At 40.7% G+C, this 121,896-nt stretch overlaps 2 protein-coding genes and 1 pseudogene across 14 annotated transcripts; 2 read left to right on the forward strand and 1 right to left on the reverse strand.

Moving 5' to 3' along the window:
• Window positions 1-12,615: 12,615 nt before the first annotated feature.
• Window positions 12,616-37,050, forward strand: MOSPD1 (motile sperm domain containing 1). 2 transcript variants are annotated; one of them, XM_077890024.1, is made up of 7 exons: window positions 12,616-12,754; window positions 14,484-14,713; window positions 25,744-26,001; window positions 26,111-26,186; window positions 27,885-28,102; window positions 33,078-33,239; window positions 35,428-37,050. In XM_077890024.1, the coding sequence occupies exons 3-7, from the start codon at window positions 25,848-25,850 to the stop codon at window positions 35,457-35,459; spliced, it is 642 nt and encodes a 213-aa protein (XP_077746150.1). In that variant the 5' UTR covers window positions 12,616-12,754; window positions 14,484-14,713; window positions 25,744-25,847; the 3' UTR covers window positions 35,460-37,050. The 2 variants fall into 2 exon arrangements, with proteins under 2 accessions (XP_077746150.1, XP_077746149.1); XM_077890023.1 differs by lacking the exon at window positions 14,484-14,713.
• A 1,247-nt stretch (window positions 37,051-38,297) lies between these two features.
• Window positions 38,298-120,844, reverse strand: LOC144309022 (P2R1A-PPP2R2A-interacting phosphatase regulator 1-like). 12 transcript variants are annotated; one of them, XM_077890062.1, is made up of 13 exons: window positions 120,696-120,803; window positions 117,484-117,539; window positions 117,154-117,340; window positions 110,745-110,823; window positions 107,354-107,434; window positions 94,782-94,850; window positions 84,821-84,864; window positions 84,678-84,732; window positions 82,932-83,021; window positions 82,454-82,542; window positions 81,776-81,837; window positions 75,947-76,038; window positions 38,298-38,495 (listed from the first exon to the last, which is right to left on the reverse strand). In XM_077890062.1, exons 2-13 carry the CDS (start codon window positions 117,491-117,493, stop codon window positions 38,313-38,315), a joined length of 1,041 nt encoding a protein of 346 aa, XP_077746188.1. In that variant the 5' UTR covers window positions 117,494-117,539; window positions 120,696-120,803; the 3' UTR covers window positions 38,298-38,312. The 12 variants fall into 12 exon arrangements, with proteins under 12 accessions (XP_077746188.1, XP_077746187.1, XP_077746181.1 ...); XM_077890061.1 differs by lacking the exon at window positions 120,696-120,803 and adding an exon at window positions 117,650-117,722; XM_077890059.1 differs by lacking the exons at window positions 38,298-38,495; window positions 117,484-117,539 and adding exons at window positions 49,585-49,707; window positions 52,103-52,165 and having other exon boundaries at window positions 120,696-120,844.
• LOC144308223 (annexin A2 pseudogene) lies at window positions 97,431-100,996 on the forward strand (annotated as a pseudogene).
• Window positions 120,845-121,896: the final 1,052 nt, after the last annotated feature.

Raw genomic sequence — 121,896 nt, forward strand, 5'->3', positions numbered from 1 at the left:
AGTCCCCTAGTCCTCCCTCCCTCCCTAGCCTTGCCTGGCCCTTACTCCATACTTTTTTAGACAGAAGTGCTTTATGCATACTTCTGTTTTGTTGCACGGAATATTGAAAAGACCTGTACTTATGGGTTGAGATTTAATAAGATTAATACTTCTCACTGCTTCTTTTTTTAAAAGATTTAAAAAATTTTAAAGTAATCTCTATATCCAACATAGGGCTCAAATTTACAATCCCAAGATCAAGAGTCACATGCTCTACTGACTGAGCCAGCCAGGCACCCTGCCTCACTGCTTCTTCAGGTAAAAGTGAATTTGTCTTTTGTCTTCAAGAGTGTGGTGACAGGGATGCTTGGAAGGCTCAGCGGTTGACTGCCTGCCTTTGGCTGGGGTGGTGATCCCAGTATCCGGAATCGAGTCCCACATTGGGCTTCCTGCGGGGAACCTGCTTCTCCCTCTGCCTCTCTCTCTCTCTCTCAGTCTGTGTCTATCATTAATAAATAAATCTTAAAAAAAAAGAGTGGTGACAAAAAGTACAATGACTATTAGTGCAGCCTAATGCCACTCCCTAGATTCATGTCAGGGCACCAGCAGGTTTATCCACCAATGCTTTTGCACCATCATTGAAAATGTCCACACAGGAACAACAACAACAAAAATATTATTATGCAAAGGGTTTTGACCTTGTGCGGCCTTGGAAAGGGACCTCCAGGGACAACAATTGGAAAATCATCCCTTTAGATTCATCAATGTTTACCCCTACCCTGATGAATCACATCCCTGAGAGGTGGATAGTGGGAAAAGGTGGCGTTCTGTTGACATGGAGGAGGAACCAGGTCATGCTGAAAGTGTCAAAGAACAAAAACTCAACTGAGTAAATTCAAAGACGTAATTGAATACCTTGAGTTATTTATGAATAAGACAGCATCCCTTCTAGTAAAAAGAAGCATGCTTAGAGTAGTTATACAAAATGGAAGGCTTTTATAGGTAGGAATGGGGTGGGAAAAGGAAGTTATTGGTAAACGAAAAAGAGAATTATTTTCTGGAAAAGTCACTTTTCCCTAAAGGGAAGGGTAGGGATCTTATCTATGGTGCACATTATCTCACTAGAGCTGATCAGGAAATTCCAGACTGATTGGTTTAAACCTCCACTCTTGGGAGAGGCTGAAGCTGCAATTAGGAGTTGAGTCTTGGAGCTTAAAGTAAGTGACTCCATTTTGGACCTTGGGGCATTTGTTTCTATTTAACAATAGCCAGTCAAAGGTCTCTTCTTTCACAAAACAAAGCGGATTTAGTGGGATAGTTAAGGGGGAGTTGGCATGATGAAAGGTTCGAATTCAGATAAATTTTGCTGATTACAAGGGTTATCTAGAATATAATCATTGGAGTGGGTGGCTGAGTGGAGAATATGGTCTTTGGAAACAAGGAGATCAAGGATGAGTGGGTTGACCACGTGGACATTGAAGGCCCCTGGATAATGGCAGCAGAACTTAGAGCAGAAAGGAAGACTAAAAGCCTGTTGTTAGAGTCTGCACTGGATACAAAAGAGTGGCTAGAAATTCAATCAAATCAGGGACCAAGATGGGGAAGCATTAGCACAGCAAAACAGGATGAACTTGAAAGGAAAGAGTAATGGTTTGGAAGTGGTGTTCCTCAAAGTGGAGGACACTAATCCTCCTCCCATCCTATAGAATGTGGGGTGTTGAGAGATGAAGTCAACACTATTTGAGCAGGCTGCAAAGGAAATGGTGTTCTCAGAGGAAAATCAGATTTCCATTAAGGTAAGGAGATGGAAAAAATTGTTCAGAAAAGATGATGAGGATATAAAGAAATGTGATGATTATGTAGTAGCCATTCCAAAATAGGCATGATAGAATTTTTTGTTTGCTGAGACAAGAATAGAACTTTGGGTAATGAGAAAAAATGGACTTTTTTGGTGAGAAGTATATTTGGGAGATCGAGGAGCAGGAATATATGACTAGAAGGACTTAGAATTGGGGAAAAAAAGAACTCTGAAAATAAGCTTGTAATTACCCTAGACTTAGCCCTGACAGCCTCTGGGAGGAACAGACTACAAAAATTAATGGAGGGAAACTTCACTAAAATGGACTGGGGAGGCTCGACACGGAGAGCTCTCACACCCTACCATTCCTCTCAATAGCAATCCTGATAGGAAGAGAAGATCTTGCACACATACTATCTTTCTATGGCAGCAGGAGAAAGGCAGGCTTTCTGCCTCCCTCGGCAACAGCTCAGCCAATGAGAGACAGTCACAGCCCAGCCAGCCAATGAGAGAGAGAGGCACAGCCCAGCCAGCCAATGAGAGGCACAGTCCAGCCAGCCAATGAGATTATATCTGCAACTACCAGTTTACTCCAATGAACTTCTTGTTTACAACAGCCCTCCCAACTCCCCCACTCCCTCTATTAAAGAGCCTTCCTCTACTTTGTTCTCTGGACTTGCTTACGATTTTACTGCAGTTTGATTGTTCCAGATTCCAATTGCCCTCTATTGGCGAATAAACCAATTTTTTACTGGCAAAGTATCTGGCAGTGTATTTTTTAGGGTAACAATGTAGACCTCCAGAATTCAGCCTAGATTTGGGAAGAAAGGCCATGAGGTAATCAAGTCTTGAGGATACTGGAGCAGGATGGAGCGGGATAGTTGGGAACTGACCATCTTGTATTTTGTCAAACTAAAGGACACTATCCTTGTTTTGGTTTTTTTTTTTTCTTCCAGACAAAGGAGTATCTGCCTGGAAGTATGCAAATCCATACGTCTTAAGAGATGGAAATGCTTCCATCTTTGACGGGAACTTCTCCAGGTTCTAACAAGCTCATTCGAGTTATTTCCAAGTTGTAGGGCCTTCTACAGAGCACCTATTCAGTTACAACAAATCGCCCTTCACCGCTATAATTTTTTTTAAAGACAATGAGATTACTATCATCAAGGGGAGGAAAAAGAGCCAGGATTGTTCTCCATTTAAATATTAGAAGACGGACGCCTGGGTGGCTCAGCGGTTGAGTGTCTGCCTTTGGCATAGGGTGTGATCTGGGAGTTCCTGGATCGAGTCCCACGTCGGGCTCCCTGCATGGAGCCTGCTTCACCCTCTGCCTGTGTGTCTGCCTCTCTCTCTCTGTGTCTCTCATCAATCAATAAATAAAACCTTTAATAAATAAGTAGATAGATAAATGAATAAAAGAAGATACTGCACCAATCAAACCAAAAAATGGGGTTTGTCACCTATACCTAAATAATCTCTAGTTTTTTTTTAAAGATTTTATTTATTTACTCATGAGAGACAGAGAGAGAGAGGCAGAGACACAAGCAGAGGGAGAAGCAGGCTCCATGCAGGGAGCCCGACTCGATCCCTGGTCGTCCAGGATTAGGCCCTGGGCTGAAGGCGGCGCTAAACCGCTGAACCACCCAGGCTGCCCCTAATCTCTATAGTTTTAACCTGAATAAAGTCACTTGGTATGTCGTGATTTTAAAAAATATTTTATTTATTCATGAGAGACCCACAGAGAGAGGCAGAGACTCAGGCAGAGGGAGAAGCAGGCTCCATGCAGGAGCCCGATGTGGGACTCGATTCTGGGACTCCAGGATCACAACGTGAGCCGAAGGCAGCTGCTGAACCACTGAGCTACTCAGGTGCCCCTGTCATGATGTTTTTAAGGTGTGACATGATTCCAACGAATTACTTCCACAGAGGTCAGTTTTACCTAAAATGCTGCAGCACTGATAAATGACCTAAAGGCATGGACCTGGTTAGAGTTTCTTATGAGTAAATTACCCTAGCAATGTTTTCTTGCCTATTTCCAGAGGCTTGCTAATATGGCCACAGATGAGTAGCACTAGTCCCAAAACTCCTTGGTCCTTTGCAACCACAAAGGGACAGGCAATAATGGGCTCTCGATCACTGCCAAGACTGTACAGTTACGCAAGCTTATGCAAGCTCAAATACGCACTGGCCAATCAAAGTGTACTTTGATGAAGCAATCACTTGTACTTTAGTTTTTATGAGTTCAACACGGTTTTATTTGGAGGTTTTGCTTCAAAGACGAGGAGCTCATTTGGGTGTGCGCAACCTGATTAAACCAGAACTGGCTTCTTTTTTATTTTAAGATTTTATTTATTTATTCATGAGAGACAGAGAGAGAGGCAGAGACATAGGCAAAGAGAGAAGCAGGCTCCATGCAGGGAGCCTGATGTGGGATTCCATCCCAGAACTCCAGGATCACCCCCTGGAGCCAAAGGCAGACGCTCAACTACTGAGCCACCCAGGCGTTTCATGAGCCATCCACATGTCCCCAGAACTTATTTCTTAAACATGGAGTTTAGGAAAAAAAAAAAAAAAACATGGAGTTTAGGTGTTTTAAACGTTGGCTTTCATTTTTTTTTAGTGAAGTTACTGACCTCAATATACATCTCACCTCTGATTTTACCTCAAATGCCAACATTAAAAATGACTTTGTAGCATTAGATAAAGAACTTCCATATGTGTATAATCACACTCTCATTTTACAGATAAGGAAATTGAGGCTACAAGAGGCTAACTTGCTCAAGTTCACACACGGCTAGTAAGTGGCAAAGATCACAATTTAACTCAGATCTGAATGCTTCTTGTCAATGCTCTTAACACTTGGATGGCAGTATAGTGTACCTGCCTTTGGCATTGGACCTTTGGAAAAATACTTAAAACTGAATTACAGGGCTGTCACTTTTGAAGTAGGAAATCCTATGGGTTGAAGTGAAGTCTAATTATATACAACCTCCATCTTAAGTAGCTGTTATTGCAAGATCCCCCTGCCATGGTTTTACTCATCCTGATCATTAAAATCATTTGCTCCTCTGTGATGACATGTTCCCAAATGTGCTGTGGGGTGCATGCTTACCTTGAAAATATGGTTTTCAGGTATATTAACTTTGGTCTGCCTTCCAAGTTTGCCCATGAAATGAATTGATAAGCAGGTGAGCGTGATGAGTTATACATCCTGGAAGCTTAATGAAATTTTAGTGCTGCCCCTTGGCCTGTTTCTTCGACAGGGTATCCCCAAAGTCTAACTGCAGTTAAAAAAATAGAAATATATTTTAGGGAGCACCTACCAGATTCTCAGAAAAATCCCAGGTCGGTGGTACCACTGATGATAGAAGCAAGGAGTTAATCGTGAAGGGTTGAGTCATCCAATATCCCAGCATTGGAAAGAGTGAGAAAGAGTGAGGACAGCAGGATAGCAGGAAGCTACTTAGAGTATGATGTGGAGGGTCTTCATGAGAATCCCTAAAATTTCCAGGAAAGTTACCCAACTTAAAAATGCCATGTGTGTCAGGATTTCTTGTGGGAAGTGGTGAGCCTCATCTGGGTTTGATGGGGGACAGAACCAAAGTGGCCCTCACAAATGTCAGAGAGTGCAGAGGTGCTTAAGTATTAAGGGGTAAAAGCATACAAATGCCCTGGAGAGTACTGAGACAGAAGGTGGAATCAGGGCTGACCCAAGCCAGTGTCTGGACTACACCACCATAAGGTATATGGACTGCCCTTGTGTTTTTGTGGTCCAGTTGACCAGTCTCAGTGGCCCGGGGTCTTTCTGTCTTTCTTTCATCAGCTCTCAACTTCTTCATAATAATAATTATCATGTCCTGAGTGCCTTCGATGTTGTAGTCTCTTTTCAAGCATGGCATTATTTCCTCTCTTCAGGCCATCATCTGAAGGAAGGCTTTCCAAAGGATGGATCCGAGCCCAGGGAAGTTAAGCAACTTCCCCCACTTTCCACCTCTCATTACTCTATGCTCCTTCCCATAAACCACACTGCCTCACACGCCCTGTCCCGTAGTCTTCTTCTATAGTCAAAAGGAATTCCTGACCTTTGCTTCTTTCCCCTGACCACTGTGCCTCGGACCATCTTCCTGTTTTGGTCAGTTTTCTCCAGGGTGGTAAATAGCCCTCTGTAACAGTGCTGTAACCCGACAGATGCAAAAAGTACAGGTGCCCTGGTTACCACAACAGAAGGTAACAACCATCCTGGGCTCTGCCTACAGGCTCACTGAGGCCACCTCAAGCTCCTGGAGCATTAAAAATGCTCCCACCTAAAGAATAAAACAAAACCATTCATACAGAGTGGTGACATCTAGCCAGCAATCCAGTAAATGTTCTCCACTAATTGGCAATTTAGCCATTTTTATTTTTCTAATATGGGTCATTGGGTGAAGTAGGTGAGAACTACAGAACTGCATTTCTGTGGTTGATTCTGTAAGTTTGGGTGAGGAATCAGGGCAGGTGACCATCTATTGGGATGTTGACCAGCTATTTCTGGCCAGGCCTGCCACAGACTTGTGGTAGTCCAGCCACCTCATTGTACTGATGGGTGAGTTTTGAGGCCCAAGGGGGAAGAAAGGGTTTGCCCAAGGGTCATAACGGCTAATTGGAGGGACAATGGAAATCAGTTCCTTCTTTTGCAAAAAGTAGGAAATTCAAACCATCTCTCTTCTCTGCCACCAGATGCCTGCTATTATGATTCTTATTATTTCCCACCAAAAATGAGCTATGGCAAAAATTCCTTTTTTAAGATTTTATTTATTTATTCATAAGAGACATACAGAGAGAGGCAGAGATATAGGCAGAGGGAGAAGCAGGTTCCCTGCAGGAAGCCTGATGTGGGAGTTGATCCCGGGACCCCAGAATCACATCCTGAGCCAAAGGTAGATGCTCAACCACTGAGCCACTCAGGTGTCCCCAGCAAGAATGAATTCCAAAAGGAACAGCAATGCAGTATGTCTGAAGAGTCTAGACTTAAAGCACGACCTCTAATACCTTTGTAGGCCTGGGTTCGCCACGTGTCCAGTTTGTCAGCTGATGAGAAGCCAGTTGAAGCTGTGTTGATGTCCGGGCCCCTGTCTCAAGGTAATGGGAGAGCTCGGCAATAGTGCCCACTCCTCTCAGAAGTCCCTTCTCCAACTGACCTGGGATCACAAGGAGCAAACGTGTATAAAGGCTACGAGAATATAAAAAATAGTGAAAGGGAATAAAGAGGAAAGGAGAAAAAAATAAGTGGGAAATATCATAGAGGGAGACAGAACATGAAAGACTCCTAACTCTGGGAAACGAACTAGGGGTGGTGGAAGGGAAGGTGGGCGGGGGATGGGGGTGACTAGGTGATGGGCACTGAGGTGGGCACTTGATGGGGTGAGCACTGGGTGTTATTCTATATGTTGGCAAATTGAACACCAATAAAAAATAAATTTATATATATATAAAAAGGCTACGAGCAATCACTTCTCCCCGGGCCCTAGTCCCAAGGCTGTCAGCATGGACACCTTGCAGACAGCCTCCCTCCAAAGGAGCTAACAGGGGCTCTACCAAAAAGAGGGATCATTCACTTTTCAGTAAACTACCGACCCATGACCCTGCATGGCATGAGGCGATGACAGGAGGGTACAAAACTGACCTGTGGTTGCCCTGGGCGTGCTTCCCAGTCAAGCAGGTGAAGCAGTCGATAGCTTCACAGATCATCTCAACAGGAGTGCTTCCATCTAATGCACCAGGTGCAATGCTACTACTCCGGGAAAATGGGGATGGACAAGACCTAATCCAGCCCTCATGGTTGCCTCCAACACAAACAGGAAAACAATGACGATAACAGGGTTTACCTGTCTCGAAAGAGGTCTGCTTAGGAGGGGAGGCAACTCGGCAGACAGACATCTAAAGGGAGCCTTGGTCACGAAACCACTGCACCACCAAGAAAATCCTGGGAAGCCACCAGCTGGATTGAGAGGGCAAAGGCCTTAAAATGAAAGGTTAAACACTCTTTGTCTGGCCAGGAAGTCAGATGCAAGCAAGCCACCTAGCCTCAAGCCAGTTTCTGAGAGCTTGGGGCAAGGGTGAGGAACTTCAAAGGGAAGGTTTTGCCTGAAGGGGTTGCAGACTACAAGTTGTGACGCAGACTGGGATGTGTCCTCCTGGAGCGTCCTCCAAAGTTGTGCTCCCATGGTGACACCTCCTTGTCCTGTGAAGGCCTTTCCCAGAAAGAATCTTTTTTTAAAAAAGATTTTATTAGAGAGAGAGAGCAAGTTAGCACAAGCAGGCAGAGTGGCGGGCAGAAAGAGGGAGAAGAAGCCTCTGGGCAGGGAGCCCAACGTGGGACTCGATCCCAGGACCCTGGGATCATGACCCAGGCCCAAGGCAGATGCTCAACCGACTAAACCACCCAGGTGCTCCTATCAGAAAAGGTCCTAAACAAATTCACTCTGATAGGTGAATGCCTTTTTTAAACTGGTAATGGCAGTGTCTCCCAGGCTCGCCTGAAGTTAAAAATCACTTGTGTCCTTCCTTTTTTTTAAAGATTTTATTTATTTATTCATGAGAGACAGAGACACAGGCAGAGGAAGAAGCAGGCTCCATGCAAGGAACCCGATGTGGGACTTGATCCCAGGACTCTGGGATCACCCCTGAGCCGAAGGCAGATGCTCAACCACTGAGCCACCCAGGCGTCTCACCTGTGTTATTCCTTAATCGTGCTGTGGACCTTGTTTTTCTCCTGGTGGGATATTGTGAGTTGGAATAAGAAAAACATGCGTGGTCTTCCTCCCCAGTCCTGGCACAGGGCTCGTAAAACCGTTGGAATTTCCCAAGCTATGAGAGTGGTCAAGGTGGCTTGATATTTATAACAAACCCCCATCATGTAGGAGCTTATGTTAATAAGGTAATGGGGGGGGAAGCACTAGGATGGGGACTACATGCCAGGGGAGCTAACCCTGTGATTGGAAGTTTGAACCTTTCAGTCCTGCCCCACAGACCTCTCAAGATGAGAGAGGCACTGGAGATTGAATCAATCACCAATAGTCAATGATTTAATCAACCATTGATGCGGGAGAGCGAGGTTCTTGTCTCACGGAATCAAAGAATGAATCTTGCTCAAAGGAGAGTGAGTAAAGGGATAGTTTATTAAGCAGCGATACAGAGGAAGCTCTCAGGAATGAGAGGGGTTCTGACGGGGTTGCCACTGGGGGCTTGCAGGGTTGGTCTTTTATTGAAAGCCAACCAGGGAACCTAAATCCTTTTAACTTTATTGATAGCACAACTAAAGACTAGTGATAGCATTTTTAAAAAAAGATTTCATTTATTCATGAGAGACACAGAGAGAGAGAGGCAGAGACATAGAAAGAGGGAGAAGCAGGGCCCATGCAGGAAGCCCGATGTGGGACTTGATCCCCGGGACTCCGGGATCACGCCCTGAGCCAAAGGCAGACAGATGCTCAACCACTGAGCCACCCAGGCGTCCAGAGTGATAGCATTCTTAATGGCCCATTTCCCTGTTAGGGTCCAGTAATTCTCTATTGGTCGCAAGTATCAGTTATAACAAAACCCCACTCTGATAGCTAGGACAGGACAGTCTGGGTTGTTTATCTCTGGTTTCCTTTCATCTCCATTTTTGGGATTTTTGTGAGCCTGATCCTATGGCCTCCTACTTATCTCTCCCTACCTAGCCCCACACGTCCTTTACTCACCATGCCTACGTAATGAAGCCTCCATAAAAACCAAAAAGGAGGGAGTTCAGAGAGTTTCCAGGTTGGTGAACCAGAACACTTCTACATGTCACCATGCTGGGCCTCAAACTCCAGGGGAACAGAAGCTCCTTTGTTGGGGGACCTCCCCTTATGTATCCTTTCACACCCTTTTTTAAGAAGCTGGGAATCTAGTGAGTAAACTGGTTTCCTGAGTCCTGTGAGCTGCTCCTGCAAATTAACTGAGCCCAAGGAGGGAGGCATAGGCACCTTTGATTTATAGCCAGTTAGTAAGAGTATAGTAGGTAACAATCTGGACTCCCAATTGGTGGTATCTGAAGCAGAGGACAGTCTTATAGGACTGTACCCTTACCCTGGGGTATCTGATGCCATCTCCAGGTAGATAGCGTTACCCTCAAAAAATTAAACTACCTATCATTTAACCAACAGGAGACTTATTCAAGAATAGCAGAGAATTGCAACCCAGGAGAATCAACCTCAGCAAAACCATAGGTAAGCTTAGAGATGAACAGGACAGTTGTAAACAAGAAGTCCATTGGAGGAAATTGGGAGTTCCAAGTATTGTGGCTTCTCAGTGGCTGAGCTGTGACTGCCTCTCATTGGCTGGGCTGTTGCCAGGGGGAAGAGGAAGTCTTCCTTCCTCCTCCAGGCGCAGTAAAGCAGTACCCATGCGCAAGGTCCTTCTCTTCCTGTTGGGTCAGTAATTGACTAGCACTGGTAGGGTTTGAGAGCCACCCCTGCCCAACCTCCTGGCTCCATTTTACTGAGGTCTCCCTGTATCGATTTTCACAATAGTGTCAGAATTGAGATGAATTGTAGGACAGTGTCAGAGAATTGCTTTGGTGGTATAGAAAAAACCTACACTTTAGGACCTTTGGAACTCGGGGATCCTGGGTGGCACAGCGGTTTTGCGCCTGCCTTGGTCCCCAGATGGAGTCCCGCATCCGGCTCCTTGCATGGAACCTGCTTCTGTCTCTGCCTTTCTCTCTCTCTCTCTCTCACATGAATAAATGAATAAAATCTTTTTTCTTTTTTAAAGAGAACTGTTGGAGCAGAATCTTAACCTGGAAATTTTTATTCAATGGGTCTGGGGAGGTTCCGGGAATGTTTCTAACAAGGGGTCCAGGTGATTATTCCCTTCAGGCAAATTTGGGAACCATGATGTAAAACATTACCCCAGGAATTTGCAATGAAGGCTCTGAGTCCTAATGTGGAATCTCAAACACACATACTAAGTAGTAGAGTGTAAAGGCTTTTAATAATAAAACAGACCTTATGTTTGAAGAGCATCCTATAGTTACATTATCAAGTATACTATAAATATCACCACATTAGAACCTCCTAAAAGCCTAGTAAACTGGGTAAGCCAAGGATTCTTGTCCCCATTTTAGGGGTGAGGAAACCTGTCAGAGTGTAGTTTGTAATATAATTGGAGAAAAAACAAATATGTATTAAATGATGCAAGAACAACACAAAGCAAGATGCCTGATTTTGCAAACGAAGACTGTATAACACAGCATACAAAGTTTGAAGGTATATGGGGCCCAAGGGTATAGCCTGAGGCAAATAGGAGCCCAAAGCCTCCCAAAGGAGGAGATATTTCTGCCTTGGGAAACTCAGTCATTTTCTGTGTCACCATGAAATCTGTCTACATTGGATTTTCATGTGAACTGTACCAGTTACATTTTCCACAACCACATATTATACCACAAACCAGTCTGACCTGCGGGGTAAGTACAAGCTTTGGGCCTTTTGCAATTGCAATGCTCTGCTGTCTAACCAGTTTGTGTTTGCAAAGTGACATGTGGCTGGGTCAAGATGAAGATGTCCTAGTGAAGCCTTGCCTAGGCTCCTTTCTGGGCCTACTTAGGGCTCCAGATACAGTGGAGATGAAGGATTTCATTTCACCCAATTATACTGATGCCTTTTCTGGATTAGGCATCGTGCTGGCAGCTGTGGGTCACTTTGAGGAATTCATAGTCTAGGTAGTAGAGAAAGGAAGACATAATACACAACTGGTGATTACCTAAGTCAGGAAGAATTGCAAAGCAGAATAAGCAACATTCTATGGTGATGGAGCTGGAGGTGATAGTTCTCGTGGAAGATCCTGTAAGGTTTATTGGAGGAAGTAGCATTTCCACTGGGCCTTGAAAGATGGTTAGGTATTCCAAAGACTGAGAAGAAATTCCATGAACAAAGGCATCAGAAGCCTGAGCCCAAGGGTGATCTATTGGCAGCCCATTGCTCATGTGGGGCAACTGGGGAGAATTCTCTGGGCCGTTCAGGGAAGGCACCTGTGGCAGTGGCAACTTACTCTGCCTTTCTGAACAGCATTAACTTTTAATTCTGAGTATCCCATCTTTAATGATATTTCAAGGAGCCTATGAACATTACAGACAGTGCGGCTTCCTTTCAAGGGGGAGTATTTGAGGCCAGCGTTGTCCCTAGCCCCATTGCCTTCCAGGGATGCCTAGTATATTGGGTTAGAGTATTGGGTGCATCAGAAAAGGATTACAGAGGACCTTTTATACTAGGCTGAGGGACTGTAGGCACTTCTGAGACATCCAAAGGTTTTAAGTAGAACAGTAGCAGGTCACCTATAGGTGGTAGATAAATCCCTCTGGTTGCTGTCCGGGAGATGAGATGGTGTGGGCAAAGGCAGGAGTGGAGGCAGAGAGCCCAACCAGGAGGCCACAAAAGTCATGGGGCCTATGCTGAGCCTGTAGCACTGAGGAGGGAGTGGCGAAGGGTGGGCAGTAAGAGGTGTCTCAGCGATAGAATCGGCTAGCTTTGGGTACTCACTGCCTGTACTTGTGTGCGCGCCGCGTGCACGTAGGGGAGGAAGAAGGGGGAGCGAATGGAACGTGCTGCCTGACAAGTGCAAAGAGAGATGACCCTCAGCGTCTCCGGTCTCCTCGAGGGGAGGCAGGAGGAGAGGGAGGGGAGGAGGGAGGAGGGACAGGTCCTGGACAGCAGGATGAAGTTTGGAGCACGGAGGAGGAAGAAACCCGAGAGGCCAGGTGGCTGGCAGGAGGCCCCGCCCCCGGGCCCCGGCCCGCCCCCCGGCTCCGCCTCTTCTCCCTCTTCCTACCCGCCCCCAACCGCAGCTCATCGTCGAGGGCGGGGAGAGGTGGCATTTGAGTCCTCCGGTATCCCAGCAGGCAGTGCAGCTTAGAGACGCTGACAAAGGACCGGAGGAGCAGTCGCAGCTGCTTTCCGAGGAGCCGGTGTTGCCGAGGTGAGAATCCCCCTCCCCCCGTCCCGTCACCCACTTCCTCCGACTTCGGGAAGACGTGGAAGTTACGTTACCGGGAGACCCCGCGCAAAGAACGAGCCGGACCCAACCCCCGAGCTGGGCTCTGTGACTGGCAGCGGGGCTCGGCGGCGCCGGGCTGTGGGTGGAAGGTGGGGAGCGGGCAGAGGGAGCCCTCTCTGCCCCGTCTCTGACTGTCAGCTGCCCCGCCGCCCGCGGAGCCCGGCCCCAGGGTCCGGCCGGCCCGTGCCTGCCTTTCTCGTGCCCAGGCGGAGGCAGCGGGCTCGGGATCCTCCCGGTGCCCGCCCGGCAGAGTTCGGTTGCCCCGGGGATGAGACTCCGGGGACAACTCTTTGGCGGATGTGGCGAGGAGGGCTAGGGGAGGGAGGCTGACTCCCCCTTCGAGGTGTCACCGTCCTCGCCCCAACTCTTCCTTTCCCCAACCCAGCCAGTTCCTCCGGGCGATCAACTGGAAGGAGATCGGTGGGGCTGGAGTGGGGCGTCCCGGGATGGCTGGAGGGAGGTGAAAGTGGGCTGGAGAGAGGCGGAGAGGGGGAGCGAACGACTTCGTGGAATAGTGGCGGGGGGTGGCGGGGAGACGTGGCCTGCATCCGTCCCCCTTCCTGGACCTCCGCACGGATCCTGATGGTTGCACCAGCTGCTCGGCTGTAAACAGGCTCACATGACCGGTTTCACATGGAGCGGGCCGGTATGGGGACGAAGGCTGGAAAGGCTGGGCCCCAATCAGGTGGAGCTCCAGTTCCAGGACGGACCGTTTGATACTCCCTCTCCTGCCCTCCAGCCCTTAATCGATGTCCTGCGGTTTCCCCTCTGGGTAAAGTAACTGACATCTGCCCTCTCCGACAGAAGTCGCTTTTCTGCCCTGGTAGAATCCAAGAGACCTCACATCGGGGAGCGAGAGGGCGAAATATTAGATGAAAATGGCCCCGGATTTTTGACCTTTGAGGGAAATAAGAGATGGACGCAGACCTGGAAAATGGGATCCTTTGGATCTTGCCTAAAAAGCAGTCCTGTTCTGTTGGAATGCGTTGCGTTCTTAATGTGAATTCCAGAGAGAAGGGGAAAAGTCTACTTTTTTTCAGCAAAGGCACACCTGGAATTGAATATATTCTCATTGACGAAAGTCTTGTCCATGTTTCCTTTAAGTACTTGGAAATCTGCCTATAAAGTGCTATATACAGGATATTGACCAGGGAGTGGACACCAGCTTCTAGGTTACCTATGTATTTGGTAGAAAGCTGTGGGGAGTTTGGAAAACAGGAAACCGAGCCAAATGTGTCTTTCAAGTTGTTCATGCCTACATACCCAAACAGGATACAAGATAAAGTAGTTTCTGAAGCATTTCTAGAACTCTCAGAATACAAGGTTTACTCAAATCCCGGGATATTTGAAAATTTGGAGTTTCTCAAATCTGTAAGGGGTAGTGGTGATAGAGTCCCTTTATTTTTTTATTTTTATTTTTTAGAGTCCCTTTACATGTAATATATAATTAGATGTAATGGACAATATTCAGTATAAAGTCAGCCCTTTCTATAAAGTCAAAATAGCTTATAAAATAATGCATGTGTCTCCCCTTAAATTGTTCGTGCACATTTTCTTCTCCAATTTTTTATTTTTAATTAATTTCTCCTGAAGCTTTGACATTTTAACTCTAATTTCTTTCTTTCTTTCTTTTCTTTTCTTTTTTTTTTAGAGGGTAGGGGCAGAGGTAGAGGGAGAGAGAATCTTAGAAAGGTTCCATACCCGGCAAGGAGCCCAAGTTGGGGCTTGATCCCACGCCCTTGAGATCATGACCTGAGAGCTGAAATGAAGAGTCAGATGCTTAACCAACTGAGCCACCCAGGTGCCCATTAAACTCTAATTTGTGAAAAGCAGTTAAGAAACTACAAGAAAAGCTTCCCCATCCTGTAATAGCCCAATAAAGTAAGTTATTTGCTACTCTTTCTGTTTTTAAGACGTTTAAAATGGAAAATAGAGGAATTTTAAATATTGTCTAAAATTTAAATGAGATTATCTGTGTTGCTCTGAATCTTGTTTTCCTATCTTGTAGTATTCTAGAGAATCTTGCCCTGCAATAAATAGATGAAGTGATTTACTCTTTAAGGCCCTCTGTTTCCTTATCTATAATATGAAAGTTTTGTTTTAATCTCCAGAGTCCCTTAGAGCTCTCAAATTTCATAAAATAGTGCAGGTTTTGATTGGGAATTATTCTTGGACAAAATAAGGTGCTCAGATAGGCCAAGTTATTGGTATCAGCTGGAAGAACATGCCATGCATAACAGGAAGTATCCAGAGTCCTAACAGAAATAGGGATTGTGCTTTACAAAATTCTCATTAGGTAAATTAGCCAGATGGGTTGACCTGTACCCCTCTCTCATCTTGATCAGGAAATTGAAGATTGCCTCAGCTAAATCCTACCTCCAAAATTAGAACAGTTAAGCCTGACTTTCTTGGCCTTCAGGGCATAGTACAGGGTGATTCTTTTCATTCATTCCAGCTTCTTCCTGAATTAAGTGGGCTATGTGATCAGTGACGAAGTAAGGAGGAAGAGAAAGGCTCTAGCATTGAGTCTTACCTTGGCAGTGCCTTGGTAAGATCCCCAGAACCAATGCCTTTTTTCAGCTCTCCAGCATTTGAGATTTGATTTTGCCAGCACATCCTCAAAATTGTATCAGTCTCAAGGTTTGATTCAATCTAACCAAACTCACGAAAGGTTACTATGTTAATATGAATGCCTGTTGACTAACTTCCAGTGAGAAGTAGAAGCTGACCAGAAGATTCAGGGATAAGCCTGGGCACCCCTTTTGACACTGGAAACACAGACGTTGTGCTCCATCTTGCCTTCGTTTTCTAGGGACTGTGTAGAACACTTCCTTCCTTTTTAAAAAAAATTTTATTCATTTATTTGACAGAACACAAGCAGGTGGAGCAGCAAAGGGAGAGGGAGAAGCAGACTCCCTGCTGAGCAGGGAGTCCCATGCAGAGCTTGATCCCACTGGGATTGTGACCTGAGCCAAAGGCAGACACTTACCCCACTGAGCCCCCCAGTCACCCTGGAACACTTCTTTCTTAAAACACCTAGTGGTCGATACCTTTGACAAGGTTACAGCTTTTATGTAAAAACCCTTTCAGTCACACCTTTGTATGGATCTATCTATCCTACTCACCTGATTGAATCTGGGCCACCTGGAAAACCTCTCTAAAATCTGTTTCCTTCTGTTCCTCTTGCCTTCATCTAGGCCCTCATTCCTTCATGCCACATTGATTCAAGACTTACACTTGGATTTTACTGTAGCTACTCTGGATTCTGGTGGTGTGCTTGACTGGTCAGCAGCAACCAGTTTCCTACTTCTAGATCTTACCCAGTCCGTTCTGGGCCTAAGACCTCTCAGAGGGGTTTCCCATCATCAGACGCAGTGGTTCTCAAAGGACAGCCTGCATTAGAATCATCCAGAGGGCTTGTGAAAATACAGATGACTGGGCCCCAGTCCCAGAATTGTGGGGGCAGTAGGTCCAGCCTGGGACCCAAGAATTTGCATTTCTAACAAGTTCCCAGGTGAAGTTGCTGCTGCTGCTGGTCCGGTACCTCATTTTGAGAACCACTGGCAGCCAGAATCCAGCCTCCACCCCCAAACTTGGCTTGCAGGATTTTTCACCATCTCTTGCCACTCCCCCATACATGCTATTTTTTAACCATGTGCAGTGCCAAAGCTCATCTTAAGAGTCCCTTTCATGCTTCTACACATCTTCTTCCTGGAAGTCACCCCCATCTCCACTCCTACTGCAACCTCCTATTTAAGGCAGACCGTCACTTTCTTTATGCTCCTAGAGCTTTTTTATCTGCCAGCATTTTAACACTTGTCACATCATATCCTAATTACCATGGATATGTGTTTTTCCTGCCAGACTGAGTTTTTCAAGGGCTAAGACTATGTTTTCATCTCTTCTGCATATCCTCAGTGCAGGGCCTAGCACATAATAAGTGCTCAGTTAATGTTCCGTGAATGAATTTGTGATCCTAACTCTGGAGAGTGCCATATAGGTAGCAATATGTGTCCTTCATATAGTGAGTTAATATAGGTTTTGCTTTGAGAATTGCACATACATCTTAAAATACCTGAAGACATTGAGATACTGTAAAACAAAGATGGGAAATACCTAGCTTTAAGAAAAATGGTTTTAAGACACGCTGCTAGGCATCCTTATTTTTCAAAATCTTAAATGATACACGACTGAACTTTTCCAATTTGAATATGTAATATCCCATCACCACATTATTTATAGCAGGTAGGTCTCTTTGGAAAGGCATCAAATTACACACAAAAAAACCCGAGAACGTGTGTAGAAACAAAATGGCCTCATATTGTGCCATGAACAGCTGAACCTATAAAGTGGACATTAGGACATTGCTTGTGAAAGACTTTAGGAATATACCAGCCAGGGCAGCCTGGGTGGCTCAGCGGTTTAGCAACGCCTTTGGCCCAGGGCGTGATACTGGAGACCTGGGATCAGTACCTCGTCGGACTCCCTGCATGGAGCCTGCTTCTCCCTCTGCCTGTGTCTCTGCCTCTGTGTGTGTGTCATTAATAAATAAATAAAATATTTTTTTAAAAAAGGAATATACCAACCATTAAAAATCCTAATGGACAGTACTGGAGATATATGGAGGAAGAGAGCCAAGCTGATGAAATGGAAGGAAAAAAGAGGCTTGGATAATAGTGAGACTAAAGCAAAGAGAGCTTATCGCTCATAACTGTTCAATATTTTCCCTGCCCATTGGCAGAGTGTGCCAGGTATGGAGGAAGGAGATAGATAGCCCTTGTGCCCAGATAAATGGGAGCTGGCCCCGAGGTAGAGCTGGGGACCCTAATCAGTATAAACACAAGTGAGAGACAGGGAGAGGCAGTAAGGAGCTGGGGCACTGTGGCCAAGCAGATGGGTCACCAGTTTCTGGGGAAGTCTGTACCCCCCAATTATCCTTAGCAGTTTCAGACTTTAAACCACTTGAGTACAAGCATCTCCAAGGACCACTTACTTTATTTGATTTTCTTGGAGCCTCCTCTTTCCAAAAAAAAAAAAAAAAAAAGTAGGGGAGAGGGCAAATGACAATATGCTTTTATTTTTGTAGAAGTTCTTTTTTTAAAAGAATTAATAATGAGAGACACAGACATAGGCAGCAAGAGAAGAAAGCTCCCTTTGGGGAGCCTGATGTGTGACTGGATCTCAGGACCCTGGAACCACAACCTGAAGCAAAGGCAGACATTCCACCACTGAGCCACCTAAGCATCCCATGACCATATAGTTTTAAAATGGTTTCTGTTTTAAATCTCCAGTTTGAATCTGTGGTGAGCAAAGGTATTGAAACTCCCGCATATCTCAGAGTCTGATCTTTTCCTCCTTCTGGTCAATCTAAAGTGAGGAAGACAAAAAATAATCACACTTCTGGGCACTGCTCTCCCAGGACTGATGGTGGAGGGTGAGGACTTCACATGTTCAGGCGTGTGTGTGTGTGTGTGTGTGTGTAAGAGTAGTTTGCAGACTGGTCACAAGGTGGTGTACACACATAAGGTTTCCTTACAAATTTCATTCATGATTGCATTTCTGGGCCTTTGGTGCAGAGGAAACGGACAAGGCAGTTCCTGCACTACCAGCTGCCAGCTGCATGGTGTCTCTGTAAGGTCAGGGCTGTGCCCGAGCCTAGCTGGGCACCTAGGAGCCAGGCTAGTGATGAGAGGGAAGCAGGTGGGGGTGTGTGTGGGGGTGGATGGGGAGAGGCAGCTGGAAGTGCAGATTCTCTGTTCTCCACTCCCCCCCCGCCCCAGCCCATGGTAAGCAGCTACTGTAGATTTCCTGTTCCTTTAATGGGGATTCTTTCCCTGTCTTTTATTTTATGGACAAAGTGTGTTTAGCCACGAGGAAGAGGAATGCTCCTGGATGGAGGAGACCATTATTAGTAAACACCTGTCGGCAAACTGATCAGTTCAGTATCTGCTAAGTGCCTAACACCGAGCTTGGGTCTATGCAGGGTGAAAAAAAAAGCCAAAAACCAAAACAAACAAGCAAACCCCACAGAAAAACAATATGGCATTCTGCTTGACATCTGGGGAGTCCAAATTAATCCACACAAAACAAATGTTAGTATATTCAATCAATTTGGCAAGTACATTAAAAGACCATGTCATAAACTTAATGAGATCCCATAGATCAGAGAAGTAGAGGAAGACCACAAAGAGGGGAAATTTGAACGAGGCTTTGAAGGATGGAGGGGCATTTGGCATCCAGAGAGGTAGAATAAAATAAACCTTAGTTACCAATGCCCTAATGGTTAGCTCCTGATAGCCGTCGGTCTTCTTTTTGAATCAAGAAAAGAAAGCATGCCTAACTTAGTAAGTGAAATTGTCTCTTAGTATTTGTTCTTTATAAAACTGAAAAGGCAGCACATGCATCAAGACTTGGAATTTTAGGGCAGCCCGGGTGGCTCCCCGGTTTAGCGCTGACTTCAGCTCAGGGAGGGATCCTGGAGACCCAGGATCAAGTCCCACGTCGGGCTCCCTGCATGGAGCCTGCTTCTCCCTCAGCCTGTGTCTCTGCCCCCCCCCCCCATCTCTCGTGAATAAATAAATACAATCTTTAAAAAAAAAAAAACTTGGAATTTTGGATCATCCTTTGAGAACTCTTCTGGAAAAGCAGGGACCATTTCTAGGGATGAGGGCATGTGTGACAGTGAGCCTCAGAGGCAGGACTTTTGAAAAAGACACAGAAGAGATGGTAGGTACCGTATAGGGAAGGGTGAGTCTGGAGACCAGAGATTTGTCTCCAGTACCTCGTGCAACCTTGGGTAGTAAGTCCCTTAACTATCCTGGGCCTGCTTTCCCATAGGTACAATGAGAAGGGCTGGGAGCGCACATTCTTTGACTTCATGTTAATGTTTGACTTTTGGAAAGCAACCTCATAAACCGATTTGTAGTAAGGTTTTACTGGTTTAGTGTATAATCTCTCCCCAGAATTTTTGCACTTTATCATTTTGCAGTATGGACAGGAGCAAAGAGAAAGTGTTATCCGGAAGACCATCAATTAGAGGCAGGTGTTCTGCTTCCTTATGTTTGTTGGCAGAATCTTGGATATTGCTCTGGTGACCTGGTGCTAATTCCTCCCTAATGGGACACCCAGGTGGCTCAGCGGTTTAGCACCACCTTCAGCCCAGGGCGTGATCCTGGAGACCTGGGATCAAGTCCCACGTCAGGCTCCCTGTGAAGAGCCTGCTTCTCCCTCTGCCTGTGTCTCTGCCTCTCTCTCTCTCTCTCTCTCTCTGTCTCTCATGAATAGTTAAATAAAATCTTTAAAAAAAATTCCTCCCTAATTTCTATTGGTTGGAGTTCAGGAGGCAATGTATCTCTTAGCCGAGATAAGTGAGAAATGGAAACGGGTACAAAAAGAAATAAACTGCTAAAACCGATGAAATGCTTCTGTAGCAGTGACTGGGGGTAGACAACCTATTTATTCACAATTCATGGGGAAAAGTATACATACTCAACTTGTAAAGGGAAAGCTTCAAAATAAAAAACAAAGACTTCTAAACCATTATGTAAAGCGAGCGAAATTCCTACTCTGACTTGTGCCGACTAACCCCCTCTTCAGGTTGGAACCAAGAGTTTAGTGCTTGTTTTGGGTGCGTAATTTTGACTTCCCAGCTCAATTTATAAACTGTCATACTCCTTTATAACAAAAAGTTGCACACTTTCATCAGTTTTCCAGTCCTCTTAAACCTTTGTTTTTCTCACTGTAATGAGATTCTGTTGCATATAAAATGATTTTAAAGAATTGAAATCATGGTATTTAAGACATAGTTTAAGATTTTCGGTGTTAGTAAAGGATCATGAATTGGAAAATGCAATTAACAGAGGTTTTTCACACATTGTTTCTAAATTTCTTCCTGAGTTTCAAAACTGGCACCTTTTTCAGATCAGGCCCTGGAGGAGTTGTTCAATTCCACTAGAAAAACAAACCCCACACAAAACTTTTGATTTTTTAAAATATTTTATTTATTTATTCATGAGACAGAGAGAGAGGCAGAGGGAGAAGCAGGCTCCATGCAGGGAGCCTGACGTGGGACTCGATCCTGGGTCTCCAGGATCACGCCCTGGGCTGAAGATGGCATAAACCGCTGAGCCACATGGGCTGCCCTACACAAAACTTTTGAATAGGTATTCATAGGGTTCAGAATTCGAAAGATACAAAAAGGTATCCAGAGGAAATTCCCCTTCTACCCCAGTTCCTGGCTGCTCAGTGGGTTTCTCTGGGGCCAACCCTGGCCATCCTTCCACAGATCGTTTACCCAGAGCCAGGAAACCTCTGTCTCCCACACAAATGGTGCCATACTCTCTACTCTGCATTGTACCTTGCTTTTCTCACTTAACACTACACTTGACGTTCAGTCTGTACCCATACTACACAAAGAGCTTCCTCTTTCTTCTTGACAGATACCTGGTGTCCCAACGAGTGGCTACATCATACTTTATTTCATCAACACCCTGTAAGGGACAGTTGAGCTGTATCCAGTTTTCTATTGGCCACAACAGCTAACCCTTACTGAGCACCAGGCTTTGTTCTGGGCGCCTCCCATACATCATTTTATTTAATCCTCAGAACTGAGATTAAAACAGTTCCACGTACATACTTCCACACAAGAGGAATATTTATGCTCGATGAATTCCTCAAAGTAGCATCTCTAGATCCGAGGACATGCATGTTTACTTTTGGCAGGTAGAATCAGTGTGCCAATTTATATCCTCGCCAGCAATGTTAGGAATATGCCTGGTTGCTCCCACCATGTGCTGTCAGAGTTGTTGATTTTTGCCAATCTGGCAAGTAAAACATGTATTCCAGTATAGCTTTAGTTTGTTCTTCTCTTGTGAGATTACATCTCCTTTGGTAAGTTTAAAAAACAATTGGCCCTTGTCTATAAAATATAGCATTTGCTCATTTTTTTCCTTTTAATGATTTTATTTATTTATTCATAAGGGACACACAGAGACAGAGACATAGGCACAGGGAGAAGCAAGTTCCCTGGGGGGAGCCTGATGCAGGACTCGATCTCAGGACTCCAGGATCACCACCTGAGCTGGAGGCAGATGCTCAACCACTGAGCCACCCAGGTGTCCCAGCATTTGCTCATTTTTATAATGAGTGCTTTTTCATAATAATTTGTATTTCCTCTACATATAGTAGGGAAATCAGATCTAGCCTGTGATTGAAAAAGTCATTTTGGTTTTGCTTAAAAGTTTTTGTACCTGGCAGCATTATAAGTGTTTTTATATAGTCACATTTAGCAATACTTTTTGGTTTCTGGTTGTTAGAAAGCCTCAGATTCTATAAGAAAAAAAAAGATTTCCCATAGTTTCTAGTATTTTAGTTTTCTTTTTCTACACTTAAAACTTTGGTGCATTTGGAATTTACCCTTTAATAAACTGTTGGAATTTTGTAAGGAGTAAGGGATAAATTCAACTTTCTTTTCCCTAGGTGGATACCTGGTTTTACCAACATTTACTGACTAAACTATTTTCCAGAAATCAGAGATGCCATGTCACCTTTTATCCTAAGCTAAATTCTCATCCTAACGTTTTATTTATTTTTTTAAAAAAGATTTTATTTATTTATGAGAGACACAGAGAGAAAGGGAGAGGGAGAAGCAGGCTCCATGCAGGGAGCCTGATGTGGGACTTGATCCCAAGACTCCAGGATCATGCCCTGGGCCGAAGGCAGGTGCTAACTGCTGAACTACCCAGGGATCCCCTCATCCTAATGTTTTAGAATGAGATGTTGAATATTATTTAGTAGTGGCAAACTTGGATGTTGTGTTTCTATAGCCAAGCTTACTAAGAAAGTAATAGAGCTAATTATTTTCTACTGGAAAAAAAAAAAACAAAGTTCTTAGAGCACATTATCCAAATAGTGTGTATGGCCCTTAGCAAAAGAAAGAAATTTGTGGCAAATAAAAACTCAAAATTAGAATGATTTTATCAGATGCTCTTCAGAATAATCTTAGTTTTTTGTATTACAATAGACAGTTTGCTAGAGTAGAAATGCTGGACTGCAGGCAGAAGGCCTGCTGACATTATTTGTCTTTGTCTCTTCCTAATTTAATAACAACAGCAAACACTTAGAACACTGCCTGGTCTACAGTAAGTGCTAAAGCATTGCATGTATTAATTAATTCTGTATATTTAATTAATAAAAAAGTTTGTAATCTGTTATGACTGATATATTAAATGTTGTTACTAATAAAAATATTAATAGGCCCTTTCAGCTCGGTCAAAAACAAAAACAAAAACCAATCCAATACTGTCATAAGCTACATGTGTGCATGCTGTAAAGTGTACGGATAGGAAGTAGAAGGATGATCTGGGATAGCTTGTGGATTATGATCTTCCTAGCATTGTCCCTCACCTTCACATTTCTGTTCCTTGGCGTATGCTATTCCCTAGGTCAGAATGCCTTTCCTTGTGCCACCCACCCTGCCCCAGGAGTGTATACCTTTTTTTTTTTTCCTTTAGGGACTACCTCCAGTGTCATCTCTGGGCCTCTCTTCCAGGCAGAATTATTCATGTAATCTTCTAGTTCCCTAAGCACTTAAATACATATATAGTGGTATGCATTATAATAGAGGTAGCTTATTTTTTTAAGATTTATTTATTTATTCATGAGAGACACAGACAGAGAGGCAGAGACATAGGTAGAGGGAGAAGCAGGCTTCTCGCAGGGAGCCCAATGCAGGACTCTGTTCTGGGTCCTGGGATCACGCCCTGAGCCAAAGGGAGGCGCCCAACCGCTGAGCCACCTAGGCTCTGATGGCTGAAGCATCCACTTCAGAGATTGCCGGCCACGGGACAGGACAGAGAGCCAGGCCCCCTCCCCCCAAGTGTTTTAAAGATTTGGTTGATTTCAGTAACTGATTGGTTGGGTCATTTGTTTTGTTGTTTTTGTTTTTGTTTCTCTTCCTACACTTAAAATTTCCACTCTGATGTTCTGAATCCACCAATAAAGTATGAGCCCACAAAATCCTCAAACCCAATAAAAGCAGAGCCCCAGGAAAAAAAAAGTATTTAAGCTTCCTAGAGATAGCTTAAATATTGTTTCAATTAGATTTGAGTCTTTTAAAAAAAGATTTTATTATTTAGAGAGCAAGCACAAGCAGAGGAGAGAGAATCTCAGGTGGACTCTGCACTCAAGCGCAGAGCTTGACACAGGGCTCAATCTCACGACTCTGAGATCATGACCTGAGCCAAAACTAAGAGTTGATCGTTCAACCAACTGTGCCACTCAGGCGCCCCTCAATTTAAGTCTTTCAAGAGCAGGGTGGTCGTGATATCTCTGCCCAGCTCCTGACATAGTTCCTGACCTATAATAGGTGTTCAGCTGAAAGAAACTAACAATTTGCATACATGATTATACCCTATCATATTTGATAAAAGTTGGAAAGGCCTCAAGCAGAATCTGCACAGCAGCCACTTCTGGCTGGTAAAAGCAAACAGTTTAATCTTGTGTTCTATTGCTTTTTACAGGTGTGGGAACTGGGACACAAAGTATTAAATGGTTTATGGCCGGTTTTAAAGGTGTCATCTACAGAGAGAAAAATAAAACATTTTCTGTGATTGTATTGTTTTAGCTTTTGCATTTTCAAAAGCCACATTCTTAGGATGCAGGCTAAATAACAATGTTGTTGATTAAAATTAGCTTAGGAAATAAACATAGAAACATCACACCTATCAGACAGACTTCTCCCAGCTACACTATTTAGAACATATTCAAGAACCCCAGAAGGAATCCAAAAGGTCTCTAAGTTAGAAGAAAATAGCTCTCATGTAGCCTGTGTACTTGATGTAGGGGGGAAGGCACGGTGCCACTTGCATGCCAGAGCCTCCTTACTGACTTTGAATTCTCATAGGAAGCTCCCAAGGACTCCTTCACAAGTGTGATATTCAGCTTCCCTTCGAGACATTTTTGCTTGTCTTGGGTTTTTGGTAGGAAAAAGATGAAAAGCACTCTTCCACCCATGCTGCCAGAAGACACTATTAAGGCATTGTTGAAATGAGTGTAAAAGTCAGTCTCATGGTTTTTCTCCCATAACTCATGGAAACTTACTTTGTTTTATATTTTCTAGTCTTTGAGAATTCTGACGAGCTCACATAAAATCAGTTGTGACAATACTTAATCTTACTTTATAAGAAATCCAAGGTTTTATTCTTTTTAATCTGTTTCTTACTATTTTATTTATTTGGCAGAGAGACAGCAAGAGTGCACAAGTAGAGGGAGTGGTGGGCAGAGGGAGAGAGAGAAGCAGGCTCTGCGCTGAGCAGAGAGCCCAACTTGGGCTCGATCCCAGGACCCTAGGATCATGACCTGAACCAAAGGCAGACGCTTTACCGACTAAGCCACCCAGGCACTGGGGTTTTTAAAAAAAGCCATGTCCCTTTGATCTCACCTCTTTGAAAGAGGGTGATTAATTTGAGGTAGAAAGACTTCTTTATTCCAGTATTTGTGTAATTTATCATAGCTTGAAATATTTTTTATATAAAGATTTTATTTATTCATGAGAGACACAGAGAGGGGCAGAGACATAGTCAGAAGGTGAAGCAGTCTCTCTGTGGGGAGTCCAATGCCGGACTAGATCCCAGGACCCTCGGATCACAACCTAAGCCAAAGGGAGATGCTCAATCACTGAGTCACCCAGGTGCCCTATCATAGGTTGAAATTTTGAATGTGAAAGGAGCATCTGTAAATTTCTTTGCATAGTTTTGTACAACCTGTACAAGTAAGCCAAGAGGAAGAGTCCATAGGCATCTTTAAATGACTTGGGGACCTATTTTAATGCAAGCTGAGCATGCTTTTTGTTGGAGAGATGACCAATGAACACGGGTATCATTCGACCTCCTTCTCTCTTCTTCTCTTTCTAGATTGCCAAAATGCTTTGGAGTTTTTAACTAACTGACTTAAGGAAAGTCCAAAATAGATTTGAGACTGTAAAAACAGAAGCTGCAGCAAGGGGGATTCAGAGCCAATGCATCAACAAAAAAGACAGCCAGAGTTAGTGGAAGGAAATCTTCCCGTTTTTGTGTTTCCCACGGAGCTAATATTTTATGCAGATGACCAGTCAACACATAAGCAAGTGTTGACGCTATATAATCCCTATGAGTTTGCCTTAAAGTTCAAAGGTGAGTCTCCTAGGTCTCTCTCATGGATTGTAACTAGTCCCTACTAATTGTTTACTTGTAGAAACTAATTTTAAAAGACACTAATGGCCATTGTGACTTTTTCTTTCAGTTTTGTGTACTACTCCAAATAAGTATGTTGTCGCTGATGCTGCAGGTGCAGTAAAGCCTCAGTGTTGTGTGGATATGTAAGTCAAAAATCCCTTCCTGGTAACATGTTTTAAGTGTGTTAATATTTATGTGTTTAACTTGTAAAGAATCTCTTGAAGCCATTCCCCCATAGGCATTTATGCCATATTGAATCTTTTGCTGGAAGTTTGAGTCTCTCCCAATTTTTTATTTTATTTATTTTTTTAAAAGTTGTTGATTTCTTTGAGAGCAAGAATGCACAAGCAGGGGGCATGGCAGGCAGAGGGAGAGTGAGAAGCAGGCTCCCCACTGAGCAGGGAGCCCGATGTGGGACTCAATCCCAGGACCCCAGGATCATGACCTGAGCCAAAGGCAGATGCTTTACCGACTGAGCCACCCAGAAACCTCAGTCCCTCACAATTCTTAAAGAAGCCCCTAAGATTCCAAACAGGTCGACCAGATACTTAGTAATATTTCATGATGCTGGAGCTGACGTGTATGTTAATATTTCTGTGAACATCTCAGTTGTTGTACTTGTCATTATAGTGGGGTCGCTTATGAAGGTCAAGTTCTAACTCATTCCTTTAAATTTCTCTAGCTGTAACAGGGACTTTAGCTTTCTTTGGAACATCCTATTATAGTGACATTTGGGAAACTAATAATACTACATTCACAGAACAATGGTAATAGAAGTTCATCTGAAATGATTCAGCTAATAAGCCTGGAAGTTAATCTCTGCAAACAGGAAGCAAGTGTGTAACTACTCATCTGTAAAAGGTTATCTGAGCTCTTCCAGATAATTTCGTCTTAGAGTGTCAGATAAATGGTTGTTTGTTCAAGCTGTTCATATTTAATTTTCACTTTAGAGCTAGTGGTGACCAGATGGATCCATTGACCAGCTCTTAATTTAAGCTACCAAGTAAACTGTATTTGTTTAAATCTTCCATGAGAATGAGAAGCAGAAGTTTTTTCCTCTGAATACATTTTCAGCCTCCCATATCCATGAAATGATATATCTTTAGAGGACGTGTTTTCACAGGTTTGATTTCCATTCAATACACAATAAGCAAGAACTATTCCAAAGAAATGTAGTCTCTTGCCAAAGAAATGTGTTATCTTTAGCCTAATTGGTTTGTGTTCTCTATTATGAACAAAGTAAGATACGTGGAATTGTAGATAACTCTCATAAAATGTGAACTACTTTATACTCTTTTCAGAGGAATACATAAATGTATTGTTAGCCTTCCGTGGCATTGGTCATACTGGTTACTTACTTACTCAATTGCTTGTTTTTACCTGTGTGCACGGCTTTTGGTTTTGAGTCTAGGTGAGGCTTGTTAGTTGCATGATAAATAAGTGGCCTTAGAAATCCATGATACTTTTGTGGGGAATAAACCATTTCATATACCCTATTTGGTAACTGTTGCTGCCTGTAGATCCCAAGGGGGAAAAAAACCTCATTGCTCAAAGGAATTTTCTTTACCTATCGTCCTTTTACTTCAGACTTTTATTCTATGTTGTAGAGTATGTGGTTTTCATCAAATATTTTAGAATCACCCATTTCCTTTTGGGTTATGCTGTGTTTTTTGTTGTTTTCTTTCTTTTTTTTTTTTTTTTTTTTTAGCATCAGTAGCAAATTTCTCTACTTGGGTATTTGGTTACAGTTAGTTCATGTTCTCCTGTATGAAATCTCTGGCTGAATTCTGTTTGACGGGCCCCCAGAAACCTAAACAGCATCTATTTTTTAATGTTTTCAGTGTGATTCGTCATAGAGATGTTCAGTCCTGTCACTATGGCGTGAAAGACAAGTTCCGTCTCCAAGTGTCCGAACAGAGCCAGAGGAAGGCTTTAGGAAGGAAAGAGGTTGTGGCTATTCTTCTCCCATCTGCAAAAGAACAACAAAAGGAAGAAGAGGAAAAAAGAATAAAGGAACATTTAACTGAAAGTTTCTTTTTTGAGCAGTCCTTCCAACCAGGTAGTTTGGGGTTGCTTGGAAAGCCCTCTGGCGGTTGTCACGCATTTCTAACTTGAAAATAATCAAGGACTGAGGATAATTACTAGAGAAATGATCTGCCACTTTCCCACCTAACCTACTGCTTCAAAATGGAACCTAACTAGAGATCAGGTACCTAAAATCACACCAGGAGGCCTAGAGCTGGACCCAAAGTGGGGAGAAAAGCTCTCAGCCACTGTGTTGCTATAAGCCTGGGAAATGTGTAGACCTGAGAATGCAGCCCCCTTACTTTTGTTTCTGTGACTTTCCTGTATCCTTTCTCATTTAATTAGTTCAAAGAAGGAAAGAGATTGTGTTTGGCAATAGGCCAAGCCTGGTGCACTGTTCATATTATTTTGAAAAAAAAAATCTCATTAAAGTTGAAGTTAATTAAACTAAGTAGATTATAATATCCCCTGTGGGCTATTAATTGAATCCCTCTCCATTCCTCATTTCCTTCCAGCTTAGATATTCAGAAGTGTTATGATATATTCTTTCAACATTGACACTATCCTCATATTCAACCCTTTGGACGTCATTCTTCCTCCCTCTTAACGTCTCATTATCTCCTTCCAACCCCATTATAAGGGGAGGAAGATAAAATTTTCCATAGAAAAACATGGAAACTTTTTGATAGTGATATATGAATGCGATAGCAGCTGTCCTTGAAATTGCAACATTATCTATGAGGAATTAAAAACAAATCTACTTGTCATTACATGAATTCGCATATCCTTATCAGTTTGTTCATCTTAGAGTATTTATTTGGATAACACAGGGAGTAATGCCTCTTTGACTGCTGTGGGCAAGAGTCTCCTCCGTCTGTGTAGGGAGTGCCCAGATTTTCTGGTGACACTAAGACGAGGGCCTAGCTAGTAGCCAGTAGATTGCTTCTTCTCAGCAACTCTTATTGCCTGATAGGATCAGATTTTCCTCTTTAGAAGCTGAAAGAGAGAGAGAGCTTCTGGTAAATGTCACTTTGATCTCTGATCAGTATTGTGAGGTTGGCTTATAAATGTTTATGGAAATACAAGATTCTCCCTTTAAAATGCCTCCTCTAGAATAAGAAAAGTGATATAATGAGTATTTGTTTTTTGATGTTAAATTCATAATTTAAAGAAAAATGGTCACTGGCTAATTTCTGTATTTAACAGACCAGTTAAAGAGTCCCTCCCCAAAAGGATTAAAAGTTTAGTTTTATATTTTCTCCTTTTTTGTTTTTTATTTTAATTTTTAAAAATTTATTTATTCATGAGAGACACAGAGAGGCAGAAACACAGGCAGGGGGAGAAGCAGACTCCCTGTAGGGAGCCTAATGCAGACTCGATCCCAAGACCCCCAGGATCATGCCCTGAGCCGAAGGCAGACACTCAACCACTGAGCTGCCCAGGCATCCCTCCTTTATTTTAAAACTTATTAGAATTCAGGTGAAAATCATCCTAAAAGAATAAATAATGACAATTGTATTAATTGAGCATTTTACTCTTATTTTACTTTGACAGTGAGCATTTGGTATCGAAAGTATATTAGTGAATTCTTCTAATTGTAAAATCAAAGTAGGTTAACAAATGAGGTGATTTCTCTTTTGAAAAAAAAAAAAAAAAAACAACTCTCTAAGCCATCCATGTCAGGAAGCTCAACGAAAGCACATTTGTCTGGTTAACTATCATGTCCTTGTCCACTAGTGCAGAGTAGTATATGTGTGCGTTTCATCTGGTAGGGTCTGTTGGATTGGTTTTCTTTGTCTTACAAGGTTTCCATGGCTCTTGCCACTCTTGAGAGCAAGGGCAGCAGCACAGTAGAGCATGTCCAGTTTACGAGTAGTTATACCCCAATGTTTCTAATAATGTGGCCAGAAACGGAGTAAGGTATTCTTCTGTAATAGAGTATGATGGTGACTGATTTAGCCTGTGTTGACAAACTGATATTTTTCACTTCCGTTTTTTGAATTAATAGTAAGTTATGTGTGGTTGCCAGTATGTAGAATTCTCTGGTTTGTTCATCAAGTTTCTCTAAACTAAAGAAGCAAATCGAGATTGTCAGGGGGTGTGGGGTTTGAAATATCATTATTTTTGCCCATCTTTAGCTTAGAGAGATGATTATTAGATGTATCACGAGCGCAATGTTGCACGGCTATGTGAACCAGCCAGAAGATGGTCAGAGGCTAGATCGTGAAAGATTTTATAAATATATTTCTATAAATGTATCAAAAGGCAGGAAAATAAGAAATTTCTTCTCGAGTTGATTGTACTATAAAAGACATAGCAGTAACAAATTCGGAAAGGAAAGCAGCACCTACAATCCCACACACTTAACAGATCTGCTTATGTAAGTGTTCCAGGCCTTGTCTGTGTGCAGAAGTATGTGTGTGTATATATATATATATATATTTCATTTAACAGAAATTTAAGAGAAACCCACAAAGCATACTTTAACAAAATACCAAAGCCCAGGTTATTAAAAAGATGTTTTCATCAGGCTCCCCGTGCATGGAGCCTGCTTCTCCCTCTGCCTGTGTCTCTGCCTCTCTCTCTCTCTCTGTGACTATCATAAATAAAAATTTAAAAAAAAAATTAAAAAAAAAAAAAAAGGGGATCCCTGGGTGGCGCAGTGGTTTGGCGCCTGCCTTTGGCCCAGGGCGCGATCCTGGAGACCCGGGATCGAATCCCACATCAGGCTCCCCGTGCATGGAGCCTGCTTCTCCCTCTGCCTGTGTCTCTGCCTCTCTCTCTCTCTCTGTGACTATCGTAAATAAAAATTTAAAAAAAAAATTAAAAAAAAAAAGATGTTTTAAAAAGCAGCTGAATCTTAGTGAGTTTGTCTTAATTACATTACTAATGAACTGGTGTGTTGATGCAGTGTCACAGTCCGTGCCCTCTGGCTTAAGAAAATTACACTCTTTATTATTGTTTATAATAAGAAAAGATCAAAAATGACCTAAAAGTCCATCAGTTGGACTGGAGATTGGATTAAATTATGAATATTCATAAGATGGGATGCCAGGCAGGCATTTATTTACAAAGATCTGATAGAAAGATAGATGGTTGTGCATTGACATAGAAAGAGGTGCAACCATATTTCTGAGAGGAAAAAGCAGTTATAGAACAGTACATATATTGTGGTCTCATTTATGTCAAAAAATTTTGTTTACATGTTTATGTGGGTCTTGTAAAATCTGAAAGGATCTATACCAGCCTGTTAACTGTTATGTCCAGGAGAATGAGACTGATCAGGAAACTTTGTTTTCTATATCTCCATAAAGTTTTTACAACAATCTTGTAGTATCAGGAGAAAAGCTATTTCCATTTTGAAAAATTGCAGGCATCTATGCAAATGCATTTGGAATTTCTCTAAATACTAAAAATTCCTTGAAATTATCTTTATTGTGGGTCTGCAGCCAGCAGTGTAGTAATCATAAATGTTTTCCTTAAAAGCTTATCTCTGCAACAAATACAAAGATACTTCACTTATTAAATGAAATAAGACTTGTTTTTAGATATTTATACTGTTGTTTCATCTCAAGCAGTAATTACTATAAAATTTGAATTTGTTTTTACCTATCTGGCTTTGGCAAGGCTCAATTAAACTTCACACAACAGCTAAGGTGTTAATAATTTAGAAAAGTTACATTTAATAATAAAATGAACAGTGTTATTTCATTAATAAAACACAAGATTATGTTGCTGTTGGCTATTCCTTTTAATGAAAGAAGGGTAGTGGGAACAACTATAGGACAGAATATGCTGTTGGGTTTCTTAAAAATATGGGTATGAATATTGCACACATACAGCAAGAACTGTAGAGTAGCAGGCCCAATGACGTTTTTTAAATTTTATTTTACTGTTGTAAGAACACTTAACATACGATCTACTCCACTCACAAAATTTTAAGTGTACAATACAGTATTGTTAACTATAGGTACAGTGTTGTGTAGCAGATCTCTAGAACTTACTCATCTTGCTTAATTGAGACTTTATGCCCATGACTAGTAAGTCCCATTTTAAACACACCCCCAGTCCCTCGTAACCACCATTCTACTGTCTGGTTCTGAGTTTGACTGTTGTAGATACTTCATGTAAGTGGATTCATGATGTATTTGTCCTTTTGTGACTGGTTTATTTCATTTAGCATAATAGTTGCCAGATAGTTTCTGCTTTCTTTGCTGTAAATGGGATAGAGCAGAGGACAAGAATTTTCACAGGTAGCTTTTTAAAAAAGATTTTATTTATTTGAGAGAGAGAGAGAGGGAGAGCACAAGTAGGGTTGGGGGGAAGGGGAAGAGGGAGAAGCAGACTCCCCATGGAGCAGGGAGCCTGACATGGGTCTCCATCCTAGGACCCTGAGATCATGACCTGAGCCCAAGACAGACGCTCCACTGACTGAGCTGAGCCACCCAGGTGCCCCCATGGGTAGCCTTAAAACACTCAAGTAGTGCCTTTCTGCAGCTTTTAATATTTTCAGAAATGGTAGCAGGATGCTACAGTTATTAGGACCAAACCTGTGTACCTAAGCTCCTCTCAGAAGGCACTGGGCTCCGAAATGGAGTAAGACACAAGCCATCCCCAGGGGTACAGGAGGAGAATATCAGGACTTCAATTTCTATTTCTAGCCCCTTCTTTAAAAATTCTGTTTATCTTAGAAACCTATACAGATGCTGCGTGCTTGAGTACTTTCTGCTGATTATGGTGAGGTGGGGGGAGGGGGAGGATGGTGATCTTTCAGTAGGAACTTGCTGCCTCACAATGCCCTTTCAACATTACATTCCATAATGACTCCGAGGAGTTATGGGCTTCCAGATAAGTCCAGCAGGTACAACCCCTTGGAATGGAAATGATGGGGAAAGAGTCAGAGGAGTAAGACAAAACCAGAATCCTGGTGAGTGGTAGACAGTAAATGTGAATGAACTTGGTCTTAGATCATTTTTAGAAACAAGCTCAGGGGTTTTTCTCTTTCACAGAAAACAGAGCTGTCTCCTCAGGACCTAGTTTACTGACTGTCTTCCTGGGAGTGGTGTGCATTGCGGCTTTGATGCTTCCTACGCTGGGGGATGTGGAATCGCTGGTGCCTCTCTACCTCCACTTGAGTGTGAATCAGAAATTAGTGGCTGCTTATATCTTAGGTGAGTGTTTTAGAGCTGCATTTGGGGCCCATGTGGGGCATGTGCGTAGGCTCAGGGGTGGTATTGGTGTTACATGTGTATGGAGTTGATAGTGATGGTAATGGTGCTGGTGCTGGTTTGTTTGTTTGTTTGTTTATTTATTTATTTTTTTATTTATTTGAAAAACAGGTAAGATTGCTTCCAAAGCATGTGTTGAGGTAAAGTGCATTTCAAGATTTAATTTTTGGCTTACATTTAGTTCTTGTTGTCTCTGTAAGTTTATTTACTTAAGTAATCTCTACTCCGCCCCACGTGGGGCTCTGACTCACGAGTCAGAGCAAGAGTCACATGCTCTACCAACTAAGCCAGCCAGGCACCCCCTCCACCCCCCCAACTAGTTTTTTGTAGCTTATTGATCTAGCACCTGATCCTGTATTCAGTTGTTTTCCTTTTGCTGACTTGGATGGTATACAACATGTATAAGAATGTAAAAGGCTATGTTCCACGATCCAGCATTTTTACTTCTAGGATTCAGTCCTAGGGAGACACTTAGACAAAGCGCCTACAGTGACAAAGGTGAACAGTGTGTCCTGATTTAATACGGTGAACCTCTCTCTTTAAACCCATTCCCATACTTCCTGTTAAATCATTCTCTCAGGCATCCTGGCTTGGAATCTTCTCATTAGTTTAACTGAACTCAGTGCCTGCCATGTGTCAGGGATCAGGGCTCCAGTCATGACTGACCCTGTCTTCTAGTCTCCTGTCACCTCTTCTGAGATGCCAGCTCTTTTCAGGATTCTCTCAGTACTCCTTGGTATACTCTTTTTTTATTTTTATTTTTTAAAAGATTTTATTTATTCATTTGACAGAGAGGGTGGCCGGGGAAAAGCACAAGCCAAGGGGAGAGGGAGAGGGAGAGGGAGAAGCAGGCTCCCCCCCTGAGTGCAGAGCCCCTCGGGGGTTGATCCAGAAACCCTGTGATCATGAGCTGAGCCAAGACAGACACTTAACTGAGCCACCCAACTGCCGCTATGCTCTCTTTTCTTTACTTTCAAAATTCTCGGGCAGCCCATGTGGCTCAGCGGTTTAGCGCCTGCCTTCGGCCCAGGGCGTGATCCTGGAGACCCGGGATGGAGTCCCACGTCGGGCTCCCTGCATGGAGCCTGCTCTTCCCTCTGCCCACCCCTCTCAAGAATAAATAAAATATTAAAAAACAAAATTTCAAAATTCTAAATTTGACTTTGTACCTTCTATGTGTGTCCTTTCTCTTCCCATTTCCCCCACCCCCTACCCCGTCCCATTATTTTAACCCTCCAAATGCTCCATCACATTGCTGTCAGTTGGATTTCCATTCTGGTTTGGTTTCACCACCGCCACTGCCTCTTCCAGAATCATCAGAGCCTCCCCATAGTCCACAGAAAGAAATGTGACTCTGTAGTTGGGCATCTCCAGCTCTTCACTCTGAGCCTTGCCAATCTCATCTAGCTGATTCCCTCTATAAATCCTTGATCACAGCCTGTGAGATTATTTATTCACCTTGAAAAGCTCAAGAGTCTGGTCAACCTCCTTGTCCTGGCTCTTGCCATTCCCTCACCTGAAATGCTTGCTGACCTCATTGTTTTTATCATCCCTGTCCATCTTTTAGGCTTATTTCAACTTTACCTTTTGGGGCATCTTTTCTACCTGTCCTGGTCCTATGTGATTGTCCTTCTTTTCTGTACTTTATCACTCACTTTTGTTTATACCACTTAGCACTGAGCATATTCTTAATTTATTAAATTTTTATGCTTTCTTGTATGGAGTCTCTTCAAAAGAGACAAACCAAGCAGGAATACTATGCTTCTCTTTGTGGTTCAATGTGTTTTTGTTGATGAAGTTGGCTGGCTTTACTGACACTTTAAAGTGCCATGTCTGCTATTATCATAGCTGATGTGACTGGGTAAAGTGGGAGGAATAGTTGATAGTTAAAAAATTAGCTATGGCCAGACATTAGCGATTTAATTAAATCTATCCAGTGACTGTCCATTGCTATAAATTGTATTTCTTCTGTATAATATCAACTGAATTCAAACTGACTTTGAATTCTTGGTAGAGTGCCTGTCTATGTGCTCTATTTTATTTGCTCATCGAGACCTAAACAATTGCTTATCGAATGGAAGATTTTGTAAAATGCAGGACTTTAACTGTTCTCCAATTTTTTTTCTTTCAGGTCTTATCACAATGGCTATACTTAGAACCTGAGCAAGAAATTCAGTTGACTTCTGAAGTAAATTTATCTTGCAAATAAGAATGTGGACTGCCTTTTATCTCTCCTTCACTCCATTAACATGCTACAAACTATTGAGTGATTTATAAGACTTGCAAATGTATAATATATATTTTAAATTACTCTCTAATTTTATTGGAAGGACTCTAGCACATTATGTTACAGACAGCAAAGATGCTTCTGAGTGACACCTAGGAAATTATCTGAAGAAATTCTTTTTATATCTAAAGCTATTGTGCAAAAGACTTTAATTAAAACATCTGCTATTTTCTCACATTTTTTTCTAATTTATCTTGATTATTAAGGTCATATGTCCTTCCAAGTGAAAGGCCTGAAAGAACAAACTGACCAGCCTAAACATAAAATGACATTTATTTCCTAATTACAAACATCAATGTTACTATGTAAATTATACCTTGTCTTCTGTCATTATAAACAGTTGCCATGGTGTTTCTAAAATAAGTTTTACAGTTAATATGTGGAGGGTAAAAAAAAAAGCGTAAAGTACTGAGGGATCATGCTTATCCTATCCTAGGATCTCACAGAAGACCAGACATTCTTAATTTATCTGGTGAACTACAGAATAGGTAGTGGTCCAGATGCCAAGCATGTGGGTTTTTTTTTCTTTAGCCCTCATAAAAGTAGCATGACTTCTCTATTTGGTTTAAGAATTTAAAAGGAAGGTAGGCATTTATTTAGTTGTTCGATTCACCCTGGCTTTACCTCTGGATCATGCTTTATGTTAATAGGAAGAGAAAAATCACTTATTTCTTCCTAGCCCTTTTCCTGACTGTAAGCAACTAGCCCACACTGGGATTACTAGATGCTGGATGTTTTATGTGGAGATGTTTTTCACCTTTAAACTCTAAGCCAAGTATAGAAAATCCTTGATATGTGTCTATTTTATATTAGTCACTGAGACATTTTTTAAGTTTATATTTATTAAAACAACTTTACCAAAAAAAGTCCCCAAAGCACAACTATTTACATTTCTTTATAGCCTCTTCTGATCTTTAACATAAATATGCAGTTTTAACTGTTATTGTCATAATAACTGATCTTTTGACTTAGGATTTTTATCTGAGAGCACAATGCGTTGAGTCTCTTGAAAATCATCTTTCAGATCTTTTTATAGAACGAACTTATGCACTGCTACTGTAGTGTTCTCAAGGAATATACATAAACATAATATATATGCCTGAGGTTTGTTTTTGCAGGAAAATAGTGCTTTAGCTTTGAAAGTAAAAGCTTTTATGTATACTCTTTCATAGAAAATCCTCATTGTTTACCAATTTGGGGAGGATGAATCATTAAATGGATCATGTCTGTACATTGTGTAATGACTGAAGAGCACAGAAATGTAATCTATTTTAAACTTTGTAAAAAAATATGTTTGGAGGCTATTCCTTGTTTCTCTGTCCCTTTCAAGTCCTCTGTGTGTGTATGTGTGTGTGCAAGTGTGTGTACGTATGCTTGTGAGCGCATGCGTGTGTGTGTGAGATAACATATTTGTAAAGGAGAGAAATCACTTTAAAATAATAAAAGAAAATGGAGGCCTGAGTTTCACACTGACTTACACACTTTATTCTGGTTACCTCTGAGGAACTCCCTTTTCGTTTCCTGCTTCCTAGAGCTGTCTCCTATTCCTGTGAGTTAAACAGAAAAAATAAGTGAAATAGATGCACTAAAATGCCTTAAGTTCCTTAATTTACTAAGGGAATTAATTTGTTTAAATTTTTGAATAGGTAATAGTCACATGCTTCAAAAATCAACTATAAAAATGTATACAGGGGTACCCGGCCAGCTCAGTTGGTGGAGTGTGCGACTCTTGATCTTGGGGATTGTGAGTTTGAGCCCACGCTGGGGTTAGAGATGACTTTTTTAAAAAAATAAAAAGGTTACAGTAAAAAAAACCAAAACACTGCTTGCCATCCCCCTCTCCACCCCCATTCTCTGTCCACTGAGGCCCTTTCAAGTGACCACTGTTGTTGATTTAAATATGCTTCCATTGTTTCTTACATATTTTCATTTTTGTGGTTTTATATATATAATGGTAGCCTCTTCTATATATTATACAGCACCTAGTTCTTTTTCACTTAACACTATACCCAGGAGAATTTTCTAGATCAGTAGTTGGAGAGTATCCTCATTCTTTTCTTTACAGCTGTGTAGTGTTTTCTTGTGTGGCTTGTAGCCTAATTCACTTAGCCAGTTCCCTCCTGACCAGTTTTACCAGCACTGCAGGAGAGTGCCTGATCTTCCAGTCTCATCAACCATTCATCAGCCATGTGTTTTGCCAATCTGATGGATGAGAAATGGCATCTCAGCGTACTTTTTTTTTATTAACTCAAAAGTGAGGTTGACCACCTTTCCATAGAGCTATTTATTCATATCCTCTGTTGCCCCACCCCCTGCTTTCTGGTGGCTGGGTGGTTTTTTTCTTACTGGCTGTGGGAGCTTTTTGTAATATGAGTTGCAAATATTTCTTTCTAGTTTCTCATTTTTCTTTTTTTTTTTTTTTTTTTAAATTTTTTTAAATTTATTTATGATAGTCACAGAGAGAGAGAGAGAGAGAGGCAGAGACATAGGCAGAGGAAGAAGCAGGCTCCATGCACCGGGAGGCCGATGTGGGATTCGATCCCGGGTCTCCAGGATCGTGCCCTGGGCCAAAGGCAGGCGCCAAACCGCTGCGCCACCCAGGGATCCCTCATTTTTCTTTTTGCTTATGTTATTTTTACCACATAAAACTTAATCTGGGGTAGTTAAATTTATGAATCTTTTATGGCTTCTGGATTTTGAATCCTAGAAAACCCCAGACCATTGCAAGGTTACAAATCATATTTAAACATATACATACAGGGACCCCTGGGTGGCGCAGCGGTTTGGCGCCTGCCTTTGGCCCAGGGCGTGATCCTGGAGACCCGGGATCGAATCCCACGTCGGGCTCCTGGTGCATGGAGCCTGCTTCTCCTTCTGCCTGTGTCTCTGCCTCTCTGTCTCTCTCTGTGTGACTATCATAAATAAATAAATAAAATCTTAAAAACATATACATACAGACACCAGTTTAAAGATCAAACAGAATAATCCATTACAATAGCAAAAAAAAAATGGGAAGACATCTTATTCTTGTATATACAGTTTTGACATCATTAGAACTTACCTTGTTTCTTTTTAAACAGTTTTTTAAAAAAGAGTTTATTTATTTATTCATGAGAGACACAACAGAGCAAGGCAAAGACACAGGTTGAGAGAGAAGCAGGCTCCCTGCAAGGAGCACAATGCGGAACTTGATCCCAGACCCTGGGATCATGCCCTGGGCCAAAGGTAGATGCCCAACCGCTGAGCCACCCAGGCATCCCTTAATAGTTTTTTTTTTAAGGTAGGCTCCTTGCTGGGTTTGGAGCCCAACAACGGGGCTTGAACCCAGAACCCTGAGATCACGAGCTGAGCTGAGATCAAGTCAGATGCTCAGTGGTCTGAGTCTCCCAGGTGCCCCTCCCTTGTTTCTAAGTTATATCAATTTAATATGGTTCCAATAATACCAGGAGGTTTTGGTATCTCTTCTTAATTTAGACAAGTTGATTCTAGATGCATATGGAGATAGGCACAGCCAGGAAAACTCTTAAAAAGAAGATTAATGGGAGAAATTCTTCCAGACATTAAAACATTTATATAATCCCAGTAATTCTGTGGCATTGGCCCATGAATAGACTAATGGAAAAGAATTAGAAGTACAGAAATAGACCCAAAAGCATCTAGGAATGTATTATATGCTAGAGGTGTCCTCTCACAACAGAAAAACAGAAATACTGGTCAGTAAATGGCATGAGAACAACTGGACAGCCATCTAGAAAAAATTGAGGTTGCACTGATGCATGCTACCAGGATAAACTCTAAATGGATCAACAGTTTAAATGCAAAAAAAACAAAACAAACAAACAAACAAAAAAACACCATAAAGGTGCTAGATAACAGTATGGGAGAATTTATTCCTTTATCCTCATGGAAGGGTTTTTTTCTCGATGACTCAGTAGCAGGATTTCGTACCAAAGCCTAAATTCGTAAGCAGTGTCTCTCCCAGGCAGCTTTCCTCCTTTCTGTAGTGTGTGATTTCCCAGTTTTGTAAAAGGGCCAAAGGAGTTTCTGAAGTAGATTCCCAGAGTCACCGAGCAGTTGGGTCTTCCCTGTTAGAGATTCCTTCATTCAACTGCATAACATCCTTCCCTTTCCATGGAGACCTGTCACTTTCGGACGGGCTGTATTCGCCAAGAACTGGGTGACCGGTGAATGATCGGACAGCGGACAGCGTGTCTGCGGCGCCCGATCTGCAGGCCACGTCGGGGTGGTGGCACGGGGCAAGGGCGGGAGCGATGCGCCTCGGACGGACAGCTGGGACCCGGGTGGCACACCCCGCCTGGGGCCGCAGGGGCTGGGAGGGGTCGGAGCTGACTTTTCAGGGGTGGGCCTGGGTCGGATACAGAGAGGAGCTGGATTCACAAGAGGCCCAGGGTGAGCATGCCACGAGGGGGGGCAGGTTGTCTTCAAACTGTTTCTAGGGTGCTCTTGGAGACCGGGAGGCTGTTGCCCTTATTTCCCGTCTGCCACGAACAAAGCATCCTCCGTGCGGTGATGAGCGGGGACCCAACGCGGTCTGCCACGGGTATTACAAAGTTTAATCGGGAACCAGGTATAGAAGGGGTTGTCACCGCGCAAGCAAACATGATTCATGCTGCAAGCAGCCCGCAAACAGGAAATGCACCGCCAGAGGCCTGGTGAGCGCTGTAATTATCTGTCGCTGCAGGTGTTTCTGTCACCTCGAGATGGTGAGGCCTGCACAGCCCTGCCACCCAAGTAAACTTCAAAAGGAGCTGGATGAAGTCAGCATGTCAAGTTTTGGGTTTCTAGGAAGGATTCTGGAGACGAGTGTCTCTCCTGGATATTTTCCTTCCCAGAACACTGGAGCGCAAAGATGACAGGGCAGCTGCCAAGGCGACACACCTACGGGTTTCGGCATGCACACAGAAACAGAACGCTGACATTTCAAAACTTTATTATTATGGAAAAGATTGAGGATTGCCAGTAGCACCGAAAGCCCTGACATTTGGAGAGAAGACAATTAAAGGGAACAATTTAAAATGGACCCAAAGGACATTGGAGGGAGTGGGGTGGAATTAGAAGCCCGCAGTCCCACTAGAAGATTCAGATGGAGAACTCTGCAGAGCCTGTTTGTGTTATCCCAGCAGGAGAAGGCCAAGTTAGTGATTATTTCATTAGGAAAATATTTGCTACACCTATAATCTGGAAGTGATAAACAACATACCAGAGCAGAACATAACTCTCCAGGATTAAATACCAAACAGAATAACAAAGGGTTGACCCAGCTACAGGCCATTGGGATGAAGCTTCGTCCAGTTACCACATCAAAGACCCTTTAAGTAAGCCATACGCGGAAAAGAGAGGAATCGATTAGGACAGTGGTTTAGAGAGGCTTTATATAACCAAGAGAAAAAAAGAATTGCAAACAGACTAAGCTCAAGCTGGCCATGTCCTTACTGTGTTCATTTTGTTTCTTTCTGACTTGCCCCTGTCACTTGGTTAATCAAAAGATGTCCAAATGTTTGATGACACCCATCCTGAGCTATGTCAATCAGCTCAGTAGCTAATAAAAACTGGGCCCAGTTCAAGGAAGATGATGATGGGGAATGTCCGGCTCACTAAATGCATTTTCCAATTAGCTTGGCAATTGCTTTGTGAATCACTGGCTTAATGAACACACAAGCCAGGCAGATCAGGATGTGATCCAGGTAGGTGGAGGAAAGCCCTGATTCAACAAAGTGAAAAGAATAAATGATTTTATGAGGATGTGGATGGATTTTAGTCCAGCACGGCAGAGAAAAACAACGTGCAAAGCGTTGTGATAAAATGAAGTGTGAACCATGCTAATGGTAAGGGAAAAACTGTGCTAAATCCTGGGGTGGATGGGTCAATTACTTTTATACAATCATAGGTCACAGACGGCAAGGTTGGGAATGGATTTATTTGCAGAATCGAAATGAAAGCTTTTTCTCTTCTAATGAACATGCTTTGGGAGGTAATCACTGTACTAGGTAACCTGTCTCCCACTGTTCTCAGGCTGTTAGGAAACAGGTGTTTTTTGTTTGTTTGTGTGGTTTTTCTTAATAGACTTTATTGTTTAGAACAGTTCTGGGTGCACGGCAAACAAACAGAAAGTACTGAGAGTTCCATATACCCCTTTCCCCCCCAACACATGCATAAGCCTCTCCCCTCTCTGTATCCCCCAGCTGTGGATTTGTTACAATGGCCGAACCTCCACTGACAGGTCATTATCACCCAAAGTCCATTGTTTACATTGGAGTTCACTCTTGGTGTATATCCTGTGGGTCTGGACAAACGTATAGTGACATGATCCACCATTGCAGTATCATACAGAACACTATCTGCCCTAAAAATCTTCCACTGGGGTTTTCTAATTTAAAAAATGTATTTTGGAAAATGTTAAACATGTACAGAGGAAGAGAGAATAGTTATAATGAACCCCTCCCATGTACCTATTCCCAGCCTTCAGAAAGTACCAACCATGGCCAATCTCAAAGAGCCATCTTGAAAAGGCTATGGGAACATAGCTACAGGCAGACCAGTATTACATTTAAGGAAAGAGGATATTTTGAGGAAATTTCATCTCAGTAATTTTTAAGTGAACTGGTTGAATTATTTGGGGGATGATCATGTATTAATTACTAACTGTGCTGGGCACTTTGCAAACGACATACTTGCAACTCAGAGTATGGTCCGTGGACCAGCAGCATGGGCATCACCTGGGAGCTTACTGGCGATGAAGAACCTCCCACCCCACCCCAGACCCACTGAATCAGAGGCAGCAGTTGAACAAGATCCCTGCGTGATCTGTGTGTACATTACAAGTTAAGAAATACTGACTGCCTGACCCAGGGTGGACACTTAAAATAGCCTCCTAACAATCCTGCAACAACACTTCAAGGCAGATATAAACTTGCCCAATTTACAGATGAGATAACTGAGGCTCAGGTATATGATTTGGCCTTCCTGAGATCTCACAGATAATACATTTAGATCCGTCTGGCTTCAGAGTTGATGATTTTATCACTTATACCATGCAGCCACCCCACTAGGAAGCTCACTTTTGGGGCAACTCAGTAACAAAAAGAAAAAAAAAGAGATAGTATGTATTTACACAACATAAAACAACCAGCCACCTCGGCAACAACAGCAACAGAAAACCACACCGTCTGCTATCACACAAGCAATCACTTACTCCACTGAAAGAACTTTTCACTTTTCAATCCATTATTATGGCATCAGGTAGACAGCTCAATTATTTCAGGAAAAAAAAACTGGAGCAATTATCAGAGTAACTCCCTCTTGACAGTGACCGTCGACCCAAATATGAACCAAACTGCAACCACAGGCTCTCCTGGAACGAAAGGAAGATGTTACAGATCCGAAGAGCTGGGCAACGCATTTTAAAAATCAACCATACCGCTTTGACATCACTTGGCCAGAAAGGGTAGATGGTTGACCGCGATTTCACTTTCCATGCAGCTGGGTGGTCTGAGCCTATAGCTCTGGGCAAGAGCACTGCTTACGTAGAGAAGGGACCTTTCCATGCTGAGCACTGCTGGGCAATGCCACAGGTCCTTCTGTTTTCTGAGTAGCATTTTCAAAGGAATATTACAGGAAAAGGTAGAAAAAGCATAATCCTGGATCATACCCCCAGTTTAGCAGGGACTCATCAGATCTTGGGAGCTTCTCCCCTGTAATCCTGGGAGGAGATTAGGCCATTTTCTTCTCTTTCTGCTGTCCTATTGACTCTGGAGACCTGCATTAATGGATCAGCATGGCTACTTGGTTTTGCAATGAGTTGATTTGATGATTAATTAGCCAGTAGCAGGAACCTGATGAAGTTCTCAGCTCAGAGCCCCAGGGATCCGGTTCAGGGCAATCTGCCCTCACAAAAAAAAAAAAAAAAAAAAAAGACCAGGTGAAGAGGCATACAAACTGGCCTGCTGATAGACACCACAGGAGTTATTCTGATTGACTTGGCATTTTACAACCAACTGGCTCAACAAAGTTAACTGTCTTTGTGCACGAGATCAAATTCCTAGTGTTTGGATCACTTTATCCCACACTTTTTTTTTTAATCCCACATCCTTACAATTTCGTAATATTTTATGGCCAACCTCACCCTCATGCTAAAAAATATAATGAATAGTAAGAATTGAGTCCAAATAGGCCAAAAATCCTGGCCTCAGGTAAAATAGATAAGAATGAGAGTTATTTTAAGAATGCTTTTCTAGGGACGCCTGGGTGGCTCAACAGTTGGGTATCTGCCTTCAGCTTGGGGCGTGATCCTGGGATCCTGGATTGAGTCCCCCATTAGGCTCCCTGTGGCAAGCCTGCTTCTCCCTCTGCCTGTGTGTCTCTCATGAATAAATAAATACATCTTAAAAAAAAAAGAATGTTTTCCTAGGGGCACCTGGATGGCTCAGTCAGTGGCTCAAGTCACAATCCCAGGGTCCTAGGATTGAGCCCAGAGGCAGGCTCTCTGCTCAGTGGGGAGTGTGCTTCTCCCTCTCCTTCTGCCCCTCCCCCTACTCGTTCTTTCTCTTTCTCTCTCTGAAATAAATGATCTTTAAAATAAGAATGTTTTTCTATTTCAAGATTGCTTTGGCTATTCGGGATCTTTGTGGTTCCACACAAACTTTAGGATTGTTTGTTCTAGCTCTGTGAAAATGCTGCTGGCATTTTGGTTTTTTAAATTTTTTTTATTTTAAAGATTTTATTTATTTATTCATGATAGTCACACACACACACACACAGAGAGAGAGAGAGAGAGAGAGGCAGAGACACAGGCAGAGGGAGAAGCAGGCCCCATGCAGGGAGCCTGATGTGGGACTCGATCCAGGGTCTCCAGGACCGTACCCTGGGCCAAAGGCAGGCGCCAAACTGCTGCGCCACCCAGGGATCCCACTGCTGGCATTTTGATAGGGATTGCATTAAATGTGTAGGTTGCTTTGGGTAGTAGAGACATTTTTTTGGGGGACATTTTAACAATATTTGTTCTTCCAATCCATGAGCAAGGAATGTCTTTCCATTTCTTTGGGTCCTCTTCAATTTCTTTCACCAGTGTTTTATAGTTTTTAGAGCATAGTTCTTTTACCTCATTGGTTAAGTTTAATCCAAGGTATTTGATTATTTTTGGTGCAATTGTAAATGGGATTGTTTTGGTAATTTCTCTTTCTGCTGCTTCATTATTAGTATATAGAAATGCAACAGTACATTGGTTTTGTATCCTGTGACATTACTGAATTCATTTATTAGTTACAGTATTTGGTGAAGTCTTTAGGGGTTTCTATATATAGTATCATGTCATCTGCAAATAGTAAGTTTTACTTCTTCCTTACCAATTTGGATGCCTTTTATTTCTTTTTGTTGTTTGACTGCTGTGGCTAGGATTTCCAGTACTATGTTGAATAAAAGTGGCGAGAGTGCACATCCTTGTCTTGTTCCTGACCTTAGGGGAAAATCTCCCAAAAAAAGACCCCAAATATCCAAAGCAATCTTGAAAAAGAAAAAAACTGGAGGTATCACAATTCCAGACTTCAAGGTATATTACAAAGCTCTAGTCATCAAAACAGTATAGCACTGACACAAAAACAGACATATAGATTAATATAACAGAAAACCCAGAAATAAACCCATAATTATATAGTCAATTAATCTTTGACAAAGGAGGAAAGAATATGCAATGGGGAAAAACAGTCTCTTCAACAAATGGTGTTGGGAAAACTGGACAGGATGAAATTGGACCCCTTCCTTCTACCACACACAAAAATAAACTAAACGTGGGACATGAAGTCATAGAAATCCTAGAAGAAAGCACGAATAGTAATTTTGTCTGACATTGGTTGTAGCAGCATCCTTCTAGAATGGGTCTCCTGAGGCAAGGGAAATAAAAACAAAAATAAAGTATTGGGACTACGTCAAAATAAAAGGCTTCTGCTCAGTGAAGCAAACAATGAACAAAACTAAAATACAACATACTAAATGGGAGAAAATATTTGCAAATGACATATCTGATAAAGGGGTAGTCTTAAAAATATATAAAGAACTTATACAACTCAACACCCCAAGAAACAAATAATCCAATTAAAAATGGGCAAGACGTGGAAAGATATTTCTTAGAAGACCTACAGATGGTCAACAGGCACATGAAAAGTTGTTCCACATCACTCATCATCAGGGAAATACAAATCATAACCACAATGAGATATCACCTCATACAGGTCAGAATGGCTAAAATAAAAAACATAAAAAACAACAAGTGTTGCTGAGGATGTGGAGAAAAAGGAACCCTTGTGTACTACTGATGGGAATGCAAACTGATGCAGCCACTCTGGGAAACAGTATGGAGGTTCCTCAAAAAATTAAAAATAGAACTACTCTATGATAGAGTAGTCAAACTCCTGGGTATTTCCCCCCAAAATACAAAAACACTAATTCAAGGGGATACAGGCACCCCTATGTTTATGGCACCATTAGTTACAATAGCTACATTACAGAAGCAGCCCAAGGATCCATTGACAGATGAATCGATAAAGATGTGGTAGATATATACAATGGAATATTACCCATAAGAAGGATGAAATCTTGCCATTTGTACCAACATGGATGGAGCTAGCGAGTATAACGCCAAGTGAAATAAGTCAATCAGAGAAAGACAAATACCATGGGATTTCACTGATATGTGGAATCTGAGAAACAAATGAGCAAAGGAAAAAATGAGAGAGGGAAACAAAGAAACAGATTCTTAACTCTAGAGGACAAACCAATTGGTTACCAGAGGGGAGGGGGGGATGGGTAGAATAGGCAATGGGAATTAAAGAGCACACTTATTATGATGCACACGGAGTCCCGTATAGACCTGTCAAATCACTATATTGTACACCTGACACTCATAGAACACCGTACATTAACTATGCTGGAATTAAAATGAAAAACTTGGTAAGAAAAAATAAAGAAAAGTAACCATTTGAATTACAAAAAAAAAAAATAATTTTTTAAATTTTTTTTAAAGATTTTATTTATTTATTCATGATAGACAGAGAGAGAGAGAAGCAGAGACACAGGCAGAGGGAGAAGCAGGCTCCATGCACCGGGAGCCCGACGTGGGATTCGATCCCGGGTCTCCAGGATCGCGCCCTGGGCCAAAGACAGGCGCTAAACCGCTGCGCCACCCAAGGATCCAATAATGTTTTTTTAAACCATAAGAACATTTTAAAACGTTAAAACTGTATTGGAATGTTTCAATCACTACATTTTCCCTCTGAAACTTGCACAAAGATGCTGCTAATGTGTTTATCTACATGACCTCCTTCATCAGGTTAGGAGAGCGGCCATTATTTATCTGTCCTTTGCAGATGAGGAAACTGAGGTCAGGAGGGTGGAAGTTACCTGCTCTCCACCAGGAGGTGTCCAGCTAGCAATGGGCAGAGCCATGAGCAGATTCCCAACCATGAATGGGCCCTGGGGGCTGTGCATCTGCCACAGGTTGAAGAAATAGCCGGAGAGGAGCCACAGAAATTACCCCCTAAAAAAACCAAAGCAACTAAGCACGTGTTGGGATGATGATGATTATTATTATTATTATTATTTTTAAAGATTTATTTATTCAGAGAGAGCGAAAGAGAGGCAGAGACACAGGCAGAGAAAGAAGCAGACTCCACGCAGGGAGCCCGACGCGGGACTCAATCCGGGGTCTCCAGGATCACACCCCGGGCTGCAGGCGGCGCTAAACTGCTGCGCCACCGGGGCTGCTCAAGGGATTATTATTGTTTTTAAAGATTTTATTTATTTATTCATGAGAGACACACAGAGAGAGGCAGACACAGGCAGAGGGAGAAGCAGGCCCCCTGCAGGGAGCCCGTCGCAGGACTTGATCCCAGGACCCAGGGATCACAACCCAAGCCAAAGGCAGAGGCTCAACCACTGAGCCACCCAGGCGTCCCATGTGTTGGGATTATTAAAGCAGCTAGAGATACGTTTTCACTTTGGAAATGACAAATCACACACACAGGTTATTTGGTGCAAGGGGAAAACCGGGAGCTGTGAGTAGCGGCATTCACCATGCATCCTGCAGGCCTTCAGCCTTCGGGCAGGAACCCGTGATGGGGACGCAGAGCAATGGCCCTTGGGCGGGGGGGGGGGTGGTGGGCACACAGCAAGCTGTGGTTTCGCTTTCTCTCCCTCACTGCTCATACTCTTCCCCATCTAAGGAGAAGTGCAGAGTCTTCTCGAAGGCAGGAATCCCCCACTTTCTGAGTGGGGGGGGGGCTGGGGTACTGTTAGCCATATCTCAAGAAGGAGGGTGTTCATTAGCTTGCAGTGTCTCCTAGCCCCAAATCAGGCGCCTCTATCCTTGAAGTCATTTTTTCAAAGAGCACGTCCTACGGGGCCTGAGTCTGGCTCTGTGCAAGTGCTGCTCTCCAGTCGAGAACTAGCTGCTCTTTGTTGAAAGAAGTTCAGTTTGTGAAAAGTGGACAGATTTCAACAGTCCAGGGGAGAAGAGGTGAGGGATCCAGATTAATCTCAGCCGTTGAACCCTCATGGGTTGACTTCTGCTAGCCCCTTCTGGTCTTAGCCTGATTTTGAGTCATTATTTTCTGACGTGGCAGGCTATAGAATGCCCTGTAAAGCTCTCTTACCCACCACCAGTGAGTCCTGGGGAGTTGGGCTCCAGGGCAGCTGGGCTCCAGTTTGGATTTTATCTCCCCAGGAATGACCCGTAGATATCATGGAGATAACAATCACAGTCAGCCTGGGAAATAAATTCCACACAGGCACCAATTATATTTGAAAGGCCCCAACTGCTGGAGGCCAGACTATTTAATCTATAGTTAAGGAAGGGATTTCTGGAATTTTCTGTGAGCCTTCCGGGCCTCCTGCATCTCATCCCTCTCACTAGGTAAAAGAATGGAAAAAGGAGATGCTAGCTTGGGATAGAACATATGGGAAAATCAGCACATGAGAGAAAGAGAGCCTTTCATAATATTTAATCTAAGGATAAGAGTTTAAACTTACCCTGAAAACTGATAATTGTAAGTTTGTAGGAGGAAACGATGTCCTTGCTCTAAATATTTATATCACACACTTCAAGATCCCAGAGAAACTTCTGGTTTGCACCTTGTAGCGGGTGGATGGATGCCTGGAAGAACTATAGGGGGAGTTTGTGCACAGGGTGGAAAATGGGGCTGGAGAATTCTGTGAAATTCCTTCAAGCAAAAGGAAAACTGGAGATGCCAGTCCATTTTCTTAAGGGAACTGTAGTGTTTAAAGTACAAGGTTATAGAGATGGGAGAACAAATTAATGGTTGCCACAGATTAGGGACGGTGGGGGGTAGGGTAAGGGGCAGGGGAGTGTGACTATAGAGGGATACACCAGGGAGATCTTTGTGGTGACGGAATAGCTTTTTATCTTGATTGGGGTGGGGGGGTCACACAAATCTACACATGTAATAAAAAATACAACTATATACATGCATTCTACCTATGTCAATTTTCTGGGCTTTCTATGGTACTATAATTACATGTGATGTAATCATTATGGGAGATTGGGTGAAGGGCAATGACCTGTGAATCTATCCTTATTTCAAAATAGAAAGTCTAGGGGCTCCTGGGTGGCTCAGTCGGTTAAATGCCTGCCTTTGGCTCAGGTCATGATCTCAGGGTCCTGGGATCGAGCCTCAGATTGGGCTCCCTAGTCATCGGGGAGTCTGCTTCTCCTTCTCTCTCTGCCCCTCCTCCCCATTTCTGTTCTCTCTCTCTCTGTCTCAAAAAACTAAAATCTTTAAAAATAAAAATTCTAAAAAATATGAGTACACTTCTGCATTTTTAAGTGACCTAGAAAAACTTTCATGTATCCCATTTTTCTTTTGAGAGAAGGCCAGCCCCATACACCATAACTCCTTGACTGTTGAGAATTAGAACTACAGACTTAAGAAATAACTTTTTCTTTTCTTCATTGGGGGAAAAAAAGTCAGAGAATTAATGTGCCCTTCTTTTATTTTACTCTACAGATCTGATGTTTCAAATGGAGGCTCTTTGATTGGTGGTAATGGCTTGAGCAGACTGGGAAGATTCTATATCTGACTAGGCCAGCTCTTCTCCCTGCCATGGAAAAAAAAAGCAGAAACATGTTAAATTCCTTTCATGCCTTCTCTGTGAACAAAAGCAGAAGGGTAGGAAAGGAGGGAGAGGGCAGGCCAGGGGGGTGTGGGGTCTCGTGGTTCTCAAATGAGAGGCTCCTTTCAGTTTTGAGGGAGCTATGCTTCTGGGTTGACAAGCATGGAGAAACTGCCCCAGGAGGTCAGGGACTTGGAACAGTAACAGTTCAGCTAGCCTTGGACAGGGGGTGGTTTGTGTTGAAGGTAGAAATGTGACCCAGCCTCTTCTCCCTACTTTCCCAAATAGACCAGAAGAGGAGATGGACAGAGCCTGAGCCCTTCAGTGGGAACAGGTGGTTGTAATAGGCAGGTTATAAAGGGACTTGGCATGAGAGCACCTGCTGCAGGCTGTCAGTTTCCTGACACACTCTCTCTCCCAGAGGCCCCATCTTGGCCTTCCTAGATTCCACACAGCTCACTAAAACTTCTTGCGTGCATCTCATCTGGCCCATGCAACCAAATGCTTGACTATAAGCTGTCTCATCTTATTCTCTTATGTTGAGTCCCAGGGCTGCTGGGTTCAAATCCTAGTTCCATAACTTACTAGCTATGTGATCTTGGGTGAGTTATCTTAAACCTCTCTGATCCTCAGTTTGCTCATCTGTTAAATAGGGATAATACCTGCCTTACAGGGTTTGTCAAGTGACTGGCCCCTAACAGGTGCTTAGCAAGTGTCAACTTCTCTTTGCTGTTTCCCATGGGGATGGCACATGTTTCACTAGCCTGGAATCTCTTTAGGAGAGCTTCCTTCTCTTCTTCCCCGTCCCTGACCCTAGCACCTAGCATATGGTTGGGCACATAGCACAGTGTTAATGAGCCCTTGTTGGCTAGGTTGAATGGAACTTTCCTGGCTACCTCAGTGATCCAGATGGAGACCCAGAAATGGGCACAAGGTAATATCAATATTCTGTTTCAAAGATATGAAGGTAACATGCTGAATTCTTTACTTCCTTGATATATCATTTCAGTAAAAACTGTCTATGTGCTAAGGCCTGCCTTTAGTGCAAATATAATTTCATAATTTATAGTTTAAAATATAAAAAAATATAATTTTTAGACAATTATGTAGCTCAGGTAAAATTAAAGCCATTGCTCAAGTATTTTGACAAAATAGCATCTTGATCAGTTCATCAGAAGTGGATGAAGAAAAGAAATCAACTAGACTGACATGCTCCTTACCAGAGAATTCAGAAGGTTCTTAAGTATAGCAAAAGAATTTGAAATTGACCCAGTCACTTCTATACTCCATTGTCTTGGGACCACACCTTAGTCTGCAGTCATTTTTAATGAGGGGAAGAGGAATGGATCAGGAAATGAAGACCAGAGATACTGTCTCAGATCTAGTCATTCATTCACTCATTCAGGCAACAAATATTTACTGAGTGCCTGCCATGATCCTGCCCTGTACAAAATTTACTATCAGCAGCTGTGTGACTTTTGTGAAGTCACTTCATCTCTCTGGGTCTCATGCTCCCCATTTGTCAAATGGTAACAAATGAGAAGTCTAGGAAGGAGTGCAGGGGCCAGAGTCTGGCAGACTGTTAATGTCCTCTACTGTTGTCCTCTATGTAATGGCCATGTGAATAGCTTGTGATCATTTGAAAATTATGTCCAAAGTCTATTTCAAGGGGTGCCTGGGTGGCTTAGTCAGTTAAGCATCTGCCTTCAGTTCAGGTCATGATCTCAGGGTCCTGGGGTCAAGCCCCACATCAGGCTCCCTGGTCAGCGGGGAATCTGCTTCTCCCTCTCCCTCTCCTTCTGCCCCTCACCCCCACTTGTGCTCCCTCTCTCTCTCAAATAAATAAAATCTTTTTTTAAAAAAGTCTATTTCAAGGGGGCTAAGGATCATCTGCCTATCTTATTTTCCTTCCTTACCTGTTGGCAAGCCAAGACCAGAGTGAGCATGAAGGACAGAGAGCTCTGTTAGACTGGGCTGAAGCATTATAGTGAATAGCACTCCACTTCCTGTTCTCAAATGGGTCGGATTTCAGGCATGGTTCTTGTTATGGGTTGAATCAGGTCCCCCCAAAACATATGTTGAAGCCTTAACCCTGGGTACCTATGAATGTGACCTTATGGAAATAGGGTGTTTGCAGATGTAAGATGTTAAGATGAGGTCATTACGGTGGGCCTTATTCCAACATGACTAATGTCCTTTATAAGAAGAAGGAACTTTGAACACTGATACAGACACAGAGAGAATGTCATCGGAAGACACACACACAGATGCAGAGGGAAGATGCTAGAGGAAGATGGAGGCAGAGATTGAAGCCGTGCAGGCAAAAGCCAGGAAACGCCTGAGGCTACCAGAAGCTGGAAGAGGCAAGGAAGGATCTTACCCTAGATGCTTCCGAGGAAGCATGCCCCTGCCACACCTTGATTTCAAGCTCTAGCTTCTGGAACTGTGAGAAAAAAAATCTTAATGTTTTAAGCCACCCTGCTTGTGGTAATATGTTACAGAAGTCCTAGGAAACGAATACAGTCCCCAAACAAAACACAGCTCCACTCTCCATGTAGTCATGGTGACTTACCTTTTCTAAAAGAACCCACGTGAAAATGATACCTTGATCCCAGGGCCTAAAAATGTGGGCCACCAGAATGGCAGAAGAGGTTGAGTGGAATCCTGAGTCCTGTTTTATGTTTTTCAAATAAGTCAAAATGGAAGGCAAGCGTGCTCCCTACCTTTACTACCTCTCTGCCCTCAAGTTTGATGGAAAATATGAAGAATAGGCAGGCATGGGTCCTGTAGGCATAGGCCTGACCGAGCAGGCAGCTGCTGTTGGCCTTCAGCATGGAGAGACCATCTTGGGAAGGCCATGGGGTCCATTTTAGGTTCTGATAAAAGCCAGCGGGGCTTAGAGGAAAATCGGCCTCATTTAAGGTTTCCAAGCACTGCCAGCTTGTCTCTACCTAGACTTCACTCGTGCAGCCAATCAGAGGCTGCTGTCCTAGCAAAGGAGGCATCCCTTCTGTAGGACAAATAAGCAATTAATTTAACCAATGAATAGATGTTATTTTGAAAATTACTATCTGGCAACCACCATAGTAAAAACTGATTCAGGCAAGAGTCATCAATGGATCCTAAAACTAGAGAGTTAAAATTTTATGAGAAACATGTTATTTACATAGTCTCAAAGTATTTACTTATACATTAGTTATTAAATATGAAAAGAAAGGTCTTATCTTTTTTTTTTTTAGAGAGGGAGGTGGGCAGAGAGAGAGAATCTTAAGCAGGTTCCACCCCCAGCACAGAGCCCAACATGGGGCTTGATCTCAAGATCCTGAGATCATGACCTGAGCTGAAACCATGAGTTGGAATCTTAACCAACTGAGCCACCCAGACGCCCCATGAAAAGTCATATCTTTATAGTGGAAAAACATGGCGGGCATTTAACTAATTATTTAAAGTTAACATCAACAACAATCATTGTATGCCTTTTTATGTTTTACGCCTGCCAGAAATACATAACCTCTCATCATGAGGACACATCAGGCAAACCTCAACTGGGGAATATTCTACAAAATAACTGGCCTGTACTCTTCTAAAAGGTTTATGTCATGAAAGACAAAGAAAGGTTGGGAGCTGTTCTAGACTGAAGGACACTTGAGAGAGTTAAGAAACATGACCACTGAATACAATGTGTGATTCTAAACTGCATCATGGACCAGAAGAAAAATAGCTATGAAGGATATTCTTGGGACAATTAGCAAAATTCGAAAATGACCTGAAGATTATATACTAGTATGCCGTATCAGTGTTATATTTCTTGATTTGCCAACTCTACTTTGTTTATCTAACAGAATGCCCCTGTTCTTAGGAAATACGTATTGAAGTACTGGAGGCAAAGGGATATGATGTCTACAACTCACTCTCAAATGCTTCACACACAAAAATGTGTGTGTGTGTGTGTGTGTGTGTGTGTGTGTGTGTGTTTAGGGAGAATGGTCAATTTAACAAGATGCTAACAACAGATGAATCTTGATAAAGGGCATGTGAAAGTTCTTTTTCCTATTTTTGGGTACAATTTTCTGTACATCAAAAGTATTGAAAATTAAAATTGTAAAAATGTATTATTTTGAGCATGTAACTGTGTGCCCGATGCTGTGCTCAGTGTGAGATATTCAAGGGAGCATAAGGCATGATCTTGATCCTTAGCCCAGGAGCTCACAGTCTGGGATGGACAGGACACAAAAGGAGACCAGCACATTCCAGCATGATAAAGAAAAGCTTTGAGAGCACAAGGAAGGAAGGTAGGCTAAGGGCAGACTGCCTGGGGAAGGGGGCCGGAGGAAGTAGACAGGAGGCCTCAAGCTGGGGGAACTAATTAAGTCTGGGGTGCCGGTGGGATATGCAAGCAGAGCTGAATGACAGATCTTGGGACATCGGGAAGATGCCCAGGCCTGCAGGCAGCAAGGGGAAGCCACCTGACTCCCGAAGACAGACAACAAGGCATTGATTAGCAGGTGCTGGGGGCCAGGCCAAAGTCCCCATAGCTCCTGAGGTAACAGAAGTAGTGCAGACATAAGCAAAATAACTTAAGACTGAAAGGTTGAACATAAGTGGGCTTACTGATGGCATAGGATGAACTTTGCGGTGCTGTATACTGAGTGTCCCAGAGTCATCAGCCTCCAGATTGATAAATATACGTCACCTGGATAAGGGCATGGCCCCAAATTAGTTAGGCTTGCTATTAATAGACTGTGAGGCAGGAAGAGAACGTCAAATGATCTTAAGAAACTAAAGAAGTGATTTTTTTGAGAACACAATGAGCTTGACCAGCAATAAGGGGAAGGTGGTACCCAATTAACACACAACAGGTTGTTAACAGAAAAAACCCTGAGAATAGTACTGGGTCTCAGAATAAAAGGAATCAGGGAGGCAGTACTGCTGTTTCAGAAGTTGGTGGGGGAATGGGAATTTCCACTCAATTACAAGATATAAGGGCTGGGATGAGAAAGAATATGAATATTCCTAGCAAGAACCTGGTGGGAGCTCATTTGTTTTCCGTTCTTTGAAAACTTTTATATTATGGAAAATTCACAAAAAATAATGAGAACAGCATTAGCTTAACCTGCATGAAATGGCTGCAGTGTGACCATTTTTTACCCAACCAAAGTGGCAATCTCATGGTTCAGATGAAAATGAACCCCCAATATACTCGTTGCCCAGGCTCAGCAATTATTTTGACACATGGTCAATTTCATCGCATCCAAAATTCCCACCCATTACCCTGCAAACGGACTGGTTTGAAACAAACTCTCCAGTGGGAGTTTTTGTTGTGCTTTTATTTTAATGAATTAATATCTAGAAAAGAGATCCAAATTATACATAGATATATGTATGTCTACATATAATGTTTTTAGTTAATTACTTTATTCTCTTAGTAAGTAATATATCCACATGGCTCAAGCTTCAAAAGGTACATCACTTTGTATACCTTAAATATACACAATTTTTGTCAATTACACTTCCATAAAGAAAAAAAAAAAGCCACAAAACAAAAGGACGAGTGAAAAGTTGCTTTCCGGGATCCCTGGGTGGCGCAGCGGTTTGGCGCCTGCCTTTGGCCCAGGGCGTGATCCTGGAGACCCGGGATCGAATCCCATGTCGGGCTCCCGGTGCATGGGGCCTGCTTCTCCCTCTGCCTGTGTCTCTGCCTCTCTCTCTCTGTGTGACTATCATAAATAAATAAAAAAATAAATAATAAGAAAAAAAGAAAAGTTGCTTTCCAAACACATCCTATCACCCAGCCAACAGCTGTCCCTCTCAGAGGCAACCTACATGAACAGTTTTTATGTATGCTTCTGGAGATGTTTTATGTATGCGTCAGCAAATAGACTGTGAACTATCCCCACGGATCTGTACCTTGCTTCTTCCACTTAATAAGAGAAACGTCCTCCTTTTTCCAGCTACCTAGCATTCCATTTTATGAACCATGATTCAACTGACTAATGCACTATGGACGGACTTTTAGGCTGCTTCCAAAATCTGTGACTGTTACAGACAATGCTGCAGTGGCTCCCCTTACACATCCATCTTGCACAAAAGCAAGTAAGTGTATCGGATAAGAAACTCCTCAAAACTGAATTGCTGGATGATAGGGAACACGCATTTGTACTTTTGATAGATACTGCCAAACTGCCCTCCATCAGCTAGGTGTTATTTTAACGCTCTCCTCACCCTCTTTTTTAAAAGATCTTATTCATGAGGCAGAGAGAGAGAGCGCAGGCAAGAGAGCACGAGCAGGGGTGGGGGGAGAGGGAGAAGCAGGTTCCCTGCGGGGAGCCTGACATGGGGCTCGATCTCAGAACCCCAAGATCATGAACTGAGCTGAAGGCAGAGGCTCAACCACTGGGCCACAGGAACACCCCTCTCCTTGCCCTTTTATCCTCCTGCTTTCCTTGCTGTGCTTCCCACTTCCTCCCAGGGCGCCACAGGAGAGGCTTTGCCATCTCAGACCCAGAAACGCCACTCTGCCCTCAGCTTCCTATGGGTCTCCCTCTGTACTCTCGGCCCCCAGCCTGTCCTTCCTCCCTCCTCCTTTCCCAGACACCTTCAGGAGTCTGCTGGCACCCCTTCTTCCTTCCGAGTCAGCCCCACAACCAGCCATCCAGCCATCTAGCTCTGACCCCTGGACTCACTCTCCCAGTGACCTTCTGCAGCACCTGCCCTGCCAATCTGCAGCCCTATGAAAATCCCACCATCCATTCCCTCCACCCCCCACTCCCAGGCTGCTAGCTATTGCTGGAGAAGGTCATGAAGTTGGCTCCGCTACAAAGCCAGCCGGCCAGCCTCTGCAGGGCCCCAAGGGCTGCGAGGCAGTCCTTTTATGTATCTGTATCAAATTTCTCTCCGTGATTGTTCCAAACGCTCTCCCTCTCCTCAGATCCCCTACCTGGCCCCCTCGGCCCAACCCTTCAGTAGAGGGCCGGCTCTGGATTTCAGTGATAGGATACAGGTCATTGGGCAGACACTACCCCACTTCTCCCTCTTTTCCTTGCCCTCCTCCAGTTTTCTGCCTTTTCCCCTATGCCTGCTTGTCCCCAACCCTTCAGCTTTATGGGGACCAGGGACTTCCTCCTTAAGGTTGCCTCTTCCGCCCGTGCCCTTGACGCTAGGTTCTCTCGCCGGACTCCGGCACTTGGCGCCAGGAGCCATCCTCTTTGCCTCTGGGAAAGCTCTCCCTTCCCGCTGGTGTTTCTCCTCTCACTCTAGAAACACTTCCCACAAATCCGTGTCACTATTCCACACTACCACCAAACTTTTGAAATGTAGGCATCTTTAAATTTACACAAGTAATTCATGCCTCCTGGCAGCACTTCCTCCTGTCAAGTCAGCCCCCAAATTTAACAGAAAAATCAGAAAATTATAAGCAAAAAGAAGAAAAGAGAAATCACATATATATCTTTCCAAGCTTTTTATATGCACATCTATACATTTATCTATATGCATTTTTTCTTACAAAAGTGGATCACAGTGTACATATTGTTTTGTCATCATAATATTTCAAACATCTCAGCTTTGCTACTTATTAGTTGTCTGACCCTGGATAAGTAAATTCACTTCCCTGAATCCATTTCCTCCTGTGTAAATGAGGACTATTATAGTAACTACCTCACAGGGCTGTTATAAGGATTAAATGAGATAAAAATATATAAAAACGCTTATCACAGTGCCTGAATTAATGCCAGCTATTATGATCTTCCCACGTCAATAAATATAGTTCCACATAATAATTCAATGAGCTCTGTCATTGTTGTGTCTAATAGGAGTGACGAAAGCACCGCAGTGAGTCACCAACATGCATTCATTTGGTATATGAGCAAGTATAGCTGTGGGATAAACTCCTAAAAGCGGAATTGCTCATTCAAAGGCTATGCGCATATGTAATTTTTGTAATTTTGATAGATGGTACCAAATTGTCCTCCATGAAGTGGGAGTAATCATGATTTCTCGAACTTAACTCTGATTGATGGATATTGAGTCTGTTTCAAATTTTTCACCGATACAAACTCAGACAGTGATGAACATTTTTAAAACCAAATCTTTGTATAGATCCATGATTATTTATTCAGGGCAGAGGAAAGAATGTAAGTAACGCACAGAGATGGAGGAACAAATGGCGTGCACAGGATACTGCTGGCATCAGTAACACAGAGAGGAGGATGACAAGAGGTGAGGTCAGAAAACAGTGGAACCAGATTATAAAGGACGGAGAATGCCATGGTCATTCATTTCATCAGTCATCAAGTATTTAGTGATGGTCTCCAACAGGCCATGTGCTGTTTTAGGCACTGTGTTCACTTAAACAAAACCAGAAAAAGATTCCTGCCCTGGAGGAGCTTACGTGCCAGCAAAGAGAGATAAACAATAAAGATAATGAGTAAACTACAGAAAATGTTAGAAGGTGGTAAGTCCTGGGGCGCCAGGGTGGCTTGGTCGGTTAAGCGTGTGCCTTTGGCTCAGGTCATGATCCCAGGGTCCTGGGATCGAGTCTTGTGTCCAGTTCCCTGCTTCTCCCTCTCCCTCATCTTGCTGCTCCCCCTACTTGTGCTCTATGTCAAAAAATAAATAAATAAAATCTTAAAAAAAAAAGAAGGTGATGAGTCCTATAGTAAAAAGAAAAAGTAGATCAGGCTGGAGGGATCAGGAGTGCTGGGAGTTGGGGGGGTAGTAACAATAATAATTAATATTAATATTTCTCACTACAGTATTAGAGTGGCCACACCACTACAGAGTTTGACCTTACTCACCACCATCTCTGCCACATCCACATACCACCATCAAGATACCTAATGATTCTGCTTGAATCAACTTACTTCTTCCCACTCAAAGTTATTTTAAAGGAAGCTTTATAATACCAGTATAAGTGGAAACACAGTATGGCATGCCACAAATGTCTACAAAGGGAGACTGGGAGATACCTAGGGTTGGCCTCTTCCTTTCCTTTCAGATGCCAGCTGGTAAATAAGAACAATCATAACAAGCACTTTTAAAATTGCATGCTTTGGATTTGCCAGGTAGCTCAGTGTATTGCAGACAGCAGAGAATTGTGGCTTCACAATAACTCTGTGCTATAGGTGTCACTATTGTCCCCAGGATGAAACTTGGATGCTGAGTAGCCCTCCCAAGTCTCAGCTTGCTCCTAAACAAATGGGGACAATAGTGGGGATAGAGGAGAGAAGGTCCCTGGCTTCTGCCCAGTCTTCATTGTGCTAGGGGGAGGTTGGAGAGGGGACAGGAAAGGGCCAGAGCTCCCAGCTACATCATCCCCTGACCACTGCCCCCTCAATTCCAACGACTGAGATTAGAACTAAATTGCTGCTTGAAAACACAAACAACCCTCCACAGGATTAACTTCATTGGTCACTTTAAATTTCCTGTGAAGAATATTAATCAGAATATCAACATTGATTTCAGACTTGTTAGTATGGGAGATTTGCTTTTTTATTCCAGTAATGGTCAGTATATGCTGTTATATGAGTTTCAGATGTACAATAGAGTGATCCAGCACTTCCATGCATCCAGGTGCTCCTTATCACAAGTGCCCTCCTTCATCCCCATCACTTCTTTCCCCCACCCCACCCACCCACTCCTCTCTGGGAACCACCAGTTTGTTCTCTAGAGTTAAGAGTCTGTTTCTTGGTTTGTCTCTTGTTTTCTTTGTTCATTTATTTTGCTTCTTAAATTCCACATCTGAGTGAAATCCTATGGTATTTGTCTTTCTCTGACTTATTTTTTTTTCTGACTTATTTCACTTAGCATTATACCCGCTAGATCCATCCATGTCGTTGCAAATGGCAAGGCTTCATTCTTTTTTTATAACTGAGTAATATTTCTGTGTGTGTTTATCCATTCATTTATCAATGGACACTTGGGTTGTTCCCATATCTTGGCTATTGTAAATAAAGCTGCTATAAACATAGCGGTGCATATATCCCTTTGAATTAGTGTTTTTTTATTTCTTTGGGTAAAGACCCAGTAGCGGAAGTATTGGATCATAGGCTAGCTCTATCTTTAATTTTTTGAGAACCTCTATACTGTTTTCCACAGTGGCTGCCTGAGTTTGCATCTCCACCAACAGTGTGTGAGGGTTCCTTTTTCTCCACATAGGATGAGGGTTTTGATTAGAAGAGGGAAGAAGATGAGCTTCTGGAGCATTGACCCTAGACCCTTCTGGAAGAGGGCAAACCTGGGCAGACACAAGTGGAGGGGAGGCTGGCACCGACAGCTGGGGAGATACGGGCAGCAGAAAGCAAGGTGGGAAGAAATGGAGACAGACTGTATCAACTTCAAATGTCTCTACTTCAAGTCCTTTGGGGAAACAAGCAGAGTACAAATACAATAAATAACACATTGGTAGAGACACTCTGCCTAGGTTCTCTTAACCTGCTTCATCTTTCAAAGCATACTCCTGTTATTCAAACTTCCTGAGGAGTGTGCTTCATTTCTAAAAAAAGCCATTTCGTTCATAGGAAACAATATGGGACTCTGAGCCATGCAATCGAAGAATTTGAACCAGAGATGTCTTTCCCTGGTTTCAGTTACCGTTGAATAATAATTCCACAAAGCCACACAGATGAATCCAGGCTCCTTGAAAGGCTTACAACCAAGAAAAGATGAGTATAAGGTGGTAACCCTGGAATGTGAGCATCAGTGCAATTCTTCAATATTTGATTTATAAAGGAGAGATGAACTCTTGTGCAGAATAAATATATTTTTAAATGGCTTAGAGAAAATTGGAGATGAAAGAAAAGTTTCTCATGGAAACAAAAAAGCTAGGAGCAGAAGGGGTCAATTATCTGGTGCAGAGCAGGTGTTGCTGGATGACCCCAAATAGCCCACAAATGTGATGTGTTAATGCAGGTCCTGTATCACAGAGGAAAATGTCATTAAATCTGTTTTGTGCAGATCAGACCATCTATCATTGGATAGAAATCTCTAGAGGCAAGCACACTACTCCTGATTTCACAATGTAGAAAAGGAGATATCAAAATCCTTTAGTCGACAGTCTGGTGAATGTGGCACCACATTTTCTAGTACATGAATGGCTTCCTTCCCCTTGCCCAGCATTTGAGGAGTGCCAGACAAGACCCAAACAACCCTGGCACTTACACTGGAGTTCCTATTTGCTAAAGTGAGATTAGCGAAGCCTGTTGCTTGGTAACATGTGCTCTATATAAACCTTTGAATCTTAGGCAAGGTGAAACAGACCAAGTACATCTAATGTGTTGTTTTATTTTTTAAAAAATTCCTTTCTTGTCGCCAAGATCCAAAGGCTGATACCATGTTTCATAGCTTTCCAGATAACCCGCAGCAGGACACTGGAAAACATTTATAAAGTCAGACTCTTCTCTTGCCAGTAAGTGAGGGAGGTTGGGAGGCCAATACACATTTACTACGTTACTGGGTGCTTAGCATGCCATAGTTTCTCTCTGAATATAATTTATTTATGAATTTATCTTGAAGTTAAATAAAAGAAGTAGGAAGTCATATGAAGATATTTCTAAGAATTTTAGAAAACTCTGGAGAAAGTCAGGTCAGTTTATTTTCTAAATCAAATGGGATTATCTTTTGAAGGATGTATGCCCTTTAGCTGATCATTTTAAACAGTAATGAATAATCATATTTGGCCAAATCACAAAACCCAAGATCTATAAGTAAATTCTTTGAAAACAAATATAATCCGGTTAATATTTTTAAATAAACATATTTAAATTACTCAGCCATTAGAAACGACAAATACCCACCATTTGCTTCAACGTGGATGGAACTGGAGGGTATTATGCTGAGTGAAGTAAGTCAATAGGAGAAGGACAAACAGTGTATGTTCTCATTCATTTGGGGAATATAAATAATAGTGAAAGGGAATATAAGGGAAGGGAGAAGAAATGTGTGGGAAATATCAGAAAGGAAGACAGAACATAAAGACTCCTAACTCTGGGAAACGAACTAGGGGTGGTGAAAGGGGAGGAGGGCGGGGGGTGGGGGTGAATGGGTGATGGGCACTGAGGGGGGCACTTGACGGGATGAGCACTGGGTGTTATTCTGTATGTTGGTAAATTGAACAGCAAATAAAAAATAAATTTATTATAAAAAAACCATATTTAAATAATTTCCTTATTTTCACTGATGGCTTTCCTATCTTAAGCAACTTTAACACAACAAATCCTTTAGAAAAGCAGGATCTCAAAATGAAAACACTGTTTAAATGAACCACACACATGAACTACTTACGTGAATATGCATTGCTGGTGGGAATATAAAATGGTGAAATCACTTTGGAAAACAGGCTGACAATTTCTTAATAAAGCTAAACATGCACTCGTCATTATAATATAGCAATTCTACTAGGTATTTACTCAAGAGATATTAAAATATACATCCATACAAAAGTTACAACACAAATATTCATAGTAGCTTTATTTGTAATGGCCTCCCCATTGGAAACAATTTAAGTGTGCATCAAAAGGTGAATGGACAAATTGTGCCTTATACATACAATGAAATATGATTTAGCAATAAAAATAATGAACTACTGATACAGGAAGCAGCATGGATGAATCTCAAGGACATTCTTTTTTTAATATTTTATTTATTTATTCATGAGAGATACAGAGAGAGGCAGAGACACAGGCAGAGAGAGAAGCAGGCCCCCTGCAGGGATCCCAACTCGGGACTCCATCCTGGGTCTCCAGGATCAGGCCCTGAGCTGAAGGCGGCACTAAACCGCTGAGCCACCCGGGGTTCCTCTCAAGGACATTCTAAGCAAAACCAGTGGACACAAAAGAGTACATATTATAAGATTATATATGTATATGAAATTTTATAAAAGAGAATCTAATCTATAGTGATAACGAAAAGGAGATCAGTGACAGCCTGAAGCCAGCAGTGGGGGTGGAGATTAACTACAAAGGGGCATTCTCTGTGGCAATGGAAGTGGTCTGTATCTTGAACATAAGCTTAAAATGGGTGCAATCTGTGATAAGCATGTAAATTATAACTCAATAAAGTATATTTTAAGAATTAGTGTAAATGGAAAACTTCAATATGTGAAGACTTTTTAAAATACTTTATGATTTAAAAATAAATTTTATTTGAGAGTGAGAGAGAGAGAGCACACACAAGCAGGGAGGGGCAGAGGGAGAGGGAGAAGCAGGTTCCCTGCTGAGAAGCCTGACGTGGGGCTCCATCCCAGGACCCTGAGATCATGACCTGAGCCAAAGGCAAATGCTTAATCAACTGAGCCACCCAGGTGCCCCAAAATATATTTTATGATTTTTAAAATCTCTATGCCTAATGTGGAGCTCAAACTCACACCACTAAGATCAAAAGTCACCGAACTAAGCCAGCCAGGTGCCCCCAGAAGCTAATTTAAAGTTACTTCTGCTTAGCAAGTACATGTATTAAACATCCTATGTAAACTATGCCCCAAAATGCAGTCCCTACAATGAAGAAACTACTCTCCTGAAAAAATGAAGCACACAGAACAAGGTGGGCGAGTGGGGTGGTGGCGGCAGTCTTGAGGACACAGAAATGCAGATCTTTGTGAAGACTCTGATGGGCAAGACGATCACCCTCAAGGTCGAGCCCTATGACATCATTAAGAATGTCACAGCCAAAATCCCAGACAAAGAGGCATCCCACCTGACCAGCAGCAGTGTGATTTTTGAAGGCAAACAGCTGGAGGACGGCCATACTCTCTCGGGTTACAATAGCCAGACAGAGTGCATTTGGTGCTTCGCCTGTGGGGTGGCATCATCAGGCCTGCCCTCCACCAGCTGGCTCAGAAATACAACTGCGACAAGGGGATCTGCCCCAAGAGTTATTCTTGTCTGCACCCCGGTGCTGTCAACTGTTGCCAAGAAAAAGTGAGGCCACACCAACAACCTGTGCCCCATGAAGGTCAAATAAGGCCCCTCTGCTGGCTGGTGTACTTTGCAGGGCAGCCTTCTGCCCAAGCGCCAAGACCCTGTGGCCTCAATAAAGCTTCCCTTCCACTAACCAAAACAAAAAACCAACCAACAAACAAAACAAGTATACAGGCACATATGCCTGGTAGAAGGCAATGGGCTGCTATATACAGTTTACCAGGATCTTTTAAATAGTGCCCACCATGTGGGAGGCATGGCAAAAGGGATAAAAGGCAAAGGATTCTTTAGGCTGGAAAGAAGACCCATGCATAGACTAGGTTGGTTAGGGGAACTGGGATTAGATAAAGGACAAGAAATGATATTCTACATCACCATGAACCCTGGCTTGTCATTGTCATCTTGTTAGGTGCCTCTTAATAGAGAGGCCAGTCAATCTGGATGCAGCTTGACCTCCCAAAACTGGAACCAATGGCTTGGAAAAACAGTAGAAAATGGTATAGGACAAGAGGTTCTTCACATTCCTTGGCCAGACTGCAGAGACTCTTCTGCCTTCCCCAACAGTATGAAAGCTCTTCCCATGCTCTTTTCAGTGCTTTATAAAAAGAGTTCTACTAAGATTTTAATAAATGCAGGAGACTGGATGAGGAACTGAACTGGAATATTTTATTTAGCTACGTAGCTTAGAAACTAAAAGATGGGGGCAGCCTGGGTGGCTCAGCGGTTTAGCGCTGCCTTCAGCCCAGGCCTGATCCTAGAGACCCGGGATTGAGTCCCACATCTGGCTCCCTGCATGGAGCCTGCTTCTCCCTCTGCCTGTGTCTCTGCCTCTTTCTCTCTGTGTGTCTCTCATGAATAAATAAATAAAAGTCTTTAAAAAAAGGAAACTAAAAGATGGGAAAATAGCTAATTGAGTATCTCTCATATATAATCTTATAGAATTCTGAGTACAGTCACACTGAATTGGGAAGTATTCTGAAATTACTTTTTAATTAGAGAAATCAAATACCAAATTTCTTAAGGAACTGATAACGATATGTGAGAAGAAATGTGTGGAGTGTTGTGGTCATTTCTGGGTACCACACTTGAAGGATATTGACAAACTGGAAAATGTTCAGAGGCCAATAGCTAGGATGAATAAGGTCTGGGAACCATCACATAAAGACTAGAGTGGAAACTTAGAGTAAAATGATGATTGCTGTTGCCAAATATCTGGTGATAGATACTTGGGTTGTTGTCACCTTTTGGCTGTTGTGAATAATCCTGCAAGGAATATTAGTATAAAGTATCTGAGTCCTGGTTTTCAAAGAGTGCAATTCTTGGATCATGTAATAATTCTATGTTTAATATTCTGAGGAACTGCCAAAATGTTTCCCACAGACATTGCTTTATTTTACATTCTAACCAGCAACGTACAAAGGTCCTCTATTTCTCCACGTCCTTACCGATGCTTGTTACTAGGAGATGGATTTTGTTTATTTTATGGCATTCCCTATGACAAATTAGGACCAAATGATGGAAAGTAGATTTTGGTTCAATATCAGGAAGCAAAAAAAAAATCAGTAAGCATTTTTGAATTAGTATTACTTCCTAATAGTTGAAAGGCCCTTTCACTATCCTTTAGTGAAAGTTTAAGTAGAAGTGAAGCGCCCAATAAGCGGTAAGGGAGTACTGATCCTCTCACCCTCTCCCTCATATAATTAATAATTGCCCATAGGTTTCTAAAAAATATTTATTTTAACTTCTATTATTTCTTGATTATACAAGTAACCAATATTCCATATGGAAAAATATGAAAATACAGACAAGCAAAGAGAAAAACAAATGAAAACAAAATCATCCATCTTCCCACCACCCAGAAACTTAAGCATTTGGCATACAGCCTTACAAACTTTTTTCTTTTATATATCTGTATAAAATATATACATATACTTTTTAAAAACAAAAATGAAATCCCATTAATCACACTGCTTTTTTACTTAACAATATAGTATAAACATCTTTCCATGTCAAGTGATATATGACCGTGTCATCATTCTTAATGGGTACACAGATTTCCATGGAACGAATGTACTCTTATTTGTTTAACCCAGTGTTTTCCAAAGGGTCTACATAACATACTCCCACAAGATGACCCTCAAAAACAAGAACTTAAGTTAAACAGTTTAAAAATGCTTCATACCATATCTCTTTTCTTGGGCTTTCACAATGTTTAAGAAATGATTTTAACTCATTTTCCTAAACTTACTTGACCATAGATTGCCCCCTCCCCCATGGCCTTCCCTTTCTTTCATTCTTCAGGACACTTATTCACATTTTATAAAACATCCTGAGAAATGATGGCTTAATTGATCTATTCATGTTAAATACTAGGGCTTTTGTTTTTTACATAGAACTTGCCATTTGAATCACTTTTAAGTATGCAATTCTATGGCATTGATTACACTCACAACATGTAACCATCCTCACTATCTAGTTCCAAAACCTTTTCATCATCCCAAGCAGAAGCGCTATATGAGCATTAAAGAATAACTCTCCATTCCCCTTCCGCCAGCCCCTGGTAACCTGTAATCCACTGTATGTCTCTATGAATTTGTCTATTTTAAGTATCTCATATAAGTGGAGTCATGCAATATTTGTCCTTTTGTGTCTGGCTTATTTCACTTAGCATACTGTTTCCAAGTTTCATCTATGTGGTAGTATGTACCAGAACATCATTCCTTTTTATAGATGAACAAATCCCATTGTATGTATAGAACACATTTTTATCCATTCGTCTGGTGATGGACACTTGGGTTGTTGCTACCGTTTGGCTATTGTAATTAATGCCACAAGGAACGCTAGCACACAAGTATCTATTTGAGGCCTAGTTTTCAAGGAATGGAACTGCTGGATCTTATGATAATTCTATGTTTAATATTTTGAGGAACTTCCCACAGTCACTGCATTATTTTATATTCCAACCAGCAATGTACAAGGGTCCTCTATTTCTCCACATCCTCACCAATACTTGTTATTATCTTTTTGATTCTAGCCAACCTAGTGGGTATGAAGTGATAGCTCTCTGTGGTTTTGATTTGCATTTCCCTGATGACTAAAGATGTGGAACATCTTTTCATGTGCTTATTGGCCATATGTATATCTTCTTTGGAGACATGCCTATTCATAAAGTCCTTTGCCCATATTTTAGTTGGGTTGTCTTTTTGTGGCTGAGTTATTTTTTTAAGGTTTTATTTATTTATTTATTCATGAGAGACACACAGAGAGAGAGGCAGAGACATAGGCAGAGGGAGAAGCAGACCCCATGCAGGAAGCCCAATGTGGGACTTGATCCCAGGACCCCAGGATAATGCCCTGAACTGAAGGCAGATGCTCAACCGCTGAGTCACCCAGGCATCCCTGTGGCTGAGTTATAAAACTTTTTCACATATTCTAGATTAAACTCATCAGATATGATTTATAAATATTTTTGTCACTCTATAGGTTATCTTTTTCACTGCCTTATTAATGTCCTTTCATGCACAGAAGTTCTCAATTTTGATAAAGTTCAACTTACCTATTCTTTTCTTTTGTTGCTCATGTTTTTAGTGATATATCTAAGAATCCACTGCCAAATCCAAGGTCATAAAGATTTACCCCTGTTTTTCCCCTAAGAATTTAATGATTTTAGCTCTTAATATTTAGGTTGTTGATCTATTTTTGAGTTAATTTTTCTATATGGTGTGAGGTAGGAGTTCAACTTCATTATCAGTCATGTGGATATTTACTTACCCTAGCACCATTTGTTGAAAACATTACATTTTTCACAGCTCCAAATAACATTACAGTAAACATCCTTTCCAACCTGTCCCATATTTTTCCCTAAGAAAAATTTCTAGAATTGCTATATCAAAAGATGTGCACATTATGAAGGTTTCTGATACAAACTTCCTCTGAAAGGACATTAAGAACCCACCACAGTGAATTCAAACACCACTTTCACCAAACTCTCAATAGCCATGTATACTACAAACAAATTTTAAATCTCTGCTCATCCATATGGCATGGGAATGTATTCCAGTTAAAGTTTAAGAGAGTTTTAGCTGAACTTGCCTTGATAGCCCCAACACACTAGCCTCAGCAACTGCCTTTCCAAAGGCTTCACACTTATGAAAAGATTACCTAAGAATAGGACTCAATGTAAAGTACTGCAGAGCTTAATATAAGTCTAGTTGAGGAAGCAAACTAACCCCACCCCCTCTTAAGAGTTGGGCTAAAAATGGAAAGTATAATTAGGTTCCTCCACAGGATAATGTAATTTCAAAATATTTCCTTCCTTAGCACAATGTCACAAACCAGCTGTTGGCGACTTTCAAGTGTGTTCTTTTTTGTTTATGTTCAGTAGAGAGTTACCTAGCATGAAAGCCAGGCCATGAAATCAACTAAACTGAAGTTAGAGGGTTTTTCTTACAGCCATATAATAATTAACAAGGAAAAAGAAAAACTATTTTGCTGGTCGTTAGCTTTTTAGTACTAGTTAAGTGCGAATGTGAATTGTGACCAAGTTTTTATAGTTGATGTAGCTTTTTTGCTCTGTCTCCTTTGCTTCTCTGAAGCAAACATACCAAATGTATCTTTATTTTGTTTTGTCTCAAGCTGTAGTTACTAGAAAGAAGATTTTATTGTGCATGCTTTGTCAGTGGGAACTTGTTATTAATATGGAAATCCTGAGAGGACCATTTATCCACACAAAACAAGAAACCAGGGGGAAATTAGCTTTCCACATTTCATCATAAAACATGCATAATTCATAGAAGAGAGGAAACTATTGATGAGGCTGAACAAAATGAATTTCTTGTTTCCAGAAAGAATAAAAATATTTGGCATAAAGCCCTCTAATTTCCTAAATATTTTCTTAAAGTCTTCTGAAGTCTAGTGTCACCATGATTTACACTGTTATAGTAGCAAAGATGAAGGCAGATGCTTTAACAGAATCAATAAAATTTTAAGAGGCAGAAAGAACCTTGTAAATACCTAGTTCAACTCTATTTTACAGATTGGAAATCTGAAGCCCAGATCGGTGAAGTGACCTGCTGCAAGTCACACAGAGAGAGTGACAGAGTTAGAGCCACAAGTCAGATCTCCTGACTTCTGCACTCATAATGTAGCCTGGTCACTCTTCTAAGAGGTTGATATAGTTAGGTTACAGTTTACTTTGCTATCAGTGATGCCACAGAGATTGCCAATTGCATGTATATATAAGTTATTGGTCTGATAATAACTGCATTAATTTAATGCATTTCTTCTGAGAGGCCATGGTCATTAAATTTCCCACTATTAAGAAAGTTGAGGAACGTCTGGGTGGCTCAGTGGTTTTGCACCTGCTTTCAGCCCAGGGCATGATCTTGGAATTCTGGGATCAAGTCCCACGTCTGGCTCCCTGCATGGAGCCTGCTTCTCTCTCTGCCTGTGCCTCTGCCTCTCTCTGTGTGTCTCTCACGAATGAATAAATTTTAAAAATCTTAAAAAAAAGAAAGTTGAACAAGTTTCCAAGATTCCTATATGATAGATGACTCTCTCCACCCATACACTATAGACATTTATAAAAAGAAATCTCATTTACTCTTGGGTTAAGAACCACATTGTAAGAAATCTGTGAGATACCATGGAACTTAAGGGAAACCAACTACCTTTTTGCCAGAGTATTTATTGTTCTTTGGCCTTTTCTAAATGCACAATTTAAACTATCTGACAGTGAAGCCTACCTATATGATAGATTTTTCAAGCTCAACTTTTAAGATCTAAAATATTTAAAAACACTTGAGGCAAATTGTAATTAGTTTTCTCCATAGATATCCAAAGTACCATATATGCATTTTCATCATAGATATTTATATATAGTTGCTTCTAGGTGAATTTTAAAAATTCATTTAGGAGATGAGATTAAATATATCCTGTAGTGGGAGTAGTAATAACTCAAGGAGCAGGGACAAAGATTAATGCAGAATTAGAATCTTAACTCATCTGCTTTTAATAGCTCATTTGATTTGTCTCAGTTCTAAAGAGCCAATGAAACAGGCCACCTAGATACAAATTCTCACCCCATCCCCCCTTTTAACATAAGAGCTTTCTGATAGTGAGAGTTGTCCAACAGCAGAATGAACTGTCATGTGAGAAGAGTCAGTTCATTACTACAAGATTTCAAACTAAGGCTAAAAGATCATTTGTCTGGAACTCTTAAAAGGATTTCTGCATTGAGAGGTAGACTAAAAGGCTTCTAAAATCCTATCATCTCAATGTTGTCTTTCTTTCCTACTTACATAGTTCAGAGGTTCTTTCATATGTGTGTATCTGTAGTCATCTTACACTGCCTGGTATCAGTATTATTTTTGTACTTATGTTATCCTGCTTGAAGACAGAGATGGTATTTCACTTATCTTCATATATACTACAATTTTAAGTATAGTTTCCTGTACAGAGAAAGTATTCATTAGATACTTAATTGAATATGCTTGAAATAACAAGCTTGATTGGTTGATTTAGTCATTATAAATCTTCAGAACCATATTCTTCCCCTGACCTGAGAATCTTAATTACTACTACAGTGAGTCTTCATGTTAGGATGAATCTGGAGTGCTGGTCTTTTATAACAGTATAAGTAAAACAGGAATATTTGACTGAACATAAATACATTTTTAAGGCTTAACAATGATGCCTTGAAAATATTTTAAAAACATACTTCCATTTTCATTTATCCTTTTATTGACAGTGTGAAAACTAATATGTCTGTATATAAACATACAGATACATTTATTAATAAGCATATATTTATGACATATAAATATTATAAACATTTATAACATATGTTATATATTCAATATGGTCACCTCTTATTCTCATATTTTTAAAAAAATGGGTTATAAAATAGATAGTTTAAAAAATTAACTTAAGAAAAATGAACCAAGCAAAATAAAAATTCCTAAAGTATCCTACTGTGGGTTGAATTGTGTACCCTAAAAGATGTTGAAGTCCTAACCACCAGTATCTGCAAATGTGATCTTAAATGGAAATGAGGTCTTTGCAGACATAATCAAGCTAAGATGAAGTCATAATGGATTTGCTTGGGCCCTAAATCCAATGACTGGTGTCTTTATAATAACCACATGAAAACACAGGAACACAAGGAGAAGCCCATATGATGACAGAGCCAGAGACTGGAGTGATATGTCTGTAAGGGATTTCCAACAACCACCAGAAGCTAGGAGAGAGACATTAACAAATTCTCCCTCAGAGCCTCCAGAAAGAACCAACTCTGATGACACCTGATCTTAGGCTTTTAGTCTCCAGAACTGTGAGATAATCTATTTTGATTAGTCTATCCAGTTTGTGGTACTTTGTTATGGTAGCCCTAGAAAACTAATACATGTCTTTTACTATGAAAATTGAAATGATGATTCCTTGGCATATTTAGGATGACAAATATAGTCTTACCATAACTAAAAAATAATCAACCACTCTGACAAGTGTGAGGTGATATCTCATTATAGTTTTGATATGTATTTCCCTGCCCAGCAATTGTACTACTAGGTATTTACCCAGAGGATACAAAAATACTCTTTCAAAGGGCACATACACCCCGATGTTTACAGCAGCATTATCAGCAATAGCCAAAATATAGAAAGAGTCAAAATGTCCCTCAACTGATGAATAGATAAAGATGCGGTGTGTCTGGTGTGTATGCATACATACATACATATAATGAAATATTACTCAGCCATTTGCAAGGACATAGATGGAGCTAGAGTATATTATGCTAAGTGAAGCAAGTTAGTCAGAGAAAGGGACACCTGGGTGGCTCAGCAGTTGAGTGTCTGCCTCTGGCTCAGGGTGTGATCCCAGGGTCTGGGATTGAGTCCCGTGTCGGGCTCCTTGTGGGGAGCCTGCTTCTCCCTCTGCCTGTTTCTCTGCCTCGCTCTCACTCTCTTTCTCTCATGAATGAATACATAAAATCTTTAAAAAAAAGTCAGAGAAAGGTAAATACCATATGATGTCATTCATATGTGGAATTTAAGAAACAAAACAGATGAACATAAGGGAAAAGAGAGAGAGATATACCATAAAACAGACTCTTAACAATAGAGAACAAAGTGAGAGTTGGTGGAGAGGAGGTGGGTCAGAGATGGGCTAAATAGGTGATGGGCATTAAGGAGGGCACTTGTTGGGGCACCTGGGTAGCTCAGTGGTTGAGTGTCTGCCTTTGGCTCAGGTCATGATCCTGGAATCCTGGGATCAAGTCCTGCATTGGGCTCCCCAGAGGGAGTCTGCTTCTCCCTCTGCCTATGTCTGTCTCTTTCTGTGTCTCTCATGAAAAAATAAATAAAATCTAAAAAAAAAGAGAGCACTTGTTGTGATGAGCACTGGGTGTTAAATGTAAGTGATGCATCACCAAATTCTACTCCTGAAACTAACATTATACTGTATGTTAACTAGAATTTAAATAAAAATTTGAACCAATGGGGGACCTAGGTGGCTCAGTTGGTTAAGCAGCTGCCTTAAGCTCAGGTCATGATCTCAGGGTCCTGGGATCAAGCCCCACATTAGGCTCTCTGCTCAGTGGGGAGCCTGCTTCTCCCTCTCCCTCTGCCCCTGCTTCTGCTTTCTCTCTTGCTCACTCTCAAACAAATAAATAAAATCTTTTTTAAAAAATTGAAACAAAAAAATCAGCTACAAAAAATATCATGTAAAAGAACTACTAAAAGCCACTTAAGAAATGGAAAATCAAAAAAAAAAAAAAAAGAAATGGAAAATCATTTAAGAAACAGATCCTCCCAATACAAAAGCTCAAATGTCAGCAGACTGGAAAACCAACTACAAAGTCCTTGATTCTGAGCATACCATACTAAGCTGTGGCATCCTGGAGTATAACCAAAACAATAAACACTAACTGAGTAGAATGAAATGAATTGTCTGAGTTGAAATAAATGCATTCAGATTGTCAACGTTACCAAGATTTATTGAGTAAAAGCTCCTTATACAACTCAGTAGTAGTTCTGCACCCATTGTTCACTTTCTCCATCCTTGGTCTTTGTACCTGAATATTTCACAAAACTTTTTTTTTTCTTTGCTGAAGTGTCAGTAATACATGAGGACACTTTGTCAATGATGTACAATTTCAGCAAGGGACATTACTGCAATCACATCTCATCCCATGAGGGCCTGTGTATATGCTCACAATTGGTCCACTAAGGGTCTGGCAAGTATAGAAGCTTAGTTACAAAGGCAATATTGATAGTTCACTTGTCCTTAGTCAACTTGCAGAATACTGTCCTAGTTTCCAAAGACCATCATGATCCCAGTCATCTCATAAATATTCATTTATTCATAGGTGAACAGAATCTTCCCCCACATATCTAGCCATGCTAATCAATTCCACTGGGGCCACTGTCAAACCATTCTTTTTTAAAAAGATTTTATTTATTTGTTTGGGAGAGAGGGCGTGTGAGCGAAAGAGAGAGAGAGAGAGAGAGAGAGAGAGAGAGAGCGCACCAGCAGAGGGAGAGGCAGAGGGAGAGGGAGAGGGAGAAGGAGAAGCAGGCTCCCTGCCTCAGTGGGAGCAGGGAGCACAACGCAGGGCGCAGGGCTCGACCCCAGGACTCTGGGATCATGACCTGAGCTGAAGGCAGACGCTTAACCAACTGAGCCACCCAGGTGCCCTGTCAACGATACTTGGTGTGACAATCTTTTTCCCACGTGGGGCATACCTGTATCAGATTTTCCGTCATTCTGATTATTTCTAATGACAAGGAAAAACTTTTAATAAATATTTTACATAGCCATTTGTATTTAATTAACTGAGGAAATTTAAACTAATTCTGAACTTCATTGCATGAGGATACATTTCTATTTTTCAAAATGTTAATGCTATCCTCAATTAAAGCACGCACTTTAGATTTTAAAATTTTAACACATAATTTTTCTTATTCAGAAACCCTTCAGACTTTTGAATAGAAAATTGGGGTTTAAACAAACATTTGTAGCCCTTAGGGAACAACTGGAAGTATATGATTCTTGCAGAAAAACCCTAACATACTAAGCCTTATTTAATCAAATCAGTAGTCATGATGATGAATAAAAAGTAATTCATAGAAATGTAAAGGACCACAACTTATCAATAGTGACTTTTTTCCCCACACTTAATTAGAATACAAAACTGATCAGGGATAATCAGGTTCAGTAGAAATTGAGTGAAGCCCAATTACATATTATTTTCTTGCTATTCAATTAGCCTTTTCATCTTATTTCCCCTACCTATTCCTTCCCAACAAATTAAACATCCAAGGATTCATGTGCAAAATGGGCAATCCTTGTATCCTTGTATAGTATAACTAGCTCAGTTTTAAAAACTACTCTAAGAAAAAAAAAAAAAAACTACTCTAAGATAGGTAATTTTTCCCTACCAAGAGGAAACTAGCAATTATGAAAATATCATTAAGGACTAGCATGGGGAGGGATCCCTGGGTGGCGCAGTGGTTTGGCGCCTGTCTTTGGCCCAGGGCGTGGTCCTGGAGACCTGGGATCGAGTCCCATGTTGGGCTCCCGGTGCATGGAGCCTGCTTCTCCCTCTGCCTGTGTCTTTGCCTCTCTCTCTCTGTGTGACTATCACAAATAAATTAAAAAATAAATAAAAAAAGAACTAGCATGGGGGAAAAAAAAGAACTAGCATGGGGGAAAAAAAGAACTAGCATGGGCATTCAGCAACATAATTCTAAACATTATTTCACTTATTTATTAAATGGAACAATTATATTTCATCAGAATGTATAATTTTATCTACTTATTCATGTAAATAAATAGAGTTCTCAATTATGTCTTTAAAAATCAAGGTGCAGCATGTGTCTACACACTAGCAGCTTGAAGATATACGGTTTATCTTCAATATAGTTCTTATTTGGAAAACATCTTTGAAAGTATCACTATATTGCTTTTAAGGGCATACAGAGGAATTAGATATGCAAATTCTATAGATAAACAGAATTTTAGAAACTTGAGAAAATAAGGTAATAAATAGTTGCTCTAACTTGTGTGTGTGTGTGTGTGTGAGAGAGAGAGAGACAGAGAGAGAGAGAGAGAGAGAGAGTAACAAATGTGTTTCTCCACTGGTGAGAAAGTCTTGGGATGGGTGAATCACTTAGTTGAAAGTTCATCTACTAAAACAAATGGAGAACGGAATCAGAAGATGATATGGAAGATTGTGACAGTGTTGATTCTAACTGATAAATTACAAGAAGATACTGTATTGCTAATGTTTCTATCAAGAATATCTGAAGATTGGAGAAGAAAGTGCCAGTTGTCCATAACAGAATTCAAAAGATCTCTGTGCACTCTGCTTTGTCTACAAATAAACACAAAATATATGAAGCAAAGAACTGGCACTAGTTACAAGAGCAATTTCACAAGAGCAGTAAAACAAAGCCAACAGTAAAATTAAATAAAACCCCATTCACTGTATTTCCCATCTTGATTATTAAAACACGCTTTCTTGGCACGCTTTTCAATAATATGATCAGCCTAACAAAGCATACAAAAATCCAAGGAAGAAAGGATGGGCAGAAGATGACTTTTTTCCAAGCTTGTATTTTTATATATTTCTCTAATACATCTTTTAAAATATTTTATTTATTTGAGAGAGACAGAGACAGAAACAGGGTAGAGGAGCAGAAAGAGAGGGAAAGGGAAGGGGATATCAAACAGACTCCATGCTGAGTGCAGAGCACCTCCCACTCTGGACAAGGGGCTTGATCTCATGACCTGAGATCATGACCTGAGCCAAAACCCAGAGTTGGACACTTAACTAAGTGAGCTGCTCAGGCACCTCTTCTCTAATACCTCTTAATCAAATGCCAAGACGCCACTTCTAAAAATGTATCCAGGGATCCCTGGGTGGCTCAGTGGTTTAGTGCCTGCCTTTGGGGCAGGGTGTGATCCTTGAGCCCTGGGATCGAGTCCCACATCAGGCTCCCTGCATGGAGCCTGCTTCTCCCTCTGCTTGAGTCTCTGCCTCTCTCTCTCTCATGAATAAATAAATAAAATCTTTTTAAAAAAATAAATAAAAAAATAAAAAAAATAAAAAAATAAAAATGTATCCAGCATATATTAATGTCACACATAAATGTTAGGGAGAAGAACTAAAGTTAATAGCATTCATTTGGGATTTTTTTATAACTTCTAAAAATATTTAATAATACTTCTGAATATATACAATAGTAAGAATAGATTTAAAAACCAAGTGAAAAATGGCTAGTGAATGTTTAAAACCTCATGTTAATACTCACCACATTCATATCAGACTGTTGGGTAGTATCAGAAGAAACCACGTTGGTTGTGCCATAGAAACTCCTCTTTGGCTGATCTTCAAATATTTCACCTATGACAAAAAAAGTAGGTCAAAATAGATATGTTTTATCTAACATGCATTTGCTTTTAATTGCAAAAGTAAAACTTGCTCATTGCAAATAATTTATAAGATACATAAAAACATAAAGGAAAAAGTTTTATATTCCCACTATCCAGAGATAATCACATTTCAGTAATTCCTAAATGTGTGTATACATGACTGTTTTTATTTATTTATTTTTTTACATGATTGTTTTTAAACAAAATTGGATTTGTATCATATATAATACTGATATGCAATCTACTTTTTGTTTTTAATGATTATAATTTCTTCATATTATTAACTAAATTCTTCAACATGATTTTATAGAGCTATGTAGTAAGGCCACACAATAATTTAATCTCATTCCTTATTTTAAATGTTTAGGTTGTTGCTATCTTTATTTTGCCAAGCATATACAATTAACTAAATAGACCAATTCTTTTATAGCATACAATGAACAAAATAAACATATTTTTAAAGATTAAGGAGACATATCTAACCTCAAAAACTGCATTGCTATAATCGTTACCTCAAAGTAAATGCTAAAATCTGTACACTGTTACACCATCTGGATGAGAGAAAACTGATGTTCAAGCCCATAACTAATAAGGTGGAACATTAAGACCACCTACTCATTAAAAAATATCCCTAGGAATAGGGGTGCCTGGCTGGCTCAATTGGTAGAGCACGTGACTCTTGGTCATAAGCACAAACCCAATGTTGGGCATAGAATTTACTTAAAAATAAAATAAAATAGGGGCACCTGGGTGGCTCAGTTGGTTAAGCCTCCGTCCTCAGCTCAGGGTCCTGGGATAGGGCCCGGTGTCAGGCTTCCCGCTCAGCGGGGAGCCTGCTTCTCCCTCTTCCTCTGCCACGCTTTCTCTCTCAAATAAATAAATAAAATCTTTAAGAAAATTTTTAAGTAAAATTTTAAAAGTTTAAAAAATATCCTGGGGCGCCTGGGTGGCTCAGCCTATTAAGCATTGGCCTCTTGGTTTCAGCTTAGGTCACGACCTCAGGGTTGTTGTATCAAGCCCCTTGAGGGGCTCTGTGCTTGGCACAGAGTATGCTAGAGATTGCCTTCCTCTTCCTCTCCTCCCCTGCTCCGCGATCTCTCTCTCTCTCTCAAATAAATTTTAAAAATCTTTAAATATGCATATATCTTTAAATATATATTTAAAGATTTAAAAAAAAAAAATATATATATATATATATATATATATATATATATCATTAGAAATTCTACAGACCTTCCTTAGGAGTATAATCATGGCTCATAAAGCTCCAAAGAGGTCTGGGTATCTTGTCTCATGCCAGATTAAAATTACATCATTATAGAAAAACTATTCACCTTTCTTTTTGGGTTTAAATTAAAAGCCAGACAAATCAAGACAAATTCATCATATAAAAAAATTGAAATCTTCTTTGCTGAAACCATCATTACTGGTAAAATGCTCTTTATAGCTGTCTGATTTTCTGCAGATTTCTTAGAATTTCCACTTGAGGCCCTATTTGCCCTTGCCTATTTCTAGTGGAAGTAAATGCAGCTTATCATTATACAATGTACCTCCTTGTGCTTGGAGATTCTAACTGCTATCTCACACTCTCTCCCATTTTATAGTCCTCGTTCTTTTTTCTCCCCCGCCCAGGACCTCTTCGGATTTTTTATACCTCTTCCCCCCACATTTCATTCGTATTAATAGGCTCCAAATAAGATATCATTTATTATTTCCCAGTGGATATTCATATTTCCAAATAGATAAATGAAATTAAATTTCTGTTTAATCTCTTACTGTATTTAAAACTCCAGATGAATTCTGACCAAACTTATACAGGCTATGCTTGGAAAAGTCTGACTTAAAATATAGACTATGCTTGGAAAAGTCTGACTTAAAATATAGACTATAGACTATGTAGTAGATACAGAATTTGCTTTGGCATTCTTAGGGATAATTCAAAGAAAAGAGGCGGTCAGCCTCCAGAGCACCTGAAAACCAGGTACAAGATGGTCGTGTGAGACATGCCACATCCACCAAAACACTGAGTAGAAACAGTGTATTAGGGATCCCTGGGTGGCGCAGCGGTTTGGCGCCTGCCTTTGGCCCAGGGCGCGATCCTGGGGACCCGGGATCGAGTCCCACGTCGGGCTCCCGGTGCATGGAGCCTGCTTCTCCCTCTGCCTGTGTCTCTGCCTCTCTCTCTCTGTGACTATCATGAATGAATAAATAAAATCTTTAAAAAAAAAAAAGAAACAGTGTATTATGTCAAAATTTTAATATAAAAACAATTTTTAAAATAATAAATTCTAAGAAAATTCCAGGAATTTTCAATGTCATAAAACATTTTATGCATAAATGTCTTAGAGAATTATTTTATTTGTTTTTTTAAAGATTTATTTATTTATTTTAGAGAGAGAGGGAGTGAGAGAGCATGAGCAAGTAGGGAGAGAGGCAGAGGGAAAGGGAAAAAGAAAAGCAGACTCTGTGCTGAGCATGGAGTCCAATGACATCTTCAATCTTAAGACCTTGAGACCATGACCTGAGCGGAAATCAAGAAGTGGATACTGAACTGACTGAACTACCCAGACACCCCAAAAGGAGAATTATTTTAATTTAGTAAAACACTGTCTTCAATTTAAGCATATTTTATTTCACTGATTTTAAAGATTTTATTTTTAAGTAATCTCTACACCAACATGGGGCTTAAACTCACAACCCCAAGATCAACAGTCACATACTCCGTCAACTGAGTCAGCCAGGTGTCACTAAGCATATTTTATTTTAAATACTCAAGTGACCCCAACTCTAACAGCTCTTACACTATTAGTTTATTTATTTATTTATTTATTTATTTATTTATTTATTTATTTATTCATGAGAGACACAGATAGAGAGGCAGAGACATTGGCAGAGGGAGAAGTAGGCTCCCTGGAGGGGAGCCTGATGCCAGACTAAATCCCAGGACCCCAGGATCAGGACCTGAGCCAAAGGCAGATGCTCAACCACTGAGCCATCCAGGTGCCCCAAACTATTAGCATATGTAAATGTTTTGTCAACAGGAGTTCTTAACTTCACAGCACAGAGAAAAGTCCCTTAAGCTAGGTCATTGATCTATCATCATAAAACAATGCTTTGTTTGAAAGAGTGTTTTCCTGAATTGATCTAGTCTTAGTCTTAGAATATAGTAAGTACAAGCTGAGTTAGATGTGTTGTTAGGACAATTGCCATTAATTAATCCAAAATACCCCAAAGAAACAGATGCAGTGAAATGTTGAAACACCTGCACCCCAATGTTTATAGCAGCAATGTCCATAATAGCCAAACTGTGGAAGGAGTCTCGGTGTCCATCGAAAGATGAATGGATAGAGAAGATGTGGTCTATGTATACAATGGAATATTACTCAGCCGTTAGAAACGACAAATACCCACCATTTGCTTCAACGTGGATGGAACTGGAGGGTATTATGCTGAATGAAGTAAGTCAATCAGAGAAGGACAAACATTATATGGTCTCATTCATTTGGGGAATATAAAAAATAGTGAAAGGGAATAAGGGGAAAGGAGAGAAAATGAGTGAAAATATCAGCGAGGGTGACAGAACATGAGAGACTCCTAACTCTGGGAAACGAACAAGGGGTAGTGGAAAGGGAGGTGGGCAGGGGTTGGCGTGACTGGGTGATGAGCACTGAGGTGGGCACTTGATGGGATGAGCACCAGGTGATATGCTATATGTTGGCAAATTGAACTCCAATAAAAAAATCCAAAATACAAGCAAGATTAAAGTACATTTCGATTTTAATTTCTTTCCCTATAGTTCCTTCTTCCCCTTCTCCTATTCTTCTCCTTTTCCTTCCTCTTTTTTCTTCTCCTTCTTCTTTCCTATCTTAATGGGTTTTTCACAAATACACATCTTAAAAGTTTAACCTTCTTTCCTATCCATTTTCCCTCCTTAGTTTTTTAAAGATATATTTATTTACTTAAAAGAGAGAAAGAACGCACAAGCGGGGAGGAGGAGCAGAGGAAGAGGGAGAAGCAGAAGCCCCACCAAGCAGGGAGCCCAATGCAGGGCTCCATCCCAGGACCCTGGGATCATGACCTGAACCAAAGGCTGACACGTAACTAACTGAGCCACCCAAGTTACTCCTTCCCTATTATAAACTTTGTACTAAGCTTTTTTCTTTTTTTTAAAGATTTTATTTATTTATTTATTTGAGAGAGAGAACAAGAGAGAGCACAAGCAGGGTGAGGGGCAGAGAGAGAGAGAGAAGCAGACTCCCCATTGAGCAGGGAGTTCGATGTGGGGCTCAATCCCAGGACCCCAGGATCATGACCTGAGCCAAAGACAGATGCCCAACCGACTGAGCCACCCATGTGCCACTGTTGCCTTGCCTTGCCTTTTCTTTCCTTTTTTTCCCTTTCCTTTCCTTTCCTTTCCTTTCCTTTCCTTTCCTTTCCTTTCCTTTCCTTTCCTTTCCTTTCCTTTCCTTTCCTTTCCTTTCCTTTCCCTTTCCTTTCTTCCTTCCTTCCTTCCTTCCTTTCTTTCCTTTCCTTTCCTTTCTTCTTTCTTTTCTTTTCTTTCTTTCTTTCTTTTCTTTCTTTCTCTTTCTCTCTCTCTCCCTTCTTTCCTTCCTTCCTTCCTTCCTTCCTTCCTTCCTTCCTTCCTTCCTTCCTTTCCTTCCTTCCTTCTTTCTTTCTTTCTTTCTTTCTTTCTTTCTTTCTTTCTTTCTTTCTTTCTTTCTTTCTTTCTTTCTTTCTTTCTATTTAAATTCAATTTGCCAACATATAATACCCAGTGCACATCTCATCATGTGCTCTCCTTAATGCCTGTCACCCAGTTAGCCTACCCCCTCACCTCCCCTTCTGCACTTTTGTACTAAGTTTAACTAACTCAGTAGTGGTATTAACGAAAAAGTAAGAACAACCTAGCTTAGTGAGGCAGGTTTGAGAAATGAGATCCAGGGCTATGGGAGTTAAAAAAAAAAAGTTCTGTTTTTTTTCAACACCTTTTTATTACTGGGTAGGTGGGTCATTTTCCATATATTCGACCAAATTAACCCCCATAAATAAGTGAAACATCAGAGAACACACACCTTAGCATATATTTTTGCTAAGTGGATCTGATTTGTGTCAACTTATTCATATGATGCCAATAAGTAGGTGTGGCAGCAGGCCAGGCAGGGGTCAAGATTCAGTGGAATACTAGGACTGATTCATTCTGTTTGTTCATTCACTCATTTATCTTGTTTCAGAAAGTATTTAAGGCAGCTAGCTTCGTGAATTTTATAATGAAAATCATAATAGATGACTAAACTTAAATTTCTCAATTCACATTTATATGGCACTTTATAGCTTTTAAAGTTGTCTTTACACAGTTTTGTTTAAATAAAATGAAAGGCATCTAGTAACTTATCAAACATTTTTTTAAATTTTTATTTATTTATGATAGTCAGAGAGAGAGAGAGAGAGAGAGAGAGAGGCAGAGACACAGGCAGAGGGAGAAGCAGGCTCCATGCACTGGGAGCCCAACGTGGGATTCGATCCCGGGTCTCCAGGATCGCGCCCTGGGCCAAAGGCAGGCGCTAAACCGCTGCGCCACCCAGGGATCCCTTTATCAAACATTTTAAATAAATCCTTTAAAATTAATTTCTTATAACACTTTGATTTTATATGATATTTTATAAAAATAATTCGAAGTTATATTTGTTTTTGCTGGTAGATAAAAGTACCTTTTCTTTTTAAAGGTCCACAGATACTTGGTCTAATAGTGTTGTTGGGGCTTTGACTTCTTCTAAAATAAAATCATCACAATCATTACAAGAAAAAATTTGAACAAAATCAGCTATGACTATTTTATTATAATAGATCTAAGGACATACACTAGAAAAAGACTGTGTAGTATTACATCGTTTTATTGCTTTTCTCTAAATCTAGGTTAAAAACAGGAATGATCAGGATAGCAAACTGTCTTGTAATTTATAAGGATTCAGGATTTTCTGAAATTGTGAGGGAAAAAAACTAGAAAGATCTACAGTTCTGGTTGTGACATGCCTTGATTCAAGGTGAAAATCATAGGTAAATGATCAGGTACAGTTGTTTATATTCAAGAATTAGCTCTTATCCTTATTACCAAGCTTGGAGAGGAAGACTGTGTTCAAACAGGGCTAATGAATTACTGATTCTTCGAATGTTCATATGTTCTTACATGTTCTTAGTCACTTGATTCTTTTTAACATACAAAATAATAAAACAATGACATTTTAATTTAGCTAAAAACATGACTTCTTTGGTTGTCACAGAACATGGAGCTATAATTTCTTTTAAGTTTCTAAAATTCTTATTTTATTTTATTTTTTTTAATTCTTATTTTATAAGCAATTTGGTATTTTCATATAACATGAACTTACACTGTAAATCGTCGTGTAGGATTAGGAATAGGACTTGGAGGCAAAGTGGTGCAACCCACACAAGTTTGTAACGATGGAGGCAAACATTGCTAAAATCAAATTAGAACAGAGGTTTTAAAACCACCACTCTTCTCAGAAAACAGATCAGTGGTTTCCTAGGATGGGCGGGGGGTGGGGAGGAGGATATCACATGCAAAAGATCACGAGGACATTGTTTAGAGTGTGGGAACTATTCTATATGTTGATTATGGTTATGGTTACAGGATTGTACACATACCAAAATTAATCAAATTATATACTTAAAAGCTGGTGACTTGTTACATGTTAATAATAGTTCAAGAAATTAAAAGGAAGGGAAAATGTCCTTTAGAATCAGATGTACTATGACAAAATATATCCCCCCAAAATGTGTGTGGTGAAGCATTAATATTTTCTAAATATTTCAAGGGACACAATTTCTTAGGCTCTCCGTTCTTACCTTCCCAATTCCCCTGGTAGGAGAAGTTGCTGGGGATACTGGAATTAAATCGATGCACTTTGAAGATGGTTTCTCTAAATCACCGTCACTCTGTGTCAGCAGAAAGCAGTGTACAATTGTAGCACCAATTGCTTACCTATCACATACTTAGGGAGAGAACTGCTGCATGGGGAAGGGAATCTTTATTGAGTCATGGTTGTACCATGATGAGAAGCTCACATCGTCCTGAAGCAAGCAGGGGACCCAAGATTCACTTCATTTTCTCTTTTTGGCAAAGAGAGCTCCATGGCAAGTCTAAGAGCTTGCCTAGTGTCCCCAAAAAGTCTAGAATGTGAGTACTTGATATTGTGTGATACTTACCATATATATACAAATCCTAATTTAAAGTTTTTCTCTTTGCGGGATCCCTGGGTGGCACAGCGGTTTGGCGCCTGCCTTTGGCCCAGGGCACGATCCTGGAGACCCGGGATCGAATCCCACATCAGGCTCCCGGTGCATGGAGCCTGCTTCTCCCTCTGCCTATGTCTCTGCTTCTCTCTCTCTCTCTCTCTCTGTGACTATCATAAATAAATAAAAAATTAAAAAAAAATAAAGTTTTTCTCTTTGCTTTGGACCTGTGCTCTGTTATTGAAAACTACAATATTAAGTCAAGGAAACAATCAAAAAGGATTTGGTTAGAACTAAGATACAAATGGAACAGCAAAAATTACTGCAGCTATATAAAAACTGTTGATAGATTTTATGTGGATAAAATCAGTACTGCATAATTCAGGACTTTAAAATATGCTCTTTATTTTCCGAGACACAGTAAAATTATGTTGCATATTCTCTTCGTTTTCCTAACACAATAATAGGTTCACTCACTCGTGCCAATACCTGAATAATTAAAATTGGGTCAGTTAAGAGAATCAAACAGTATATATAAATTGTATTAGCACCAAACATGAAAAGGGATAGGCTCCAGAGGTTATCTACTCATTCTTCAGGACCTACTCCTAAATCAGGGATAGATGTCCATCTAATACACTCAGGGCTCAAAGGAAAATAAGATGGTACTGTTTTTGCTGATGACCCATTTCCTAATCTAATAACTCCCCAAACTGAAAGATGAACCTCTTCTATGCAAATTTCAGCTCAATTCTATCATTATCTGAGATGTCCATGGAAAAAAAACCTAAACATCATTCAACTTCCACAACTAAGTAATCATAATGTGTACAGAAACATTAAAGATGCTAGCAGGGGATGTAACTAAATTCCAAATATGTTCAAATTAAAAATGGTATGTTAAAATTTTAGTGGGAGTACATGCATTACAGGCATAAAAATGTAGTATTTATCCAGGAAAACCATTGTCTGTGGTTTAAAACCCTAATATCTAGTTAATAAATTCTGTAGGAAAGAGTGAAATCATTTATTGTTTTGTCATCTAAGCAATGTGACCAGCAGAGCTGAACTTTTCTTAGATTCACCAGGACAGAGACAAAGCTGATCCACAACAATGACAGTTTTGTATTAGACAACTATTTACTTTGAACCTCACTTTCAAATGATGTCAGTTATTTTTATGAATAAGTCATCAACTGTTTCTTAGGAGAAATCAAAAATTACTTACGAGGCATATAAATTTAAGTTTCAAATGAGAGCTTACATTTATAGAAATTACAACAAAACTAGGTAAGGCCAACACTGAAAAATCAGTAAAAATTTCAAATTTTCTATAAAATTGAAGTGTTAATATCATACCAGGTTCAAACTTGCTTCCCAAGACCGATTTATCTGTATTGCAGTTTGTACCTTCCTGCAAAAGAAGAGACATCAGTACTGGAAGAAAAGATATGACTGAATATAGAGATGCTCAGAATGGTAATTCAAAGTACACTACTCACCATTCATGCATTGCTTCTCTATTTATTAAATCCATACCTTCTTCCTGAAAGGCAGAATGTAAGAATAAATGAATATCAGATCCTATGGCTTTACAAAATTATTTCATTTGGTTGTACTTTTATTATTATTTACTGGGCTACAGAAGAGCTGGAGTATAAACAAATTTCTTTTTTTTTATTTTTTTATTTTTTTTTTATTGGTGTTCAATTTACTAACATACAGAATAACACCCAGTATAAACAAATCTCTAAACAATTGTGTAGTTCTCTACTTTTCATTGTTGCAACTTCTACACCAAAGGTCTATTACTAATGCAGTACAGTACATCAAATATGCAGAAACTTTTCAGATGAAGAACTTCATAGCTTTCTTCATTTAAAAGAGTAAACATCATTCATTATTATACTATTTTTCCTACCATTAATACTGTGATATTAATAAATATCACTCACAGTCCAAAGCAAACTAAATGTCTATCAGTATCGGTTTGTTTAAGTAAATGATGGTGCGAACATGATTTAAATCTAGTCATTGACAAAGAAAAACATGTATTACATATTAAGTAGAAAAAAGCTCAGATGCTATTTATGTAAAATTACAAACAAGAGGTGTTCAAAAGGATGTTCACCAAAAAGTTCACAGTACTTATCAATGAGTAGTGAGATTTAGAGTAATTTGTTTTTTTTTTAAGATTTTATTTATTTATTCATGAGAGACACAGAGATAAAGGCAGAGACACAGGCAGAGGGAAATGTAGGCTCCCTATGGGAGCCTGATGCAGGACTCAATCCCAGGACCCTGGGATCATGACCTGAGCTGAAGGCAGATGCTCAAACACTGAGTTACCCAGGTGCCCCTCTTTCTTTCTTTGTACTTTACCACATTGTTTGAGCTTTTTAAAAAATAAATGCAAATATTACTTCTCATATAAATAGTTATTTAAAAAATAACCCACATATACAGATATCTGATGTTCATGGATTGGAAAACTTAGTATTTTTGAGATGGCAATAGTACCCAAAGTGATCTACAGATGCAATGCAACCCTCATCAAAATCCCAGTGGCATTTTTTGCAGAAGTAGAAAAACATCCTAAAATTCACGTGAAAAAAAAAAAAACAAAATTCACATGGAATCTCAAGGGACCCTGAATAACCAAAATAATCTTGAAAAAGAAGAATAAACTTGGAGGACTCACACTTCCTGATTTCAAAACTTACTATAAAGCTACTCATCAAAACAGTGTGGTACTGGCATAAGGAGAGACATATAGACCAATGGGATAGAATAGAGAGCCCAGAAATGAACACCCACACATAGGGTCAATTGATTTTCGATAAGGGTGCCAAACCATTCAATGGGTAAAAGATGGTCTTTTCAGCAAATGGTGCTGGGAAAACTGAACATCCACATATGAAAGAATGAAGTTGAATCCTTTCCTTACACCATCTATACTTGAAATGGATAAAAGGCCTAAAGGTAAGACCTAAAACTATAAAGCTCTTATAAGAAAATATACGGCAAAAGCCTCATGAATTGGATTTAGTAATGATTTTTCAGGTATAATACCAAAAGCACAGTTAACATAAGAAAAAAATAGATAAATTGGACTTCATAAAAATTTAAAACTTTTGTGCATCAAAAGACACTATCAAGAAAGTGTAAAGACAATCATGAAATTGGAGAAGATAGGGGTACCTGGGTGCCTCAGTCTGTTAAAACCGTTTTTTTTTTTTTTAATTTTTATTTATTTATGATAGTTACAGAGAGAGAGAGAGGCAGAGACACAGGCAGAGGGAGAAGCAGGCTCCATGCACCGGAAGCCCGATGTGGGATTCGATCCTGGGTCTCCAGGATCGCGCCCTGGGCCAAAGGCAGGCGCCAAACTGCTGCGCCACCCAGGGATCCCTGTTAAAACCGTTTGACTCTTGATTTTGGCTCACATCATGATCTCAGGGTTGTGGGATCAAGCCCCACATCTGGCTCCATGCTCAGCGTGGAGTCTGTTTGAAAACTCTCTCTCCCTTTCCCTCTGCCCCTCCCCACTGTGCTGGTGCTCTTTCCCTCTCTAAACTAAATAAATTAACTTAAAAATATTAAGATAAACAAATGGTCAATGAGTTCATGAAAGGATGTTCAACATTCGTCATTAGGGAAATACAATTCAAAACTACAATGAGCTAATACTTCACTCTCGTTAGGAAAGCTATTATTTAAAAATGTGGAAAATAACAAGTGTTGATGAGAATGTGGAGAAATTATAACTCTTATATGTTGCTAGTGGGAATGTAAAATGGTGCAGACTCTGTGGAAGACAGTTTGATGGTTTCTTAAAAAGTTCAATATTGAATTTCCATATGATCCACCAATCCTGTTCCATGTATATACCCGAAAGTATTAACAATGGACTCAAACAGGTACTTGTACACCAGTGTTCATAGTAGCACTATTCACAACAGCCAAAAGGTGGAAACAACCCAAGTGTTTGTTACTAGATGAATGGATTAAAAAATGGAGTTATCTTTTGGCCATAAAAAGGAATGAAGTTCTGATACATGCTACAGCATGGATTAATACTGCAAACATAATATTAATTGAAATAAACACAAAAGAACAAATATATTTTTAATCTTTTAAATTTTTTCTTAAGATTTTATTAATTTATTCATGAGAGACACACAGAGAGAGGCAGAGACACATGCAGAGGGAGAAGCAAGCTACTCATAGGGAGCCCAATGCAGGACTTGATCCTTGGACCCGGGATCACGACCTGAGCCGAAGGCAGACACCCAACCACTGAGCCACCCAGGAGTCCCAGAGCTACCCAGGCATCCCTCCCACAGTCAAAATTCATCCTGGCATTCTTAAAAACATATTTCACACATAATAAAGTACCTAGGATAGTGCTGGGCAAATATAGTGATAAATATTATGGAGAACATCAAATAAGCAGATGAGCTTTCCCTAAATGGCCTAGAATCATATTAGAGAGACAAATTTTATACACATTAATTTGGTGTTCTCCAAAGTAAGCATGATCCCAGGAAGTATACAAGGAAGTATACAAGATGATCCACCGAGAAGCAAAAAGAAAACCATAGAAATTCAATTTATATATTTTAAAATCTAAGATAGTAAGAAATGAAAGTTTGCTAATAGTATACAGATTGATACAGGTGCCCTCATTCAGCCCAGAGGGTCCAAAGATCTTGCAAGAAACCAGCGTGATTTTGGCTTTTAGTTAAATTATAACTAATTCCAAGTTAGATGGCCATATGGATATATTATTTAGTTTTAATTAAACAGAGTTCCACAAAATAGACAAGTATCTTAACAAGATTTCTATAAAGAAATGTTGGACAGAAGATTTGTAATACAAGTCTAAGCGAATGACAGGGAAATGACAAAGGTGAAGCTCCTAGCACAACACACATCATCTGCCATCTGCTTGTGAAAACACAATGCTGAGCTAATCTCTATCAAGGAGCTGGTTAAAGTAATTTTAAATCATGAGGACTATTGGAAATATGAATTCATATTCACTCTCAATAATGACCTATAGTTAATAAAATATTTAAAACGTTCTAAAACCATAATTTTATCTTTATCTTATTCTTTAAAAAAAGATTTTATTTATTTATTCATGAGAGACACAGAGATAGGGGCAGAAACATAGGGAGAAGGAGAAGCAGACTCCCTGTAGGAGAGTCTGATTTGGGACTTGATCCCAGGGTCCTGGGACCACGACCTGAGCCAAAGGCAGACACTCAGCCACTGAGCCACGCAGGCGTCCCTATTTCATCCTTTTTATATTCGTATTTTGCATATATTCAATGATTCATATTATATACTAGTTTGGTAGTACATGCCCATCATGTATTAGAAGGATGCGCTAAAACATTTTGCATTGGTGCAGCGTATGATCCGAAGAGTTTAAATAGTATTGCCTACATAAACAATATATGTTATGGGTGGTCTGGAATAGAAGAGAAGCTTGTGTTGTGTGAATTAAAATGTGACCTAGGCCTTGAAGGTGGTTTCAAATCTGGCAAGCCAAGGGTGGAAGATATGCCAAGCAGAAGGAACCATGTGAACAGAAGCTTAGAGGCAGGAAAGCACGTGGCTGGTTTCAGGGTAGTGAGGCTAGCTTGACTGAAACAGTTTGTACTAGGAAGTCGTGAGAGAGAAAACTGGAGAGGGAAAATAGGGCCAGATTTCCAGGATCTTAAATAACTGAAGGGTTTGAGCTTTAAGAGTTTGGGCAGAATAGCATAGTTAGTTAGGACCGGGCTTTGGAGCCAAACAGAACTGGGTTGAATCTCAGCTCCGTAACTTATTACCTGTGCAACCCTAGGCAAGTGACTGAACCTGAGCCTCGGTCTCCTTGTCCATATGAGGATGATGATAAGACTTGAGGATAACAAAGCAGGTGTACAATTTCTTTTCCACAGTGCCTGGCAACCTATGTAAGTAAGTACTTACTACAACTGAGCTATTCTTATTCTTACTTTTAAAGATTTTATTTATTTGACAGAGAGAGCAAGAGAGTGAGCACAAGCAGGGGGAGTGGCAGTCAGAGTAAGAGGGGAGGAAGAGAAGTAGGCTCTCTGCTGAGCAAGGAGACTGATGCTGGGCATGATTTGAGCCGAAGGCATACGCTTTATTGACTGAGCCACCTAGGCACCCCTCTTATTCTTACTCTTATTCAATAGGTAATGGGAAGCCACTTTAACATTTTGCACAGGGGAGGAAAAGGTGAAAATGAAGTCTTCAAGAAGTTATCTTAGTGGTGGTTGTAGAAGTTGGATTAAACTGGCAAAAATAGGAAATCTCTTAGAATATTATTATAGTAATCTGGACCCAAGGGACAGAGGAAGTGGGAACAGAGAGGATGTTGTCAAGGAAGAATTAACAGGATTCAATGCTTAATTGGATACTGTAGAAAAATAAGGAAGAACTGAGGGTGAATCTAGAGCTTTGAGTTATTCTAAAGTCATTATGGAAAATGAGGGAAATTGGGAAAGGATGTTTAAGAAGCTAGTCTTTTAAAACAGTGGAATAACAGTAAATCTTTTCAACAAAATGTGAGGTTAGTATAGTTCTTCCATTTAATACTTATGTAGGTGTTTTCCTGTAGTGAGAGGCTCAAAGTATTTTGTAATTTAGTCAACCAACAAGAGTAATTTTTCCCAAAGTAAGTTAGGATTTTGCCTATTGTTCCTCCCATTGAAAGACCATTAGCCAACATCAGCTATTTTGAGGGTTGTTAGTAAAAGCAGGTTAACTCTTATTGCTTATATCTTGCCTATTTCCAAAACGGATATGAGATGCTTATAATGAAATAAGATGGTTAAGGATAAAAGGTCAAGAGCCACATAACTGTCAAGGGGCAAAGAGTACTCTATGCTAGAAATTCAGGTTAAGGAGAGTTGCTGCACTTAAGCACTAAACTTAGCTTTCAGGTCTTTAGGATCCAGGGTAAAAATGGAAATGGTAAGTTAGACACTTGTGCTCTCTGAAGGTGAGCATGCCTGAAAGATTTTAGTTGCCCAGCGCCAGCACACTGCTTAACAAATGCTTGCTGAAAGAATGAAACAGTTTGTAAACTAAGATCAAATTAAATGTCTTTTAAAATAAACCAGGCTATTCCCTTAAAGAACATCTTTTCATAAAATAAGACTAGTAGGTTTCAAGGAAGACTGAAAGACATATCACTGAAATCTAATGTCCTTGCTTTTCTAGACTAGAAATGATAGCAAAGTCCATAAGACAACCTATCAAACTGTGGTATCTAAATGGTCCCTATCAAAAACATGCCCTGCACTCCAGCTGGCATTATCTGTTTTATTTTTTTAAGATTTTACTTATTTAGGGATCCCTGGGTGGCGCAGCGGTTTGGCGCCTGCCTTTGGCCCAGGGCGCGATCCTGGAGACCCGGGATCGAATCCCACGTCGGGCTCCCGATGCATGGAGCCTGCTTCTCCCTCTGCCTGTGTCTCTGCCTCTCTCTCTCTCTCTCTGACTATCATAAATGAATAAAAAATTAAAAAAAAGAAATTGGCAATTGGCAAAATGTTTAAAAAAAAGATTTTATTTATTTATTTGAGAGAGCATGCAAGCATGAAAGAGAGTGTACAAGTAGGGGAGAGGGGTAGAGGGAGAAGTAGATGCCCCACTGAGCAGGGAGCCCGATGTAGGACTCAATCCCAGGAACCTGGGATCATAACCTGAGCTGAAGGCAAATGCTTCACTGACTGAGCCACCCAGGCACCCTGGCATCATTTGTTTTAAATGGCTTCATTTCATAGAGTTCCTTTACATTTGTGTCTCAACCCAGTTTAATTTATCCAAGCCAGGTAAGATAAAACGACTGTAATATGTATTGGAAAGTTTACATTTGCAAAGATACAAAAGGAGGAGATGCTAGAAATACAGGGCTAGCATGTAAGTAGATAATTTAACTGATGCTACTTAAGGTACTGCAGAAAAAAGTTACGTTCTAGGTATCAATGATTTTATATCCTATTTAACAAGTCAGGGAATAGAAGTAAAGCTAAAGACCATATACTGTGAACAAACTGTTATGGTTGGAATTGTGCCCCCCACCTAAAAATCCAGTATGTTGAAGTCCTGATCCCTAGTGTGTCAGAATGTGACTTTATTTGGAGATAGGGTATTTGCAGAGGTAATCAAGTTAGGATAAGTTTATGAAGGTTGGCCCTAATCCAATATGTCCTTATAAAAAAGAAATTTGGAGACAGACATATGTGAGAAAACATCATGTGAAGGTAAAGATGGCTATTTATAAGCCAAGGACAGAGGCCTGGAACACACAGACACTTCTCTCATAGCCCTCAGAAGAAATCAATCTTGCCAACACCTTGATTTCAGACTTCCAGCCTCTAGAGCTGTGAGAAACTAAATTTCTGTTGTTTAAGCCCCCTGTTTGTGGTACTTTGTTATGGCAGCCCTAGCAAACTAATACACAAGCTATTTCGACAGGGTGGTTACTTATGTTTAGGGCTCTGGGATAAGGACCTAAAAGCTGAGTGCTTTCAAACCTCTTAAAACATAAACTCAAGGGGATCCCTGGGTGGCTCAGCGGTTTAGCGCCTGCCTTTGGCCCAGGGCACGATCCTGGAGTCCTGGAATTGAGTCCCACGTCGGGCTCCCGGTGTGGAGCCTGCTTCTCCCTCCTCCTGTGTCTCTGCCTCTCTCTCTCTCTATGTCTATCATAAATAAATAAATAAATCTTTAAAAAATAAAAAAATAAAGTCCTAAAGCCTATAATTTAAAAAAACATAAACTCAATTGTTACTAGGAAAGGAAAATACATAAAAGGAATAGTTCCTGAACACTTAGGAATTGCTATGTATTTAGAAAGTTAACTTCCATGGTCATCACCTTACAATATGTACATAAATCAAATCATCATGTTGTGCACTTTACACTTAAATGATGTTGTATGTCAATTACATATCAATAAAGCTAAGGGGGAACAGAACATTAACTTCCAGCTTCATTTTCTCAAGCTCCCTAATACCTAGAAAACACCTAGCAGCCCCAATTGAGAAGAAATTATTCATTAACTGCCTGCAAGGGAAGGGGCAACTTAAACCATACATTGACTTAAATGTTGACCCAGAACCTAATATTGCGTGGGCTGTGGGCTTATTTAAAAGTAAAGGAAAATGTAATCAAATCAGTTTATAGGAAATGCAGTGAACAAAAAAACATGAAATACCACATGGAAGCAGAATCAGAATATGGGTCAGTCTACAGGATAAATGGCCTGGTTTCTTCAATAAATAAGTGGCATGGAAGAAAAACAGGAGGGGAAGGCTGTTTTAAATAAAAGACCTGAGAGGCGCCTGGGTGGCTCAGTTGGATAAGCAGCTGTCTTCGGCTCAGGTCATGATCTTAGGGTCCTGGGATTGAGCCCCATGTAGGGCTCCCTGCTCAGTGGAGCATCTGCTTCTCCCTCTGCCCCTCCCCTGCTGCTTGTACGTGAGCTCTCTCTCTCACTCTCTCAAATAAATAAATAAAATCTTAAAAAACAAGAGATCTGAGAGATCATGGTTGGAACATGTTTGAATCACTAAAAAAACATTTTGAGAACAGTAAGAATTTTAACATGGACTGGTTATTAGATGACATTAAAGAATAACTTAATTTTGCTAGATGTAATAATGGCATTGTGATAATGTAAGAAATCTCTCAGAGATTCATACTGAATGTTCATGGGTAAAAAGAGATCAGAAATTTACTTTCAGGCATCCTCCTGCCCAAAAGGTTAATAAGCTCAATAGCCAAAAGTAAAAAATCATGGTTAAAGAATGCATATAAAGAGGGACACCTGGGTGGCTCAGTCGTTAAGCATCCGACTCTTGATTTTGGCTCAGGTCGTGAACTCAGGGTCATGAGCTAGAACTTTGCATTGAGCTCTACGCTGGGCATGGAGCCTGCTGGAGACTTTTTCACTCCCTCTTCCTCTGCACCCTCCCTGCTCACTCTTTGTCTCTATCAAAAAAAAGATGCATATAAAGAAATATGCAATTTAAGATATCTATCAGACCATTAAGCTGCTGAAAATAAGTCTTGATTTTTCCATTCAATCAGTGCCCAGATTGAAAGCTAATATTATTTCTATTTTCCCATTTAATTCACTTTCTACTTGTGTTTCATTTTAAATGTTTATAACATATATTCTGTCACTATGGAAATAGATTGCTTTACAATTTATATTACTGACCAGTTAAATTTATCTTGATTTCAAGCTTCATAATCAAATAACAACATGTAATCAATTTTTAAGTATTAATCTCTTTTAGAGGAAGCAACAAAACAAATTGCACAGATAAACCAGGGGTCATCTTACCTACAAATTTTAGGTTCTTTCACTAAGAACTTCTAAAAGAGCTCCATAGTCACAAAGACAGTTAAAGAATGTTTTATCTAATGAAAAGGAAAAACATCTTTTTACCATACATTTTTGCTACTGGATGACAGGCTGGACTTTAGGGAAGCCATGGTGTGAGAGGGAGAGAGGGAAAGGAAGTAGGAGTTGGAGTCCTAAACACCAGTCTTAAGAGATACTATGGCTTTAGACCACTGAAACAGGGAAAGGGTAGCTGGAAAGGAATCCAGTAATTTGGGGCTAAACCTGGCTCTGACATTCACTACCTCTGGACATTGGTTAAGTTACTAAATTTCTCTCATCGTTAGTTTCTGACCTTATGTTGTGAGACAAAATGAGAGCACAGTTGTAAAGTACCCATTATAGCACTATAGTGAATAATAGGTGCTTCATAACAGTTAAGCCCCCCTTGAACAAAAGTCTGCTTGTACTTGGGTCAGAAAAATCCCACCACCTGTGGCAGACTGGTGATTTGATCTTTTGAGTTCTGTGGCTAATCTTTGGATAATTAAAAGGTTTAACTGTGTATTAGGTGTTTGCTATTAAACACATGCGTGTGTGCGCAATCGCCCACACACATGCACACATACGCGCCAGCACAGAACATAAGCCAGTGAGGTACAAAGTGTCCCTTAGATCACTAAGAAATTAACACAAAATGATAGCATACAGGCCATTTCATCTGTCAAAAAAAAATTTCTCAAAAAAAAATTTCTCCATCTGATGGTTTAAAAAAGCATAATAATTATGGTCATTACGAACCTACAAATTAAATTAATCTTTTTTCTTTGAGATCTCTGAAAGAGGCCAGACTAAGGTAGAAGAGTATACAGTTTTTCTGGAAACTATCAGTTTATTAAAATAGGTAATAACTCAAAGCAATATAGGACTCCTTAGTTGTTTTTCTTTTAGAAAAACCATTCCTGGAATTAGAAACAGAATCACATGTGATCTCAATTGGAATTACTGAACAGGCATTTTTTTAAAAGAAAAATAAGGTTTCCCTTTTTTTTACCAGTTGTTGGTTTTGAAAGTCTTTTTACCTGTTTGATTTGATGAAGGTGACCAAAGGAACCACACATGGGAGTGGGGATGGAAGGAGGTGGCAAAAACTGAAATTTAAAGAAGTCAATACTTGAAACTAATATAACATTGAATGTTAATTATACTTCAATAAAAAAATAAATTGAAGTCAAGCTGGCTTTAATGCTTCTGATTAATTATTTCTAAACATTAATTAAGTCAATGTTGAAAGTTATCTAAAATATCTGAGTGCCTAATGCATGTTAGCAACAGTATTAGTTAAGTTTAAAATTAAAGAAATAATAAAAATCCAATTGACTCATGACTGAGAATGATGCTAATCAAAAGCATATATATAATAGAACAAAATAACTTAATATAAGAGATGCCAGGCAGAACATTAAGAGAACATTTTATCTCTACTTTCCTCTTCTCAAGGCAATGGATCTTAAAATCACCTCATTTTTTCTTGCCAGTTTTTTCTTACAAGAAACAAAATAACCCCATCAAGTATCTTAGAACCCAGGTGAGGAAACCACACTTTCATAATATATAATGGCTTAAGGCAATAGTTTTCAAGTATTTCAGCACATTTTACTCTTGCTTGTTCCAATACTTGTCATATAGACTACTTTCTCCTTTTTTGTCTTATCTCAAAGCATATGAGGACCCACACAAGAGGAAAATGAAAGAATGGGGGGGGATTTAAAGCTAAGTGTGAAAATAAGGCTTGAAAATTGCCTTTAGAACTCATCCATTCTACCTGTATCCTGGTTCATTCTTGAAATGCCAGATAATGAATCTACCATATCTTACTTTTACTATCTTAAGACCACATTGAGTTGTGCATTCAGAAATATTTAATGAGGTAAACCACTGTGCTAGGCCCCGAGGATCCAAAGAGAAATAAAACATTTTCCTGTCCTTGAGAAATTCAAAGTGTAGCTAGGGAAAATTAGGCCATACGTCAGTGCCAGAACACGTTATGATCTGTGGGAAGTCAAAGCACAGAGACTATACCTCTGCCTGGGGTCCCTAGGTAAGGCTTCACAGAGGAAGGTAGGAATTCAGTAGACAGAGAAGAGGAAGCAGGTATTCAGGGAGTGGGAAGAGATGCTCGGCCAGAGGCATGTTTGGGAAACAGAGAGATTCAGGGTGGCTGAAATATTATAGGGCATGAAAGGAAGCAAATTTGGGGAAATTTAGCTGAAACCAGATTATGGATTTTGGACATTAGCCTTTGAGCCCAACAGGAAACCTGAAGCATAGATCCTTCTGAGTTCTTAAAACTCAAAGGCATTTTAAACAAGATCATATCTCTTTTAGAAAGGCAACCCTAGCACCATATACAGAACAAATTGAGGGTGGAGGGAAGAGGGACTAGAAGCAGGATCAAAGGCCAGGTAAAAGATAATGAAAGTCTGAATGAAAAAGGGTGGGAGGAAGAGGAGGAGGAAGACTAGAAAAATGATGAGAAAGTGAGAAGAGGGTCACTTGGCTGGCTCAGTCAGTAGAGCACGGGACTCTTTTGATCTTAGAGTTGTAAGTTCGAGTCCCACATTGGGAGTAGAGATTATTTAAAAATAAAATCCTTAGGAGTGCCTGGGTGGCTCAGTCAGTTAGCATTCAACTCTTGATTTTGGCTCAGGTCATGATCTCAGGTCATGGGATCAAGCCCTTCGTCCGACTCTGCCCTGAGTGTGGAGTCGGCTTAAGATTCTCTCTCACTCTAACCCTTCTTCCCTAAGCTCACATGCACTTCCTCTCTAACATGATAATAAATAAATAAATAAATAAATAAATAAATAAATAAATAAAATCAATCTTTTACAAAAAATAAAAAAGTAAGATAGAGTGCAAAGAGCTCCAGATTGGTCTGAGGTTCCTAGCTGAAACCCATGGGTGGGTACTAGCCAGGAAAGGCAGTAAGAGGAGTGAATTGGTGTGTGGGGAAATGAGTGTTCAAAAGGTGTGTTGGATAAAGAAGTATTTTTATGAAGTAACTGGTCTGAATTTTTTTATTAGATTTTTAAATGTATCATATGACTCTTTAAGGAGCATTTTCCCTCACTAGTTATATTTTGCTGAAGAAATCATTAAAACCAGTTTTTTTTTTCTAATCATTTGCTAGAAGCCAAGGTTATAGAAGTAATAATAGAAAATTCATATGGGGATCACTGAAAATTCACTACATCTAAATTATATTGGACAATGAGCCATAATTACTTATCATAACAAGCCACTGTCAGAAAAATAGGGCTAACTCTTAAGTATTTCAATATTTATTTATTGGGCCCATACTATGTTTAAGGAACTGTGTTTCTACTCAGAGGGGAAAGGGAGATTAAAAGAAAAATAAGCCGGGCAGCCCGGGTGGCTCAGCGGTTTAGCGCCTGCCTTCAGACCAGGGTGTGATCCTGGAGACCCAAGATTGAGTCCCACCTTGGGCTCCCTGTATGGAGCCTGCTTCTCCCTCTGCCTGTGTCTCTGCCTCTCTCTCTCTCTCTGTCTCTCATGAATAAATAAAATCTTTAAAAAAATAAGCCATAGTTATTATCCACAGATACCTTACAGTCCAGACATGAGAGCAAATTATTACATAAGAGACAAGGAAATAAGTGTCAAATGGAGGCAAAGTGGGGTGGGGATAAAAAGCAAAGATTAAGGGAATGGGCACAGGGAGTGGGAGATGGGAGACAGGTAAGGCATAAAGTGGCAGTGTGAGTTGGGCCTCGCAGGGTGAAGAGTTTGACAGCATAAGCAACAGAAAAAGGAAAGTTCTAGGTATGTTTTAAGAAACATGTTTTAAGAAAGTTATTTTAGGAAACACGTTTTAGGAAAGGTTGCTAGTCCTGTGTGAGTGTAATGCAAGGTATCTCTGCAGAGATAGAAGATTCTGAGGATGAGGGGGTGAAGATACTGGAAAGCCTTGAATGGCACACTTAAAATTTTTTTTTTGAACTGTGGCTAAATGATCTACTTTGGTATACACAGATGAGCAGATTATACCTAATAGCACTGTCTATTTAACTTTGGAAGAGACACAGTCCATATTCATTGGCCTGAGCCTGGTTCAGTTTCTATCCAGAGGATGACTATGAAGAAGGAGGTATCAGACAGCTAATGACTGCTCACTGGCCAGAAATTCAGACTAGCCTGTACTAATCACGTTCTAGGGTTGATAGTTCAAGAAAATTCCTAATTCAAGGAGCATGGGTGGTTCAGTCAGTTAAGCATCCAACTCTTGATTTTGGCTCAGGTCACAATCTCAGCGTGGTGAGATTGGGTCCATGTCTGGCTCCATGCTGTGCATGAAGCCTGTTTAGGATTCTCTCTCTCCCTCTGCCACTGCCCCTCCTCCTGCTCTCTCTCTCTAAAAAATATAGTTAAAATAAAAATTCCTAATTTAAATCAATAAGGCTACTAGCTGACCCTTCTCACAAAAGTCAGGAAACTCTTCTCCATAAACTTGTATAAAAAGAGATATATTGGACATATTATTTGTTGCTATATGGAAGTGTTATATGCAATGTAACAAGAGTTTCAAGTGTCTATTTGTATGAAATGTGATAATGGTGATAATGCATGTAATGTTTCACATAGCACTGGCACATAGTATGCGCTCAGTAAATAGTAACTATTACTACCACTACCACCATTATCACCATCATCATCAAATATTTCTAGAATTAAATGTTTAATGACATATAAACAACAACTAGAATTATATATGGTAGCTTTATAAGACTTGGATATCTATTCCTTGCTACCCTGCATTCTTCATTCATTTTCCCATCTGATCTTTTAATTAATTTACTTTTAATAGATTTTATTTATTTATTTTTTATTTATTTATGATAGTCAGAGAGAGAGAGAGAGAGAGAGAGAGAGAGGCAGAGACATAGGCAGAGGGAGAAGCAGGCTCCATGCACCGGGAGCCCGATGTGGGATTCGATCCCAGGTCTCCAGGATTGCGCCCTGGGCCAAAGGCAGGCGCCAAACCACTGTGCCACCCAGGGATCCCTAATAGATTTTATTTTTTAGATCAGCTTTAGATTCACAGCAAATTTGAGCGGAAGGTACAAAGATTTCCTCTGCTCTCACATAAGCAGAGCCTCCCCTGACTATCAAAAGCTGAACAAAAGTGGTAAATTGTGGGACGCCTGGGTGGCTCAGCCTTTAGCTCAGGGCATGATCCCAGTCCTGGGATTGAGTCCCACATCAGGCTCCCTTCGGGGAGTCTGCTTCTCCTGTCTATGTCTCTGCCTCTCTCTCTCTGTCTCTCATGAATAAATAAAATTTAAAAAGTGGTAAATTGTTATAAGAGGTGAACCCACACTGACACGTCATTACCATAAAAAGTTCATAGTCTACATTAGAGTTCACTCTTCATGTTATACATTCTATAGGTTTGGATATATGTATAATGATCCATATCCATCATTACAGTATCATGAGTAGTTCCACTGCCCTAAAAACCCTCTGTACTCCATCTACTCATCCTGATCTTTTTTTTTTTTCAACAGAAACTGACTCACTTTTTTCTCATTATACAGCACAACATAAAACGTAATTAATGGGAAAAAAAACAGCAACACCCACCACCCAGAGATGACCATAGTAATAATATCTCGGTGTTTATTTTTCCAGACCTGGATCCTACTGCACATACTATTTGCAGTTTATTTTTTTCTTTATAATTTTTTAAAGATTTTATTTATTTGGGAGAGAGAGAGAGCACAAGTTGGGGGAGGAGGGGAGGGAGAAGGAGAGGGAGAGAGAATCTCTCAAGAAGACTCTGTGCTAAGCACAGAGCCAGACATGGGGCTTGATCTCATGACCTTGACAATATGATCTGAGCTAAAACCAAGAGTCAGATGCTCAACCAACTGAATCACCTAGAAGCCCCATTTTTAAAAAATTTTTTATTTATTTATGATAGTCACAGAGAGAGAGAGAGAGGCAGAGACACAGGCAGAGGGAGAAGCAGGCTCCATGCACCGGGAGCCCGATGTGGGATTCGATCCCGGGTCTCCAGGATTGCGCCCTGGGCCAAAGGCAGGCGCCAAACCGCTGTGCCACCCAGGGATCCCCCCATTTTTTAAAATTATTTAACACATTCTGGCTCTGCATCTGAGGATGCTTGCAGCTTTCAGCTTATGGGCCAGCATCTATCAAAATGTCCACTGTTCATGAAATTCTTTTTATGTTTGTTTGTTTGTTTTTGTTCTTTTTTTGTTGTTGTTCATGAAATTCTGTGCAAACTCCACTTGGAAGGTGATGACTCTACACCCCTATATGCATACAGGTCAGTCAAAATATACACCTACTTTGATGCTAAGTGGAATGCTTTCAACATTGAAATGGCATCAAGACTAAAGGTGTGGATGAAGTCACTGTCACCAACATATTGACCAACCGCAGCAATGAGGGGACATAGCATATTGCCTTCACCTACCAGACAAGGACCAAAAAGGAATTTGCATGGGCACTGAATTCAGCCGTGCCTGGCCACCTGGAAAAGGCGATTTGGAGCCTACTGAAACACCTGCTCAGTATGAGGCTTCCGAGCTGAAAGCCTCCCCCATGAAGGTGCTGAGGACTGATGAGGACTCCCTCACTGAGATCATCTGCTCAAAGACTAATTAGGTGCTAGGGGAAATTAACAGTCTACAAGGAAATGTACAAGACTGATTTGGAGAAGGATACTGTTTCTAACACATCCTGTGAGTTCTGCTGACAGTTGCCCTTGCAAAGGTAGAAGTGCAGAGGATGGCTCTGTCATTGATTATGAACTGTTTGAGCCTAGATACTATGATCTCTAATGCTGAAGTGAAGAGGAAAGGAACTGATGTTCCCAAGGGGATCAGCATCATGACTGAGTAAGTGTGTATCACATCCAGAAAGAATTTGAAAGGTACGAGAGCTATAGCCCTTATGATCAAGGAGGAGGTCAAAAGAGACCTGGAAAAAGCTTTTCTGACCCTAGTCCAATGTGTTCAGAACAAGCTCCCCTATTTTGTGGACTGACTTTAGGATTCCATGAAGGGTAAGGAGGCTTGTGATAAGGTCCTGATGAGAAACATGGTTGCCCACAGTGAAGGAAAGGTACGTGTTAAAAGTTAGGTCTGAATTCAAGAGAAAGTATGCCGTGTCTCTGCACTACCACATCTAGGAAGACAGGAAGGGCAACTGCCAGAAGGTGTTGCTGTGCCTGCCTGTGTGGTGGAGCTGAATGAAGTGTGAGCATCTAGAAGTGGTGCTCCTGTGCTTCCTGCTACCAGTTCTAGGAAATCAGCTTGTAAGGAACAGCCCCTTGTGGCCATCCCTGTGAGGATGATGTTAGCGTTGCCCCCCACCCCAGCCTTATTTTAGTAGCCTAGGCATTGCCTGGCTTTCCCCACTAGTCTCTCCTTTCAGCCAAAAAATGAACAGTTCAAGGAATTGGAAATGAAACCTATGATGTGAAACGCTTTGCTTCTTGTGTATTGTTATTTTTAAAAAATATTTTATTTGAGAGAGAGAGAGTGAGAGAGTAAGGGGAGGGGTAGAGGGAGAGAGACAAGCAGATTCCTCATTGAACAGGGAGCCCAGGGCAGGAATCTATCCCAGGACCCTTAACCAACTGAGCCACCCAGGCACCCCTGTACTGTGTTATAAACAGATGAATAAACTGAATTTTTACTGTAGAAACAAAACAAAAATAACAATACATTCCACATATCTTTCCATGTTAAAATTCACCTGCAACACCATTTTTATTTATTTTTTAATTTTTATTTTAAGTGGGCTCTATGCCCAATGTGAGGCTTGAACTCATAACCCTGAGATCAAGAGCCACATGCTCTACAGACTAACCCAGCCAGGCATCCCACCTGCAACACCATTTTTAAAGGATGAATATTCTATTATATGAATGTACCATAATAAGAAGCTCTCATTATGTGCCAGGCATGTTTTATCTGTCTCAATTCTCACAACAACCCCATGCTGTAAACATTTATGATAGTCAGAGAGAGAGAGAGAGAGAGAGAGAGAGAGAGAGGGGCAGAGACAAAGACAGAGGGAGAAGCAGGCTCCATGCACCGGGAGCCCGACGTGGGATTCGATCCTGGGTCTCCAGGATCGCGCCCTGGGCCAAAGGCAGGCGCTAAACCGCTGCGCCACCCAGGGATCCCTGTAAACATTATTATTGTCCCCATATTAAAGATTAGAAAACTGAGGGTCAGAGAAATTATGCAAGTTGTTCAAGTTCATACAACTAGTAATTGCTAGAACCAGGATTCAAACACAGATAATGAAGACTCATTCATTTAACCTATTCCCTAACCATTATACTGTTGCCACATTTTTTTTGCTCACTCATAAATAATGCTGTGACAACAAGATTTAAGCTCATCTTTGTATATATCCTTAATTAATTCTTTAGGATAAATTCATAGAGATGGAATTTCTTGGTCACAATGCTATTAATACCCATTGCCAAATTGCCCTCCAGAAAACTTATACAAATTTACTTTCTAGCAGTGTATGAGAATATCAATTTCCTTCTCTCTCCAACATTAGATATTATGACTAATTTAAAAAATTGTATGCCCATTCTTAAAGCATACTATAAAGTCCAAAGCAAGTAGAAAATATTGTGATTTATCCACAGTTTTGGATATTCTCCCCCAATGCTTCTCTTTATTAGCATCGATCACTGAGAAGTTGATATACAGTGACAGGCACCAAATCTGAAAAATAAAGGTTTTCCCTTAAAAAGATCCATCAAATATGTATACACACACATTCATCTTTGAACAAACAGAATTTTAATACATTTAATTCATACTACTGATGCGTATATTGTTATCTCTCGAATGCCCAGAAAGTTCACAGTATAAAATGTGAAATACTCTAATTGGAAAGACATGCTAACCTGAACTCAAATATGTACATATGCTCAACATAAAGAAATTATGGTACGTTAGCTGTATTATGATGACATGTTATAAAAAACAAAAAGAAGAGAATTGCATGGTGTGGCAAAATGTCCTAAACTATGAAAGACTTCCTGGAAGAGATTATTTTTAATTGATATCTAAGGAATGAGAAGGAACTGGTTAGTTTCAGGTAAAGGCTTAGAATTTCCTATTGGAAAACTTTATCTAGGAAATCCTGAGAAGACTGCCTGACTAAAACTGATGAGATTAGCAGGAATGTAGTGTGAAACATCTGGGGAAGGTAAGATTTGACCTTGAGGTAAAAAATCATAAGCCACAATGTATGGATTAAATATTGGACCTGGCATTTTTTAGGAATGATTTGAAAACTTAATTGGAGAAAAGAAGGCTTCTGGAAGAGAATCTCCCATAAGTTAACTATTATAGGTGGTGTTTGCAAGGGAATTACCTAAGATAATTTTTCTACATGAAACAAAGTATTAAAATAGAAACAAAGCATTTCTGATATGTCAATAAACTTCACTGGATGTCTTTTGTGTAAATTTCTCATTGTGCCTTTCTTTCACACTCTGGAGGTAGGAGGTGGAGAGAGGGAGTCCTTAGAAAGAAGCAAGAGTGCCAGGACCAAGGAACAAGGTCATGGGGGTGGGGAGGAGTAGAAGGTGTTGGGGAGTATGGTGGGCGAAGCAATTCCCAAGCATTATCTGCAAGGAAGGAATTAAGATAGGAAAGATCAAGCTCAGTTCCATTTAAAAGAGAAACCACAGAAAACTGATATTGTAAAGACATTAAATTCTTTGGAAAGAATTTTAACTTTACTACGTTTGCTATTTTTAACCCATTGCTTCTGTAGTCACTAGAGATAAAGCACTTAGAAAATCCTGAACAAGAGCTGTATGCTATGTTTATCAATGCCTCTGCCTAGTTCCTGCAATGACTGATCCTGAACATGAATTAAATGTAGGCTAGCAAGACAGAGCATAAAGCACGGCCAGGAATGTATTATGCACTCACTACTGGGTGGGCTGTAAATTAAATTTAGTTTGTAGCTGCCACATGAAAAGCTAAACCTAATCAGAAAAATATCAGTAGCCATAAAATTAAAAGGGAAAAATTGTTCAAGAAGAGCACAAACATTTCTGACAAGAAGACGAAACATTTCTCCTGCTTTTCTTGGAGTAGGAGGGAGTGGAGACAGAAGAAATGTGGCCACATCCAATTCAACAGAGGTGCCAGGAAGAGAATTCCTAGTGGAAGAGTGGGGAACAGGTACACTAACCCTAGAGTTCTTTGGATATACAGCGAAGGGATAAGATGGGGGGAAAGCATGGTGCCCACGTCAGAGGAGGGCCTTGAGTTTCTGCTCATCAGAAGTGGGGTGGAGTGATTTTCTGAGAGTACAGAGGATAATATTGGAGCTTAATTAAAGTAATTGTGAGAGAACAGATTTTTACAAGGGTTGGAAATGTGCATTTTTATCTGCATGTTAAATTGCATCCATGGTTCTTCAATGCACTCTACCACTGCAATTTTTTCTAAAACCATTTTACCTACATTGAAATATATGAAAAGCAGTCCTGATTTTGAAAATTCTTGAGATAAGATACACGTAGAATTTGCCAACTTAACCATTTTAAGTGTACAGTTCAGTGGTGTTAACTATATTCATATTGTTGTGCAACCAATCTCCAGAACTCTTTTCATCTTGCAAAACCAAAACTCTATACCCATTAAACCCCCTCTCATTCCACCACCATCCCCAGACCCCGGCAACCACCATTCCACTTTCTGTCTCTATGAATTTGGCTACTCTAGGTTCTTGCGGCACCAATTTTAAGGACAGTGTAGTATGAGATAGGACCCTTACACCTAGGATTCATGTTATCACTCAACAATACATGTATTTTTTCAGGAATGATATTTCTTTTTTTTTTAAATTTATTTATTTATTTATGATAGTCACACACAGAGAGAGAGAGAGAGAGAGGCAGAGACATAGGCAGAGGGAGAAGCAGGCTCCATGCACCGGGAGCCCGACGTGGGATTTGATCCCGGGTCTCCAGGATCGCGCCCTGGGCCAAAGGCAGGCGCTAAACCGCTGCGCCACCCAGGGATCCCAGGAATGATATTTCTTTTTTAAAAAGATTTTATTTATTCATGAGAGACACAGACAGAGAGGCAGAGACACAGGCAGAGGGAGAAGCAGGCCCCATGCAGGGAGCCCAATGTGGGACTATATCCCGGGACTCTGGGATCACGCCCCGAGCCAAAGGCTCAACCACTGAGCCACCCAAGTGTCCTAAGAATGATATTTCTATTTTGTAATGTGATATACCAGGATTTTGTTACGTCTGCGGAAACATCCTAATTATCACATCATTCTCCTAGACAATTCAGCCTATTTATACTGAAAGCAAGTATCAATATACATAAGTCTTACAATAGTGAAGTGATACTTTGAGCAAAATAAAAGTATACATTATGCTGTTACAGCAAGCCAAACCAATAAGTCTTGAAACTCCCATCAACAAATAAGTGTGAATGATGTCAGTTATGTGAAACATGACTATTCTGTAAAATGATTGTTTTAAACATGCATTATATTACATTGAACCTTATGCACATTAAGAGCCTAGAATGCCTAAGGAAGATTATGCATTTTAAAAATTGCCAGGTACATGTTTGCTCTCTATATGTACTATTACTATTAAAACATCTAATACTTATTAAGCACTTAGTATGTGTCAGTGCTGTGCAGAGTGATAACTTTTTATATGCTATAGGCAGTTTTCCTTTATTTCTTTTTTTTCTTTTTTTTTTCCTTTATTTCTTAAAAGATTTTATTTATTTGAGAGAGAGAGAGAATAAGCAGCGGGGAGGGGAAGATGGAGAGGGAAAAGCAGGCTCCCAGCTGACCAGGGAGCCCCAAGCAGGGTTCGATTCCAGAACCCTGGGATCATGACCTGAGCTGAAGGCAGATACTTAACTGTAGGGATCCCTGGGTGGCGCAGTGGTTTGGCGCCTGCCTTTGGCCCAGGGCGCGATCCTGGAGACCCGGGATCGAATCCCACGTCGGGCTCCCGGTGCATGGAGCCTGCTTCTCCCTCTGCCTGTGTCTCTCTCTCTCTCTCTCTCTCTCTCTCTGTGACTATCATAAATAAATAAAAATTAAAAAGAAAAAAAAAGATACTTAACTGTCTGAGCTACCCAGTGCCCCACATTTTTCTTTCTTTAAACTGTGGTAAAATACACATAACATAAAATTTACCATGTTAACAATGTTTAAATGTACCAGTTTGGCGGTGTCATGTATATTCACATTGCTGTACGATGTGCTCTAAGTCTTTTTTCTTCCAGTTTTTGTTGAGATATTTTACACTGATTAATGTACTCACTTCAACAAACCTATGAGGCAGACACTGTCACATTCCCATTTTGCAGAGGAGGAAACTAAGGCATAGAAAGAGTAATGTGCATGTGAATAACCAAGCTAAGTCTGTATGATGCCACTTGTAGGTCCTCACTTCTCAGACATTCATTCTTCAACCCAATCCAATCTGGCTTCATCTCACCCCACCCCTCTCTCCATGGAACTTGCTTGCAAATATAAGAAATTCATGAATAATTTCCATTTTAGTAACTCAAAGGACACCTTCAGTTTTTATCATGTTTGACCACTAGATAGCGTATGACTTAATACTTTTCCTTGTTTTTTCAAGGTACTACTGGTGATCTTTTAAAGCTGTTTCCTATGGGCTTCTAAGTGGCAGTCAGTTAAGTGGCTGTCTTTGGCTCAGGTCATGCATGATCCTGGGGTCCAAGGATCAAGACCCATATGGGGCTTCCTGCTCTATGGGGAGTCAGTTTCTCCCTCTCCCTTTGCCAGCCACTCCCCCTGCTCATGAGGTCATGCTCTCTCTCTCTCTCTCTCTGTCAAATAAATAAATAAAATCTTTAAAAAAATAAAGCTGTTTCCTAGAGCCTCTTTTCTCCTTTTATATTTTTTCCATACATCATATCATTCATTCCCATAGCTTTAAATAAGGATCTATTGATAATGCCTAAATGTGTGTTTCTAGCCCAGATCTCTATCCTGAGCTTCAAACTAGTACAACTAACATTTCTATTTAGAGATCTCAGAGAGGGATCCCTGGGTGGCACAGCGGTTTGGCGCCTGCCTTTGGCCCAGGGCGCGATCCTGGAGAGCCGGGATCAAATCCCACATCGGGCTCCGGGTGCATGGAGCCTGCTTCTCCCTCTGCCTATGTCTCTGCCCCTCTCTCTCTCTCTGTGACTATCACAAATAAAAATTAAAAAAAATTTAAATAGAGATCTCAGAGAACTTCAAACTGAACATGTCCAACACTAAACTTGTTTTCCCTTCTTTATCCACGTTTTTGCTAAAGTTTCCCCTCTTCTGTGGCCCCACTGGACCCATTAGTTGTCCAAGCCAGAGGCCTAGTAGTCCTCTTTGCTACCACCATCACCCGCCCTCCATCAAATCTATCAGCAACTGATTCTACCTTTCAAATATCTCATGAATCTTCCACTCTTCTTCACAGCCACAGCCATCACAGTAGCCAGGGTCACTGTACTTGCCTCCTATACAATTATCCCACATCTTTGTCTACTCCCAATCTACTTACCACTCTGCAGCCATCTCTCAAAGATGTGAATCTGGTCATGTCAATCACATATTTAGAATTCTTCAATGGCTTCACATTGGCCTTAGGAGGACAAAGTGAAAAATCTTTTTTTTCTTTTTTTTTTTTAAAGTGAAAAATCTTTAGCATGACTTGGAAGGCCCTACTTCCACAGATCTTACACTACTCCACATCTCCAATCCCAACTCTCATCACTTCATAATTTTTAAATTTTTATTTTTTTTAAAGATTTTATTTATTTATTTGAGAGAGAGAGAGAGAGAGTGCACAAGAGAGAGAGAGAGCAGCAAGCACAAGCAGGGGCAGAGGGAGAGGGAGAAGCAGACACCACAATGAGCAGGGAGCCCAATGTGGAGCTCGATCCCAGGACCCAGTGATTATGACCTGAGCCAAAGGCAGACACCCATCCGACTGAGCCACCCAGGCGCCCTCATCACTTCATCTTTACTCCCACCCTGGCCAGAATGCACTTGTTTCAAATTCTCTATATGCTCTATTCTTGACACACTATACTCCCTTTAGTTTCCAGGCCTTCACACATGACATTTTTTTTAATCTGGAATACTGCCTGTCCCTATGATCCATATCCCAAGCTAGCTAACTCCTACAAATCAGTAAGATCTCAACTAAGGGAGGTCATTCCTACTTCAGCCCCCCTACTAGGTTAAATCTCTCTGGCAACTAGATCAGAGCTTAATACATAGGAGGTTCTTAAAAATATTTGTTGACTTAGGTGAGTAGAAAAGAAGAATGACTAGGTATGCAGGTCTTTGATAGACAAACAAGTGCTCAATAAATATTGTTAAGTGAATGAGTAAATGAGTGAATGAAGAGAAGAAGAAAGATTTATTTAATGAACAATTCTAATTTTTTCCCAGTAAAATATTGCATTTGTGGAATTTATACTAGATACCATTCTACTAAGAAGAAAATATCCAGGTTCTTTTTTATATATAATTTCTTTAAAAATAAGAGAAAGGAGTGGGGAGAGGCAGAGGGAGAGGGAGAGGGAAGTCTCAAGCAGACTCTGTGCTGAGTGCAGAGCCCACCATAGGGCTTGATCCCACGATCCATGAGATCACAATCTGATTTGACACCAAGAGTTGGACACTTAACTGACTATGCTACCCGGGCACCACAGAAAATATCCAGTTTCAAGATTAGGAAGCAATAATTTAAAATGAGGTCCAAGCTATAATATTTCACTAAAAATCATGTAAGAGAAATCTATGAACAATTGTATGTCAACAAATTGGATAATCTAGAAGAAATGGGCAAATTCCTAAAAAACACACAAATTACAAAATCAGCTCAAGAGAAAAGAGAAAATCTCAACAGATCTGTAAACAAGTATAGAGACTGAATCTGTTTCAAAATCCTCCCAACAAAGAAAAGTTTAGGACTGGATATGGTTTCACTGGTGAATTTCACCAAACATTTAAAGGATCAATACCAATCCTGCTCAAACTCTTCCAAAAATAGAAGAGGAGGAACATTTCCTAATATATTCTTTTTTTTTAAGGACTTTTCTTGGAGGTTATCTTTTTTTATTTATGATAGTCACAGAGAGAGAGAGAGAGAGAGAGAGAGAGGCAGAGACACAGGCAGAGGGAGAAGCAGGCTCCATGCACCGGGAGCCTGACGTGGGATTCAATCCCGGGTCTCCAGGATTGCGCCCTGGGCCAAAGGCAGGTGCCAAACTGCTGCGCCACCCAGGGATCCCTCCTAATATATTCTATATGAGATAGCATTACCCTGATATCAAAGGCAGCAAAGATACTATAAGAAAACTACAGACCAACGTCCCTTATGAATACGGATGGAAAAGTTCTCAACAAAATAATAGCAAGCCAAATCTAATAGTACATTAAAAGGATTATACAATAGGACCAAGTGGGATTTATTCCAGGAATGTGAAGGTGGTTCAATATAAGAAAATCAATGTAATGTATTTTATTAACAGAACAAAGGGGGTAAAAACACATGATCATCTCAATTAATGCAGGAAGCATTTGAAACAATTCAACATGCTTTCATGATAAAAATACTCAGCAAGTAGGAATAGAAAGGAACTTCCCTAACATGATAAAGGGCATTTACCAAAACCTATAGCTAATATTATACTCAATAATGAAAATCTGAAAGCTTTCCATGTAGGGAACAAAACAAACAGGGATGTGTTTTTTTCCTTTCCTTTCCTTTCCTTTCCTTTCCTTTCCTTTTCTTTTCTTTTCTTTTCTTTTCTTTTCTTTTCTTTTCTTTTCTTTTCTTTTCTTTTCTTTTTTTCTTTTTCTTTTTTTTTAGAGGGAGGGTGGAGAAGGTAGAGAGAGAATCTCAAGCAGGCTCCATGCCCAGCACAGAGCTGACATGGGGCTTGATCTCACGACCCTGAGATTGTGACCTGAGCCAAAATCAAGAGTCAGATGAGATGCTCAACAGATTGAGCCACCCAGGTGCCCCAAGATGTCTGCTTTTTGAAACAAGAGAGAGGTGGTAGTTGAACAACATTGTAAATGCACTAAATGCCCCTGAATCATATACTTTAAAATAGTTAACTGTATCTTATATGAATTTCACATCAATAAAAAGATTCATAGAGTGAATCATTTGTTCATTTTGGTTTACTGATCTATAAGCATATTTCCTATGTTTACAGGATAATTGGTAGATAAGAGTTATAATTTAGAGATTACATTATAACACCATGAAAAACAAACTTTATTTTCAATTCAAGATGAATGTGAGATAAAAGTCTAAGTAAAAGCCTAAAAACTACTCTTAGGAGAGCTTGCAATTTTTTCTCTCAAAATTAGAATGTTCTTTTAAAAATTGGAAGCCAGATGGCCCTATACATAAAAACAAATCTCAATGTTAAATCCAGATGGGATTTAAAAGTTAATTCTGCTGCAGCTGCAGCAAAGCAATCATAACTGTAGTCAATGTGTTTATTTTTCCTTCAGTGATGTTTAGAGCACTTTTTCTCAAATTGGGAACTTATTGGAAAGGCAAATTTTCAGGCCCTACCCCAGATCTCCAGAATCAGAAACTCTGGGGTTGGGGATCAGTAGTCTGTTTTAATAAGCCTTCCAGGTGCATACTCAAGTTTGAGAACCACAAGTTGAGACCAATAGCACAAGCCTTGGCCAGTGAGGCTGCTACAAGCATTTTTTAAAAAAATTTTTTTTATTTATTTATGATAGTCACAGAGAGAGAGAGAGAGAGGCAGAGACACAGGCAGAGGGAGAAGCAGGCTCCATGCACCGGGAGCCCAATGTGGGATTCGATCCCGGGTCTCCGGGATCGCGCCCTGGGCCAAAGGCAGGCGCCAAACTGCTGCGCCACCCAGGGATCCCTGCTACAAGCATTTTCTTACCAGACAATGTTGTGTCATAAACGTTGTGCTATTTCTTCGAGTTGTTAATGTGTCACCTTGGAACACCTGTGAGTTATCACTATGAAGGAAAAGAAAACATTTGAAATCCATAATGAAAAAAAATTTTTTTAAAGAAATAAGATTTCAATTACTTAAATAGCAATGCCATTAATGTAAATGCATTCTTTGTGGAGATAGCTGTGTAGATGGAGAAATTAAAACACATGCACACACACATGCAAGCACACATACATGCACACAAAGCCTCAGTTGGCTAAGCCTAACAAACGTCCGTGTAAGGGAAGGAATTCTCAAGTATGCCACTTTACCACTAATCATGCTACCAAGAATAATTTATCATGACCTTGGAAATGCATCGTTTTCTGTGCAAACCTGTAACTGATTTAAGTTTATGGTTGAAGCTACAGTGTGTAGTACCAATTCCCTCTCAACTCTAAAGTTTTCACATGAACAAGAGCGATAATCAAATAGCAGAGGTTACAGAACTGAGATTTTCACAGATATGTTTTGATCTACTCAGTATTAAAATATTTTAAGTTAGTTGCACACTCTCGAAACACTGAGAGTTTCACATAAATAATCTAGATTCCAGATTTCTAGCTTCTTTTGAAAATTTGCAAGCTGTGGCCACACTGGGCCACATTTCCACATGGCAACAACAGACCAAAGCTAAGCAACTGTTGTCTGTTAAAGCGGGGGCTAGTCTTCCTCAGCTTTGATGGTGTCTCAGCCCTATATGAGCTTGGGACCCTGAAGAAGTCTTTTCCTTAAGATGTCTTCTTTTCATTTTAACTTTCTATTTTGAAGCTGTTTAAGACTCACAAGACGTTGCAAAAAATACAGAAGGTTCCCATGTACCTTTCATCCAGGTTTCCCCGATGATGGTAAGAAGTCATCCTTAACTTCCTTCCTCCTCTCCCCCCATATCCAATCAGGTGCTAGGTCTCTCTTACTGCCATCTTACTCTTTTCATGCTCCTTGCCAAAAACCAATTCAAAGCCTTTTTACTTTCCTACAGACTCTGCAATAGTCTAATTCGTCCTTTCATTTCGCTTTTATCTCTACGGCAGTCTACGTATCAGACTGCCAAGTCGCCCTCCTGAAGAACAGGTTGCTCTCCTGCTCACAACTTTCAGTAACTCTCTTCATTGTGAGCTGGATTCAGTTACATTCTTTTTCCTATGACATTCAAAGCCCTCCACCATTTAGCTCTAGGTTTTTGGATTTCATGGACTAGTAAAATTTCACAACAAAATCCTGGCACAAACATATAGTTGCTAACCATCTTTTTTTTCCCAAGTAAGGTCATTAAAAAAAAATCCTACCATCTACCAAGATCATCATTTCATTTATAAAAGGACATTTTGGAGGTGTGCCTGGGTGGCTCAGTTGGTTAAGCATCTGCCTTTGGCTCAGGTCAGGATCCTGGGGTCCTGGGATCGAGTCCCACATTGGGCTCCCTACTTCTCCCTCTGTCTCTGCCTACTGCTCCCGCTGCTTGTGCTTGCTCTGTCAAATAAATTTTTTAAAAGGACATTTTACAACGTGGATGGAACTGGAGGGTATTATGCTGAGTGAAGTAAGTCAATCGGAGAAGGACAAACAGTGTATGTTCTCATTCATTTGGGGAATATAAATAATAGTGAAAGGGAATATAAGGGAAGGGAGAAGAAATGTGTGGGAAATATCAGAAAGGGAGACAGAACATAAAGACTCCTAACTCTGGGAAACGAACTATGGGTGGTGGAAGGGGAGGAGGGCGGGGGGTGGGGGTGAGTGGGTGATGGGCACTGAGGGGGATACTTGACGGGATGAGCACTGGGTGTTATTCTGTATGTCGGTAAATTGAACACCAATAAAAATTATTTTATTAAAAAAAAAGAATTTAGCCACTAGAAAAACAAAATAAAATAAAATAAAAGGACATTTTGCTATATTAAAAAATTATAATATTCACAGGGTAAAATACAGCCCAGGAAAGGACAATTGGCCAACTACATCACAACATATTTATCTGCATTTTTAAAGAAAGATTTATTTATTTATTTATTTATTTATGAGAGAGAGAGAGAGGCAGAGACACAGGAGGAGGGAGAAGCAGGCTCCATGCCGGGAGCCCGACGTGGGACTCGATCCTGGGACTCCAGGATTGCGCCCTGGGCCAAAGGCAGGCGCTAAACTGCTGAGCAACCCAGGGATCCCCACTCTGCACTTTTTTTAAAAACAGGGATTGGTGGAAATGTCACCTAGGGTCAGCACTGGTCAGCAGATGAATATCTGTGAGCCAGCGACCCGGGCAGAGTTGACCAGCTCTCTGGAACACACCTATGTTTTTCTGTACCCTAGCTTGTTCCATATACTTGGAATGCTGTCCCAGCTCTCCAGCTCCTCTCTTCCTGTCTGCATCCTATCAATCCATCAGGACCCATCTCATATGCCTCCTAAGAACATTTTCCTTATCCCTCACCAACTCTGCTCTCATTTCTCACTCAATTCTTCGAATCTCCCTAGCACTTTCTTTCCCTCCTTAAGCATATATCTTACCCTATCATATATTTAAGTCCTCTGATTATTTATTTGCCCTACTAAATTAAAAGCTTATTGAATCAAGACACATATTTGCAGCATGGTCATTTATATATAACAGGCAGTAACTCAATATTTTATGAGGATATGTATATATGGGTCTAAGTTTTACTCATTTCCCAGTCATTTTCCTTTTTAAGAACAGGAATATATTCTAGCAGTAACTTATAAGAATGTTGGAGAGACACTAATGGGTTGCATATTTCCACTTTTTTGTATGGTCGGGGGGGAGTAATTCTCAAAGCCGGTAATTATATTTTCCCCTAAATTTTTGTCTGTCAATTTTAATAAGACTATAACTGAAAGGAATAATGAAGTATATATTTTCAACTGGTAGGAGTGATTCAACATGAATTCATAAAATCCTAGGTGATATCTACAACTGAGTTAAGTGCTACCACTTAGACAAAGTGAAGGCAGTATAACTAGATATATGTTCAATGGTCCACATTAAATGATCCTTAAGTAGCTCTGTCGAAAAATCTAAGCTACAATATGTTTATTCCAGTTATATTCCCAAAGCAATCATTCTCTATGGCCACTGTTCTCCTTCCAGGGTTGTAAGAATTAATAAGCCAGATGGTTGGCAAACTTCTTCTGCAAAGGGCCAGACAGCAAATATTTTGGGCTTTGTGGGACATCTAATCTCTGTGGCAACTACTCAAATCTGTCACTGTAGTGGGAAAGTGGCTGTGGACAATAGGTAAGCAAATGGGCCTGGCTATGTTCCAATAAAACTTTATTTACAAAACCAAGTGGCAGGCTGGATTTGGCCCAAGTAGTTTGACTTTCAAGCAGTTTAAATGCAGAGTCAAGCTAGAGTATTTACAGCAGGAAGGCACTGGCAGAAATCCCAGAACTTACTCTCTAATTCTCCTAAGGGCCAGAGAAGTAAAAAACAAAAACAAAAACAAAAACAAAAAAACTACTACCTTCAAATAAAGTTATTGACACCAGTAGTGAAGTCAGCTAAGCAGAGGGCTAACGAGTATAAAGAACTAAGAGGTTCAAAACTTTTGACATTGGTATTTTTATTAATACAAGATGTGCACAAAACAGTACAGAAACTCCTTTAAACAGTTAATACTTGTATTAAAGATGATATTTAAGGAACAAATTCTGCAAGTGTGGGTGCGAGAGAGATTGAGTTTATATACAAGCATCAAGCAGAACTGGAAAATTACTTGACAGAAGTGCAACAATTATTTAGTGATCAGTGCAAGGGGCGAGTTTTAGGGGTTCAAATAAGTGAAAGTGAGGGAGGTGAGCAGTGTACACATGCAACCGAGGAGAATGGAGGTGAGCATGAATTCAACTAAGGCGTAGTCTAATTCTACTCTAAACTGTTCTCGCTTCCCTGACCACATCGTAAGCCGGTCACAACAGCACAAAATCTGCCCTCAGGAGATCATTTGGCCAAGTTCCCTGCCCTCAGGCGTATTATGTAGCACTTCGATGCTATTCTTTTTGACAGACAAGAGTCTGACCTGATCCACCTTGCAGTTTCTTTCTTTCTTTTTTTAATATTTTATTTATTTATTCATAGAGACACAGAGAGAGAGGCAGAGACACAGGCAGAGGGAGAAGCGGGCTCCACGCAGGGAGCCCGACGCGGGACTCGATCCTAGATCCCCAGGATCACACCCCGGGCTGCAGGCAGCGCTAAACCTCTGCGCCACTGGGACTGCCCCACCTTGCAGTTTATCTGTAACTCCTACTAAGTAAATATGCAATCGCCTCTTACCTTTCTGTACCAATTTCACTTCATGTGTCAGGAGCATAAGTGATAGAATTCAACACTGTAACTATATGCTCTAATATGATAAAAATAAAAAAAAAATAAGTCCTTTGCCAAACAAAACAAAGCATGAAGGGATAACAGCCATCACTCTCCTTGCTTCTAGGACTGTTTGCAATGTGTTTTTTTCATTTCATAAAGGCTTCAAATAAAACCAATATTTGCCCCAAGTGTTTTCTTCTAGTAGCGTGGGTTCACAACAATTCATGTTTTTTTTTTTTTTTTTACAATTCATGTTTTCATACAAAAGGATTAGAGTCAATCCTGAATTTATAGAATATTCTTGTTTTCTGTCCAACTTGTACAGTGCTGCCCCTTTATTTCTCTACCTATTAAAAAAATATTACATTGGGACGCCTGGGTGGCTCAGTGGTTGAGCATCTGCCTTCAGCTTGGAACATGATCCCAGAGTCCTGGGATCGAGTCCCACATCAGGCTCCCTGCATGGTGTAAAACTAGGGTCCTGGGATTGAGTTTCGATCTGGCTCCCTTCAGGTGACTGCTTCTCCCTCTGCCTATGTCTCTGTCTCTCTCTGTGTCTCTCATGAATAAATAAAATATTTTTAAAAAATTATGTATTTTCTGTTTAATCTTAGTTTGCATTTCATTTTGTCCAGTATATTCTTCTTTCCTCAAATGACCAAAAAGCTGCATTTGGTTAGAGTTAATAAGCTTAGAAGTTGACGGATGCCTGGGTGGGCAGTCAGTTAAGCCTCCGACTCTTGGTTTTGGTTCAGGTTGTGATCTCAGGGTTGTGGGATCAAGCTGGTGTCAGGCTCCGTGCTGAGCACTGAGTCTGAGTTCCTCTCTCCCTCTCCCTCTGCTCCCCCCACCCATGCTTGCACTTTCTCTCACTGTAAAATAAATAAACAAGACTTAAAAAAGCCTAAAAGTTGATTAGTAGTGGACAAACCACTAAGCATAGGAATCAGGAGACACAGGTTCCTAGTCCTGGCTCTGTTACTATGTCACTGTAGAGACTTACGGGCCTTGGTTTCCTCATGTTAAATAAGGAGGGTAGATCTGGTCTCTGTGTTCACTTCTAACAATTGTGATTTATACCTATCAATTAGAACGATGCTAGCAAAAGGAAGGAGCAAAGTTACTAACACAATGAGCGAGTGCATTTTCCAAACATTTTTACAATACTGATAAAACTTTATATGACCCTGGGATATGAGATCCAAGATCTTACTTTCAAATTCTATGTAAAGAAATTATAAGCATGTGTCATGCCAGACTTTTGGATGCGTCCAGAAAATAGTTAATCATCAGGACAGTGTTTCTAAATCTTATGCTTTTCACTATCAGCCCTCTAAGGAGCCATTTTCAACATTCCCCTCTGCCCCCAATTACTCCCTCTTGAAAAGTCTCACAAAATGTTTATGTATAGTTGTGACTTATATATAGAAAGAGCAAGATTTTTTCGCACACCCCCAAGAACCAAGTTGGGGGCAGTATCGGCCATTGAGAATGCAAAATTTATGGGGTCAAGTTTTTGTGGTACCTAAACTTTTTGTTCAAATAAAAACTAGGTGTAAAAAAGGTCTGAGCTTATTCGCTTGGTAACCATTTCCATTTGCTGGAGGTGAAGGTCAGAGGTGACAAAGCAGCTAAGAGAAGGACAGAAAATTACAGTCATCACAGAAGATCTGGAGGCGAGGGTGGGGAATGCTGTTTCTTCAAAGGAGTGGGTAAGAGGGTGAAGTTAGAAAAGTTGTGCTCCACACCAATAGGTTGCTGCTTTTTGGTCCTGGTGGACTGTCAGAAGAGGACGTCCAGGTTCACATGTGTGTCAACCTCAGGGTAGGTGTGTGCTCTCCCTCCGGCCAGCCCATCCCACTCCCCCCAAGTCTGAGGGTGAGCTCTCCGGACAGCAGGAACAAGGGAGATACCTGTAGAACCTCGATGGAGAAAGGCATGGGAATGCTATTGGAAGTAGCTTTCCCCACCTCCTGCCACCCACCCCCAGCTTGCCTCCTCTAATATCTCAATCCTGCTCACCCAAGCCCATTGATCAAAGGGGCGCTGTTGGATCTTCTCAGCGTGTTGTCTGTGGTGGCTGAAGTTGGCAGCAGCTCCAAGTCTAGTTCCATTTTCTCTTGTGCCATGTCCACGTCGAAGAAGAAGCCACTCTTTGATTCCAAGTTCTCAAGGTTTTCTGGCTCCCATTCACATAAGGACAAGTCAACTGGGTGAGGAGATGTAGGCAGAGAGGAAAAGGGGAAAAAGAGAAGAGAGGAGGAACCTCTTAGAGGAGTGAGGTACTCACCTTGACAGCCCTACCATCCCTAATACCAGTGGGCACTAAGTGGGGTAGGATTGACTCCGAACCTCCCACCATCCAAGCTCGAGGTTCCTAACGCTGAGAAGATCCTCCACTTCCAAGTCTATAATGAAAATGAGGAATTTATCTTAGTCACCTCCGCGAATCGTTCTCTATTTCTCTCAGCAAAGGAAAGCCCAGGTAAGCCTTTCCGGCCAAAACGAAAACTACAACCTGTCGCCTTCGAGAATCCGTCGGGTGCCGCCCCTCTGCGCCTGCGCCCCGTCCCGCCTGCTGACGCATGCTTATTACGCAAGCAATGAGAGTCAATAGGGGCGCCCTTTGTCAGCCTTGCCTGGGGGGCACGCGCAGTCTTAGGAGTCACCTTTTTACTCCAACCCAGGTCCTCTCTTAGTCTCTTCTCGGGGGCGATTCACCGTGGTTGTTCCTCTGCTCCTATGTGAACCCTGGGATGGCTTCACTCACCGTTATTTAGGAAAGAATGGGTGGGGAGGAGTAAGGTGTATGAGAGTGCCGTCCTTTCTGCGCTATATCTAATACTCCATTTTCTCAGTTTTGATTAGCCCGTCATCCCCTTCTAACTGAGGCCAAGAAGCTTAACTCCCACGATGAATTTTTCCATCCTGTTATAGCCAATACTACACATTTGTAATTGAGAAAAATGCTATATGTCTGGGGAAAACAAAACAAAACCCAAAACCTGCCACCTGTTCCCCAAGTGTCTTGTGGTAGGGTGCTAACCCAATTGAACCAATCGTGCAGACGAATCATTGTTTTCCAGGTGATCTCATTGTCTTTTTTTTTTTTTAAGATTTTATTTACTTATTCATGAGAGACACAGAGAGGGAAGGCAGAGACACAGGTAGAGGGAGAAGCAGGCTCCATGCAGGGAGCCCGACGTGGGACTCCATCTCGGGACTCCCAAGATCACGCCCCGGGCTAAAGGCCCGCGCTAAACCGCTGAGCCACCCAGGGATCCCCTCATTGTTTTTTAACCTTAATTGTATTTTTACACTAAATAAAATCTAGCTTCTCAAAGCTATTCGTCTAAGAAAATGATTTGAGTTAGAGAAGCTTATTTACTTAAATATCTCAGAATTTAGTATCCATCCAAATCAGGGTTTCCTTTTTTTAAAGATTTTATTTATTTATTCATGAAAGACACAGATAGAGAGGCAGAGACACAGGCAGAGGGAAAAGCAGGCTCCATGCAAGGAGCCAGATGCAAGACTGGATTCCAGGAATCTGGGATCAGGCCCTGAGCCAAAGGCAGATGCCCAACCATTGAGCCACCCAGGTATCCCTCCTTTAAAAAAAAAAAAAAAAAAGGGATCCCTGGGTGGCGCAGCGGTTTAGCGCCTGTCTTTGGCCCAGGGCGTGATCCTGGAGACCCGGGATCGAATCCCACATCGGGCTCCCGGTGCATGGAGCCTGCTCCTCCCTCTGCCTGTGTCTCTGCCTCTCTCTCTCTCTCTCTCTCTCTCTCTGTGTGACTATCATAAATAGATAAAAAAAAAAAAGATTTTATTTATTCATGAGAAACACAGAGAGAGAAAGGCAGAGATACAGGCAGAGGGAGAAGCAGGCTCCCTGTGGGGAGCCCAATGCAGGACTTGATCCCAGACCCCGGAGTCACAACCTGAACCAAAGGCAGACTCTCAACCACAGAGCCACCCAGGTGCCCCAGGGTTTTCATTTAATAATGCTGCGTGGCTCAAACATTTTAAGAATTGCTCTTTTAGAATTTTTCACCACCAGTTAATGAGCTACGCTGAGTACTGAAATCCTAACTCCACACTAATAATTTTGTAAGACCATACCTTTTAGGAACCATATACAGGACTGGCAGAGAAGGTAAGTGAAACTACTGAAATGAGAGTTATGAATTAAAATAATCATTACATGGTATAGCACTTTAACGGTTTAAAAAATGTCTTCACATACTTATCTCAATTGGTTCAATCATGAACCCTGCTCAGCTAATCAGTGGTGAACTTAAAATAATGGGATTATCTTGAAACAGTTCATGACAAGTTATGACATGAATGATCATAATCATTCCTCATTCATTCTGAGAATAGAATAAGAAAAGCTTAATTATATCAGGCAGAATTGGGTTATCTAAATCCCAGACACGAGGACGATTTGGAGTCTCCTTTCCTGATGTAAGACAGGTTAACAATAGCTACCATTTTTCATGCACTTAATTATATGCCAGGCACTGTCCTAAGCACTTTAAATATGTGATTGCATTTAATACTTACAGTAACTCTGTGAGGTAGGCACCATCACAATGCCCATTTTTTTAAAGGAGGAAACTGAACCCCATAGGGGTTACTCAAATTATAACTGCTAAATGGCAAAGCCACTCTGCCCTTGTATGTAGGTGAAAAGACAGATGAGGTGCCTCTGGATATTTCTCTAGATACTATTTCTGTACTCATAAGCACTTGATAAATACTTATTAAATTATTTTACGAATAAATGCAGGTTTTAAAAACCTGTCATTCACAGCTATTTTGTAAAGTAGGCAAATCTACTTCTATTTTACAGTTGATAAAATTCCAGAGAGATTAATGGCACATTTAGGTAGCAGTAGAATCTGAGCTGGTACCAAGATCTCCTAAAAATCACTGTTAAAGTTCCCAGGATACCTGGAAAGTTTACAAAAGATGGTAGTTAAAGCTGAATAAAGTCAGGGCGAACGTAGATGGCAGTGGTTAAATACAGAACAGGGGTCAAAGCCAAACTAAATATCAGAGAAATAGGGGGTACACCAGAAAACAAGTAGATCTTTGCTTCAGTCTACTGCTCATTTTACTTCTCAAAGAGTTTGTTAATATTCGTGGCAAGTAATAAGGTTTAGTGGATATATATTGAATGAATAGATCATCTCATCATGCCTAAGCATCACAGACACAAATTTTTAAAAATCTAAGTATAATAACACTAAGAAAATAGATAATAAAATGACAAGGGAGGAGCAACTGTGAGACTTTGAAGAAAAGAGGTAGTAATATGAAACGATAACATGGATAACATGCTCAAGATGGCAGGAAGTTTGCAGGTATTGCCAAAAAAGAGGAATTCTTTAATTAAGTGTAGCTGAATGCCAGGAACTCAGAGTACATATGCAAGTTAGAATGTCAAAAGGAACAAGTACTACAAAAACAATTCTGTATACCACAGGGGCAAACACAACATTTAAAGAAATTATTTTTACTTCTTCCCATTTCTACTCACGCACTATTATACCAACCTAGCTGTGTGTCATCATCAGCTTCTGCTGTTCTGTAGCAATATGCCATGATCTCAGATTGCTGGTTTGCTTCTACCTTGCCACTTATGCTACTCTTGTCTTTGTCCCAGTCTGCTACCATCTGTGCCAGGCCTCTTACTTATAAAAGGTGTCCCACAAATATGTCATAATCAGTTGTTTACTAGTCGTCATGGCAACTTTAAAGCAAATTTTCCTTATCACAAAAGCAAATCAAAGGCAAGCTGAACCCAAGCCCACAAACCACAAATACCCTAAACCTCCCAAAAGATTTATATGAAGGGTAAGAGAAACTAGGTAGGCAAGAACGATATGAATAGAATCTGGAAATGATGGTCAAGGTTGCATCCATCTTCTAACATGTCTTTGAGTTTCTCCTAATTGTTAAGGTCCTGAAAGTTAGGGATTCTACTAAATCATTTGACTCCTCAGAGTTAGGAATTCTACACGTAGCCAACAAATGATTGTTTAGTAGCTATTGTGAACAATAGAATGTACTATGTTGTTTTGAGCAGATGAGGGGGTTGCTGAGAACTTGAGATAAAAAGAGCTACATAAATTGGTCAAAAACAGAGCTTGAAAAAAAAAAAAAAAAAAAAAAAAAAAAAAAAAAAAAAAAAAAAACAGAGCTTGCTTTTCCAATCCAGTTGGAAGAAAAATATAGGCAATTTAAAGGAAACTATCTAAAAGTGCCTTAAAAACTCTATATTACAAGCAGCGAATATTAACATTGAGGAATAAAATGATTGGATTTGGCAAGTTTAATATGGGACAACTAAGTTGAATAGGCAGGTAAAATTATTTTTGCTAAATTAAAAAAAACATTTAATTTATTTATGAGAGACACACACACACAGAGGCAGAAACATAGGCAGAGTGAGGAGAAGCAGGATCCATGCAGGGAACCCAATGTGGGGGACTCAATCCCGGAACTCCGGGATCATGCCCTGAGCTGAAGGCAGATGCTCAACCACTGAGCCACCCAGGCATCCCTATTTTTGCTAAATTAAAAAAAATCATTTATTTATGTGAGAGAAAGTGCAAGCATGAGAAGAGGGGCAGGGCATAGGGAGAGGGACCAGCAGACCCCCCTGAGCAGGGAGTTTCACGCAGGGCTCAATCCCAGGACCCAGGGATCATGACCTGAGCCAAAGGCAGATGCCCAATGGACTGAACCACCCAG

This window comes from Canis aureus, chromosome X (genome assembly GCF_053574225.1).
Source record: "Canis aureus isolate CA01 chromosome X, VMU_Caureus_v.1.0, whole genome shotgun sequence".
Lineage (NCBI taxonomy): Eukaryota > Metazoa > Chordata > Mammalia > Carnivora > Canidae > Canis > Canis aureus.

What these genes read in the sequence shown, in the direction of transcription:
- MOSPD1 (XM_077890024.1), top strand. Translation starts at nt 25,848, where the DNA reads ATGCATCAACAAAAAAGACAGCCAGAGTTAGTGGAAGGAAATCTTCCC. An exon ending in GTTTGCCTTAAAGTTCAAAG is followed by an intron (nt 26,002 to 26,110) that starts GTGAGTCTCCTA and finishes TTTTTCTTTCAG; the next exon opens with TTTTGTGTACTACTCCAAAT. An exon ending in CCTCAGTGTTGTGTGGATAT is followed by an intron (nt 26,187 to 27,884) that starts GTAAGTCAAAAA and finishes TAATGTTTTCAG; the next exon opens with TGTGATTCGTCATAGAGATG.
- LOC144309022 (XM_077890053.1), bottom strand. Translation starts at nt 120,816, where the DNA reads ATGGTAGCAGACTGGGACAAAGACAAGAGTAGCATAAGTGGCAAGGTA. An exon ending in TTATGACACAACATTGTCTG is followed by an intron (nt 107,435 to 110,744) that starts GTAAGAAAATGC and finishes TGTCCTCCTAAG; the next exon opens with GCCAATGTGAAGCCATTGAA. An exon ending in CTACCAGGGGAATTGGGAAG is followed by an intron (nt 82,543 to 82,931) that starts GTAAGAACGGAG and finishes ATTTGATTTTAG; the next exon opens with CAATGTTTGCCTCCATCGTT.